Source organism: Cololabis saira, chromosome 10 (assembly GCF_033807715.1).
Source record: "Cololabis saira isolate AMF1-May2022 chromosome 10, fColSai1.1, whole genome shotgun sequence".
Classification (NCBI taxonomy): Eukaryota; Metazoa; Chordata; class Actinopteri; order Beloniformes; family Belonidae; genus Cololabis; species Cololabis saira.
This window is the reverse complement of record NC_084596.1, coordinates 20,799,622-20,943,126: the sequence shown is the minus strand read 5'-3', so window position 1 is coordinate 20,943,126 and position 143,505 is coordinate 20,799,622. Positions and strand designations below refer to the sequence as shown.

At 40.5% G+C, this 143,505-nt stretch overlaps 8 protein-coding genes and 2 non-coding genes across 11 annotated transcripts in view; 4 read left to right on the top strand and 6 right to left on the bottom strand.

Annotated features, from left to right (window-relative positions):
- olfml2bb (olfactomedin-like 2Bb) overlaps positions 1 to 13,832 on the bottom strand; it is a 16,579-nt gene extending 2,747 nt beyond the window's left edge. The window contains exons 1-8 of the mRNA XM_061731984.1: positions 13,464 to 13,832; positions 12,132 to 12,404; positions 11,876 to 11,983; positions 9,296 to 9,451; positions 8,958 to 9,156; positions 8,354 to 8,830; positions 5,834 to 6,010; positions 5,080 to 5,276 (exon numbers count right to left, since the gene is read on the bottom strand). Of these exons, the coding sequence (XP_061587968.1) occupies positions 5,080 to 5,276; positions 5,834 to 6,010; positions 8,354 to 8,830; positions 8,958 to 9,156; positions 9,296 to 9,451; positions 11,876 to 11,983; positions 12,132 to 12,404; positions 13,464 to 13,700 (1,824 nt within the window). The 5' untranslated portion in view covers positions 13,701 to 13,832. The remainder of the gene's footprint in view (positions 1 to 5,079; positions 5,277 to 5,833; positions 6,011 to 8,353; positions 8,831 to 8,957; positions 9,157 to 9,295; positions 9,452 to 11,875; positions 11,984 to 12,131; positions 12,405 to 13,463) is intronic.
- A 3,273-nt stretch (positions 13,833 to 17,105) lies between these two features.
- Positions 17,106 to 31,899, top strand: LOC133452577 (protein Niban 1-like). Of its 2 annotated transcripts, none has more exons than XM_061731982.1 (14): positions 17,106 to 17,277; positions 20,209 to 20,339; positions 20,437 to 20,574; positions 20,658 to 20,775; positions 22,597 to 22,758; positions 26,176 to 26,291; positions 26,391 to 26,495; positions 27,802 to 27,964; positions 28,077 to 28,258; positions 28,397 to 28,543; positions 29,434 to 29,544; positions 29,934 to 30,041; positions 30,118 to 30,229; positions 30,355 to 31,899. In XM_061731982.1, the coding sequence occupies exons 1-14, from the start codon at positions 17,223 to 17,225 to the stop codon at positions 31,653 to 31,655; spliced, it is 2,949 nt and encodes a 982-aa protein (XP_061587966.1). In that variant the 5' UTR covers positions 17,106 to 17,222; the 3' UTR covers positions 31,656 to 31,899. The 2 variants fall into 2 exon arrangements, with proteins under 2 accessions (XP_061587966.1, XP_061587965.1); XM_061731981.1 differs by having other exon boundaries at positions 28,077 to 28,261.
- Positions 31,900 to 32,122: 223 nt separating this feature from the next.
- On the bottom strand, positions 32,123 to 52,034 carry LOC133452578 (kinesin-associated protein 3-like). The gene is made up of 20 exons (XM_061731983.1): positions 51,902 to 52,034; positions 50,334 to 50,465; positions 42,708 to 42,865; positions 42,478 to 42,536; positions 42,087 to 42,228; positions 40,375 to 40,474; positions 40,169 to 40,293; positions 39,959 to 40,057; positions 38,838 to 39,016; positions 38,158 to 38,320; positions 37,871 to 37,971; positions 36,954 to 37,062; positions 36,733 to 36,845; positions 36,458 to 36,623; positions 35,264 to 35,389; positions 35,057 to 35,155; positions 34,247 to 34,332; positions 33,973 to 34,129; positions 33,703 to 33,787; positions 32,123 to 33,465 (listed from the first exon to the last, which is right to left on the bottom strand). Exons 1-20 carry the CDS (start codon positions 51,928 to 51,930, stop codon positions 33,369 to 33,371), a joined length of 2,325 nt encoding a protein of 774 aa, XP_061587967.1. The 5' UTR covers positions 51,931 to 52,034; the 3' UTR covers positions 32,123 to 33,368.
- A 2,487-nt stretch (positions 52,035 to 54,521) lies between these two features.
- pdca (phosducin a) lies at positions 54,522 to 58,904 on the bottom strand. Its single transcript, XM_061731067.1, has 6 exons — positions 58,749 to 58,904; positions 57,339 to 57,399; positions 56,630 to 56,766; positions 56,308 to 56,527; positions 56,069 to 56,181; positions 54,522 to 55,045 (listed from the first exon to the last, which is right to left on the bottom strand). Exons 2-6 carry the CDS (start codon positions 57,385 to 57,387, stop codon positions 54,863 to 54,865), a joined length of 702 nt encoding a protein of 233 aa, XP_061587051.1. The 5' UTR covers positions 57,388 to 57,399; positions 58,749 to 58,904; the 3' UTR covers positions 54,522 to 54,862.
- A 1,911-nt stretch (positions 58,905 to 60,815) lies between these two features.
- Positions 60,816 to 60,889, top strand: trnan-guu (transfer RNA asparagine (anticodon GUU)). The gene has a single exon. It is a non-coding gene; the product is annotated as a tRNA-Asn (tRNA).
- A 13,163-nt stretch (positions 60,890 to 74,052) lies between these two features.
- On the top strand, positions 74,053 to 74,124 carry trnam-cau (transfer RNA methionine (anticodon CAU)). Its single transcript has one exon. It is a non-coding gene; the product is annotated as a tRNA-Met (tRNA).
- A 1,862-nt stretch (positions 74,125 to 75,986) lies between these two features.
- LOC133451909 (ceramide synthase 2-like) lies at positions 75,987 to 86,634 on the bottom strand. Its single transcript, XM_061731066.1, has 11 exons — positions 86,486 to 86,634; positions 85,694 to 85,864; positions 84,729 to 84,846; positions 82,809 to 82,927; positions 82,594 to 82,651; positions 82,433 to 82,483; positions 81,585 to 81,677; positions 81,250 to 81,378; positions 79,451 to 79,560; positions 79,184 to 79,337; positions 75,987 to 77,761 (listed from the first exon to the last, which is right to left on the bottom strand). Exons 2-11 carry the CDS (start codon positions 85,858 to 85,860, stop codon positions 77,546 to 77,548), a joined length of 1,215 nt encoding a protein of 404 aa, XP_061587050.1. The 5' UTR covers positions 85,861 to 85,864; positions 86,486 to 86,634; the 3' UTR covers positions 75,987 to 77,545.
- Positions 86,635 to 98,765: 12,131 nt separating this feature from the next.
- Positions 98,766 to 110,080, bottom strand: LOC133452576 (mitochondrial import inner membrane translocase subunit TIM44-like). The gene is made up of 13 exons (XM_061731980.1): positions 110,036 to 110,080; positions 107,779 to 107,883; positions 107,522 to 107,686; positions 107,341 to 107,421; positions 106,825 to 106,974; positions 106,463 to 106,593; positions 106,225 to 106,310; positions 105,897 to 105,989; positions 105,509 to 105,633; positions 104,965 to 105,015; positions 102,489 to 102,578; positions 101,485 to 101,595; positions 98,766 to 101,203 (listed from the first exon to the last, which is right to left on the bottom strand). The coding sequence occupies exons 1-13, from the start codon at positions 110,063 to 110,065 to the stop codon at positions 101,084 to 101,086; spliced, it is 1,338 nt and encodes a 445-aa protein (XP_061587964.1). The 5' UTR covers positions 110,066 to 110,080; the 3' UTR covers positions 98,766 to 101,083.
- An 8,129-nt stretch (positions 110,081 to 118,209) lies between these two features.
- On the top strand, positions 118,210 to 133,811 carry LOC133452575 (ras-related protein Rab-11B-like). The gene is made up of 5 exons (XM_061731979.1): positions 118,210 to 118,438; positions 122,573 to 122,768; positions 124,940 to 125,133; positions 131,067 to 131,147; positions 133,081 to 133,811. The coding sequence occupies exons 1-5, from the start codon at positions 118,399 to 118,401 to the stop codon at positions 133,224 to 133,226; spliced, it is 657 nt and encodes a 218-aa protein (XP_061587963.1). The 5' UTR covers positions 118,210 to 118,398; the 3' UTR covers positions 133,227 to 133,811.
- A 2,399-nt stretch (positions 133,812 to 136,210) lies between these two features.
- Positions 136,211 to 141,936, bottom strand: LOC133452574 (E3 ubiquitin-protein ligase MARCHF2-like). The gene is made up of 5 exons (XM_061731977.1): positions 141,695 to 141,936; positions 139,174 to 139,459; positions 138,864 to 139,059; positions 138,253 to 138,462; positions 136,211 to 137,558 (listed from the first exon to the last, which is right to left on the bottom strand). The coding sequence occupies exons 2-5, from the start codon at positions 139,356 to 139,358 to the stop codon at positions 137,403 to 137,405; spliced, it is 747 nt and encodes a 248-aa protein (XP_061587961.1). The 5' UTR covers positions 139,359 to 139,459; positions 141,695 to 141,936; the 3' UTR covers positions 136,211 to 137,402.
- Positions 141,937 to 143,505: the final 1,569 nt, after the last annotated feature.

Genomic DNA, 143,505 nt, shown 5'->3' with positions numbered 1-143,505 from the left:
GCACAGAGAACACCCCAGATAATTATATGCATGCTTTATGGTTCTGTACACCGGTACAGAGGTTCTGGAAGGAGATTTGTGAGGATTTATCCACATGGATCAACCACAGAATCCCAGTATGCCCCACGGTATGTATATTAGGTCACCTGGGAGACACTCAAATAGATCCTAATTGGACACACCGGGTTCTCACTGCCTTATGTATCGCAAAGAAAACCATTTTAGTAAATTGGAAACAAAAATCCAGTTTATGTATCAACCATTTTAGGAATCTTTTATCAGATCATATTAGTAGTGAGATAATGTCTGCCTCCACTGAACAACATTCGGCTGAATTGCACTCTCTGTGGTCCCCGTTTATTGGCTTCGTTACCTAGTGGGGGCGGGGGGGTGGTGATCTCGTAGCCCTTGGGGTTGGGGGTCGGCTTGGGGGGTCTGGGGCGCGGGCCTCTGGTGGCCCCTGGGGGGCGTTGGGGGGGGCCGCGGGGCCCTGTCCCTAGCCGGTGGGGGCCTTGGGGGCCTGTGGGGGGGGTTGCCTCATGGCGGTGGGGGGGGGGTGGCTGGGGAGGGCTCGGGCGGGGGGCTGTGGCTGGGGCGTCTCCGGGCCTCCCGGGGGGGGCGGGGCCGTGGACGTGGGGGTCCCACCCGGAGGGCCCGGCCCTGCCTGGGTGGGGGGTGGCTGTCTGCGCTGGGGGGGCATTGCTGCCTTGGTCCTCCGTCGCTGGGCGGGGGCCAAGTGCCCCTGCGGATGTGGGGACTCCGGGACCCTTGGGGTGTCCGCCGGGGTGGCCTCGGGGGGGGGGTGGGGCCGGGTCCGGGGAGCGGGCTTCCCCTGACCGGGGGGTGCACGGGCGGGCGCGACGGCGGGGTGGCACCATTCCCAGGTATCTATGTCTTATGTTGTCAGTATGAATGGGAGGATGTTGGACCGTTTCCTCCTCCGTCTGGGGGCTCCGGCGGCGCCGGGGGCGCCCTTGGAGGTACGGTGGGGCCCTTGCCCGGCTCGGGGGGCCGGCCCCCGTCTACTGGACGGCCGGTGGGGGGACGCGGGTGTCTTATCAGGGCCGGCTTTGCTGGTCCTGCTTCCTGGCTTCGGCCTCCGCTCCCCCTCTTGCCCCCCCTACACGATTCATACGCACATAGGCGAAAGGCGGGGGGTCCGGGTCGTGGGGGGCACTGTCCCGCGGGGCCTGGCACTCCCCGCCTCACGGTTTTAACAGCAAAATAGACACTGCACATTCAACACTTAATAAATACATTTGACAAGGACACGTAGTTCGGGAGGGGGGGGGGTCTGTGTCAATCGATACTTGGCCCTCCCTCCTCCCTGTTTTTATGGCATTAATCACATGCACTCAACACAAGGGGCGGGAGGGGGTCCCACATCACCCGCGTTCCCTCACCGGCCTGGGCCTGGGACGGGTGGGTCGGGTTACCCGGGCCTGGCGGGGCCCGCCGTGCAGCCTGGGGTGCCTTCTGGCGGTGCTGGATCCCCCCGGGGAGGGGGAAACGGTGCGTGATTGTATGTCTGTGTCGGTGAGAATGCGGTATGGATGGGTCCTGCCATGGAGGATTTGAGCCTCCATTGGCAGGACATCAAAAACTTAATAATTTATCAATATTATATTATACAAAGATGGTTATTATTATTAGTATTATTATTAGTATTATTATTAGTATTATTATTATTATTATGTATAGTCCTCCGCCGCCGGGTGGGGGGGGGGGGCCTCGCAGGCGGTGGGTTGCCTCCCTCCTACTTCTCCCCTCTGTGGGGTTGCCGGTGGCCTGGGTTCCGGGCTCTTCCTTGTCGGCCTCTGGTCTCGCGGGTGGCGGGGTTGCTCCCCCCCCTCCCCCACTATAGATACACTTCAGGTGGAGCTTTGTTTGGTTTATTACACACACACACACACACACACACACACACACACACACACACACACACACACACACACACACACACACACATATAGTAATTTAGTCACACGCATACACACACACACACACACACACACACACACACACACACACACACATGCATGATCATATACATACACACACACACACATAGACATACACACTGGCTTGTTCACCTGCATGCTGGCTCTCTAGTTTTTGGGTTTAGGTAGCGGTAGCGATAGCTTAGCTCAGACTGCGATCAGATCTCAAGATTTAGGTCGATTGCTGTTCGTGTTTTGGATGACTCCGTGCCGGTTTCGTGCTTTGTTTGTGGTTTTTTTGTTGCAGATTTCCAGTGCTTGACGTGTGTCTCCGTGTGTTCCTGCTTCCTGGATTGGCAGTGGATGTCGTCACCACCCCCCCCCACCCCCTCCCCCCCCCCAAAAAAAAAAAAAAAAAAAAAAAAAAAAAAAAAAAAAAAACACTGGGTTTGTATGTGTATATTTATGTATGTGTACGCATATGTGTGCGTATATATATGTATATATTACATATAGTAATAATGCACATATATACACTTTTGGTTTCTACCGTCATGGTATCAATCAATAATATGTGTGCAGACAAGGTAAAAAAAAAAAAAAAAAAAAAAAAAATGGTTGCACAAGTTTTATTAAAGGCCACTTTTTCTTTAGTTCTTCGCCTTATATCTTGCCACCTTCTTTTAACCTCATCTGCCGTTCTTTTTGTCTTTCCAACTGCACTTATTCTATCGCAGATTTTCTCCCATGCTGTAGTTCTTGAATGTGTTTATTTGCCTCTTCCACTAATATCTCTAACTCCAACTCGTCAAATTTCATTTTGCGCTTGCAACTATCCTGCTTTCCATCCAGACTCTCCATGGCGCAAACCGTAAGACACGCAACACCTTATTTAAATACTGCGGTATGCACCTGTTATCAATTGCGCAAGCATTCTTAGTTGATCACCCGCAAAACAACAGCACGTGCAAACTTTTTCAGTGCACACGCAATTTAGTACTCTTTATTTAGGATCTTAGTAAATCAGGCCCTTGGAGCTTTAATTAATGCCAAGTTATCCCAATACAATATTACATTGATTAATTGGAGCATTATTCAATGTTTGCCAAAAAAACTAAATCTGCCGTGGTACATTTCAAATTCAGTTTGATTCTGGAGCTAGTGATTGATATGAGACAATATTTCCATTCATATCAGATTGTAGTAGATAAATAAAATCACCGTAGCGAACAAGAAGGGGTTTAGAGCAAATCTTTGATACAGACCCACCTCCATGCTGAACTCTGTCCACCTACAGCACACCTCACCACTGTCCTGCAGCTTCCATGCATGTCCTGGGCCACTAACATACTTCTCTGTTACTCTCCTGCCATATGCTTTCTCAAATTCTACGAAGGCACAGTGCTCTGACCTTCTCTGTACTATCCATCAACATCCTCAAAGCAAATATTACATCTGTAGTACTCTGTAGTGCCGTTCACAAATGTTCACTTCTGCTCTGAGTCTAGCTTCCATTTTATGGCTCATTTGTTCCTCTGTGGCTGCCACAACTCTGCACGTCTCCCTGGTTCTTAAAAATCAGCACCGCGACACTTCTCCATTCCTCAGACATCCTCTTACTCTGAGATCTTGTTGAATATCCAAGTGAAGGATTTGACCGCCATCCCTCCCAGACACTTCTGTTTCTCCTCAGGTCATCAGGGCCAACTGTCTTTCCAGCTTGACTCATCTTTGCTACCACAGAGGTTTCTTTTTAGCAGTGATCATATTCACCTTGGTGGGAGTAATGGTATCAATAATACTAATAATTTTACCAGTACATTCATCCATAAGCGCATTAACAGAAGGAGGAGGAGTGATGAAGGAGTAGATCTGAATAAACATGTCACAAGTATTTTAATCCGTGTACCGTTTCTTGATGATCTTTCTCTGGATGCTTCTGCTGACATTAATAAAACATCAGAGTGGTGAGGCAGAGGAACATCTGTCACCATAACCTTACAGATGTTCAAACCTTTGGACATTATTAAGTCAAAACAATGTCCTTTGTTGAGGGTTTTTTCCACCTCGCGTGTCCTGAGGGTTTGTCAACATGGATGTTAAAATCCCCAACAACAATTACACAATCCAGTCATCTGGAAGCACTTCCTGACCACCCAGAGCCTCCCAACTCCTCTCTGGGAAAAACCACACACAATACTCTCCCTTTTTCAGCTTCCAGCACTTTATCATCTGCTACTTTATCACTACTTTGCAGTCACTGATCTCCTTCAGGTTATGTTGTTTACACAAGATATGGGCCACCTGGGTTCTCCATTCTTAAGTCAACTTCCATTCCTGCCTCTTCTGGAAGAAAGTATTCACACAACCATTTCCATCCTTTTTGCAAAGTCTACCACCATCCTGCCCTTCTGCGTTCCTATCCTGGATACCAAACCTGTCCAACATGGCCATCAAAGTCTGCACCAATCATCAGTCTTTCATCTCAGGGGTATACGTCATCTATCTCACTCCACAATTTCTCTCTCTTCTAACTCACACCCCCCCTGTGGAGTAAAGCCAGTAACAACATAAAACACAACACCTTCAGTTAATAGTTTGAGTCTCATCTTTCTTTTTGGCATTCTTTTCACCTCCACAACATTCCTAACAAGCTCCTTCTTCAATATAACTCCAGAATATCCACCTCCCCCCTCTAACTCATATCAACCGACTCTAGCTTTTCCTGTCATAGTCCCAACATTCGGGTCCCTACTCTCAGCTCAAATTCCTTCCCTCTTTTCCCTCTGCCTATGGACATGGACATGCCCGACAACGATAAGCTAAACCCACTGGGCAGTACACGGTTGCCACCAAACAACAAGCACACACAGTTTATAGCTATAGGTGAACATGTTGGAACATTTACTTCCTACAGCACAGTCAAACTGGTTTTCAGGGGCTAGTGGAAAGAAAAACTAGACCTAAAGGAGAGTGAATTTATCACTTACATGCATCAGGTGAACTAAAACTCAGGAAGTAATGCTTAATAACATTATATGTGTGGTGATTGTGCAAATGGGCAGATGTTTTTCAACACGCACGTCGCACACAATCAACATAAAGGGTAATAGGTTACGGTTTTTAACAATAGACTTACTTCACTCTGTGTCCTGTGAACCTGCTCCTCCAGTATAGCATCATGTAACGTGGTCCAGGCAGACACGTATCTGTGTCTCAGGTCGTATTTGATGATATCTCTGCTGAACGCACGGTTGTAGTAGAAAGCTCCGTTGAACACCACATGGCCTGTTCCAGTGTAACTGTAGGGCAGCTTGTATGTATTACTCGCCTGACCTAAGCAGTGAAAACACACAGAAAACACACTTAATGATACATTTAATGATAAACATTTTTTACAACAAAATATACACTTGAGTATATTGTCATTTCAAAATTTTAAAAGGCTTTCTCCTGGTAATACTCAAACCTCTCAGGTCCCGTCAAACACAGCTTTACTGTGGTGTCTACACTGACACAGAGATGACACTACGATCATTATCAACAGACCATAATAATATAAGCAAAGAAGCCAGATGATTTCAGTCCTGCCACACAAATATCTAGGTGTTTAAAAAGTGCCGGTCATTGCCAACAGCCTCAGAGATACCTGAAACAAATAAAAAAGCTTGCAAAATATTGATGAATAAGTACAATAAAGATTAAGAAATACAAGAAACTGATTAAAAATACAGTTATCAGCTTTCTAGGCAGATTTTTCTCATAACACTCAAAAAAGCCTTAGAAAGCCATTTCTTTCATTTGCCAACTGTGAAAGACAACTCAGATTACACACAGCTAGATGGTTCCCCCTTGCTGGAGGCAGTGTTTCATTTTTATTCTCTTCTACCTACCTGATTTGAAAGTCTCCATGTCTCGGAACTCCAGCAGACTGTTTCCATAGTGACCATTAGTGAGGTAGATGACGTTGCCATGGCCACGAGCATCTTTCATCCAGGTTCCTTCATTTAGGCCGTAAGTGTTCTGCTGGATTGGTTCAGAGATACTAGCTACTGTGTCTTTACACATTCCTGTAAGAAAACACAACAGGTGACACTGAATCCAGACCTGCAACATGTGGATTCATGACCAGTATTTACAATATATGACCTAATAGGCTGAAACTTTACAGCCAGGGCTGCTTAGAGGTAGAGTAATTGATGCCTGGAAAACATGCAAGGACAAGGCGAATTTATAGTATACACCCAAAATGCTAAGCTTTGGTCTTCCAACCTCGATCAAAAACCATAACCGGCGACCTTGAGTGCCATGAAAGGCGCCTAACAAATGAAATGTATTATTATTAATATTATTATTATTATTATTATAACTCCATAACATGCACTAAGCAGTTAACTATCATTGGCTACAAATCTGATATAATCTAGCCTTTTTTGGTGTACAATTTAGCGTAACTGCAAGCTAAAGGTGAACAGTGTTCTTCATCTGAGTAATAAGACATCAAAGCACCTGTACCACATATAATATGATAATAGAGTAAAAGGGCCATTATCTGTCTAACAGAAACATGGCCAACCATGGCCAGGCAGATTAGTATGTTCTGTTTCATTAAGTGCTGCCATCTGTGGCATGACCTTAAAAAGGCGGTTCATGCTCGAAAACCCTTCAATGTGGCTGAATGACAACAATTACTGTTTTTATATATTGTTCTGCTTTGTTTAAATTTTAAATTGTGTTTTATTTTCTACTATGTGATGTTTTAATGCCTCTGTAAAGCACTTTGAATCACTTTCTTGTTGAATTATTGTAATGTACAAATAAACTTGCCTTGCCTAGAGGCCGCTCACACAAAGGACTATTACAATAAAAATAATGATGTGAACGTTGAAAGACAATTTTTTTGTCATGAAAACCCACACTGCACCCTCCAGCTTCATTCAGCCTCCAAAAAGGTCAGTTTGATCATGGCAACTTTGCACCAAGAAAACAAAATAGGAAACCAGAGGTGGAGATGTTTGCGACATTCAACATGACAAATGAGGAGAAAGTAGAATCTACCACTCTGTTATTGCAGATGTCTTCCAGTCGCTTTTGAGGTTAATTCTATGCATTTAGGAGTCAATATCAGTTGATAATATCCTGGTAGCTGTTGGAGGATATCAGTAAACAACAAGCAAATTGGTGCTTTGGCGGTAAACTTATATTTCTAGTTATTTTTACACTTCTTGGTGGTTCCTCCTCAGCTTACTGGGAACTTCTCACTTTATTTATAGCCACTTCCTCCTATTCAGGGTCACATGGGTCTGTTGTTGCCTATTTCAGCTGTCTTTGGGTGAAACGCAGCGGTACACCCCAGACCCCGCTGTGGAGGAGCAATGGCTTTAGTCCCAGAATCGTAGCTTTTCATGCACATTTTGAGACTGTCTGTGGAAGCCAGAGTACACAAAAACAAAAAAAAACAAGCCCAGGAAGAACATGCTAACTCCACACAGAAAGACCATGATTTAACCCTCTAGGTGTGAGGGAACAGTGCTAATCATCAACCTAACAAGTAGGAATGGGCGATATTTTACCGTTCACGATATACCGTCAAAAAAATTCCCCACGGTAAGAATTTGTCATCTCGCGATAAAAACGATAAATTCCCGTTGATGACGTTTTTGTGTAACAAACATGGCGGAAGGCGGATGTGAGAGCGAGGAGCTCATTAAACGAGGCTCCAGCTCCGTTATCTGGAACTGGTTTGGATTTAAAAAGAGTGACGAGGAGCAAACATCATCTATTATATGCAGAATTTGCAGAAACAGAAGGAAATGGTTGTTACATTTTGATATAACGTTTGACTATTAGGAAAAAAAATTGCAATAGTATCTAATTTGTGGCATGTTCCAACCACAGGTTAATTTGCACAGTTTATTTATATTAGAAGAGGTCATCACTGATTGGATTTTATTTTCAGTGAACTTTTATTTATTTGTCCTGTTTCTTTATTTATCAAGTTATATTTTTTCTACTTTGTGATTTTATAAGCTAAGAAAACTTGTTTTGGGGGCTCCAAAGACTGAATGTGGTGATAGATTTATAGTTAAAAAGGTGGAGTTGAATTGGTATTTTTTTTTAAATCGTAATTTTTATCTTTATTGGGATAAATGGCAGAAATTATCGTGATACATTTTTTAGTCCATACCGCCCATCCCTACTAACAAGATGCAGGGGAGCGTCCCGTAAGGACAAGTTCTCCACTTCTGTTGTCTGAGCAATAATAAAAGCAGGTTTTTATCTCTGCTCAGTTCTTCTGCATCCAACGCATTGATAGCAACAATCTGTCATTCACTGAATATATCTCACAGAGCTTGATGGTTGTCATAGTCATAACATAATCAACCATCAGTGCCTCTTCAGTGTAACCCTACCAGGCTTTTTGGTGGTCTTCGGTTGGTCAGCAGGACTCTCCGTCCAGCTGAGTCGACTTCTGGGTTTTGACTGGGGCAGTGCGGTTGGGGATTCATCAGCCGCTGCACTGACGTTGGTATTTGAAGGTGAGGTCATATGCAGGGTGACAGGCATGGTGGGCTGGACGGTTCCGGTAGATGTAGTTGGTTGGGATGTTGATGTTTCTTTCAGAGTAGTCAGGGTGAACTCATCAGCTGGTTTGACGGTAGGAGGAGGTTTCCTGGTAGGAGGAGGTTTCCCGGTGGTTGTGGTGATTTGCGTGCTGGCTGTAGAGGAAGCTGTTGGTTGATGGTCAGGTGAAGAATGGCTTGAAGTCTTGGAGGGACTCGTGTGGTGTTCTGTTGGAGCAGGGGCTGTGTTCTTGAGGAGGAACGTCCTGGTGAGTGGCTCCTTGTCAGATATCTGTGAGTCTGCTGAGGCATTCGTGGTTAAGGTGACTATAAGATGAGAAAAATAAGAGAAAAGAAGGGACAGTCACCAATAAAAAAAATGTTTTCACCTCAGTATTTTTGCTATAAAATATGTTACTAAATGCCTTTCAAGCACTTAAACCATTAAACTCACTATTCTTTCCTCGCCCTTTCTTATGCTCTTTGTTCTCCTTGTAGCTTTCTTCCTCTGCTTTGTAGAAGGTTACGCCCTTGACGACCACACTGTTCTTGTCTCTGGCTGGTTTGTGAGTTTCTGTCTCGTTCCTCGCCGGCTGCTGTTGCTCCAGACCATCTTGCTGTTGGTTTTTCTTAACTTGACCGTCATTATTCTTCTGCAACAGAGGAGTTGGGCGTGTTCATAAATATGGACTTTCAGCTGTCAAAACAGTTTCATAGAAGACAGGGAAACAATATTGCAGCATACATATTATTTTCTGGTCTATAAGACATGGATTTTCATAAACTTAGTACCTGCTTTTGGGCGTAGGCCAGTGCTCCACTTTTCAGTCCTGCATCCACTATTTTCTTTTTCTTCAACTGAGCCTTTTTGTCTTTTTCCTTTTCTTTAGCTTTTTCCTTAACACGTTCTTTCTCTCTCATTCTTTCGGTAAGATTTTCAGTGAAAATCTGCAGATAACAAAAAAGGTGAACTTTAACCGTTGAAGCAGAAACAAGGCTCTCAGTCATATTTTTAGAAAATCATCTAAAAAAAACGATAGCAATGACAGCTGAATTTAAAAGTTGAACAGTCCCAGGGAAAGAGTGACTGAAAATCACATGGAAGAAAATATAGCACTAAAAGGTGAACTGTAAGAACGCGAGTCAGTGCTTGAGCTTACAAGACTGAGATACATGTACACATTACATATTGAGACATGACTGTGGTTTTCTCACGCACGTCTCTCGTGTGGATCTGCAAAGAAACTTCCTCACTTCCTTTGTTGAATGTTTGAAGATGCTGATGTCAAACTGTAAAGAACCATTCATATCTTGAAAGAGGTGAGGATCCAGAAGAGTTTAATCCAACACTTAAGCGCTGTTGTCTTTTGAAGACACATTTTATTCCTATTTTCATTTGGGCCTAAATCTGTTTGATTATAACCTGACAAACATCAAGGAAGACAGCAATTTATAATGAATGTCAAAACCACCTGAATTAACTGTTTGGCTGTGTGTTTCATGTAAATAATCATCTTTTTAAAAGTGGATTCATTTATCTGTGCATTTTCACTTGATTTTTATTTTTTTTAGTTTAGAGTTTTAAATTTTCATGAAATCAAAGTCAAGTTCATGTGATCCTAATGAAATAATGTGTCCCCATGTTGTTGCTTACTGAGCTAAATTTTAACAGGAGTTGTTATAGTTTATTGTTCTAGGTGTGAATTCCCTTAAATGTGTTAATACTTGAATCCACCAATTCTAAATAGTTAGTGGATAAAAGTTTGATCATGATCAGAAATTTGTGCTGTATACTCCAAACACAATCCCTCATTTATCATCTTGTTTACAATGATCGTAGTAGTCGGTTACAAATATGAATCATAAAAAACAAAACATGCATCACTGCGTTTCTTGGCACGAGCAGAAAACATGGACTTGTTTGTATTTCTATAAAGCCATCACAAGCATGATTCAGTGGCAGCTGGCCTAGCACATGGCATCAACTGGGAGCTTGTCTTATACTCTTAACCAAAATGTAGTTAGAAGACCAGATATAGATGCGGCCACTGAAAGCAATGCTTTTTCCGAGAAAAGACCAGCCAATTTCCAACCAATTTTCAGCCACTTTCCAACCAGGAAGACGTTGTTATTGTGTTGAATCTGGCACAGAATCAGTTTGAAGGTGAACATCTCATGCATGAAACAGCCGGCCATTAAAGTGTTTTTTTTAACAGTTAAGATTGCATGTATGTCTAAACAAAACCATGGCAGATGCACAGAGGTTTTTTTTTAGCAATGCATTTAGCCAACAATAACTTACTGCTATAGTTTTACTGGCGACAGGCTAACTCACCCTTTCAGAATAAGTCCCAAAACATCCAACATTAAAGTTTCCTTGCAACCACCACAGACAACCCTCCTGGCTGAAAATGAACTAAATACTGTGTGAGAAAGTGAACATCTCCACTTATCCCCCTCATGAACTTAGGATGTATGTGTTATGCAATACAAGACACTGTTTTGGGGTTTGATTCGGTCTTAAAGTGTGTCAATTTGAGTGTGGTACCCACTGCTTTTCATTTTCCATCCTTTATTTTGGCATATATCCATAAACCGGTTTATTTGTTCATTTAGTTACCTTGACGCTTCCTCTGTTTGTCTCTTTGCCACGTCCTATTGTGGACCCGCACTCAGGAGTGAGACGGGGTGTTTATATCAACCCTGCAAGGGGAAGTGGCCAAGGCGTGCAATGTAATAGATGTACTGTAATAGGGGAATTTAGGTAATTAATTCATATTCATTTATTATCGTTTTGCACACTGGATTATTTTGGTTTGTGTTATTTAGCTTTGGGCGTGTTATAGTAAAGTGTATTAGTTGGTCTTATTGTGTTTATGGGATCATGTTTGTGTGTTTGTTTGTTGGTACCGAGCATCCCTCTGTGGATGGTAGCTGCCCAATTAAAGTTATTTGGGTGGGTCCATGAAAGAGGGCTGTGAGCTGCTCACGGGGGGTGGTGCAAGGAGAAAGGGTCGCCTTGCCTCCTTTAAAATCATTTGTTGAAAACTGGAAAAAAATAAAGAACCAACTCCATCCTCTGAGCTGAAAATGGCATCTCCTGTATTTTAGTTTCCTCCTAAAACTCCAAGTCCTCATTGGGCTGATCGTGTGGTAACTCACATACCGCCATTAAGACTTTATTGTTCTCACGCTGGTAATTTATAATCACAAGTACCTGCTTCTATGTGATTAAAGCTGTGGTTTTTCAGCCAAAAGAACTATAAAAATGCCAGTCTCCTCCCAGTCTATTTCATTGTTACTCATCAAGACCAGGAGTTACATTTCTTTGTATTTTTGAGGAAAGGCAATGTATAGTTTGAGTGAGGTCACCTTCTCCATGTTGTCCACCCGTGTCAGCAGTCTGGTGGTGACAGATTGAAGCTTTAACAAATCCATCCCATACAGAGAGCCCTCCAACAAGTCCATGATCGTTGCCAGCTAGACAAACAAAACACAGGGACATAAAAGGTCAGACACAAAAAAAACATTCATTATGGGGGGAAAACAATTTCACACTTACAATTACTTCAAGGAATGATTTGGTCACAGTTGCCAAGAGAAAAGCACAGTATGTGCGTGTTTCTACCTTAATGTCGTCTTTGGTTGCATCCTGCAGCTTTTTAAACCTGTATTCTCCCTCGCAGGGGTTGACAGCTGAAGAAGGAGCCATGCAGACGCACTTCTTACAGTCGGTTCCCTTGGTGATTGTCTCCACGGTGTAAAAGGCCTGGGACGGGGTTTCCGGGTCAACGTCAAGGATGCGGCTGCATTCAGAGCGCTTGACTGGTCGAACGACACAACGACACACACAGTCTGACCCTGACGACACCGTTTTCACTTTGTCGTAATCACCCAGCAGCTGAAAGACAAGGACCCAGGATTCTTCTTTGTAAAATGTCAAGCTGCTCTCATCAAGAAGGAACTAGAGTACAACAATCTCTAATTTGAATTTCATTTGATATTTCATGATAGTCTAAGTCTCCACTTTAAAATACAAAAAGATCAAAGTCATAAAAAAAGAGAGGGTTGCAGCTTGTGTGATGATGTGCAGCTGCAGCAGTGGTGAGCTGTCTGGAAGAAGATGGCTACAAACTATTGAAAATGGGCTCCTTTTGGTTTGGAGCACTTACAGTTTGGAGGATATTACATAACCAGCCGCCAGAGGGATGCAAACTGTTGCCATAGTGTGGGAGTACCCACACACAAACACACAGCTCTGAGTCTGATGTTTCCATCATTCAGGCTCCACTGACAATCTGGAGGTTTGGATTGTGTTTAAAGGAAAAATCAAGTATTGACCTGCTCTGCAAGTACTGTGAATGCACCAATCCCTAAATCCTATATTTCATGGGAAATGATGCATTTAAGGTTTACAGTTAAAAAGGGAGACAACTTTTCTGGTGATCTGTATTCTCATGTGGTTTTGGTTTAATGATGTAGTAGAGGGAAAGTTTTGCAAGCTGAGACGCTATTTGTTACAGACATGAGCCTGAATGAGATCTCTTGGGGGAAAGACAAATTAAACACTGCATTAGGAGCATTTTTTAATACCGTAATTTGCGGATTAGGCGCACTGCATTATAAAGCGCACTGCAGATTTTTGAGAAAGAATTAAAGATTTTAAAAGTGGAAAATATGCTATTATTTAAAACCTCCACTCACTATTGAGATAATCAGCTTTTTTCCCCCTCTCATTTTAAAACAGGATCACATTCCTCCTAATGCACAAGTTTAAGAGAACAAAAAAACACACCTTCTAACATTTTAGGGTCACTAGACAGATGATTGAATAATTTAACCTAAATAATATGCAAAACCTTCCATGCAACTGTCACTTGCTTTTGAAACAGTCAACATATTGAACTACTACACCTTTGCTGAGGTTTGGCATGCAGGTAAATAAACCGTGGCGACTCACCTGGCTGATGATATTCTCCTGGTTGTCGTCCTCGTCCTCCAGCGGGTCCGCGGCTGCAGCCTCGCCTCCCCGCGGGCTGTCCTGCCCCGCGGCCGCAGGAGGAGCTGTCCTGCCGGGGCCGACGGGCTCCGGCCCCGCCGAGGGACCCGGGCTGCTGCCGGCGGCCACAGCGTCAGGGGCAGCCCGGGCATCGGTGCTGCACACCGCGCAGCAGAGCAGCAGCAGCGGCCAGCGCATCTCTATCAGCTGAGGTTGAACTGAACAATATCAGTAAACTGAAGAGAGGCGGGACTGAATGAACAGAAACTCAGGTATCAGTCCAGTTTTATCCTGAGAGTAAAGTCTTAGGACATAGACATCTAGACAGCTGACTTAAATATACCTAACTGGACTGATAGAGAGGTAGAGGGAGAGTGAGAGAGAGAGAGAGACATTTGAGATACAAGATTGCTGGGGAGTTTCCGACCAATCCCAACAGCGGTGTCATTACTGAGTAATAAACCGAGGTCCTGATTGGTCAACAGTGTTTTTTGGTCAGTTTTAAAACTACGGGGGCTACTTCACTTTAAAAAACCTCACAGTCTCTGCTGTTCCGGATTAATGTATAAAACTTTCCTTCATGGAAAACCGGCCCAGCTGTGGTTTTCAGTGATATATATTTTCTTTTTCAGGGAAAACGTAGGTATTTGCTTTCTAGGTCAAAAGGTTCACGTGCATAAGATGAAAAGAGCTAATAAACCCAACATAACACTGTTTCGGAGCAATTTTAAACTGTATGATTGTTAAACTTAAAAAGCTGTAAAAAGTATCTTCAAATACTCCTGACATGAACTTTTATAGCGGCTTCAGGCCACACCACATGTAACCGGGGCAGCAGCAGGGGATCAATCCTGCCCACACAACCTTTAGGGTGAAACAGGGCTGGGGGTCAGTCTGCCATCCAACTGCTTTTAGGGCAATCCGCTCGACTATATCGTAAAATAATTGATTGATTTAAAAAAGTTTTTGATGACTGGTTCGCTCCATTCCACCTCATCTACAGAGTTATGTTTCATGATGGCTGTACAACCATCAGTCTTTTACTGCATGCATTCTGCACATTCACTGGTTCTGTTAACGAGATTCATAAAATGTGGTCATAGCATCAAGTCACTGAAATGCAAATGCTAATACAGCAACTGCAGTAAATGTTTAATTTCATAGTAATTGAAGCAAAATGTGTTACAATGCAGTTATGAAACAGTTGTATAAGTTCACATTGACTATTTACCTGAACAATTATGACATATTTGATTATATATTTGAGAATATTATAGGTATTTAAGTAATAACGGGTCATTATATCCTCTGCTTTTGTACCCCTCCCATTCACAACCATTTCTACTGGTACAGAAAAACCAAAGCCAGTCACAAACGGGGTGGGGGCAGCTTTTATTGGATGACTCATAGTTCAAGAGCCACAGTTCAGAATAGCCGGCGACACAAGTCTTTTGTTGATAAAAGTCTCATCGCAGCTCCCCCTACATCACAAGCTTTATTCCTCTGATTCATTATTTACTTATCCAATGTTTCTTTAGTGTTCATCAGTGCCGTTTCCTGGAAATAAAAGTCAAATTCAGAAAAACAACAATAACTGTTTGTATCAGTGAGGTAAATAATTAGACTGGCTGTCGCGGCTACTTTCATGCAACTCCTGCCACAACTTCTAATTAACTGAATTGATCAACGATGTTAAAAATCAACACAGAGAAGCACTGATTTGAAGGTAAAGTCCCTGTCAGCACTAATATTGTGTGTCCCACGGGTCCTCTGAACAGTATAACAAAATCATTTTTACTGAAATAACTCATTTCAAAATAATACCAGCGATATGTTTTTAAAATATTTTGAGGAAATATTGAAATTAAATGAAACAAAAAAAGACCTGTAATTTTGCATATCAGTGAGCTGAGTTTATTTATTTCATTTGTTGTTTAACTTTACATTTATTTATTGTTTCAGAAAAAAATTTGTAAAGACGAAACATTTATTTTTATATCTTTTGAGAAAATAAAAGGGAGGAGGGCATTCTTCTTCAGATTCATTTCAGCAAACTGTTACATCATGTTATCCTTTTGTCCAAGATGCTGTTTCATGGTGTGCTGAGCGCATTCATCCTCCTTTTTATAGTAGGAAGTAGATGGTCTCCATGGCCCCCAGTTGGGCGCAGCCTTCATCCTGCTCCAGCTCCCTCTTCTCCTCTTCTTCTTGCTCGAAGCCTTGCCATTTGGGCACATATTTTAAGAAAACTAAAGGTTGGGAGTTTTGATCTTTATATCAGCTTTCATACCTGCCTCAGAAAGGAAAGCCTGGTTTTGTGTGGAGCAGATGATCTTGTACTCCACTTCAAAGTGCTGAGATGCAAAATCCTTTTGAAGGTTTGCAGTTTGAAGCTAATATGATTGTTGTGCTGTTAATTGTACTAACAGATTGTTGCAGTCAGGGCTGGGTTGGCCTGGATGGGTCAGAGAAAGAAGCTGAGCTGTGCAGCCCCGAAGGCTGCTACCTGGACTCATGGATGACCTCTAGTTGCTTGCTGTCTGGCTACGGCCTCCAGGTTGGCCTGCACCCTTTTAGCAGTAACTTTGCCCTGAGCCCTGCTGGGGCCCAGCTCTGAGGAACCAAGGCTGTGGTCAGTCAGATAGGGAAGGATCTGCTCGTTGAGGGTCCTGATGGGGATCATTTTTAAGTTTTGATTTAGTTTAAAGGGGACCTATTATGGCATCTAACACCTATTTTAAACAGGCCTTGAATGTCTTAAAAACAAGCTTTTGATTGTATTTGCTAAATAAATTAGAAATTCAGCCTCTGAGCCATGTCTGCAGCTTCCCAGTGTCTAACCTCATTATCTATGTGGGATTCTGAGTGGTGGGGAGGCTATGATAATGAGGCACTGTGCTGATTGGCTGCCTGAATGACACGATACACCACTACGAAAAAATGGCGGAAGCTCCGGTCGGCAGAGTTAGTTGTGGGCCAACCGATGCAAATTTCATTTTCGTTACGTAACGACGGGAGCAGAATCTGAACGGCTCGTAGATCCACATCACACTGGATGGCTCATCCGGGCAGCTGTACAGACACTGCAGAATTTGGTTGCTTTCCTCCTTCTCTGAGTTGGCAGGCTGAGGGGAGACCACTTTATATATGTTAAAGCAAGAGAAAACGTGTTTTTCATAATAGGTCCCCTTTAAGTAAGCATATCAGCCACATCAACATGTCTGACGCGCATAGAGAAATATATATGATGAATAAACTTCAAAGCAAATTTAAAACTCACACTTACAAGCAATTCCTGGTATTTTTGTCTCTCTTTATAAATCTGTGCTAATATTTTGGATGCCTTTCTGTAGATGCTACATGCAGATGCAAGGGGTGAAAAACAAGAGAAAAATTAATGTTTTTTTACTCAACTTTTCCAAAAACAGTAAGGAAATGAGTATTTACAGACTAAAATGCTGTTTCAGCACAGTGTTTACCAGTAGATGGCTCTACAAGGAGGCTGTGACAGTCAGCTGGAGTTGGACCGCTGTGACACATTTTGCCTCCCGTTGTAATAGTCCCGCCCAACTCACCCCACACTGAGTCACCCAGCACGGAGGAAATGAGCTGAGCAAAAGCCTCATGACAGATCAGAGCAGATCATTCAGCTGACAGGCTCCTGTGAATCCTGCATGCACACATTCAATTAAATCAGCTATTAAGAGAAAAGGAAACAATATGGGAGCATCCTCCTCTGGATTGTTGGATGAGGCCAAAGTCAACCACATCAAAGGTAACTGAGAAATCACTCTTTTCTTTCGAGTAGTTGTTGAAGACACGTGTGACTTATATCTGTGTCTGAGTTTTCCAGGAGAATATCAAAAGGGATGGACGAGATATGTCAAGTCGTCGTCAAAAGTAAAAGTTGTGCTTGAATGTAGGCGTGAGTGACAGAGGCAGCTTTAGTTATTACAAACCAAAAGAGGTGCACATGTAGTTGGAACTTTTGTAGTATGATTAAAGATAAAGGCTGTTCATTTTTCCAACCTGGTATTAAATCTTCTTTGACAGCCTCTCTTCATGCAGCATCCTCCTGTTAGATCACTCACTGGGTCTTGGACTGGGAATTTCTGTCAGCTCCTAAAAGTTGACACCTGCAGTCAAGATTATACACATCTGCAACCCCTCATCCATAGTAATCGGTGCACACTGCTGTTATATGAACGAGTCTTCACAAGTTACACAGAGGGACAAGAAAATCCAGCTGAGAAAAGAGATTATTTAACATAAATCTGAAAACATTTACTGTGTCTCTTCTTCATCTTTTTATTATTATTTAATGTATAGATGTCAGTAAAGACCGGAAATGCCGGAATGTGTGAGAAAGTACCGGACATTAGAAAATGAACAGAGGACATTACTCACATTCCTAACCAGACCACCAGGATGGCTTTATGTGACAGGGGGAAAAAAAGAGCGAGAGACAGAATCTTGATGATAATTTTAACTTCAAAAGAATAAAAAATGTCAAAGCCGAGCCAACTAACGTGAATGTTAGCTCTTTCATTTGTCCATGTGTGCATTCTTATACCCGTTATCAGCGCAGTCACATCCTGTCACTAATCTTCCCAGCCAGCTAGAATGTAATTACAGCTATTTCCAACTATTATATTATTATGGGTTGTCTGATCTTTGTCTGTCAATCTGTGTGTGTGTGTCAGTGTGTAAGAAGAAACTGACCCAAAGAATGTGTGACTGTCCCCGCGCTCTGTAAACAAATGATAAACAATAGATTACTACAGATCCACGTTCAAACACACTGAGATACTCCGGAGTAGAGGTCAAGTACTCAGAGCCCCATCCAGCGGGGAACGCAGCTTTAGAGGAAGAAGCCAGTTGTTTGAAGGTTAAATGGCACCAGAGATTTGGTGACTGCAGACTAGTGACAAGATGACATCTGAAGAAGAAGAAGAAGTCCCGCTTCTTCTGAAGAACTACAAGCCTCATTGCACGATAACTAAAACACATTTCTTTTTATCAGAGTATAAACTAATGTAAACACTGTTTACATGTTCTACTATTAGTTTCAACCTTAAATGGAAGTAAAAAACTATTTCCACCAAATGTGGAAGACCAAAGCTAATCCCATTGCACTATATTTGCCAATAAAACCTAAAAAGATGTACGTTTAAAGCTGCGTTAATTGACTTTGATGTATTTGATGCTGTAAAACAAGTTGACAGAGCTGACACATTAAAATGGTATAAACTTGTAACATGAGCATCTCTTTAAAGTCAGGTATGAGATATTTCACCTGATGCGTTTAGGCACAATTAATAATCCAATATGATTCAGTCTTTATCAACTCGTACACTTCCTTGTTTCTCTGCTGGTCACCAGTTTGTCCCGTGCTGTTCTTCTCAGAACATTGTGAACACAGCATTTTTATCTTCTCGCTGAAAATAAGAAAAATGTTCAGATAAGAGTAGAGAGAAGTTCATCGCTGGATGTCTGATCTGAGTTGATTCAATGACATACTGTAGCAAAAGTTGACTTGACAAGAGAGGAAAAGTGCTTGGTTGTCTTGTTTATTTAATTTCTAGAATAAACATACAGGTTTAACAGAGAGACAGACAACCAATCAAATCTACATGTAAAACCAGTTAATAATTACCACTTAACCTTTTATACTGTGTCCTTAAACCCCGATATATCCCATTCATTTTTTATTTTTTTTACAAAATTAAATAAATATATATAAAAAAATAGGTAAATTAAAAAAAATAAAACATAAAAAATAAAAAATAATGGCAGCAACAACAATATCAAACTATATATGTATCCATACATACATACAAACATATAAGGCACAAGTTTGAAAATAAAAATACTCATTGGTCCCCTTTGGAAAAATTCTCCAGTTTTGAAAATAATGGAAACCAAAATTCTTGAAAGATATGACCACGGCTGTATTTTTTCAAAGTTAATTTTTCCAACGGTAAAAAAACTGAAATTTGATCCAAAAAAAACTTGAAAGTTGGAGGGGAATCATCTTTCCAAAGTAAAAGTATGCATTTGTTAGCGAAGTATGTGATCATAATTAATATCCTGCTTTTTTCCGGTCTAACTGAAGATCCAGTGTATCATTTAATAAATACAAATTGGAGCTTAACTCAAAATTCTTTTCTAAAACTGATTGTGTGAAGGTATGAATTGATTTCCAGAAACTTATTAAAAGATCACATTCCCAAAACGTGCACAAATGGATGTCTGATCTGAGTTGATTCAATGACATACTGTAGCAAAAGTTGATTTGACAAGAGAGGAAAAGTGCTTGGTTGTCTTGTTTATTTAATTTCTAGATAAACATATGTTTACATGATTTACACTCTGGAAGCGTCCCACAGGTTACAGGTTTAACAGAGAGACAGACAACCAATCAAATCTACATGTAAAACCAGTTAATAATTACCACTTAACCTTTTATACTGTGTCCTTAAACCCTGATATATCCCATTCAGACAAAAGGAAAACGTGCAACTGCAGTCAGGTTCTGGTCCACGTGTAGGTTCAAACACATAACAGACTAAAGTGTTGTGCTAATCACTACATCACCTATTGGGAAATGGATCTTCTTATGTTCCCATGTGTATACAATGATACAAAAAAAACATTTTTTTTTTTGTGAAGAAAACATTTTGTCTTAATGTTCTTGTGCCCTCAGGTCTTGTTGATGGAGCATTTCAAAGCTTCAGTGGGTTTTACCGTCAGCAGTATTCTGTGGCGTACCTGGGACACCTGCACCAGGAGCTGGAGCCTAAGAAGGAGGGGCGGAGCCTGTTGCTCACACAAAGGGTAGGAGATCAGTCTGTCAATAGACCCCATTATAAAGTATGTAAAGTCAGAGTATGTAATCCACGCGTTTGACCCCATGTGATGTGTGTTTGTGCAGCCCCAGTATGCTCCAGAGGAGGTGCTATACCAAGGGGGTGTTAAGTTTTCCTGCTGGGATGAGCATGGAAAGAAATGTAGAGAAAGATACGCCGTCCTGAGAAGAGACTATAAAATGGAAATACATGACAGCATGGAGGTAACACTCAGAACTACAATACACACAATTCATAACGTTTTCACAGTAAAGGATTTCTGTACTGTTGTTGGGAACTGTTGCAGACTCTAAAACGTGGATGTGCAGCTAAAGTGGTCCTCCAGCCCGCTGGGGGCATCGTGTTCACAACAGAAGACGAGTCTCGAGCTCAACTGGAGAAATCCTGCGCTGGGATACTGAACGGTATCTAACATCTCGGTCATGGACCAACTTCACCGAAACAAACATTTACCTTTTGTTTTTGAATAACATAGACTTATTTCTAACAATAAACCAAATGTTTTTATTTCTAAAGCATATTTAAAAAGATCTCAGTTGGCCAAAGTGCTGTACAGGCTAAAGCAAATTAAAAACCTCCAAACCAACAATAAAATCAGTAAATATATCTCTATTAAATCAAAACAATGGCATACGAACAGAGCAAATTACAGTCTCTACTGAATTTAAATTAAAATCTCACTTTAGTCCCATAAAGAGACCTCATTATGGGACTGACCTGTTGCTTATTGACATTGAAAAGATGAGGACATCAATCTGTCCGTCATTATTTTGTTTCTTTTTTAAAGTGGAGGTTGTGCCAGAGTGGAGGTCTCACTAAAGCAAATGCAATCCTCCTCCGTACAGTAACAACGTGTAAAAATTAAAGCAGCCCCGCTCAAAAGCAAACTGAAATTAACACTTATTTCACTTTAAATGAGATCATAATGTCCAAAACTGACATCATTCTGAGTAAAAAAAGAGAGAAAAGAAAGATGGAAAGAAAAAAATCATGTATATAAACATAGTTAAAACGTCACCTCAGAGGTATATTAATTTACATTTAAGCTCTTTCCACAGAAACTGAACTCATTTTAAAGAAAACACCTCAGACTGTGACTAAACCTCCACTGCTGGTTCAGTTTTCACTCCTCGTTCCACTTCATAAACTGAACAAAGTGAGCAGGAAAGATGTGCTCTTTACTGTCTATTTGAAAACATAAGACACCGCTGTAGAGGTTTCCTGTCTCGAAGTGCCATCTGTTGACCCTTGTTCTACTATAGACAAGTTTAGTATCTACTATTGACAAAAGAAAGTATTTCATTTCATTTCATTTTTATTTATTCCGATCATGGAAATATGCAAAGAAAAGAAACAAGCAAGTAAAATGACAACACAATCAAAAGCATATTCCAGAACCAGAAAGGAGCAGGAAGAAGAACATTTTATTATACCTGTCCCTCCCTCAAAACAAAATTGAACAATAATAACAGATGGTCTGCCCAATTACTTAGTTAATATCACAAGAAAAGAAAAACAAGAAAATAAATTGTCTGTCTCCATACGCTTATATTATATATTTAGACTATTTTATTTTTTATTTTTTGATTGTTCACTTTCCACATCATTTCTGCAGCGTCTTGGGTTCGTTCTTCTTGATATTTCTGTTGCTTGGGATTGCTACATCTATCACTTCTGCTTTGTCGATAACCACAGTGTCCTCTTGGTTAGCCATCACTAGTGTATCGGTCTGGATCGGGACGCCTCACAAGATCTTTGATCTTTTATTCTCCACCAGTCTGGTTGGAGCGTCGTACGTGCTGCTGTTATGTGCAGGACTGCATCAGCAGCATCAGCAGCATCAGCAGCATCACTGCTTACCTGCTGTGGTAGACCCTGGCCTCTATCAAGGGCCACGTTCTTGTGCTGCTGTGATTAATGCATGAATTATTGATACCTTCCTCCATCCACTTCATGTAGAGTCTAACATTCAAAAAAAGTCTAAAAAGACATAATAATTTCAGTATGTGTTGCATACCTAATGAATGTTCAGTGAAGACACACACTGACATCCACACACTGGCGCTGCATAACCAGACACAGTAAAATATACAATACAGATTCCATGTTTCCACTTTTCTGTAATTGATGGTCTCTGGATATTTAAGTAATTACCCAAAAATATCAAAGGAAGAAAGCAGTCACTCTCATGTGTAATATTGTTATCCGTGTCTGGGTGTGTCCAGGAGTGAAGGAGGATTCTTCTTCAGCGGCGTTGCCTCCAGATGTGTTTGCTGTATATCTACACCTGCCTTACAGAGGGCCCACTTGCTTCCTGTTTCAACAAGAAAATGAGCGAGATCACTTCCTGTCTGCCCTCAAGACCTGCATTAGACATTGCAACCTTGGTAAAACACAAACACACATCTTCCCTCTTGTGCATGTTTTCTACTTTCTGCAGTGTATAAAAAAAGATGCAGAGCACCAAAACTGAAACAGAGTGGTTTCATAAAGCATGCGTGCTCTGAGTTTGGAGTATGCTTGTAGATGAAAATTAGGTTTTACTCTCATCAAATCTCACCCTTAAGCAGTAGTTCTCATTAATACATGAACCTGCTTTCTCTGCGCTAAAAATGTAATTTTGTTACTGAACTTAATCATCTAAAAATGAAAGCATGATATACAACATTATATGTTATGAGGTGTCTCCTGCTGAAGAATGCCTTCAAGGTAGACAAGTGAAAACACTTTACACAAGTATAAAATGTCAGATGGGGATGTGAAATATTCTTGGTACAGCAAAGCACTGTAGCCTTCAGTTTGTCATTGAGCCAGTTGCCGGGGTGACAGATAACAAATATTAATGCCTCTGACTTCCTGTGTGGTTAGCAGGATATAGACCAAAAACAAACCCACTCCACTTCACACTTTAATGTTGCAAAAACAAGGCATGACATACGTATCTGCACACAGAGCACTCCGTCTCATGTCATATCTTATTTAAATAACACCAAGACCTTATTTTATTTATTTATTTACATTTTTATCTGTATTTTATAAGCTGCTGAAACCCTCTGGTCTCTCTTCCTTCACCAGAAAGCAACCTATTTGTGTATTTGCAAGTGCTCAACGCTGCACGGCTTGATATTTTTGAATGTTATGCATCAATTGACGGACTAATATAAAATAGATTCTCATTATGAGAAACCTAAAAAAGTAGTTACTTCCCTCTGCTTCGTTTAGCGATCAATTTATAATTTTAAATTTGAAGCCTAAGTTTTAATCCAGTCCCAGTCGTTAAAAGACTCAAGAAAATGAAGGGAAGGGGAACTGCAGATTTAGCTCCAAATTTGAAGTCATTTTTCCACATCCTTTTCACCATAACTTTCTATGACTGAAACTATGATAAAGGTTGAGTTGAGAATGAGAAAAAAAAAATCTTGTCGACATCAGTTGTTTTTTGTACACAGTAATGTCACTATGCAGGGTAACTTCCTCCATGAAAGGACAGTGAGATCATTAGCTCTGGTTAACTACAACTATCACACTCATGCAGACATGTTTACAGATTCAGCGTAATCCGTTTCTTGTAATAAAGCTGCACCAAACTGTAAATGGTACTGAAAAAGTCTCTCTAGCCCCCCGCCGTATAGCTACACTATAAAACAAAGATACACTAAGCTGCATTACTCCACCTTGATCAAGTTTTGGCATTGAAACAAGTTAAAAGTAGAGATGTGGGCTAATTTAGTGATTTATGACTTGGGTTTTGCTGTATGATGTAACAGTGAGATGTGACCGAAGTGTCATAAGATAGTTTTACCATGAGATGTAGGCACCGTTATGAGGGATGTATGGGCCGAAAGACAGAAAAAGATAAAACACTGGGCCATGACATGGATATGTGACCACGTTTAGGTAGCCACAATCACCTTTAGTCAACGCCATTAGTCAAAGCCAAATGCTACCTAAAGAAAACTGTAGATACGGGCTAAGTTGGGACAAAACTGAATTTTCTATCTGGGACTCACATGTGAGATGACCAGTCCAGTTAGTGATCCAGTGTGGTCCAATCTTTACCAACAACTGTTGCAAGATAAAAGCTTCCCTGTTTCCCAGCTGGACACCAGTTTACTCTTTCGCTGTTACCAATTTCATTCCCTTTTTCTCTTCTTTTTTGCTGATAACAAGAAAAAGGCAAACCAAACACTATAATTTTACTGGTCATGAAATGAAGATAAATGATAATCTAGCTGAGGTAATCACTAAGAGGGGACAACTTTACAGAGATTTATATAGTGTTTGTTTTAAAAGCAATTGTTGGGATGGAATTTTTTAACCAACTGGGTTATTTCTGTAACTAGAATTTGTGTATTTGTACTTTGTAAGCTGGTGTTAGTTTCATGAGCATAGATAGAGAACCACAAACACACACACACACACACACACACACGTACACGCGCGCGCACACACACACACACACACACACACACACACACACACACACACACACACACACACACACACACACACACACACACGCGTGTGTAAAAAAACCACACTTGTGCCCAAACTTCCTTTGGGCTATGACATGTCACCGTGTGGTATAAAATGAATCAACTGTGAGCAATGTAACTTCTGCTACTTTTGAGCTTTCCACATTGATTTAGATTTTATAGCATTCAACCCCAGTCAGAGTAAACTAAAGTAATAATAGACAATAAAAATGACATGAAACTCTGAGAGGATTAGTAAATTTAGCTGGAACTGTAACTAACGTATTGAGTGTTCACCAGTGATCACTTCACATAATCACAACATCATTTCTACCAAGGAACTGCAACTGAAGTTGAGAATTAAAAAAAGAAAAGTTTGCAGATTAACTTCCTCAAAAGACGGACAGTGAGATCATGGAGAACTATTTGCGGTCCATGACCACACTTCTGTAAAGTAATGAGGAGCTGTGGGTGCATCTCTGATCTTGGCACTCTAGGTTCAGATCTACACGATCAGTTCTGTGCATTTATATTTAAACAGACCTAGACTATTGTTTATATTCTCATACAGCATTTCTGATACTTTCCCCTCTTTGACTTAATCAGGTAAAAAGGCTAAACATTTTTTTAATATAGTATTTTCTTTCTTTTCTTGGATTGTAATTTGTTGTAGACAAAAAGCACGATTGTACCTTATTGTAGCTGTTTGATAGTTGCTGGTTTGTGCGTTCATGCCTACTGTAGGTCCTGTTGCAAACATTTATGTTCTCGTTTAAAACCTCTGCAGCACATCACCTCGGAAGCTGCTGGCCGATGACTTCAGCTGTACAAACGGGACAAATATTTCCTGGGCATTAGTGGGGGTTTCTGTTCCTCAAAGTTTTGCAATTTATCAAGAAAAGGGTACTGAAATGCATTATGAGGAACAACTTCACAAAGGACAAAATAATAAGATCCAGTGAAGAAAAAAAAACGAAAGCTAAGATGTGGAAAGAAAATTGGAACGTGAAACAAAAGCTTAATAGCCAGTTTCTGAAATATGGAAAGATGATAAAATGATAATGATGAGGAAAATGATGGGACAGGCTCCAGCAGACGCCCTTTATTTATTTATTCTTGATTTATCTATTTTTTTGTCCCTAGACGCCCTTTATAAGTGGGTATAGATACTGGGTGGATGGGTACAGAGGATGGATGATTTGATAGTAGTTAATGTTCAGGAAGTAACACAACTTTGAACTGACTGTCGTGTTTTTGATATACTATGTATGTGTATGAGACAATATACAGCCTTTGTATAACTTGTGACCAAGTCCATGCTTTCCACAGACCCCTGGCATGCCTCATCGTATGAGAACCAGGCGTTTGCCCGAGGCCTCGGCCTCTACCGGCAGAACAGAGGATGCTATGAATCCTGGGAGAAACTGCTGGGCACTGAGGAACAAGTGAGAAACTCACATTCATGCTTCAGGTTTTACTCCATCTGTGCATTGCATTCTCAGCCGTGGGCATCACAAGCAGTGTGTGTTCCTGTGGGTGTACAGGTGTTGGCCTCCCAGGTGATGGAGGAAGCGTTGCCATGGTTACAGAGTCAGCTTCAGGCCAAGGTGAAAGGCAAGAAAACTGAGAGGTTACGACAGTGGCTGGCTGTAAGTTGAACTAACGCAAGTCTGCTGTACGTTTGTGTTGAGTAACTTCTGAAGGAAGTATACTTTAAAGGAAATCTTCATGTAGTTTGAAATTAAACTGAATGTTTTTGGATTACAATGTTTTGTTGCTGGTTGCCCTGTAAAGAGAGTTCCTGTCCAGCAGGGGCGTCAAAGGCCCTGTTGTACAGCAACTGCAAAACTTCTTTACTGTATCGGCTGCTTTTTTATTGGAAGGAAGGAAATTCAAAGATAGAAGGGAAGTGGAAACATTAAACATCTCCTTTATCTCCATTAAACAGGATGTTTAATGGAGATAAAGGCAGTTTAGTGGACTGAGGGCAAATTTGTCCATCAAGTGTCTGCCAGTCTGCTTTTAACTACTATTAGTAGTGAGAGTAGTGAGTGTATAGTCTATATATATATATATATATATATATATATATATATATACATATATATATATATATATATATATATATATATATATATATATATATATATATATATATATATAGATATATATATATCTTGACACAAATCTGCATTCACTAAACTACTCTCAACTAACTGGCGGGTGACACCTTCTGACCTTGGTGCTGGTGACTCCTTTAAAAAAATATTGTCATAGTTAAAAAGTCATTAACCCCTAAAGTCAGATGTTTGTGCAGCTGGGTTTCAGTTATCCAGGTTGACTGTCTACAGTATGAAAACTGCTTTTTACAAGCCAGTCGCTTAAGTTTTGGTTGCTTGATTCATCTCTTGTTTACAGTCTACAGATTAAATCTATAAAGTTCAGATAGCATCCGCCCCCTAATACAGGATGAGTTACCAACATTTGTAATCGCTTTGCAGGAAGGAAAAAATATCATTGGGGATAATTTCTGAACTATTTTTAGTATTTGTCAGTGCCATATATAATTCAATCAATCTTACAGGATATCAATCTGATCGTGATGACTAAATTATTATTTTGGTTGCGACTGTTTAAATAGCCTAATTTTCAACAAATTATAAAATATGAATTATGAAAGATTTTCAATAATTTTTTGAGGTGATTTAAGTGTTTCCTCTTTTTCAGTAGTTTATAAATGTATAAGGGAACTGTTGCACAAGCGGGATCTATTTTGAGAGCACGAAGCGTTGACTTCCCCCATGAATGTGTTTTTGATCCGGTATGATAACGCAGACTTATAATATCCTCCATAACCTTGAGTTTTTAGCTGTAATATACTGCAAGTTGTTTTTTCTATTATTATTAAGATTGTCATTCTTTTTTTTTAATATATTATGTTTCCTGTGTGTACAGACAGTGCAGGCAACCTACACGCTGGTGCTGGAACAACTGACCGCAGGTCTGGAGGCTCTAAAGATGGAGTGTCGTCAGACAGCGACCGCCAGTCAAGCACTTATCAGGTCCAACCTGGCCGAGATCATGTCCTCTCACAGCTTCCTGGAGCAGAAGGTTCAAGGTAGCGTAAGCTGAAACATCTGGGATTACACTCGAAAGCTGTAAGACACGAAGAACATTGTTTTAAGAAAAGAGAAAAAGCAGCTGATTTTGTGAACATGTGTGTGTTTCAGCGTACATATTGGAAGAAGCAGAGAAAGTTTGCAGTGAGTCTGCATCACCCTACATGGCCTCGATCCTGGAAGCGCTGACAGAGAACATCGGTGCAGGGTTTCTGAGCATGCAGCACACACTACACGCACAGATGGACGCTGCCTTTTCCCTCACAAACGGAGAAACCAATGAGATGAAGAAGGTGGTGTGTGTCTTCTGTATTCTGTATAAAAAAAACACTCATCAACCTGCTGATTCTTTAAAAAGGTTCTTGCTTAAGTTGTCCGGGGGGTTGTCCAGTTAACAGGGCTGGTTTTATCTGAGTGTGTGTGTTTTCCAGGTCTTGTCCAGTTTGTACTCTCTCCGTCTGGATCAGAGCTACGAGAAGGTGGACGGCCTGATAGAGAAGTTTGAAGACTTGAAACAGCGGTTTGGACTGACAAGCACTCAGAGACTGGTCCACTCTACACATCTGGAGATGGAGCAGGTATAATGGGAAACCCTCAGAACAGATGTGGTCTTTAAAGGGTCCAAACAGAAAATAAGAATGGTAGTAATAATAATAATAATTAAAGCTGCAAGCAGCGATGAACGGGCCCTCGCACCCTTGTGCACGTTCAGGCGTGCTGCAGTGGAAGTGCTTGTATGACTTGCATGTAGATTCTTCAGGCCTGGACATTTAGCGGATGACACCACCCACGACTCTCTACATCAAACCATTCAAAAGTTATGGCAGAAAATAGGGATTATCAAATATCGACTAATCAGAAGAAGGGGCGGGGCTAATTTGCACCAATTATGTTCAAGGACTCAAAACTGAGTCTGATGACACCACCCACGAGTCTTTATGTCAAACCATTCAAAAGTTATAGCAGAAAGTAGGAACTATCAAATATGGACCAATCAGATGAAGGGGGGGCGCACTTTTTGGCGTCTATCGTCGCCACGGTAACGCTTTTGACTGAAAAAAGTAATGCGCGTCGTCGCAGGATCGAGACGCACATTTTGATGTATATCACACCTGGGTGAACGTTATGGTTCGGGCGAAGAAGCGGTCGAAGAAATGGCATAAATTGCGCCAAAATTACAGAATTAATTCAAAATGGCCGACTTCCTGTTCGGTTTCGGCCATGGCGCCATGAGACTTTTCGTTAAGTTGCGCCATGATACAGGTTTGTACCGATTTTCGTGCATGTACGTCAAACCGTATTGTGGGGCTTGAGGCATGAAGTTTTCTAGGGGGCGCTGTTGAGCCATTAGGCCACACCCATTAATGCAAAACATTAAATATCAAATTTTTCGCCAGGCCTGGCTTGCATGCAAAATTTGGTGACTTTTGGGGCACGTTTGTGTGTTTGGTTTGTGTGTGTTTTGCAGCTCCTGGACAGGGCCGTCTACACTTTGGAGAAGTTTTTGCAGTCATCAACAAGACTGCAACCCTCTCAGGTTCCTGTCAAGATGGAGAGAGCTAAAGAAAGAGTACTCAAGGTAGAGAAGGTTTATCATACACCAATTTGCTGACTTCATGACTAACCGAAACAGACTTTAATTTACAAATTTACAACGAAAGCAATACAAGTCTGAGCACACATTACTTATCAGCACAGAGCCATATGATTACATCCTCATGTTTAAGAGATATTTTCAAGCCTAATTTAGTAGCAAAACAAGGTTTGGTGCTTAACATCATAATCAGATGAGTCCCACTGGTTGCTTTCTGAACAACTAGTGTGAAACCAGTAAAAAACCTCATCCAGTATCTGCACCAGCTATCACAGGGTGGAGCATGGCATCCATCCTAAGACCATAAAATGTTCAAAACAATGATGACATCAGAAATGATCATGTTAAAAGCAGATGTGTGTGTGTTTGAGCAGCAGCTGGACTACGACAGCAGAGTGGTCCAGAGGAGGCTCTACCAGGAGGCTCTGCTGGAGATCTCTCTGCCTTCTCTCGTTCGGAGGCTGGACAGCAAGTGGAAAACTGTAGGTCAGATTTACTGCTGCAGTCTGCTTCATGTTGTGACTCGCACTTCACAAACCACCTGTCGTCTCCCTGCAGGGGCTACAACAGTTTGAGCAGTACATCTTCTCTGACTACAGCGCTTTCATTCTGGTTCAAAATGTCTTCGATGACATTCTGAGAAGTCTCCTCAGGAGAGAAATAGAGACAGGTAAAGCACACAGTTTGTGTTGGTATCTTTCCTTAAACAGTATGTTGTACATTTCTAACTCACCTTGAAAGACAAAAGGTAAAATATTACATCTGATATTGACCTCTTTTATACTTTTGGTCCAGTGGTCCAGGATGCTGTCAGCAGGAAGAGCAACCATCTCCTGCTGGACACTTCAGATCTGGCCATCAGTCAGTACAGTCTGCTGGGACAGACGCCTCCTTGCTCGGCACCAGACAGCCCGGCAAATCGTACTCGACTTTCCTCTTCAGCTCCTAAAGGCGATCGAGAAACTGCTCCTGCAGTAGAAGATAATCAGACAGCTGATGTTTTTCCTCAGAATGATGCAGAACTCAAGGATGACACCAAGTCAGACTCCAGTGCCGGTCAGCCGTCTGGCCAGAGCACAACTCCAGTGATCGTTGTCACACAACAGCAAGATGATTGTGGAAGTAATGAGGCTCAACATCTCAAGGAAACCAGTGAAGAAGCCAAGATCAACAGTGATGCAACATCAGCAGAAACCGACTCAGGTGCAGCTGAATCTTCCATCTCTGATGTTTCCGTTACACACGATGCACCTGACCCTCAGGCTGACCAGGGATCCACCAACTCAGACTATTTTGACCCATCTGCTTTAGACTTCTCTCAGTCGTCAGATGCTCAAAGTGAATACTCTCAAAGTGAATCCTCTCAAAGTGATCTTTCTACAACTCCTGAAACAAATCCCTCTGCTCCTGAGCCCTCGACCTTTGATCAAATGCCAGAGGAGGCCTCCTCCATGCAGCCTTCTTCACCACCACACTCACCTGGGGCAGATGAAAGTGCAATGAAAATCAGTCTCGGGTCACTGAGTGAAGCGGTTACTCCGTCCTCCATGGATCCCGAGAAGCAGAAGTCGGGCCGGCAGATCACTGACAGAGCTGTCTACTTGACGGGACGGATCAAGGACAACTGGGAAGTGGAGAGGATGGAGGGGAAGGTAAATGAAGCAGTAGAGAAAGAGGAAAAGGAGACAACAATGGAGGGTCAGAAGGAAGAGAGAGAAGAACAAGTGGAGGGTGAGGACCAAACAGGAGACAAGCCGATCAATGAAGGATGCACAGCCTCTGCATCACCAGCAGAGCACACCGTAGTCACAAGCACAGAGCAGACCGGCAGTGAAGGAAGGATGGATGAGAAAGGGGATGAACTCAACTCCGAAGCACCAAAAGACAACGAGGGACAAGCAGCAGAGGAAGGGAGTTGTGCAGAAGAAGAAAACAGGGAGAAGGAGGTTCCTCCAAGTCTTCAGGAAGAGAACTCACAACCGGACGGTCCTGCCGAGCTACTGGGGAGTGTGGCGACCATCAGAGAGCTTGTGACCGAGATCACTGAAGTGGAGACAGTATTGACCTCCTGCCCCACCAGCAGCAGCTCACCCTGACACAGCTATCGCCACGGCAACTGTGGACCCTGACCTCACCAGCCAAATCTACATCAGTCCTTTATTTTATTGTTTTATATGGTACAAAGAAAAGACAAAATGAAATAAGGGCTGAATTCTGAAAATAAGTTGATATATTTTTTCATTTTATTAACATTTTCTAAAAGTCAGATCTCTTTTTTTATAACTTGTATAATTTACATATGCAAATTTTTTAACACTGGAAAATGTTTAATGCTCAAATAACTGATAATAAACATATTTTCTTCTAAATGTGGCTTCATTTTATTATTATTTTTTAAATGTTTAGGCCAACATGAGTCAACAGAACCAGCTTAGGACCATCCTGATGCATCATCTCTTCATGGTGGTAAACCTGTAAAAGGAGGAAAGACCTAAGCAACTGCTGCTGATGTCTCTCCTTCTTGGCATTGTGTTAGCACACACTTGAATTCGGCAGACCAGCAATGTTGGATTTTTCTTTTATTTAAGAATCTGAAGATGAATGACAGTAAGAACGGCGGCAAGCGCCTCCGGTGCACAACTTACTTCTATTTACAGTGTCTTCTTAAGAAACAATGAAAGCAGCAACAATAACAATTTAAAAAAAACTACAACACAGTAGTATACATAGATTGACATTCACTTATCATACAAACTTAATCATGCATTGAATTCAAACAATATGTGCAAAATATTACCAGACTACCAACGTTTTGCATCCGGACCCCGTGGGGAAAGGTGCAGCCTTGTTAATGGAACAATATCTTGGTCCTAAAACAGGTTGGTGGAGTTGTTACAACAGCTGATGGTGTCTGCAAGAAACAGTTTAATGACTGCATGATCCTTTGCTGTGGTCGCTGCGTTACTGTCGCTGAATGAGAAAGAAGCATGATCAGGGATGTGCAGGCAGATCAGTGTAGTGGCCACAGATGTCCCGCCTCCTCTACAGGCAGAAGGACTACATTCGCTTTTATTTACACTTTATACAGCGTTCCAACTTATTGGGAATTGAGTGGTTATTTTTTATTTTTCTTACTGAGCAAACATAATACTTATGTGGGTACTGTAACGTAAACAATCGGACATTTAGTTAAAAAAAAGAAAGGAAGTAAAGCCTGCAATGGTCTCTGAAATAACATAAAACTGACAAAAGTAATAATAAATATTAATTTACTGAACACTGAATACGGAAAATTAGACATTGCTTTTGAATTGTGCTCCAACAGAATCATAAAAACAAAAAAAAAACTTTTATTTTTAATGGAAGAGTGTCAACATATTTGTGCACATCTGTTTATTGAGCACTGACTGGTCACGGCTATGTCCTGGTGCAACATCACTTTCTACACCGCTGTTACTCTGGGAGGGTTGAAGGTATAGTTTTGTGCTACCTTTAACATGTACGAATGAAAAAAACTGTGAAAACAAAGGAAGACATGAGTATGATGGATGGTAAGGTAGCAGTGGTCTTGTTGGGACTACAAAAAAAAATTAAAAAAAATCAGTCTTTCCACATCAAATCTAAGCGAAAAATGCAGAATGTGTCAAGAAGATTTGAGGGTTTTTTCCTGCACGACCACTGTCTAAGTAACCACAGCAAAAATCTGTTATGGCAATAAGTTCAGGGAACTGAGAAAAAAAATGTATCATGCAGGAATTTAGGAAGATAGCGTCTGCTGCTGAAAGCAGATCAGACGTTTGTCTCCAAGTTTACTGATAGAAAGGTTGCTCATCAGGTCTAAAGCCGTAGGCAGTCGCTGGTCGTCCCGGTGATGAAGAGGTCTGGTCGAAGACATCATTCATATCTCTGATGCAGAAAGCCAGACAAAAATGACAGAACGTGTTAGTTTTGCCACATGGGAAAAAATACTGGGAAATACTTGGCCTACTCAGAGGGGTAAGAATAATTCAAAAGACTGAAACTAACCAATAAATAATGAACCAAAGTTAATGCCTGACGAAACTGACAGAATTGATTTGTGATGGTTGATGTTGGAAAAATGAATAAGTTATGCGGGTTTGTTTCTGAAGCGTGTAAACTCACCCGGTAAGGTGGAAGTCTCCATTCTGAGGCTGCAGCTGAGAGAAGAAGTCTGGACTGACAGAGCCATCTGCTGGAGTAATCCCATCTACGGACGCATTGATGTGAGAAAATAAACTGTGAAAGGAGCTTGACTGATTCAGAGGAAATAATAAAAACACGCTGGTTGTGCTTGTCCTCAATTTTCAAATGAAATATGCCTACTACAAGATAGAAAAATTATGTATTCATAATTTAAAATTTTAATATATTCACCACGTTACGCTACGTTACCTGCGCTGTAGAACAGATCGGTCCTGTCATTGTCGTTGTCATAAAGATACGGTTCGGGATCATCAGCTTGGCGACTCTCAACCATCTCCAACCATTGATTGTTGTGGAAACGGAATTTCTCAGACTGAATTTTCCTCCCCCACTCCTCATCGTACTCCTGGAAATGAAGAAGAGAAAAAAAAAAAAGGAATTTGGGGAATTAAAGAAGAAACATTTCTGTTGTGGTATTTTAGCTTTTTGAAGATTCAACCTCTTATGTATGCAGGTTACTTACAGCGATAATGTCAAGAGTGTTGTCACACACTTTACTGATCTCGGTGTTCTTGTCGTGCATCAGATCTATCAAGTAAGCTGGAGCCTCTGCGTGGACGGTTAAGGAAAGACTACCGTCGGTTGCTATGTTTGTTGAAATACACGTTTAAATAGGTTTACGTTTAGAAAATGAACTAAAACTATGCACTACTGTAACCAAATTCAAAAAGAAGTTCAAAAATAAAACATTAAATAAATATAAAACATTGATATGATAATATTATAAAAAATACCATGATAGTAGCAAATTGAAGCAAGTGTTTGCATGACCGCTCTCCGCGGCCGTTTAGCCGAGGAGTTGGTGAAGCAGCACCACATCATAGCAGGTGCCCTGTAAGCCGCTTGGTATGTTAAAAAAAAAAATTTTTTACACACCCTACTCTTAACCTCTGCTTTCCGCGCTGTACAGTCTCTTGCCAAGAACCACTTAATTTATCACTCCTTGCAATTTATAGTATGTTTTTTGTTTTGTTTTCATCTTTGTTTTTTTGTCTTTGCTTCTTGTCTAGATACCTCTGTTACTTGTCCAATATATCCATTCTTTTTCAATGTTTGAACCCAAATTATTAGTTTTGTTTTGTATAAACCCTCCTGAGTCGAGGTTCATAAAAGGGTAGGCATAGTAAGCCTTGGCTTCAGCCTATACCTTTTCGGTGCCATTTAATATATTGGACCTTTTTTATGTTGTATTATGTTGTATCCAAACGGACCGAAATAAAAAAACTCCTAATCAAATGAGTCGGGGTCAGCGAGATAACTCTGGGAAGGATACGAGTGTCTTTGATGATGACGTCTCGAGTAGCTTGGTGAAACACCATCTGATAGAAGACGTAGACAATCTGGCACACAAACTCATCGTCCTCCTGCCGGGCTACATGGGAAAAAAAACAAACCCACACACAACAGTAGATGTTGTAATTCAAAGGGAAACTCTCAGAGGATATATATGGAATGACAACATAGAGGACCGGTGTGTTACCGTTCAACAGCTCGATCAGGGCTGGGATGATGCCAGACTTAGCCAACATGGCAGCACAGGCGTCATCCATGGAAACGGTTCCCATCAGTATGACGACCTCCAGGATGAGGTCGTCCTCCGCTGAGCCTGAAATACACGCAGAACACTGACGTCATGAAACCGGCAGTGGACAACCAGTCCCGGATACATTCAATGATTTATTTATTTCCTTAGGGGTGTGACAGTGTTACGCCTTTAAACCATAAATAAAAGTTATTGCCTAGACAAATCAAAATGCTTTTTTTTTTTATTGTTGACCTTTTTGTTGATGTTTTATGTTGTTTTTGTTTGTGTAATATAGTAATTTTATGTAACGTATCTCACATTAGTGCCTCCATTTTCAGGGGCTCAAGGAATTTGGATAAAGTGACATAAATGTAAACACAAACATAATTTTCAATATTTTGATGAGAATCATTTGCAGTTAATTACTGACTGGAGTCTGGAGCCCATGAAGATCGTAAAGAGCCCTTCCACACCTTCACTGCAGCCTCCTTCAGCTGTTGCTTGTTTGTGGAATCCAGCGTTGTTCATTTCCTACTCCTAACCTCTTTTTCCATCAGTCTGATTCAATTTCATTTCTCTTATTTGCCCAGAAGGTGTAGTATTTGTAGATTTAAACAAAGATACACCTACTGTCTCCTGAGTATTTGTGACTTCTGATGTTGTTGCTTCAATCAATTGTCCAAATACTTTTTAGCTTCTTTTAAATGGCTGTAATTCCTAAACTGTAAATGCTGTATTAATGTAAAACCTCCTAAATTAACCCTAAAATGCTGTATGGGTCATATTTTGTTAGCATCATTTCTCAGACTTTGCACCAACCCGTAATAAAGAAAGAAAAGATTAAAATAAACAAATAAAGGAAAAATAAATGAAATACCTAAGGTAGTAAAATGATACAAAAAATACTATTGACAAATTGTTAAAACACAAAATTGGGTTTTTTTTTTATATGCATTAAAAATCACTTAAAAAAACAAAACAAAAAAGACTTTCTGTGGATCCTTTCGTATGACAGGCTTTAAAGGGCTAGTTTAAATTGTAGACTTTTAGTTTTAACTTTAATATAACCCCCTGAATCAAAGATGAGCTGGCTCAGATCCCCTTTCCTCCTCCTCCCCTCTTAAGGCAGCTCCTCTGACCAGTCCGTACCTGGTTTGAGTCTGTCTTTGAGGTAGGGAACCAGATTATACTCCTTCAGCACCAGCTCCCAGTCCAGGTCAGGGATGGTGAGGTTGGCGAGCGTACCCAAACACTCCAGAACCCATTCCTCCTTCTCGTCAGTATTGATTTCTGCTGCCAGATCACCCACATAGTCCTGATTAATACAGGAGGGGAGAAGATGCATCAAAAAACAACAAAAATGACTGTCAAAAACAGAATAATCACATTCACTGTAAGTTAAAACCCTAGTTTTGATAACTCACAATGAACAGCGGTTTGGTTGGTCCATCATGCTGTGAAATGTTTCTGATCATCTTCATGAGGAGACAGTCTCTGGTCTTCAAAGCTCTCTTCATGAGCATCTTCAGTCCATTTCCTACAAAGGATCAATAAAAGTGAAATAGTGTCAAGTTCAAACAGGTACAAACAGCTCAGACAAGAGTGTTCCTGCTTTGCTTTAATAGTTAGTGAAAAATTGAAACACCTTCACACATGAGCTTCGCGTTCCTCTTGTTTGCAGCCAGATTGATGCAGATGGAGATGATCTCAGCTTCCATGTCCTCCTCACTGTTCTTATAAATCATCTGCATCAACTGCATTCAAACGTAGAAACAGTTTCAGTGTCAATTCAATCAATCAATCAATCAATTCATATTTATTTCGAGCAATGAACATAACATAAATGACCTGCGTGCAACATAAAATTAAACAAATACCTTTTATCAGGTTTATCAGGTGTAGGTTCAAAATACAAATTAATTCGTCAACACTCGAAAGGGAGTGGGAAGAAGAAAACGTATTTAATCCCACCCCTGTTTCTCATTAACAACTTGACAGATTTTTTTTTTAAGGCTTCCTCCTGTCTCAACATTTGAACCAAAAAAAATGAAAAAAAAGACCTATATGAAATTATAAACGAAATGCAGATGCATTTCATGGCCACAATGCGTGCAAATCCAGGAACAATGTATATAGTAATATTTATAGTTAACCGTTAACTTATATTTATAATAAACCGTTAACATATATTTATAATAAATACCAGCAATGGTAAGAGTAATGTGTAGTGTGAGAGTAGTAAGAGTAGTGTGATTGAACAGATCATGTCATCTGGTGCAAAAATATAAATGTTTTTTTTTTTTTTTTAAATGTGGGAGTCCACACACACACAAAAAAAGCTTTTATTCTGAAATCTGAATTAGTTGGATTTCATGTGACAAATTTAAACCTCCTTAACCTGCTGAAACCTGAAAAAATGTAAATAGACAAATAATAGTTTTTTACAAAAATGTAAAGAATTTACTTTACATGTGGTCAGCTATAGTTCTTAGTAATCAGCAGGTCAGACGTTTAGGAAGAAAAGAAAAATCAATAAACGGGATGAGCCAAGACTTAACGTACCTGAGGAATGCAGTCCGTGTAGACAAACATGCCCCTGAAGTGGTCGTCCATGCTGATGTGGTACAGGATGCGAATGGCCGATAGACGGTTCCTCTCGTCACCTGCACGGCAGCAGACACACAAACACAAAGATGTTCACAGACATTCACTGGTCACAGGAGTTTAGCAACACGAATCAACACTGAGAGTACTGTTCTGGATAAACTGAAACAGTCATTCATTTTGTCTGCCGTTCTGCTAATGGGGTGTCATGTGCTGCACGCTGCCGTGTTAGGAGGCATCGTTACCCAACAAAGTCGTCAGTTTCGGTAGCAGACCAACTTCCACCATCTTGGCCCTGAGTCCCGAGTCGAAGGAGAGGTTGAGCAGCAGGCGCAGAGTCATGTTTAATAAATCTTCGTGTTCGCAGGGAACGAGACGCGCCAACCGCTCCACCGTATCCAGTTCAGTCTGCAGGGCAGATACACGAGTATATCTGAGTAACATAACTCAAGCTCAGATGAGTTTGGATGAACTCAGGACAATTATTGAGAAGGAGGAAATAAAAAAAGAGACATTAAGGATTTCAATGAACACGATGCTTTTACAAATGTACAAACTACACAAATGAACACTTGTTTACTGTGATGTCATCTTACAATTAGCAAAGTTCAATTGGAGAGGACATAAGCAGATTAAAGGTCAGGTCGATTAAAATCAAATGTTTTAGTTTAATTCCATGACATTGAGATGTCATGGATGTCACAGAGATATGAGACATCATCATTAGGATTTCACTAACTAAAACCAGAACTGGTCCAGACTTTTTGACACGCTCCCCTCACACTCTGCTACTGTACATGTTGCTAAGTCCCTTTACTCAAATAAGCTGTAATCGCCAATTTAGACGTCTTGACTTTGAGCAGTTGATTAATTTCCAAATTAGTTTGCCATTTGTTTAATTCATCGTCTCCGTTTCTCCACTCACCATGTCATTTTTATTCTCCAGGAAGATTGACAGTTTTTTGAGGAACGTCACCACCAGAACAAGCAGCTCCTCGTCGTCTCGTTCAAGAACTTTCACCAGTAAACCAACGATATTTTTATTCCTCATCTTCAGCTCGGTCCTCGTGTCCTCAGCAAGATTCAGCAACAGGTAGAGAGACACTGCCAGCAGGAACAGAAGTAAAGGAGACATATCCCACGCCGCACGTTAAAACCTTCTTTGTTTTCCCCCACCATTAAATCTAATACACAAAATAATGATAAAGGGGTGAAATATCTCAGAAGTAGGTGAGGATGTAGGTTTAGTCAGGAACAATCGTTCCACCCCGTTGTATCCAATCTATATCCAAACTATTCCACTTACTATCAATTCATCATCATCTATCTTTCACCCTTCTTCAGCAGGTTGTGTGTTTCCTGCGTACAACATGGTTCATATATAGAAATATTTTTGAGAATAACCTACATCATCTCATTTCATTTCTAAATCTAGTAGTCCGGCTACAAACCTACAGATGACCAGAACCAGAGTTTGCTGGGACATTAACTACTTTTTTACCATTTAGAAGATAAAACAGTAGACAAGTTGGACCTGCCAGAGCAACAGAAGAGACACAAAAAAGCTTTTCTCTTTATGTCACCATGCGTCCTTGAACCAGCATCCACCACATCCCAACATCCCAAAGCATGATTTCGCTAAACCAATCAAATTCCAGCATGCCTTAAGTGGTCATTTTGAAGATTTGTTGGCAAATACAGGAAACACACACCTTTTTCTCACAGATAATGTAAACATATTTGCTCAAATGTTGGTGGAGAAAATTCAACCCAACTAAATTAATGGTAACCAGCCAGCATGTCCATGTGGGACCCATCTGGATTAAGATAGAGGGGGCTTGAAATGGGCAAATGATACGGGACACCAACGGATTCAGTGCTATGGGTCCCAAACACGAAGCCTGTGTGGCCCAAATATTTTGGGAGCACGAGGGACACGTGCACGTTAAATGGATATCTTGAAGGCCAGATATAAATCTGGCTAAACCAACACTAATCCAGCACCAGTGGAAGAAGTAAAGAAAAGGTAAATACCAGGTTGCATACCTCTGAGCAGCTGCTCCTGTTTAGTCAGCAGGTCTTGGTATTTCCTCAAAGCTTTGTCCTGACCTCTTCTTAGGGAGCCATTCTCTGGTGCCGACTCACGTACACACAAAAGAGTGTTGAGGAAAATGTTTTGCTTCAGTCAGATAAGCAAAGGATATTAAAAGGAAAACAAATGAAATGTGACAACTGAACAACAGCAGCAAAGGATATTAGCCTTAGTTTTCTTGCGTAGCTCCTCACACCACACGTCATGCTTCTTCAGCTCATGTTCCACGACATTCATGCACAGGGCTCCTACTTTATAATGGCGAACCACGGCGTGAAACTGAGAGAAACTGGCAGAAGAGATGAAGCAAAGCCATTAGACATCCAAAAGAAAATGGATGCAACTGTCTGTGCATGTGTTGGTGAGTTACCTGGAGAAGCAGAAGAAGATGTAAATGATGATGGTGGCTAGCTCAACACTCTGCTTCCAGTCTTCTCTCAGTACTCTGGCGAGAGCCCCGAGAGCTGCTTCTAAACACGAAAAGACAGTTTTCATGTTACATGATGTGCAGCAGTATAAATGCAGAAGGTTGAAAATGGAATTTCATAAAAATTGCGGCACCAAGCCGATGTCAAAATCCTGAGGTATGACTTTCTAGGCGCTTTTCAGAAACCCAGAACGTGACCCCTGAACAATTATTACATAAACCATGGCAGGTAAAAAGTCCCCTAGTGGGAGAAAACCCTTAAGCCAAACAGTGGCAGGTTTCTTCACTCATGAGCAGGACCTGGCTCATAAGGGCAGACCCTCCTGCCAAAACCCAGCCGGGTAGAGCAGGAAAAGGGAGACCAGAAAGAGAGGATGAAGAACAGAGAGAAGAGAGGCCCAGATATATTCTCAAAGGTACAAAAGACCAGATATATTAGAATTAATTATCCGTTAGTATAATGTACATAGAAGTCTTAGTTCTCCTGCTGACACGTGGTTAGTTGATGGACAACAGAGACGAGTAAACAGGTGTAGACAGCAGAGACTGAGCTGCTCAGAGGGCGGATGTAGGTCAGGATGTTGGCAGATCCAACAGAGGCATCTATACAGACAGATGGAGGGAGAGAGCAGGAATGGTGGTGGCAAGTGCAGAAAGGCAATGACAACTGCTGTGAAGGTTAAAAAATTTAGATAAAAAGAAGGAGAAAGACAAATAATTCAAAGAGAGAACTTTACTAAATCAGATTTACATTCATGACATGTGGTCAATGTGAATGTTTTGTTATCTGCAGGAGCTGCAGCTGTTCTTGAAATACTACATATTCACAGTTTGCTTGCCAACGTCCAACTGAGTGATCAAGCCGTATTAATAAAGGCTCTCGGATTTGCAATCATATGTTTTGGACCTGAGTTTAATTTCAGAGTGGAGGTTCTGAGTTAGAATTGTAACTTGACAAAGCCTGAAATGAGTTTCCCATAAGCTTTTTCTTTCTTTCTTTTTCAGGACGTATTTAATAACCTCAATGAATGATATTTGTGTTGCATGGATCATCAACATATGCAATTACCAAAAAAAGGTAATACTTAAAAAAAAGAAAAATCTGGGGATTTGCCAAACAAAAAATTATTTGCAGCTTCATTCTAACCAGCGCAGCCAGTTTATCAATACTACAACACGTCAGTTACAGGCATCTGTAAAAATGTGCATTATAAGATTAATTGTCTGATTAAATAAAATCTCTTTCATTTTCATGAAGAGGAAAAAACAGAGGGACAAAACCTGCTCTTGACCAGGTTACGTTCATAGAATAAGTTACTATGGTAACAGACAGTTTCTTAAACAGGCTTGGGTTAACCTTCTTTGTCGAGGTCAAGAGTTTGCACGAAAGTCACTTTCTCAAACAGGCCCCAAGACTTTCAGACAATAAAGAGTTGTATCTGTGACCAGCTCACAAACGCAGTCAGAGAAACGTCAGCTGTCAGGGAATATGTGGTCAAATTCCCGGATATGTTAAGAGAAAGGTCTTTATCTTAGTATTATATTTTTCTGGGAGACAAACATATGCATCTCTAAGAGTTTTGACCCCCAGATGATTTAAAAATGTGTTTTATTTTTGTTGACATTCTGCATCAGCAGGTAGGATGAAACCGTACCGTTGTGCAGGAGTTCCTCCAGGTTATCAGGGTTGCGGGAAAGTTGCAGAATGAGAGCAGCACCTCGGATCTTCTCTGGGATGCCTTCATACAGCAGCTCAACATACTCGTCCACTTTGGTTATCTTAGCTTCCTCATTTAACTAAATAAACAAAGAAATACACAAACTGTTACTGAAAAATACAGGAGGTGGACTGGATGTTTTTCATGGATTTCAAGTCATGGATTAGTTAAAGGGAATATTTGAACTGGATTATAGCAGCGATACATTTGATCATGTGCTGCTGGGCTTCTGAAGATCATGACACATTTCCATTTGGAACATTGTTGAAGGATGAAACAGAAACGTTGAATTTAGTCTGGGATCTGACTAAAGGTAGAAAGTTATTACCTCCATCCCTTCAAATGGGGTCAGGTCTTTCACTGCTGTTCTTTTCTCTTTCTTTTCCGCTGGTGAAAAAAAACAAATACAAAAAAATATATACATTTTTTCATCCTGAACATGAAACTACACTTTGTTCCGTGGAGATTTTGTTCCATAAAGTCACATTTTGGTGTACTGATAGGTACAAAAAGACGTCATCTCCACAGAAATGAGAAAAGAGTTTAGATTTGTCTCACCTTTGCCCTCCACGGGAGATGATTCCCTGTTCTGCAGATAGTAGAGGAGCTGTTCCACCTGGGGCAAACGGGAAGCTGGGATGAGTTTACACTCTTCCAACACTTTCTTTGCCAAAGCTGCCACATCTGTAGCTGGAGAGAGGCTTTTCACTCGGATACTGAAGAGGGAAAAGAAAGAACGGTGAGAGGTGTCAGATACATGAGACACACTGTTTCAGCTTTAACACAAAAAACAACAGATCTACAGGCTGCAGTACCCAGTTGTTGTTTGTGGCTGATGCACTAGTTTGTGGCTAAACTAGTGCATCATGATGAAATAAAACAATTAAATTGGAATGACACCATTAGTAATATGTCCTGTGAGGAAGCTTGTACTGATTTTATGTCAACTGTTAAAGATATTCTTCTGAAATACACAAAAATCAGGGGCAAAAAAACTAATACAAAACGAAATCTACCCTGGTTTAATAGTAATCTCTGGGAGTTAATGAAAAAAAGAGATGCTTCACTCAAAAAGTTCTTGAAATCAAAACTGAGTACTGATCACCTGATTTTTAAAGGTCTCAGAAATAAAGTCACACAACAACTTAGAAAGGCTCGAGCAAATTTTTTCCTTGATATTATTAGTGATGCAAAAGGAAACTGTAAGAAATTATGGAAGAGTATAGACAAGTTACTTGGAAAGGAAAAATCTACTAATAGAAGTTTTAAGCTTAAGATAAATGGTTGTATCCAGAATGATGACCATGTTGTTGGTAAATGTTTTAATGATTATTTTATAAATTCAGTACAAGAACTGAGTGGGACCTTTCCAAAAGTCCAACTCCCACAGTCCTTGGTCTGTGATGACTTGGCCTTCAAGCTATCTCCTATTGATGTGGCGAAGGTTGAAAAAATTATCTCAACCCTGGCAAATAGTAAAGCCAAAGATATACATGGTCTTGATACAGTATTTTTAAAACAACATAAGGCCATTATGCCACCTTTAGTTATGATTATTAATAAATCTATTGATGAGAGCATTTTTCCTAGTGTGCTTAAACCTGCCATAGTTACCCCTGTGCACAAATCTGGTGATACACAGGTGGTCAGTAATTACCGACCTATCAGCATACTCTCAGCCATCTCAAAGGTCATTGAAAAGGTCGTAGCAGAGCAACTAGCTGCACATCTGGATTCTAGGTCCTTTTTACATCCAATGCAGTTTGGTTTCAGAAAGAAACATTCTACTGAATCTGCTTGCTGCTACTTCCTTGAGGAAATTAAAATCAGCCTAGATCAGGGAGGAGTGGTGGGAGCAGTCTTCCTTGATCTACGCAAGGCCTTTGATACAGTAAATCACGATGTGCTGTTACATAAATTAAAAAATTATGAATTGTCTATCAATGTACATAACTGGGTGAAATCTTACCTAAGTGGTCGACACCAGTGTGTACGAGTGAATGGTATACTATCTCCATTTCTAGCATCCACACTGGGAGTCCCACAAGGGTCAATTTTAGGGCCGCTGCTGTTTTGTTTATACATTAATGACTTGCCTTCTGTCTGTCAGGATGTTAACACTATAATGTATGCCGATGATACTGTATTGTATACTCATGGGAAAAATGTAACAGAGGTGGCTGTGAAATTAACAAAGGCAATGAACAAGGTTAGTGATTGGTTATACAACTCATGCCTCACGTTAAATGTGGAAAAAACTGTGACCATGTTCTTTACAAATAGGCGTAAACTTAAAAGTTACCCTGATATTGTAGTAAATGGGCAAAAAATAAAACACGTAGAACAATTTAAATACCTGGGGGTAATGTTGGATTCAACACTTAGGGCCAAATCCACAAAAGGATTGCGCGGCTTTTGCGGCCGCTAAACCGGTGCAAATGAGACAAAAAGAGAGCGTCTAATTCACAAAGCACCCGCAAAGGGCGAATTGCTCCACAAACTGCGCTGCCAAGCAAATAGTGGCAGTCTGCGCCGGTGCCATTTGCATGCATGCAAATGAGGTAATATTCATAAATTCGGCTCAAAATTGCCCCCTTTCTATGCAAATAAGCCTCATTGCAAAAAACGCCTAATTCAGAAAGGCCAGCGCTATTTACCACACGCAAAAATAGTGGAGCAAATACCGTCTTTCAAGCGTGTATTAACTGCGCGCAAAATCACTCTTCACTCCCCCTGCAGCTCTTTTTCTCTCTCTCTTCAATGTGATTCAAGCCTGTGTGATACTGAATGATATTAAGGGTGAAATCTACATTCAGACATGACTGTAGACAATCAGATCAAGTGGGGTTGTGGACTTATCGGATTTAAAAATAAAAATAACAGGACGGAGTTCAGGATTCATCCATACATAATTGGGGCTGCTTTATTACAAACAATTCCACCGTATTTAAACATATAAATCTAGAATGTGTGTGTTTAACAGCTGACCTGTAGGTGTGTGTAGCAAAACACAGAACATGAATTACCGTCAGATCCTGATCTGGGACCTCATCTATAAAGCTTGCTTGCGCACAAAAGGGGCCTGAAAGATGCGGCGACGCGCACTGTACGGTGCGCGTTGCTCTGCGTCGATTTAACGCGGAACCATAAATCAGCCTTGAACAGCACTGAGGGAGGAGGGAGGAGGGGGAGCGGGGCTCTTCGCACGTAAATCCACAAAGATCAGATTGCGCCCGCAAATAGTGCTGTGAATTGCGCTGCATTTGCGCCCGCAATTTGCCCCGCTTTAAGGTCCTATTCACAAAAGATTTTGCTCTAATGATATACCGGCGCAAACACGCCCATAAATCTCTGCACCTGAGTGCAATTTGCCCTTTTCTGAGTAGGTGAGCGGAGCTGTTTCCAGTGTTCTCCGTAATTCAGCACACAGATTGGTCCCTAATGAAAACTTCAGAGAGCACAACAGCCTCAACTTTCACGTATTTGTACTTCTCTAGTATTTCGCATGTAGCTGGATAGATAGATAGAACTTTATTCATCCCCAAAGGGAAATTCAATCGTCCAGCAGCTCATCAAAACATAAACATAAAAATCAACCACACTTCCATTCAGACAATAAAAGCACATTCATAATATTAAAATAAACATATAAGGTTTAAAAAAAAGAGTGCACTGGCCACCATCGTGTGGTAGAACATAGCCATCATCTCCACACACACATAAAGACCTCAGTTGTATGACATAAGCTAATGAAATATCAAATGTTAAGAGGCTGTGCGCATTTACGCACAAGGCACAGCACCAGTAACTTCATTAACACCGGATCGGGATCAGATCAGGATCTAATGGTAATTCATGTTCTTTTTGTTTTGCTACACACACCTACAGGTCAGCTGTTAAACACACACATTCTAGATTTATATGTTTATACGGTGGAATTGTTTGTAATAAAGCAGCCCCTTATGTATGGATGAATCCTGAACTCCGTCCTGTTACTTTTATTTTTAAATCCGATAAGTCCACAACCCCACTTGATCTGACTGTCTACAGTCATGTCTGAATGTAGATTTCACCCTTAATATCATTCAGTATCACACAGGCTTGAATGACATTGGAGAGAGAGAGAGAAACAGAGACAGACGGGGAGTGAGGAGTTTGCGCGCAGTTAATACACGCTTCTGAAACACGGTATTTGCTCCACTATTTTTGCGTGTGGCAAATAGCTCTGGCCTTTCTGAATTAGGCGCTTTTTGCAATGAGGCTTATTTGCATAGAAAGGGGGCGATTTTGCGCCGAATGTATGAATATTACCTAATTTGCATGCATGCAAATGGCACCGGCGCAGACTGCCACTATTTGCTTGGCAGCGCAGTTTGTGGAGCAATTCGCCCTTTGCGGGTGCTTTAATTAGACGCTCTCTTTTTGTCTCATTTGCACTGGTTTAGCGGCCGCAAAAGCCGCGCAATCCTTTTGTCAGGATTTATCACATATCACAATATATATCAGACTTATAATAAAAATAGCGCTGATCGTGTCCCTCTGTGTTTGAAGCGTCAGTCAGGACTCTGCTGCTGCTGCTGCACCTGCGGTGACACGCCGGGAACCTCCTCCACTGCTTTAGGACAGAACAAATGAGGGGCTTCATAGAGCGTTTAGGGGCTCCACGGAGCCCCTCATTTCTTCCCTAAAGGGACACAGATTTTTTTATATATATAATGAGTTTTACGCGCGCGTGAAACCTTTACGTGCGGGTGTAAGCTTAAATTATGGTTCCGCGTCACCAACGCAGAGCCTACGGCGTAGGGTACACGGCGACGCGCACCTACGCCGTAGGTTCTGCGTTGGTGACGCAGAACCATAAACCCGCCCTGAGCAGCTCTGAGGGGAGACGGGAGAGAAGGAGGGGGAGCGGGGGGTGAAGCGGGTCTGCCGGGCCCTTCTCACAGGGTGTGATTTGCAGTTAATGGCTGATCCTACCGTTAGTTTTTAAACTGTAAAAAGTGGGGGGGACAAAAACATGATTTTGAAAAGACGGGGGGACATGCCCCCCCCCTGTTGCGCCGGGGCACTCACGGCGTTCCGCGCAGCAACGGCGTTCTGCTACTCACTCGCTTTATTTTATATTATTTATTTTTCTACTTTTACTGTGACCACCAAATAATGTCGTTTTCCTGTCCTCCACCTCATCCACAACATCTCGATCTCAGATCTCAGTGAAATTCAGTGGCACTGTGGCTCGACTTTATTTTTTATTTCTGCAGTTTTCATTATGGACCAATCTGTGTGCTGAAATATGAAGAACACTGGAAACAGCTCCGCTCACTCAGACAAGTGCAAATTGCACTCAGCCGCAAAACTTTATGGGCGTGTTTGCTCCGGTATATCATTAGAGCAAAGTCTTTTGTGAATAGGACCTTAAAGCAGGGCAAATTGCGGGCGCTAAAGCAGCGCAATTCACAGCGCTATTTGCGGGCGCAATCTGTTCTTTGTGGATTTACCCCTTAGTTTTAAAGGGCATGTCAAAAAGCTGAGTAACACGTTGAAATATAATTTAGCTAATTTCAGATACATAAGAAATTCTCTCACCCTTAAGGCATCAAGTACATATTTAAATGCAATGATTAAGCCCCATTTTTTGTACTGTGTTACATCCTGGTCTCAGGCATGTAAAACAGTTACAAAACCACTAAAGTTATTGTACAAAAGTAGTCTTAAGATCCATGCCAAAAAACCACGACACTACCATCATTGCCATGTACTTGCCAAATATGAAATTTTGAGCTTTGAAAACTTGATTATACACTCAAATATTTGTCTACTTCACAAAATTATTCATAATGCTTATGCCCCCCCTCTGAAAAAGTTTGTGACACTCTGCTCTGAAAACGCAGTACGTCTAACTAGATCTGTTACGAGGGGTGAGTGTAGTATTCCTCAACGTAGAACTCAGTTTGGCAGCTCTTCTTTTTCCTGTGTGGCCATGGGTCAGTGGAATGTCCTTCCCACAGAACTTATTCTATGTACAAATCCTCACACATTCTCATGCTTGTCAAAGCGCTGGTTATTAAGTAAGCAAGTTTGCACACATTGTTGAGTATTATGTGAGTGTGTGTATGCGTCTGGTTATGAGTGTGGTTGAGGATGAGGATGATTGTTATCTTTGTATTGTATGTGTATGTGTTTGAATGTGTGATGAGAGTGAGAGAGAGTGTATGTGCTGTTGGTCTCTATTGTGCACTTTATGATCTGGCGCTCTTGTTTCCGTGCTTTTATTTATTAGTGCATTCTGTCAAATTTTTAAATATTATGGTTATTATGTCTTATTTAAATTAATCTTAATATTGTATCTGCTTAGCACTTTACCTGCCCAGGGACTACAGGCGGAAATTAGCAATTTTTGCTATAACCTGGCTCAGAGCATCTCTTCTTGTTTTACAAGATTAATGTTTTTTTTGTGCATTGTCCCTGTTTTAAATAAATAAATTCAATCAATCAATCAATCAGTATTCGCAATTCGCATCGCAATTATTTTCATCTTCGCTACAAAGAAGAAGCTTGATTTCTCTGAATTTACTTTGATTTAGTGATGCACCGAAATGAAAATTTGTGGCCGAAACCGAAAATAATAATAAACACTTGGCTGAATACCGAATAATACCGAACAATGGTTCTTTGCAGTTTTTCATTTATTTTGCCAATTTTTTCACCATTGCATAAATCAAATAAATGTGCAGTGAAATACTCGCCAGTCACAATTTGTCTTACTGTACTTATTGTATTTTTTCTCATAATCCTTTTTCATTTTCTCCCGTTCAAATCCAGTTAATCGGGTAGCGATGGGGCTGATCTCCTATAATAATTGTACAAATCTGGGTTATTTTCTTGGAGGATCTCATCATATCAGACAGTGAGGGATCATCACCGCATCGGTAGTACTGGCCCTTTTCTCTGCTGTGCGTCCCGCGACCGTCTCCATCACAAAGCGGCTTTCCCAAATCCAACTCAGCCTGGATCATTTCTTGTGTCCTCTGCTTTTTCCCACATCCAAGTAATGATCTGACATGCTGACATGTTTGCTGCATTTAACACCGATCGCCCCTCACTCCAGCTGTTCGCTGTTTGATTGCGCCATCACACGCAGTTATTAATTGTTCGTTTTTTCCCCACTTATTCCCTCCAACACCGAAAGTGTTTTTTTGCTATTTTCGGCCGAACAATTTCGGTTACCGAACATTCAGTGCATCACTACTTTGATTACTAAGTGACAGATCCAACGGGTGCAGAAGAAACTGCTTCTGGACACCACTGAGTAAACATACAGGCAATTAGAAAAATGAAGCATGTGACATAAGCACAGCCAGACTGGTATAAACCAAAGACATCCTAAATGACACGCAGCAAAGTACAAGTGCTGGTAAAAGACTTTAATTGCTATTGTAGAACAAACTTGTTGATCTAAGCTGCGACCATTGTGGTTCTCTTGAGTAGTGGCTCTCAGATGCTCCTTCCTGAGATCAGATTCAGATTCAAATTCAGACGACTTTAACGGTTAATCCCTTTGGGAGGTTCCCTTGGGGAAATTGACATCTCCATCTCACACACACAGCACTGTCATTTAAAAATCAAACACCCCAAAAGCCAAAAACCCATATAAAGATAAAGAGATAAAAAATAACAAATAAAGATAAAAATAGAAATAAAAGGTAAAAACAAAAATAAAAAGTGCAGTGCCATAAAAAGAATTATATGGATAGAAAAGGGTTGTGTAATACTGCACAAAGTTATTGCACTGTCCTGGTTATTGCACAGTTATTGTACACTGACTGACAAAGTCCCTCTATTCTTCAGTTCTTCTTGGCCCTCCCCCCCCCCAGTGAGGAGTTGAACAGTTTGATGGCACGAGGGACCAAGGAGTTCCTCAGTCTGTTGGTCCTGCACTTGGGGAGGAGCAGCAATGGGTTCTTGAGGTTTCTACTGGTCATCGGTGACCTGCCCACTCACATGTGACTGAGTAAATGGGTGGGCTGGCCCAGCTAGTGCATCAGTAGTTCTTATCATTTTAACATGTGACTGAAATGTCCCTCCAGTTTACACGGATACAGCTGTCAGTGGTTGTTTTAGGTCCCAGTCTGACTCCAACTCCACCTGACAAAGTTATGTGGGGAAAATTGGGAGTGCACTCACAGTTTTTGTCCTTCTTTACATTCGGCCACAATAGACAGCAGATCCTCTCCCTGGACGAAGGCCTCCACCTCGTAGTGGACCACCAGGGCCTTCTCTGTGGGGTGGACGTCCAGGCTGCCCACCGTCACCTTGCTGGGGACGACAATGATGATGATGATGATGATGATGATGATGATGATGATGATCACACAATAGTCAGACTTTTAATGTTCACATTACTCTAAAACCTATGTGATTTCATTTTACCTCCAAAATGTTATTTCAACAATAAAATGGGATGAGTTTAATTATTTATTTTTATATTTATTTATTTTTAACATTAACAGTTTTGTGTATCAGTTTTTGGAATCAAACTGTGGAATGATTTGAATTTGGAGTTAAAAGAATGTACAAACATAAAACAATTTAAAAATTAATATAAAGACATAGTTTATTTGAGGTACAAAAATAAAGACTGTGTTTAAAGATCACCAGCTGTGTGTGTTTTGCTATTTAGTCATTCTGTCTTTGTATGTTTGTATAGATATACGTATTATATTTATATCAGTTATATTTATATCACATAGTATATTTATATCATAGTTATATTATATTTATGATAGAGTTTACATTTGGTATTAAACAGGTTATTTTGTAAAAATGATATTTATTTATTTATACAAATTAGTGTATAGTATAAAACGTAAATACAGGCATATAATTTATGTTTAGTTGTGTAAAGGGAGTGGGATTAAATAGGTTTATACTTCCTCCCACTCCTTTTCGAACATGTAACTGAAATATGTTTTTTGATGTGTTTTTTTTTTCTTTATGTGGCGGAATGCCCACCTGTATTTGTTTCTCTTATCTTTTTTTCTTGTTTTTTTTATATATACATATATATACAAATATATATTATATATACAAATAAATAAAAACGAACGAACGAACGAACAGTTCGTTATAATACTATAATAATAATATAATTGAAAATAATTTAATTTTCCTGAATGTAATGTGAGTTACAGGAAGACACGCCCAGGCAACAATGGCTACACCGACTAGCTGCCAAACATCTCCATACAGACACAGCTGAATCATAAAATAGACGGTTAAAGACATGATTTCAATAATTTGGTAAAATAAAATGTGAATAAAACTCTTAAATCCCAAATCCACCCTGGTCCCACCCTGTAGCTAGCTGCATTAGCAGCAACCAGCCTTCATTCATGAGGATAAAAGCTCAGATCTGAGTAGAAACCAGTCATTTAAATGTCACTGTGTTGGGTAGAAGAGTGAGACATTAGACATTAGACTTTAGTTTATTTAATAGTGTAGATATAAAGCTGGGAAATGAAAAAACTGTGCGGATGTTGCGATGGCTAGCGGTGTGAAGAGACACTAAAGCATCTTTTATAAAGGGACTTAAACAACAGAAATGTGTGTGACAGGCTGATTACACGGAAGCCGAATGAATGAGAGGGGCGAGGTGTGTTATAATAATATAATAGACATTATATTTCCTAAATAACGTTTCCAATCCCTCAGAAATGTGAATAAATGTAATAACACCAGCTCAGCTGTCTCACCGTTTGAGGTACCGCGTGTTGTCCTGCATCCTCTTCAAATGATGATTAAATATGTGAATATCTCGGTGTCATCAGATGAAGCAGAAACACGTCGGTAGTTACAGATCTGTGTTGATGCTGAGCTGCAAAGAGCTGCCGTAAAGTGCGCTTCCGGGAAGGCTTTTCAAAATAAAATACCCGTAATTATTTTGTTATAAAGATGATACAAAAATACACATAAGGTTTAAAGTTTAAGTTATGATTGTGTATAAGTCGACTGCAAATTTCTGAAACCGCAGGATTATGTTCCTGTTTCAATGTTTTCCATAGATCAGTTCAACAGACAAGTGTTGAACATATTTGCAAAGACATGTCAAGTGCCTAAAATTCAGAGGTGTCTTCAGTATTCACATTCATTACTCAGGTAGAAGTATAGATACTACAGTTTAAAAATACTCAAGTTTTTTACTCAAGTAAAAGTATAAAAGTACTGGTTTCAAAACTACTTAAAGTATAAAAGTAAAAGTAATGAAGGGGGAAAAAAGCAATTTAGGACAAAAGCCATTGAAAATGAATGCATCATAGTGTAATGCAAATATATTAAAGAACCATATATGTGTACTATTGAGCATTAACATGTGTTTCAGAGAGCAGGAGATATGATGACTAGTTGCCTATAAGTATTGTAATGGTGCAAAAAGTCAAACTTCAGAGGCATGTTATAATTTATCCTAACCTTTATTGGAATGTACATCCAAGTTTAGTTGCAGGAATCTGAGGGAACGGATGTAAGAACAAAACTGGACAAGAACATCTGAAACAACCACAACCAAATTCACTCTATCCGGATGGAGCAATTTAACTGGATAGTTTTTTTTTAAAGGCCGAAATGAAATAGAGTAACGAGGCTGTTTTTAAAATGTAAGGAGTAAAAAGTACAGATAATTGCGTGAAAATGTAAGGAGTAAAAGTAAAAAGTCGTCTGAAAAATAATTACTCCAGTGAAATATAGATAACCAAAATTTCTACTTAAGTAAGGTAACGGAGTATTTGTACTTTGTTACTTGACACCTCTGGAGAAATTACACTTACCCGATAAAGTAAAATTTATAAAAGCGTGCCGACAATGGTATCTCATCTATTAATCAGTTTTCTCTTCTTTCTTTATGTTGGTAAAGTTCCTACTTAACAGCATTAACTCAAATATGGATCCACTCCTGCAGCTATGCTGTACCATGTGTAGCACTTCACACCAGACCTTTATGTCTGCAAAAATACTACATTTTTATGCTATCAACAGTCTTCTACTGTACATGTTCATAAACCAAACATTTCTTTATTTTAATGTAAGCGTCAGAACATATGTATATATATATACATATATATATACATATATATAATATATTGGGTATGAATCCTGCATTTTAAATTTATAATTTTGTACATTTAAATACATTAACCATTCTAGTCCAAGACTCCTCAGATGATGGCAGAGGTTGTCAGGTTTTTCTTTATTGTTTTTTTTGTCATTGTTTTTCTACTAATATTCCCAAGCAATGTCACAGGCATACTCGAGTTAAAATGTTCACAGCAGGTCTAAACTAAACTAAAACGACAAGAATCAGTGCAGTTTAAAGTAAAAACAGAATATGTCCTTTTAGCAAATTGCAGTCAGTGTTAGCATTGGGGCCAATAGACCTATTTAAAAGAAAGATACATTTACATTTTAAACCTCTAACAAGACTCAGAAATATAACTCCCCTAAAGAGATAGTGTGGATAGGGACACTACAGACTAGCTGAGGTGACTTTAACATTGTATGTGTGCAAAAGATTTATGTAAAGAACTATTTTTAGGGCATCCCTATCCGGTTGCCCTTTTGTTGACTGCTAATGTTGGAAACTACTGTCAATAGATACAAATGGAAGAGAGGTTCTGGCCTCTTCTGTAGAACTAGATTAATATATATAAACAGTACATTGCTGACAAAATATCCAGTCATTAGAAACAGAGCTTATGCATTCTCCTTGCTCCTCTCCATGCTGTTATACATTTTGAATCTGAACTTTGTTGGAATGATCTGAAAAAACTGAGCTGCATTGAATTGGAATATAATTTCACTGAGTTGGATTATAAGTAATTGGACTATATTGAACGTGTTTACCTTTTTTGGGAAGTGCCTTAAAATAACTTTTGTTGAAGGTATGAGCTACACTAATAAAATGAATAAAAGTGAATTTAATAAATAGAAACCTTAGATTTGCACTGTAATAACATGTGCAATTTGACACACACACACACACACACACACACACACACACACACACACACACACACACACACACACACACACACACACACACACACACACACACACACACACACACACACACACACACACACACACACACACACACACTAATCCTAATACAAGTCCTAATACAAAGGGACCCAGGGGAGCACCGGGAAACACCCATGTAAGCTTTGTTGTTGAAGAAATTAGAACCTCATAGTAAGGTTGGTTAAGCAAATCTGCAAATGTTCAACATGTATTCTGTGGTGTTGAAGTAAACTCATCTAAAAATGATTCATAGTACAGTAATCCATACATTGTGAAAAAGACATAATAAAGACAAAGAACACTTTGGTAAACACATTTTATTCAACAGCTTTTACATGAATACCAAGCAGTATTTCAGCACAGATTCCCTCACATCCCATGCTCTACACCTAAATGCTTCTATATATAAATATACTTGACATACAGCATGCAGTGCTGGATGTTGACTAAGCAGTGTTTTGTGCATATCTTTTCTTTATTTTTGTGTCGTGACTGAAACATCTTTTGCCACCTTCTTTTCTCATCTACTCTTCTTTTCCTTTTACTGTTATATTCGTCCTATTTTTCTTCCTACCTTATTCTTATCCACTCCCTTCCTAGGTATGGCCTCATTTTCCTCCCTTCTCTTTCCTTTTTTCCTTTTACTCCACTGCCTCATCTTCTTCATCACCGCATGCAGCAAACTCTTTCTCAGGCAAAAGGCCATATTCATTGAGAAACCCTTCAACATCTGTCGCAAAGAACTCCTCACTAAAACGTTTGGTGATGGCCAGGAAGTTACCCAGTAATTCACCGGCTTTGTACACCAGCAGGGCAGGAAGAACCTGGAGACACAGTAAACACAATCAGAGGGAATTTGTCAGTCGTCACTGAAACAGAACATTCAACTGTGACAATAACAGTGTTGTCTATGCAGTATCATGCATCAATGACAGCTGTCTTCTTGTAGCACCTAATTAGCTGATGAATAAGTCTTTGAAGTTGTATATTCATGCTTTTACTGTGCTTGGCATGATATTCACTATTCATATATATATGAGGGGGGAAAAAGCAAAACGTTTTGTATTATTTCAAGAGATACATGCAATATGTATAACCTTACTTAGGAGTGATAAACACATAATGTTTTATTCAATCTTGACAAACGTGTAGCACCTGAGCTCTTCCGTCACAAAACCATGATGTTGTAAAACATGCAGAATATGTTTTGATAATGACTTGCAAAGAAGAAGCAAAGGGCTTTCCTGAACAATAAGTGCAATCGGGTGACAGATAAATGCTGAAAAACCTGTGCATACCAGCAGTTTCTTTAATACTGCAGACTATACTACTGGTATGCAGGGATTTTCATCAAAATATGGTTAGCAGTACTCAGTATGCAAATAATTTTAAAGTCTTCAGTATGAGAAAAAATACTGCTTTGCAGAATGTATATATAATGCAATATACAACTGCTACAGATGAGGGTCACAGGGGTCACAGTTTTTGGATTTTGGATTTTGTCAATTCATAATCACAAGTTATTAATCCGTACGGGAATGGGGTATACCGTATTGTAGTTTCTTATGATTTGTTAGTTTTTTAAATGTCACAGTTGTGTCTTCTGGGTGTTGAAAGGGCAAACACACTCTTTGCAGACCAAGTTTTGATTTGTTGCATAAATAGTTCTGGCCACGGTCCAGTTTCAACAATGAATTATCCTCTCATAACCTCACAGTTCCTCATAGGAGTGAATGTACTGAAAGTGTTACTCTCACTATAAAAAGTTCTCTGGTAATAACATCTTAACACAGATTAGTGTAGGAACTGATTATTTTGATTGTTATTTTTTTTCCCAGAGTACTAACCTCAGAGGAGAAGCGCTCAGCAGCCCCTGTTGCCACGGCATCAATGCGACAAAATTTAACGCTGGGGTATTCTGACGCCAGACACTCCAGACACGAGTTCATCTCCTCACAGCCTGAACGGAGGAATGGGAATGATTAATATTTTTCAAGTATATGTTCTACCATGTTATTAATGAGTGGATCTGTCCCCTAACTAGGAGCTATTGGCTAAATACATTTCCATTAAAGAAAAACTGAACCTTTGACACCATGTTGGTAGACGTGAACCACCACCAGGGTCAACCGATGCTCCTGTTCTATCACTTCCAGGAAGGCTTCTCCACTCTCAAGCTCGTGGACACATTCAAACTTGGGACCAAAGCTCAGGCGCTCATGCATATCCTGCATGCACTGCTTTCGGTAGCGTTTCAGACACTGCTCGTCCTCGTCTTGGATAAGTTCATACTCCTGAACGCTCATCTGGATGTGAAGAAATATATATTGCTGATTAGAATTTTATCATATGCATTGATTTATGTGTGATTGTGTGGTTCCTGCGTGCGTATGTGTCTTTTCATCCACCTTTCTGTTGAGTCTCTCTTTGTCATCCTCTCGAGGAGTGGACATTTGTCTGAGCAGCTCTCGCTTGTTTTGAGGGGCACTTTGATCCACACTGTCCAACTTAAACCTTCGCCAGTCATTAATTACACCTTTTGGACCTGGAGATACACAAATAAATATACATATCCAAAACCATGGCTCACACAGATGTACAGTTATTAAAAATCTATTGAAATTTAAAAATATCTGTTATTGTGTGTTTAATCAATGTCAGAGTTGTGAGGTGTAAAACGTATTTGATATAACATGTAACTGATCCAATTTAAGTTTACTAGAAAGAACAGCCCTGTTGAATAGCCATATATATGCTATACTGCTGTTTTTCCGTTTTTATTTTAAGTACATTTATACTGATTTATGTCTTGTTTTGACAGTCTTTTGTTTTTAATTACAAACTTGTCTTAAATCAGTTTGTAATGCGAGCTACAAAACTTAAACAGATACAGAGTGGGAATGTAATTGATCAAGCTCATATGATAATGATATTTTAGTACCCTATCAAAATCCACAAGGTTGGTCTTAAATGAATATTGTACTGATGATGTGTGGCTTTGTATTAAGTGTAAAAAGAACTTTCTCACTACTTAAGTGCAGCTACCACACAACGTTAAGTCGTGTGAATGGCGCTCTGATCTGAGTTTATTCCTATCCTCAGCAGAAGTCCTCTGACCTGTTTGGATGGCAGGCAGCTCATCTTCTTCCAGGGCAGCAGCAGACATCCTACTGGGAGCCTGAAATACACAAAACTAGTTCATTTTTCTTAAAAGAAAGAGTGAGTCTTCTATTGATGAAATTGTGTTTAAGATAATGTTCTGAATTTTATTATATATTCATTTATTATTATTTATACTTATTGCTTTGATTTTGGTTTTATCCATTACACATGGAAAAGCCAAGATTGGTAACATTTCTGATGAGCCATCATAGGTTTCCAGTTTCCACTGCATCACACCGAAACAATATACTCATAGACCCTGTTGTCACAAACACTTATTGCTAACCAGGCTGAAGTTTACTTATCAGATTATGCTGAGATTACCAGGAGTTTGGCATGTGCACTGTCCTAGGATTTATATACGTGCGTGTATGCAATATCACATCATTTCCAAGATAAGCATGCTGTGTTCTCCGAATCACACAATTGTGTTCTCCTGTTTAGACTTTGAAATGATACAATTTTGCTGACAGAAAGAAAGGGAGAGAATGCTAGTGTTTATTTTAGTCCCCCTTAAATTTCAGTATAATCAAAAATTCAACAGATTATATAGTCACTGAATGCATCTTTATATCAAGTCGTCATGTTTAAACTCTTCTTACACTACATCTCTCTGTTGGGACAATACAGACTATACAGACTATACAATACAGACTCTTGGGAAAGTAATCAAAAGGAAGTAGGGATGCAGATAAATTATGTTTCGAGAGAAATAAGTGAAAAGTAAAATTGTTAAAGTTATATCCAAAGTGAGCGATGGTGCTCTTAGTATCAAAGAAGCCACTCTTGAAGGAAACCATTTCACAAGAGAAGGTCACCGAAAGCTGCTGATGCAGCCATAATGACCACACTATCCTAATCGAAGCTACGTCAGTCATAAAACTTGCAAAGCCCATTAACCTCAGGCAGCTTATTCCTCCAAGTTATATCAGAAATACAGTTTTTTGCATGATTTGTTTAAAGAAATTGCAGCTCAGCATGTGACCTTCCAGCCTCATTCACAATTCTACTCACTTCAATAATATAACAGTGAAAAGTCTATTTTAGGTATTAATGGACTAGATTTAATCAATTATACTGTAAGAACATGTAAATAGATTCAAGCAAATAAATAATTATGTGCTGCTAAGTGAATCAATGTATATTTCTGTGCAATAAAAATCTAATATGCTGAAAAAATATAACTGAACAAATATGAAAGGGAATCATATTCTTGGGATTGAAAATGTTTTCTTCATCTGACAGTGACTGAACCTGTTGGTCTGACCCAAAAAGAGACAGAGAGAGAGAGGGAGAGACAGAGTGAGAGGGAGAAAAGTTGATCAAATGTTGTGCATGCATCTAAAAGTACCGGGTGGTTCTTACCTTTAGTTCTTGGTAAAGAAGTAGAGTCAGTCAGATTTTAGACTGGTCAGTTTGTTAATGCTAAGTTGATATTTTCAGGCTTTGTCTTCTGTATTTATTCGTCTTCTGTCAGTCCAGACTTTAACAGATTAATTAACGGACCGAAGAGTGTGCAGCTAAATTATAGGCAAAGGGTGGGGAGAGAGAGATGAGGTATTAAGCTTTATCTTCACTGTCATCTATATTATCCCCGTCTCTGTAGTAGGATGTTGTTTAATATGATTAAGTGTAATGCAGGCTCTGTGATGTGGGTTGATGAAAGCACGTTGACACATGAAAGGACACAAATTGTATTTCATTATTCCTTATTTGGCTTATTTGATTAACATTTTGAGATTTTACGTTTAATTTCTTCAGTCACCTTTTTTCAAATATTCACTCATACTAAATATAATTGAGCAGGTTCTGGACCACTGAGTACATGATGGTGTAAGGTTAAGAAGTGAAGTTAATGTATATCCTGTACTGGAGTTGAGGGGGGATGAGGGGGGATGGCATCCCCCCTGAAATAAAAACGGTCAAAATCATCCCCCCTGTAAAACTGCCCTCTTTCCATCCCTTATGTCATTTCATCAATGAATGTGGTTTTACTGCTATTTCAACATTTAGAGTCATCACCAGAAAAATAACACCAGAAAAATAACTTACCGGTATTTGACAATTTTCACCTGTTTCAAGTAAATTTTCACTTGAAATAAGTAGGAAAATCTGCCAGTGGGACAAGATTTATCTTCTTATTACAAGCAAAAAAATCTTGTTCCACTGGCAGATTTTTCTACTTATTTCAAGTGAAAATCTACTTGAAACAGGTGAAAATTGTTGTTTTTTTCAGTGATGAGTCTTGTTTTAAGTGAGATTTTTTTTACTAAAATGAAACATTTTAACTAGAAATAAACACATATTCTTGTTAAGATTTTGAGTTTTTGCAGTGATCCATTTCACTTATCCTGTGAAGGACAGAGGCATATTGATAAGTTCAGAAAACTGTTTTTTATTGTTGTGTTTTGATGTATTTGATGTAAGCCCAGTGGATATTTAAAGCTTACAGAAGGCTGCATTTAACTGCTGCTATGTCATTCCTGCAGTATTTCTGCAGCTGTTTTGGTCACTGCTATTATTTGTAATATATTATATTATTTGTAATCAGCACATATTATCTGTCCTCATATGATAATCCCCCTGCTTTTTTTTTTATAACTCGAGTACTGTGTATATCTGACAGCTGTAAGGCTCAGATGTTGATATCATTTATATTTAAGTTAAAACTGCATTTACAATATTATGTTATGTTATAATTTACATCAGTTAACTATTTACATATTTATATGTTTAAATATTTGCAAGTGCATCTATCGACAGTCAAGATAGTCTGTTGAACCTGCCTTCTTGATTCCCTCAAATTTACCTTAATTTAACTGCTAGCTTCTAATTGGTTAGTTCAGTCACGTGATGAGTGCGAACCAGGAAGTAAACAATGTCATGAACGTTATATAATACATCCATGGTCATGAAGTGTGGAATCGAGTAAAGTTCTGCTTGAGAAAGTTATCCGTCTCCCTCCTGCTGATTATTCTGTTAAAGAGTGGTCCAACCACCACACATCCAACCCTCACGTTACAATGCTCTGCAACTGAAGGTGGTTGCAGTGAAGATCTGGAGAAATATCTCTGTGATGCCCAAAGTCCTTTCAGCCAGAGTACTGTCCAAATAAGCCCTGTTAGGTTCCTGTGTGGCGACTTTAACCTGAACTCCCGCTGGTGGAAACGCACCTACTAAAACCTCTGTAAATGTAAATGAGTGGATAAATCCATCAGCATAATTTGTAGCAGATAACCAGATAAATCACGTGCCCGAATCGGAGTCTCTATTTTCATTTTAGCAACAAAAGATTGTATCACGAAAAGAAGATGATCACAAATATCATATTTATTTTTCATATTATATGAAAAATGAAGCAGCCTATATACACTAGGAACTATGGACTGGTTGTGTATAAGAGAAATCCCATGTGTGCTTATGTCAGTTCTTGTCTCTGTGGCGCAATCGGTTAGCGCGTTCGGCTGTTAACCGAAAGGTTGGTGGTTCGAGCCCACCCAGGGACGAGCAGTTTTTCTTTTCCTTCTCCCTCCCCCTCTTTTTTGCGAATCATTTGCGTCCGGTCCGGCGTTGATTGGCTCTGTCCATTCGAGTGAAGTGGCGCGACATTGGCTAAACCGTGAATTGTACATGAAGTGGAATATTATGGTATTAAATTTGATTCTGCTGTTATCAGAGGTTCAAGTCAAAGAGTTATAAAGGAGTGGAGGGCAAGACTTTAGGGCACTTGCCAGCAATGGGGTTTGGCCGATGATCTGTAAATTTCTGATGACTACCTGGATCAGGATCGTCTGTCCAAACTCCAATTTCATCATCCAATCATGGCATTCACTGCTCCAATGTCAGATTGGACGTAGGCCAATCATGGCATTCACTGTCCAATGTCAGATTGGACGTAGGCCAATCACAGCGCTTCTTTCCAATCACGCCGAGAAGGGAAGAAAGCTGGAAGCTGGGGGCGCCATTGCCAATAACGCATTTACGGTGTCAGTAGCGCAAGACAATTTATCAAAGTAAGTAACCATTAAATATTGTTATTTTCTTCTTAAATAGTCATATTTTTTCCATCCGTCACACAAAGTAATTTTATCATTTTGTGGTCGAGTGTCACATTACGTTATATCAAGTTACGTTTATACATTATAGCAATCGCTAGCAATTGCTAACGCTACTACATGTAATACCTATAATATTACTCTGAGTGGAAACGTACAAGTATTCACAGTAATTCATGCAAGTAGTTATAGAAACATCGTATAAGTTAGCTAACATTTTAGTTCGCTTAACGTTACTACCCGTATAAGACGTCTGACCAGCGGTGAGTAAGTACCCAACCTTAATCATAGCGCCACTGTAATTTAACGTTACATATTATGATTGCTATTGATAACGGTAGCGTTATGTTTATGTGCTGCAGTGTCACAGTGTATTGTTCAATGCGTGTTCACATTCAGTGTTTACTTGTTGAGCTATTGTGAGTTTGCTTACAGTACCTACCGTTTTACTGTAAATTACTAGTTACTAGTAACTAGTTATCTAGCTACTTAGCTAATGACATTAATTTACATTAAGTACCAAGGACTAGTGGAAGTTATTAGCCCACCTAGGGTTGCCACCTTTCAGAAATAGAAATAAGGGACGCCCTGATTTCAGCAGCGCAGGAGCCAAAAAAAAAGCCCCTAAACTTCTAAACTGAATAAAAATGTGTTTATTTTATATGAAAAAACAAAATGCTTTGATTTAAAGTTTAAAGTGCTTTAATAGCATTGAACTTGCATGACTGTAGAGACAGCCAACCATACTAGCAACTGAAATAGCCTCCTATGCTACGTATGTCCACATCAGCCCAGATGTATAATATAGACTGCAGGTGAAGAATATGGTGTAAAAAAGTTAATTTATTTCAATAATTCAACTAGAATATGGTGTAAAAGTTAATTTATTTCAATAATTCAACTAGAATATGGTGTAAAGGTTAATTTATATCAATAATTCAACTAGAATATGGTGTAAAAGGTTAATTTATTTCAATAATTCAACCAGAATATGGTGTAAAAGTAAATTTATTTCAATAATTCAACTAGAATATGGTGTAAAATTTACATATTTCAATAATTCAACTAGAATTTGGTGTAAAGGTTAATTTATTTCAGTAATTCAACTAGAATATGGTGTAAAAGTTAATTTATTTCAATAATTCAACTAGAATATGGTGTAAAGGTTAATTTATTTCAATAATTCAACTAGAATATGGTGTAAAAGTTCATTTATTTCAATAATTCAACTAGAATATGGTGTAAAGGTTAATTTATTTCAATAATTCAACTAGAATATGGTGTAAAAGTTAATTTATTTCAATAATTCAACTAGAATATGGTGTAAAAGTTAATGAAAATACGGTACAAATCCCGTATTAGTTCAATACGGGACGCAACATTTTTTTCTCAAATAAAGGACAATTCCGTATTTTACGGGACGGGTGGCAACCCTAAGCCCACCTGAAGCCCAGGTAAGAATGACAGCTGTCAGTGGTTGTAGATATATCCATGTCATTACTGTATCACTGTAAACATAAGATAAGATAACCTTTATTGTCAAAAATAGAAAGAAAAAGAGTGATTGAGTTATAAATAAAAATAAAAACTATAACGTTATACACTATATACACCTTTCACTTATATAGATATGACCATGATTGGATAATTGCACACATAACAGGATTGCACAGTATAAATATGAATAATGTGTATGCATGTATAAATGTATAAATAACGGATAACATGTTATCAGTGTAGTTTGCTTAACTAACAGTATTAATGTACTCACAAGTATGCACTTGTTCAGCACACCATGTTTATGCTGCGATACATAATTGTAACTGTTGTTATTGTTATTATTTCCATGTAATCTTTAGATGAGCACTTATCCAAAGAGTCATAAGGCCATGGGAGACGGAGAGTGGATGGCGAGGCTGAGGGCATTTGCCAGCTCTGGGGTTTGGCCTTCTGGAGGAGGCAATAGACCAGCACCAAGGCAGCGGAAGTGGCATGACCTCTATCAGAAGGTAAAGTATAGCAAAATATGCACCTATGACTCATTACTATGCAGGTCACTTGATGATATACTGCCGATAATATCGATCAGACGCTGAACTGTACACTGAGTGACACACTCTAAATAACAATTCTTATTGTTTCAGATTGAGAAATGCCCCATGCAGGCCCGTGGACAGACCAACCTCTTTGGAGGGTCCATGGTCTGTAATTGTGGATTCCACGCAGTTAAGGTGATCTATTTAAAAATTACATTTTTATTGTTAATCTTGCATCGCATTTCTGTTACAATGCTGTTATGCTGTTTCTGTTACATCACATGTCGTAATGCTGTTGTTTTAGCAGCCTGCCACTCGTCTGTGGCCTCAGACTCGGCCCCTGGTGCGACTGCTGCAGCCCCGCGGTCTTTCCTGCTGCCCCCTCCGAGTTTGTCAATGGTGAATATTTTCTTAGTAATTAATGTTTTGTATGAATCATTATATGTGTTGCATCATAAAGTTAACTCTGTTTCTCCTTTCAGTTCACTAAATCACACTTTGGTGGGTCACTGTCTGCCTCACTGAAGCCCAATTTAGTGGCTAGGAGGACCCCCAGCCCTTCTCCTCCTCCGTCCTCTGAGTTTATGAGTTTATTTTATTTATAATAGGGACAATACATATTAATGAACATATACATGTAAATATGCAAGATTATAGCCAACGGCTAATTTTCATCTTTAGTCCCTTAGGCAGGTTAATGTCAACAACATAAAATAATAAAATCAATAAAACAACAGTAACGACAAGTAGAACAGTTAGCTTCCATGGCCAGTAGGCAGGAGGAGCAATTACAAGTGAGAAAGCGTGTCCTTAAAAACACAATAGGACAGAAAAGGAAAAGAAAAGCAACAACAATGAAAAGTATACATGTTTTAGGCACGGTTGTGGCAGCAGTGTTGTTCTTCCAATAGCCAAGCTTTAAGATGTTTGGTAAAAGAGGACAGATTCGGGAGTTCACGTATTGTGTTTGGTATTGAATTCCAGGTGTGGGAAGCACGAACAGAAAAAGTGGCTTGGCTAAAGGCACTCTTTCTAAAAGGAACTACACAGTCACCTCTAGAACCAGCTCTTGTTGATCTGTTTGAATTTTTTTTCACAAAATCTTGTAATGGAGGAGGTGCTTTGCCATGGAGGATTTTGTAAATCAGGATAGCGTCGGTGTGTTCAACAGTGTTGTCCCAGCTTAAGCGCTCATGTTTTTGTAATATCTGACAGTGATGGTACGTTTTTGGTTTTTTATCCAATACTTTCAGAGCTTGTTTATAAACTGTTTCAATCGGCTTTAGTCTCGTCTTACAGGCCGATGCCCAACTTGTTACGCAATAGGACATGTGTGACATGATCATAGTATCAAAATACAATTTTGCTGACTCAAGAGTTAGATTGTTTCTAATAAACCTAAAGTTGGACAAGTTAAACTTAATTCTATTCACAGTGTTTTTTATCTGTCGTTTAAAGAGAAGTTGTGAGTCAAGAGTGATTCCCAAGTATTTAAACTCTTGTACCACCTCAATTGTTTTGCCTTGCACGGAAACGTTGGTATCGCTGTCAGTATTTGCTCTTTTTGAGAAGTACATACACACAGTCTTGGATGTGTTCAAGTATAGTTGAGATTTCTCAAGCCAGTTATACACATTTGTCATAGCATTTGTCAGTTCTTGCGCAGCGTGTTTTTTATCCTTTGCATGGACATACAGAACAGTATCATCGGCATACATTTGGCAGGTGACATTCGAAGGACAACAACTTGGCAGATCATTTATAAACAAACTGAAAAGCAGTGGACCTAGCACTGACCCCTGCGGTACCCCAAGATTGTTGTTACGTAATGTTGACTTCATGTTCTGTATCCTAACACACTGTGATCTTGCAGATATGTATGATTCAATCCAATTCAGAGTACTTTGGGAGAAGTTAAAGCTAGACAGTTTGGTCAACAGTATCTGATGGTTAATGGTGTCAAATGCTTTTCTAAGATCGATGAAAACAGCACCAATGACACCGCCTCCATCAAGCTTTGATTTCATATTTTCCAGAAAGAAGCAAACCGCCGTCTCAGTAGAATGATGTTTTCTAAAGCCAAATTGCATCCTGTTCAAGGTATATGGACTGTTGTTAAGATGATCTTCAATTTGCTCTGCTACTATTTTTTCCATGACTTTGGAGACTGCTGGAAGTATGCTTATCGGTCTGTAGTTGCTGGGTATTGCAGGATTACCTGACTTAAAGACTGGTGTAATGACAGAGCACTTCCAGGGTTCAGGGAAGGAACTTTCGTTTATGGATTTATTTAAAATAGTAGTTAAGGGTGCTATGAAAGATTCTTTGTGATATTTTAGAAATGTTACATCCATACAAAATGCATCTTTGGCTTTAGAGCTTTTGAGGCCACACACAGCTTTATCAACTTGTGACTGCGACACTACGCACAAATTAAGAAAGGGGTTGTCGGCATTCAGTGGCATTGGTGGGTGGTATTCCATCTGGGGAAAGTTGCTTTGAGTCAGTTCTTTAACTGAGTCTATAAAATAATCGTTCAACATTGTTGCAATGTCCCTTGGATCATGGATGACTTTCTCTTCTAGCTGTAGCTCCCTAATTTCTCTGTGCACTGTACTATTTCCCGTCAATTTTTTAATATTTGTCCAGATCTCTTTAGCATTTCCTCTTGCAGTACTGATTATATTAATAAAAAAATTTTCTTTTGCAAATCGAATTTCCTTTACGACTTTATTTCTAAGAGAAGTAAATGTCTGTCTATCATTCACCCTTTTCGTTTTAAGTGATATTTTGAGAGCATGATCTCGTTTTTTCAGTAATGTCCATATGGTTTCATTCAACCACGGGAGGTGATTCTTTTTTGATGGTTTTGCTTTAATTTTTCTAGTAAATTCAGACACTGTGTCTTGGATAACAGTCATGAATACGTTACAGTTGTCACTAACATGATTATGGGTGAGATAATTATCCCAGTTGATATTGTTTAGCGCCTCTGTCAAGTTTGGAATCTCCCTCCTTGGTACTCTCATCTGCTCTGATGTTGTTTTCTTAGTACAAGAAAATCTATTTTTAGATAGCTTTCTTGAGAACAGAATGAGGTTATGGTCTGACAGACCTGTGATCATATTGAACGTCTTTTGAATTCTCTCACACTTGTTGGAAAAGACAAGATCTATGCATGTTTCCGAGGAAGTAGTTAGTCTGGTGGGGCCTTTGATTAATTGAGTAAAATTAAGATTAGTTAATAGTGATTTTAACTGTCTCCGATTTGATTTGTCGAGCCAGTTAATATTTAAATCTCCAAGCAAGATTACTTCATTTTTCGTGTCACATTCCTTAAGTACAGCCTGAAGCTCTGCATAGAAAGCATTAGAAGCTGATGGAGGTCTATACATCCCAATCAGCGTTATCGACATTTGTGGAGAGAGAGCTATTTTAAGACCGATACATTCAAGGTTATGTACACAGACCCATTCTATTTGTTTGCACTTAAAGTGTTCCCTTACATAAAATATTACACCTCCACCCCGATTTCCCACCCGGTCTTTCCTAAAGATATTGTAGCCTGGTACATGTAGTCCAGCCATCGGTGAATTTATATTTAGCCAGGTCTCAGACAAACATAAAAAGTCCAGGTTCGAGTTACTTAATAGATGATGAACTTGGTCACACTTGGGCAAAATACTTCTAATATTTAAATGTCCACCAAGTAGACCTCTTGGCTTATATTGTGGGTCCCAGATTACCTTGGCTTGGTTAAGGGTGCTGTGTAGATTTGCAGATCGTTGTTTTTTGAACACAGGGTTTCTGGGGCATAACCCACTCCTGGACTCACCTATCGCTGCACTGCTGAGGGAGCCTGAATGAGCTGCTGGCAGTGGTGGAGGTCCCGCTGGCATCGATGTCAAGCCAGCCAGTGGTGGTGGAGGCCCAGGCAGCAGAGGTGGAGGCCCAGGCAGCAGAGGTGGAGGCCCAGGCAGCAGAGGTGGAGGCCCAGCTAGCTGAGGTGGAGGCCCAGCCAGTGGTGGTGGAGGCCCAGGCAGTGGTGGTGGAGGCCCAGGCAGTGGTGGTGGAGGCCCAGGCAGCGGTGGTGGAGGCCCAGGCAGCGGTGGTGGAGGCCCAGGCAGCGGTGGTGGAGGCCCAGGCAGCGGTGGTGGAGGCCCAGGCAGCAGAGGTGGAGGCCCAGGCAGCAGAGGTGGAGGTCCAGCTAGCTGAGGTGGAGGCCCAGCTAGCCGAGGTGGGGTCCCAGCTAGCCAAGGTGGAGGCCCAGCTAGCCGAGGTGGAGGCCCAGGCAGCCGAGGTGGAGGTCCAGCTAGCTGAGGTGGAGGCCCAGGCAGCAGAGGTGGAGGCCCAGCTAGCCGAGGTGGAGGCCCAGCTAGCCAAGGTGGAGGCCCAGGCAGCAGAGGTGGAGGTCCAGCTAGCTGAGGTGGAGGCCCAGCTAGCCGAGGTGGAGGTCCAGCCAGTGGTGGTCGAGGCCCAGGCAGCAGAGTTGGAGGCCCAGGCAGCAGAGGTGGAGGTCCAGCTAGCTGGTATGGTGAAAGCCCAGCTGGTGAAGACCCGGGTGGCTGTGGTGGGGACCTGGCCTGGTGTGGTAGAAGCCCAGCTAGCTGTGGTGGAAGCCCAGCTGGTGGTGGTGGTGGTAGCCCAGTTAGCAGTGGGCTACCCCAGGGTCCTCTGTGAGGACCCTGAGCCCTGCTCCTCCTCTGTGAGGACCCCGAGCCCTGCTCCTCCTCCATCCTCTGTGAGGACCCTGAGCCCTGCTCCTCCTCTGTGAGGACCCCGAGCCCTGCTCCTCCTCCATCCTCTGTGAGGACCCCGAGCCCTGCTCCTCCTCCATCCTCTGTGAGGACCCTGAGCCCTGCTCCTCCTCCATCCTCTGTGAGGACCCCGAGCCCTGCTCCTCCTCCATCCTCTGTGAGGACCCCGAGCCGTGCTCCTCCTCCATCCTCTGTGAGGACCCCGAGCCCTGCTCCTCCTCCATCCTCTGTGAGGACCCTGAGCCCTGCTCCTCCTCCATCCTCTGTGAGGACCCCGAGCCCTGCTCCTCCTCCATCCTCTGTGAGGACCCCGAGCCGTGCTCCTCCTCCATCCTCTGTGAGGACCCCGAGCCGTGCTCCTCCTCCATCCTCTGTGAGGACCCCGAGCCCTGCTCCTCCTCCATCCTCTGTGAGGACCCCGAGCCCTGCTCCTCCTCCATCCTCTGTGAGGACCCCGAGCCCTGCTGTAAACACCAGCCTGGCAGTAGCCTCTGTGAGTACAGCGTCTATTCATTGGTCTGGCTCTGTTGTAAGTCATCTTTAGTGTAGCCTTTATTTATGCAATCAAAAATAATTCTTATTTGTTGTTGTTTTCCAAATAGGATGAGTCTGGAGGAGTTCAGCCAGCCACTGCTGCGGCTGCAGCTTCATGCTGGTTGCCGTTTGATATGAGCAAGACCATCCCTGTGCAGGACCAGAGGTGGATTTCCAACACCCTCTTTAACTCCGGCAAACTGCGCACAGAATTGAAGCTGTGGTACGAGCCCCCGGTCCCAGCCCTCATTTACCACCAGACACCGACACCCGACCGTTTCTTCACCCATCGGCTGATGGTGTGGATGCCCTACCGCCTGTGGAAGGTGAGGGTGTCCTGCCCAGCTTGTGGGAAGCAGCTGACGGGCGGTGGTGTCCACAAGAGGGCTCGGAAGGTCCTGGACATCGACAGGTACTACCTGATGGTGACGGAGGCGCTCAGGTGCTCTGTGTGTTCCCTGAACTATCTGTCGACCAGTCAGACTGTCCGGGACCAGCTGGATCTGCCGCACCAGAAGATGTTCCGGCTGATCCTGACCCGCAAGTGGGTAAAGCAGTTTTGAAAAGATGGTGATTGTGAAGACTTAAACCACTGAAATTACCCTCCAATGAACATGTAACTAATCACTGCAACGATGAAACTATTTTAATTTTAAGTTTTAAAAAACATCAGCTATGATGTACATGCACTCTATGATATTATCACATCTGTCTTATTGTGGCCACCGCCTGGTCACAGGCCTGTACAACAACAACACAACCACTTTGTAAACTGTTTAAATGAGCTCTTAAAGCACTGGACAAAACACCGAACTCATACCACTATTGCAATATCATCGAAAAATACAGCTTATTGAGCTCTGACAATGTTTTGTTTATGACCACTGTTTGTTTATTTTATAAGACACTGCATGGTTTAGCTCCCCCACCCCTTAAACAATTTATTCTAACAGCTCATGGTGAAATAATAATAATAGATACACTGTCCCTGTTTTAAATAAACCAATAAATGAAATGAAATGTGCATTTCAGGTATGCTTGTGACATCCGTGTCATTCGGCTGCTTCGGGACCGGACTCTCGGCAACAGTCCAGCACGACTGGCAAAGCAGCTCAGGGAGAACCACGGGGAGGAATGGCTGACCCGGTTGGCACACTATCTCGGGGAGTGTGCTGACTTTGTGGATCGACCCAGCCTCTTCCCAGTGGTTTGCCAGGAGCCCCCGGAACCCATTGATGTCCCCACCAGTCGCTGGCTGCTGTCCGTGTACGGGAGGGACATCCTTTCTCGCTTTGACCATATTAAGGCCAGCATCACCTCCACATTTGGTTCCATCTTAAAGATGGACTCAACCAAAAAGGTAATAAATAATCTGACTGTGTAATAGATTTCCATGTACGTAATATATACTACACATTAACGTTGTTGTCAGTGATAACATTACATATGCAGTTATTATAAATGTGTACTGTGTAATAAATCTACATACACTTACTGTTATAGATAATGCGTAATCTTAAACATCACTGTTGTCAAATTCCAGATCACAAAGAAGCTGGCTGGCCACGGCAGGGGGACAGCTCTCTGGGTGACCTCCATCGGCAATGAGGTCGGCCAGATCCTGACCAGTGTCCTGTCGGTGCAGGAGGGGCCGGGACTGGACACGATGGCGTCTGGTGTGATGGAGCGGTACCGCCAGGCAGCTGTTCCACCCCCAGTGCTGCTGTACGTGGACTGTGGCTGCTGTGTGAATGAGGGAGCGAGCAAGCTGCAGACCAGGTTTGCAGAGTGGCCAGACCTCCACTGATCGTCTGGTGGACACAAAAATCAGCAAGAAGGAGCTGAGCCAGTACTGCCGCAGGAGGACACGCGGCGAGGAGGCCACCATCAGCCTCATCGAGCGGCTGCCGCAGGAAATGGGGGGGGCAAACGGGAGAGACCTCATGGGGGTGCCACTGTTGGACCAGGTGCGTATGGAGCACATCTGGCGTGTGCAGGAACGTCACGCCAGGTGCATCCAGGACGTGCCAGGTGTGCAGCTGTACACAAAGACAGGCACCACCACCACCAAGGGGGGCGTTGTCCTGACCAGGTACCGCTGTGCCAGAGGGTCCACATCCCTCGAGTCGTTCCACTGCCACCTGAACAGGTTCATTCCAGGTCGGTGTCTCTCTTATGTATAATATTTCAAATAATTTGTATGCTTTTTTATTAAAGCATCTTTTCATTGGCAATAATATTTTGTTATTTTCCCAGGAACCAGTGCAAACGCACTGAATTTCCAGCTGTACCTCTTGGAAGGCCTGAACAGGTGGAACCAGGATCGGGGGACTGCAGCGGTGACCAGCAAGCCGTCATCTCTCCTCACCTACTCTGGGGATATGGCCAGCTGTGTCAACACCAACAGCCTGAAGGTGTTTGGCCGAGCATTTGTGCCAACCTTCAGGCCACCTGCCAAATACACTGGTATGTCTAATTGGTATCTGTCTACATAATACTTTTGGTTTGTGTGTTTTCAGTGTTCTAACTTAAGTCTCAACGAGGCTTTATTTGAATCATTCCCATTGCCAAAGCAAACCATACACTCATAAGATGATACAGATCAACTCTGATACTAATATTAAACGGTATCTATATAGAATGCTTTGAATACAACTAATAACGTGTGTGTGCGTGTGCCTGCGTGTGTCTGTCTATCTGTTCTTTTTCATAGGAGAGCTGCTTGGTGTTGACTACCTGCTGAGTCAGACTGGACAGCCCCTGAAGGTGATCCCCCCTGGTGGAGCTGAGGAACCAGCCCTCTCTGGCCCTAACTAACCAGCAGGTCAGGAACATTTATTGTCTTGCTACTTTCCCTCTGTGCCCTGTCATACATGTTCACACTTGCACATGTTTTTGTCTTTTACTGTGCTGTTGTCTTCTCTCTCTGTTTAGGTGAGCAACATTGTTGCTCTGTGGCAGAACCTGCTGGACTATGACAAGCAGAGGGTGGTGTTTGCTGCCAGACACCAGAGCAGGCTGGACACGGGGAGGTTCAGGTCTCAGAAGAAGAGACAGGAGTTCACTCCAGGGGTGGAGAGTGTGAAGAGGCACGCACTCACCACCACTGCCCCGCTTGCCCAGTGGCCAGATTGCTGCCGCCTGATTGAGACCATCTTTGTCAGGCTCTGTGCCATCCACCGCAGTCCCAAGAAAAGGGGGACTGGCACAGTGTCCAGATGGGATCTCATCCTTGAGGACTACAAGAAAATCAGGCGGCGCATTCTGGTCAATGGGACAGTTATGCAGCAGACCACCCTGCAGCTGGTGGACGTGAGCCACACCACCCTGGTGCAGTGGCACAACAGGACGGTGAAGAGGCAGGACAACGCAATTGTGATGCAGGGGCTGAACTTGCCCAGCCGCTTGTCTGTGGCAGCTGACCCTCTCCCCCCTGCTAATGTGCGCCCCCTGTCTGCACCCCTCCAGCCAGGCCCAGCTCACCAGTACCACCTGCCCAGCAGCACCGTGGGCCAGGCGAAGCTGAAGAGGAGGGTATCGCCCACAGTTGCAACACCGGCGGCTGTGAGGCCGCGTCCACAGCGGCAGCTTTTCCCTGCTCCACCCTCGGGCCCTCAGCTGGTGATGCTGGCTCCAGTGACCTCACAGGTGCCTGTCCCGGTCGCTACTCCACAGGCCCTACTTGTCAGCTTCTCCTCTAACCCTCCTGCTCCTGCTCCTGCTCCAGTCCGCCGAAAACTGACCCGCAAAGTACTGCACAACACTTGCAAGAAATGCGGGCAGTTCAGGACAGCGGAGACTGGACACAGCCAGTACAAGGGCATTGTATACTGCCCCTCTGTAGAGGCTGTTCCCAAGGAGCAGTGGTTGGAGGACATAAAAAAAAAAAAATGATTGTTTACCCCCCTCCCAGAGGCATGAACACTGGACACTTTTATTTCTGTATATAGTTCTGTATATGTTTTCTGATGAAGGTTATAATGTTCAATACAATTACAATTTTAATATCAATACTGCCTCAGTTCATGTTCATTTTTATGGTTAGTTTTTAATTAATTACACACAGCAAGGAGCAAACCATGGTGAGCTTCAATGCAAGTCCATCACTATTAAAACACATTGTACAAGTGTTCTCCAGTACATTATGCTTTATTCAACAAACATTTTGGGCTTGCCTTTGTCAGGTTTGGTTCTGAGGCTGCTTCTGGTTTCCTTATATACAGTCCATTAATCAGTCATAAGTAGGATGTATGCAAAATAACATCATCATCCTTTATTATCATCATTACTTTGAAAGGAAAAGGATGATGATAATGTTATTTGGTATATTTGGTATCTACCAGTGACAGCTTCCAGTCACATGACTGATCACTGGACTGTGTATAAGGAAACCTGAAACAGCCTCAGACACCACCCTGATTAAACCAAGACAGCAGAAAATAAACACATTTATTCTATATTATATAGAATATTTAATCACTGAACTTGGAGGTATAAAGAATCTACGTATGGATAGTCTAAGTATATAATCTAAACTAGGGACGTTTTTAATACTAATAGACTAATAAAAAACTAACAATAATAATATACTAATATAGATTTTTTTTTAAATATTAATAACAATGTATTAACAGTTAATTGCATTGCAAGAGTCTTATATCTATATTATATAAAATATTTAATCTCTGAACTTGGAAGGTATAAAGAATCTACGTATGGATAGTCTAAGTATATAATCTAAACTAGGGAAGTTTTTTTTAATGCTAATAGACTAATAAAAAAACTAACAATATTAATATACTAATATTATTTTTTTTTAAATATTAATAATAATAATGTATTAACAGTTAATTGCATTGCAAGAGTCTTATACGTCATTATCTTGAATAAATTCAAGTTTACACAGTCAACACAAACACTTTTATTCTGCATATTAGGCTATAAACTTCAATCCTGCCAGAGTCAGGATTCGAACCGGCGCTTTTGTGGACGTGTCTTCCTCCTCCGCAACGCACAAAAAATAACTTTTCTTTTCTTTAACAAAAATACTACGGTATATAATGACTTTCAAAAGAATGGGTGCTACAGAATTGTGCTTTCTTCTCTTTTTCTCATTTTTTCTCTTTTTCTTCTCCCCCCTTCTTCCCCCTTCTTTTCCTTTCTTCCCCCCCATGGTAGACTATGATCTTCCACGGGCGCAATATGATTGGACTCGCTACTGGGAGCATATTGGTCTGTTGTCATGTCAGTTGTTAAAAACCAGACACGGTGCTTATCTGCCCCGTACAGCAGAGTGGCGCAGCGGAAGCGTGCTGGGCCCATAACCCAGAGGTCGATGGATCGAAACCATCCTCTGCTAGTGTTTTTATTATTTTATTTTTCTAACATTCATTTCAGTATATTTCATTCAACTATTCATGTTTGGGCGCCCTGGGTTGCATTATAAACTATAAAATAAGAAAGAATAACAATGGTGAACCCTCCTAGTGGCTGGTCGACGAGCTGCAATTTTACTACTTGGCTGCAACGTTGTAAGAAAAAATGGGGGCACTTAAGTTCATTTAAACAGTATATAAAAAAGGACAAATTTGCAAAAATTGAATTAGGGCAGCATGGTGGCTTGGTGGTTAGCATTGTTGCCTTACATCTAGAAGGTTTTTCATCAACAATAAATCCCATGTCCTCCACACAAGAGAGGAGAGAAACCGGCAGGCCTGTTACCAGCACTCAGTTCAAAAGCCTGCATCTCTTATCATTTGTTAATTTATAGTCTAATGATTTTACATTTTGACGTGTAGCACAAAGAACACTTGTTTCATTCTGCCATGTGCCACCAGATGGCATTGTGATATTCAAGACATGATTTCAGTCTGTGACTGGGATCAATTACCCAACGTTGAGTCTTGCTGTTTGTCCTAAACTATTACCGGTAATTTAAGAAAAAAAACTTGTGAATATAAAGCACAAGTTTTCTTAAGTTGTAAATTTACAATTTTAGTTCAGTTATTCTTAATTGCACGGTGCAAAGACAATGTTAATGGAATTGGTGCCATTTGCACCAATTCCATTAAAGAGCATATTGCAGGTTGGAGACCCCTGTGAATCAATGTGTAGGAAAATAATGTAGGAACTGAATTTTCATTGAAATACGCATAAATATATACTACAGTGACCTCTGGAGTTGTTTTTGTGAGAGTATTTTACTTCTGCATCTAAAAAAGTTGAACCGGAAGTGACGTTGCATTGGGGAGCGCAGTGAATTCAACAATAGGAAAAATAATGGATCTTAATGTTAGTTGTGACACTGAAGAGGTTGTGAATGTGTATTCACACCAATATGACAGGCCACAGCCTTATAATTACGAAACCCGTTAGGCCCCCCACGTTATTTTGATTGACAGCTGAAACTCCCTTTTTAAAAGGCTGATTTATGGGTCCGCGTTACACCAACGCAGACCCTACGGCGTAGGTTACGCGGCGACGCACAGAACGCTGCGTGCGCCGCGTACCCTACACCGTAGGCTACGCCGTCGATTTTACGCGGAACCATAAATCCGCCTTTATTCACTGCAGCACTCCTGCTCCGTGCTCCTGAAATGAAACTCCGAAAATAACTCCTTAAAAACGGGTGAGTACTTGTAATCTGTCTACGTTTGTACTTTCTAAACAGAAAACAGGCTTATATCTTCTCTTTTTTCTGATTAAGACCCCGTCCACACGTAGCCGGGTATTTTTAAAACCGAATATTTCCCCGTATTTCCCCCCGTTCGTTTATCCACATTACATCGTTGTTAAAAAAAAAAAAAACCTTCCACACATAAACGAAGATCTGCGTTTTCGACCACCTTCATAAGCATTCCAAACCTGTAGATCATCTGGTCTTCCGGCCTCCGGGCCGCCTCCTGCCGCGTTATCGACGCAGCCCAGCTGCAGCCCTGCTGCGCATCGCCGCGTACCCTACGGCGTAGGCTCCGCGTCGGTGTAACGGTGTCAAGAGCAGAGACCATTTATTTAATAAATAGCTTGGAGGACAGATGGTGGATCAAATGTAGTTCTGGGTCGCACGTTAGATGTCAGACTCAGAGCAGATTTGTTGTTGTTTTGGAGCATAATGTGACGTTGGAAAACGCAGAACTGCTCTCTATCTCTGTCTACACGCATATTTTCAAAAATCTTCACTTTGCCCGGAGTCTTTTTTAAACATTCGTTTATTTGCATTTTCATGTGGATGACAGGTCCAAACGTAGGAAAATATCTTCGGTTTAGCAGATACCCGGCTACGTGTGTACGGGTCTGGGCAGTCAGATGGGGCAGCTGTGGAGACGTCTCCCTGGTGCTGCGTCATATGACGCGGTGTTCGAAAAAAAAAGCGTTTGTAGAGCTTGGCTAAAATCAGCCACTTTTTCCTCTGAATAAGTGCCCTTATGTCTTGTAAAACATATTAAATCCTACATTAACTTCTCACATAGTCATTTTCACATAAGGTCAGGTATAATTTTTGAAAAAATTCTAACCTGCAATATGCTCTTTAACATCGTGTTTGCTTTAAAGCAGCACAACGTAACTTTCAGCTTTTGTTGAGTTTGGCGGCTCCTTTGGACAAAAGCGGTAGTGCTTTACCAGTAGTGTGGAAGGGTTCCTACCATGCTCCTCCAAGTTATATAGTGCCAGTGAAGGCGATACATATCCAAAGTGTTTCAAGTGTATTTGGTCCCAAAAGGACAAAGCTCCATCAAACTAATTTAAGATATTTTACTGATTGTGTTTATTTGAAATAAAAAAAATACATAATTATTAGCTCTCTAATGATTTACAATCAGTTGTGAAGCTTTTGTGACTTACAACAGTCAACAATCTCTTATAGTAGTTCCTAGATGAGGATAATAACTCATTCCTCCAAGGCAAATTGTGCCATCCCATCCAAACTACATGTTTCCCAATAGATCTGGAATTTGGGCTGTGCCTTTCCAGGACATGGACTCTGGTGTCCTTCAACAAGTTTTGGACGAATTTAAATGTATATTTTGGGTCACTGTGTTGACCTTAACTGCAATTGCACCAATCACCACAACAAATTCCTTGTGTGTGTTAAACTACTTGGCAATAAACTTCTTTCTGATTCTGATTCTGAAGCTATAGCAACATCAATTTCTTTGTTATTCCTCAAAATATGAACATAACCACTTTTAACACTTTCCAATGCACCCCAGAAGGGGTTTCTGTGCCTGAAGCAGTAAAAGAGCCCCACAGTAAAATGCTTCCACCATTACATCTCACTGTAAGAACTGGGTTTTTTCTTCCTTGCCAAACAAATCAGCATCCATATTTTTTGTCATCCAACCGCAGGGCCGATCTTCACAGGCAAACTTCAGTCTGGATTTGATGTGCTGCTCTGTGATTACATTGAAGAGCCTTCTGCACAACAGTCTTCCATGAAACATAGTGCAAAATGTCCACATCAACATTAACTTTGTCTTTGCAGACATCTGGAGTTTCTTCTGGACGAGTTTCTCTCAATCAAGTGTTGAAGTGACACCAGCGAGAAAAATCCAGTGTTAAACGATATATCAATGTTATATCTGTGGATACATTCTGAAAATTGATTATTTAATTAAAAGTGAAACAGAGAGGAATAGCCATAGTAAACCCCAAATCAATCACACCTACCTGGAACTCCTAAATATATAAATATAACAATAGAGATTTAAGGTTAAAACAAACTACAATATGTATAAAATTCTGAAGAAGCAAAACATGAACGTAACATTACAAAGCAGTCTTTACTGAGCTTTGCGCTCTCTGTTCCCTACGGAGGATCTGTGTTGGGTCAGGTTATTAAGGACACAGCTGTTGGTCAGCACCGACAGTTTACAGTTCAGAGTTTCTTTACTTTTTTCCCAATAACGATCTTCTTCTTGATCAGTATGCTCTTCTTTTTTATCATCTTCTTCCTCTTCCAGTAGGCTTTCTTCGTCACTGCGTTCATCCTTTTCTAGCTGCAGGCAAAAGCAGATAAATGAAAAAACTAAGTATGAAATGTCACCTTCAGCTTCAGTAGTGGACAAGAGATCAACATGTAAAGCAAACAAACATCCAGACATCCAGACATGCAGGTGCGCACTTCTCCCCATTTGGTAACACAACTCCTCACTGCTTTGGATTTCACTTCATGTCATCAAGGAGGAACTCAGAATAGAGTCAGTCCTCCTTCACCTTGAAAGGAGCCAGTTTAGTTAGTTTGGGCCTCTGGTTAGGATGGCTCCTGGTTGTCTCTCTAGAGAAACTCAGCTTGAATATTTTGGTCTTCACTCTAAAGTGAAGCAAAGTTTGTTCCAAAGCCGAAACTGAGCATCATTCGAAGAACACCATACCAACAGTGAAGCATGGTGGAGGTAGCATTATGCTTTGGGATTGCTTCTCTCCTGCTGGGGCAGGGGCACTGGTCCTTAGGTAATTTAATACACTTGCTTATATTGGTTTTATGTTTTGTGTTGGTTTTATGTGCCATTTTATGTAGTATTTTATTAACTATTTTTACGCGTTGGTTTTAACTATCCATTTTATGTAGGCTATTGTTTTAGGACTTTCATGTAAAGCACTTTGGGTAACTTTTGGCTATTATAAACTTGTCAATTGATGGGATAGATAGGAAAATGAACAGGTTCAAATGCAAAGTTATTTTGGCACAAAGACTTCTGTTCTTCAAAAACATGGAAGGGAAGAGGAATAGCACATTCCAATACAACAATGACCCAAAACAAACATTCAAATCAGTGAAGACATGGCTTTGGATAAGGAAAATCAAAGTATCAACATGCCCCAGTCAGAGCCCAGATCTCAAGCTCATTGAAATCCTGTGGAATGACCTAAAGAACCATACAGAGGAGATCCACTCGCAATTTGAAGGAACTTGATCTTTGGTAAGAAGGTTGGGATACAATTCCAAGATGCGTGAAGTAAAAAGAAACTTTTTCTCAAATTCTCTTTACTATGTAAATATACTTTATTATTTTATTTATTTATCTAAATTGTAAATATGACAAACTCACTGCTGTGCCACATTGCCATTGCACCGAAATGTCAATTCCGATGAAAATCCCAAATTCTAAGTCTAAGTCTGATGTTGTACTAAAGGCAGAAGGTGCTTTTTCCAAGTAGCAGTCGGAAGGAGGGTTCACATTTTTGCAATTAAGCTGTGGAAGGTTTTTTCCTTTAACCTTTTTCTCTGGATTTATGTTTGCTGCATTAAATATGGTATTTATATCCTTTAGGAGTTGTTTGAAATAAAGCATTCAGTCATTCCTATATTTTAGAAACCAGTTACTTCATGAGAGTGTGCAGACTATTTATATCCACTGTAAATGCAAGGATTTACTACAAATAACATGATCACTTTTAGTTTCACTGCCGGCTCTCACCTTGCCTTTCAAAAACTTATACACCATACGTAAGATTAAGCCCGCCCAGAAGACGTGAAGAACTTGCAGCACCATCAGCAGGACGTTAAAAAAGTAGTAGCCCGGAAATGGCTCAAAGATCTCCATGGACAGCAGCAGAGTCGCTCGAATGATTCTGCGATTAATCAAACAGGTGAAGGCAAGTTTGCAATGTTAGACATGCAAGTCACCAGCGGTGCAATATTACATCAGTAGAAGAGAAGAAAAAGGAAAGTGAAAGTTTCTTACTTGCAGGGGAAAATCACCAGTCGAGTTACAAAGAAGACCACGGAAAACAAAATAAAGAGCGCGTCACATGTCTTCCTCCAGCCAGTGCCGTAGTTGAACATCTTGGCTGACTGCGGAATTAAAAATGATGAACACAATTCAAATCATGCTGATATTTTAGCTCCTCATGAAGCACACTCGTCATGACTTCAGTGGAAGCCCCTGAAAAAGAAAAACTGCTTTTAACAATGTACAGCTGGATGTTCACTGTTCTTTTTTATTTTTTATTTAACCTTTATTCAACCAGGTAGTAGCCCATTGAGATCAAGGATCTCTTTCACAAGGGTGACCTGGCCAAGATAGCAGCAGTGCACGTCAAAACAAATAAAATCACAAGGTTAAAAGACAGAATACAAAACAATAACAGAGGAACAAAGTAGCAATAAAATGATAAAACCACGTCTTATAAAGTGCAGATGCATAGGAGGTCCCAGCCAGTTAACAGTAGGTAATCACATCAATCATATAAAGTGCAGATGTTGAGGAAGACATAACTACCATCAGGTACAGAGACACTGTCCAATGCTTTCTCGCTCTAGGTCCTTCAAGATCGAACCAAAGTCATTGAAGGATATCAGGTCCGTCAGTTTAAAGTCTTTCTGAAAGCTGTTCCAAGTAAAGAGGCCAGCGAATTTAAAAGCTCTTCTTCCCAGCTCATTGCGAACACGCGGAACAATAAAGTGCAAAGCATCATGTGAGCGCAGGCCATAATGGCTTTGGCTTCTATGGAGATACAGTATGTACATAGGTAAGCAGGGACCAATCCGAGAAGGGTTTTATAAATAATGCGCAACCAATGCATACGCCTGCGTACATATAAAGATGGCCAAGCGGATTTGGCATACAAGGTACAGTGGTGGGTAAGATGTTTACAGCCAGTGACAAATGTCAAGGCACAATGATACACAGTGTCAAGTGACCGCAGGGACTGGGCAGATGCATTCATATAGGCTACAATACATCACCATAATCCAGCAGAGGCAAGAATGTTGATGTTACCAGATACTTCCTAGCACTAAGGGAGAAGCAGGCTTTGTTTCGAAAGAAGAATCCTAACTTCACCCTGAGCTTGGAGACCAGATTTGCAATGTGGGATTTGAAGGATAATTGGCGATCGAGAAGAAAGCCCAAGTACTTATAACTTGACACTGATTCAATTTCTTTTCCTTGAAAAGTTAATATGTTAGGAAGATTTGGTGGCAGCTCGCTTGCATTCGAGAACAGCATGAATTTGGTTTTGTCAGAGTTTAAAACCAATTTTAGTTCTTAGTTCTGTATGTTGGCATGGTATCAGCATCCTTTGTATATATTTACAGTTTGTACTTTCATATGTTTAACTGTGTGTTTCTTTTTATGATTTGTATATGACAGTGCTATGTGTGTGAGAAGGAGGTGTCAATTTCCCAGAGGGAACCTCCAAAAGGGATTAATAAAGTCATCTGAATCTGAACCTGATCTCAGGAAGGAGCGTCTAAGAGCCACTACTCAAAAGAACCACGATGGTTGCAGCTTAGATCAACAAGTTTGTTCTACGATAGCAATTAAAGTCTTTTACCAGCACTTGTACTTCGCTGCATGTCCTTTAGGATGTCTTTGGTTTATACCAGTCTGGCTGTGCTTATGTCACATGCTTCATTTTTTTTTTTTTTTAAATCATCCTAAAATGCAGGTTGAACTTCTCTTGTTCTGTTAGGCCAGTGCAGTGGTTAAAAAAGGTCAAAATGGAGGGAAAGATCTATAGACCTCTGTCATGTAGTTACCTCCAGCAGAATGTCGGAGGAGTCATGAAGCAGCATGACCAAGGTGCCGATGCGAATGTAGTTAGAACAATAGGAGAAACTGAGCAGGAAGATGGTAGCCAAATGATGAATCACTTGTTCCTTAAAATCCTGGAAAAGAAAACATGTATATTATATCTATCTGGACGGAAATGTCACAATGATTTGGTATTTAAGGGAGTCGCGAACATCCCTGACTTACATATCTTATTAAAGCAGAAGTGGGGTCATGAATTACGAACAGACCTAAGAAAGAGAGTCTTTCTCTAAAAGGCAAGTGCCACATTAATCACATGAAGGAATGAGGACGTACTCACCTTTCTTCTGATATCCACAGAGATCCGGAGGAGCAGAGAGCCATAAAACCCCAACTCCAGCATGTAGTACCAGAAGTGAGCTCTCTCCATGGGCTGACGGGGACATCGGTGACAAAAGTGAATTTAAAACACCTAACATTTAGCACAAAATTGGTAACCACATCAGCTAACAGAACAACAGCTGGAAAAATGTAAAGATGTTTAAAATATAGAGGAGGGGAGAGTATTTGGGCCACTGAAGGAAAAAGAATACAATTCTGAGAAAAATGTGAGAATTCTGACTTTTATTCTCAAAATTGTATTTTTCTTTTTTTCAGTGGCCCTAATATTCCTCCGTAGAGGAGAGTCTGTTGCTGTTGTCCGTTGTTTAGTTAAGATTGATGATTTAATTTGTGCGTTTTTTTTAACCAAAGAATGGAAGAAAATGCCATCTCAAATCTTGTAAAGCTTGATAAAACAGGGAATTAAGTAACTTTGGTCCTTATTCTAGCAGGTACACACAACAACACACAACACATTACAGTCATCCAAAAAGCAGAAGCAGGACGCAAAAAGCTAGATACGCAGCTGGATTCAGTAATTTGTAAGACATCGTTTCCATCATTGGTCCCATATTGTAGTAGAGGAACTGTCATTCACTCTTCTTCACAATGCTGATTAAGTTCATTGAAGCTTATTTACATTAGGGGAAGAACTACTTAGCTCAACTATGACAACACTTTCCAAAAAATGGAATGCCTTTAACTGTAGGTCATTAAAAATAATATTTTTAAGATGTAACTTTCATTTAAAAGACTGATTTGAATATCTGAGCTGAAGTGAGACGGTGTTGTGGATAATGTTCTCACCTGAAATGGATACTGCCTCCAACATTCCCTGTGGTCCCAGAACCATGGTCTCTGTCAAGATGGATTGAAAATTAAACCTGGACAGGGCAAAAATGTAAAAACAACTACAGTAGCATTCATTTTTGCATTAAAAGTTTTATTAGTGTAAGTCACAGACTCACATCGATTAAGCAGGTCAATCCGGCTACGAAAGCTGCAAAGTAGAAAAAGAACCTCCATCTGCAAAATAACACCTGCGGTCAGAAATTTGGACCAAATAAAAAGACATTTTAAGAGGTATATGTTTTTGTTTACGTTCTTAAGATGTTTCTTGTGCTGTTTGGGGATCTTCAGAGGGACAGAAAAAAAGAACGCTTAAGGGAAGGAAAGCACTTACGCAGCTTCACCAAACTTCTTGGTTTGACAGGGCCTGTCTTGGTTCCTGCGGAGTCGGAACCACGTTTCAATCTGTCTCTGGGTTTTTCCACACAGTGTCATTAAACTGACAATTTCACTCTGAAACAACAGCATAGAAGACAAACAGATGTGAGGAATCAGGGGTGGAGAGCTGATATTGGAGGATTGTTAGCTTTATGGAAAACAGAAGGAAATAACGTTAATGACAAACAAGATGAGTGCTGCTCTGTCAGCCCGATACCTCAATGATTTAACGCTCCTTAACAAAACATAAACAGAAAATGTCAAATCAAAGATGAACATCTTTCAATGAGTTCACATTCATCCATGCCTGTGCCTTTTCAGTCACTATTTTTCGATAATGTTTGTGTTTAATGTTTGTAGTGTGATGTGACTGAATAAAGCTTGAGAAAGAAAACGCTTTAGTTCATCACACAATCAAGGGACACAGACACAATGGCCAGCTAGCGCACTATAGGGGCGACTATATAAGCAGATGTAGACGGCACACTGAGGTGGTCGGGGCGGGTGGTCAGCATGCAGCTCCTGAAGCTCTGGCCTGCAAACAAAAATGTATTTCTGATTTTGCCACTAAAACGACATCTGAAACGAGATATTCTGCTCCAAAAATCCACCCACAGTTCCGCAGCTCCAAGTGACATAAGGCAGGTGTGTCACAGTTGGTTTCCTGGGCCTGTTTGTCGCATCCAGTTGTGTCATGGCCCCACTCAGTACAAAGAAAAAAGTGTTCCAAAAGTTCCAAAACCACTCTACAGAAAACCTATGGGTGACATCACAGTTCGTCTGTCCAGTTGTAATTACAGTCTATGGTTAGGATGGGTGAAAGGTACCTGGTTCAAATTTCAACATGGGGTTTCAGTGTTTGCTTGCTCTTCCTGCGCTTGAATGGATTTTCTTTGTTTACACAAACATGCATGCTCAACTATGGAAAAAAATCACAATCAGACTTTAGTCAACACTGAAATTGCGGCTATTTAAAACAATTATCCACTTAACTTTGAAAAATATTGCATCCATAGAACATAAAAATGTTGAAATTTCCACAATAAACTTAAATTGTGTCTCTCAATAAAATGTTTGACTAAATTATTCAGGTCACCGGAACAAATACTGGTAGAGCTACTAAAATAATCTCTTCAATGTTTTTGACCAGAAATACCAATTTTATATTAATAGGAAAGAAATAGGAGTGAGAATCCACTCATCTATGGTAAAGTGGAGACTAAGCTTGAAGCGTGGATCATACAACGCTATAAAGAATATGCAGCAAATGAATGTATTGTTTTCTTTTTGTTTTCTTTCTTTTTGTAATAATTTGGAGCCAAGATTAGCAATATGATTAATAATTTTTGATCAATTGCTCAGCCCTACTGTGTGTTAGTTGACTAGTGTGGTAATTTAGTAGACCTAAACTACAATTAAATAACAATTCAGTACATTTATATCAGTGTATGTGTTACATTTTGTTTTACAAAATCAAACCTGATGTGTTCAGTGTCTTCCTCATAAAAATTGTATTGATCAGTTTTAGGTATCAGTCGATGTACTGTCTATTAAAAATGATAATTGTATTGTACTGCATATACTTTGAATACAATTAGTGGAAGCCTTTAGATTAATTTAAATTAGCTCTTCAAATGAAATCTAAAACATAGTTTCACTATATAAGTCTTTTTTTTACTATTAAAAGTTTGGTTTGGTTTAGTAAAAATGTTAAAATGGCTTCATTACTGATAATATTCTGAATAGTGATCTCACATATCAGGGGCAGCATCGAGTGATACGGCTGCCAGATCATTCACTTTCTTTAACTGATTAAAAACACCCTTCAGGGTAAACGTGTGTGTTTACACTCATGCAGCAGCTCATTCAGACTCACCTGTGTCGGCTGTCTGCTCCTCTGGGTGTAAAACGACTCCAGCTGTAGGGAGGGGGCCGCGGTCAACTGCAATCTATTCTTTACCCCGAGACATCTGCCCATGGGCGGGGCCAAAAACCTGGGGATGAAGGGAAGAAAAGCCAGTTTAGACAAATCCTGCGTGAGAGTCAGGAGATCCCATCTGCTGCTGTTGTTTTGGCTGCAGCGACTGTAAACAGCAGTCCAGGTGACAGAGCCGTTTGAATTTGCATACGAATGCTTTGTTTTGTGTTGCTCACAAATCATACAGGTAGAAACATCTTTCTATTTAGATCATGCCATTTTGGAGTTACACAGCAAATGTATTGACCAAAACAAAATATCTTAGTATAACAATTGAATGATTTTTTTTTTGGTTTTGTTCTGTTTAGTGAGCTGTTAGATGCTTTTTTCCCTCCCTGTGAGTGTTACAACAGCAACACACGGGGGACGCTAGAGAGTGTGAGTGTTTGTGAAGCTTGTTATGCACATGACAAAGCTGTGAGCACGGCTCATTCAACTCTTTAAACTAGTGTATAAATGTGGCGCTGCGTCAGTGAGGGGCTGTGTGAGTGATTTAGAAAGTACGTTTCAAAGTGCAAATAATCTTTCCTTATGTCTGCCTTTCACACTCTAGTCTCTTATGACAACGACACCTGCTCTGCTCTCTCCCTGCAGAGCTGCTCATATTCCCCACAAAAGGATTCAGGAGGAAGTGCTGCGTGGCATTGCTGCTGCATACACCGTGCAACCCTGTTTTTGGTTATAATGGGAATAAAAGCAATCAAATGTTAAGGGGAAGTTGTGTGTACTTCAGCTTAGCTTGGATTAAGTGTATAATTGTTAAAGCTCCACGTGTCATTGTAAGGCATTATGGCCTGTTTAAGTGTAAGCCTTGTAAAACCCACTGTCCCGTACTTCTGCAGAACCAACGGGATGTGCCGTACCTCTCAAACATGCAGCGCAGCATGACGAAGCCCAGAGCCAGGGGGAGAGCTGTGAGAAGGTCCTGCGGCCATGGCCGGGAAGAGTCTGCCAGCTGCTCCATATCTGCCCAGCTGACGCCGGGAGGAAGCCAGTAGTCCTCCCTCCAAAAGTCTGGGAGCAGGTCCATGTCTCTGAGGATGGACAAGATTTCTGAGCAGCATCACAAGCAAACAGGATTCACACAATGTGGGGATGTGATGGCACTTGGGGTTGTTTTGGCCTTCGGCAGGAGGGTCCCCCCTTATGATCCAGGTCCTGCTCAAGGTTTCTTCCCTCCTAAAGAGGAGTTTTCCTTTGCCACTGTTTGGTTTAAGGTTTTCTCTCACTAGGGGAGTTTCTACCTGCCATTGTTTATGTAATAATTGCTCGGGGTCATGTTCTGGGTTTCTAGAAAGCGCCTAGAGACAACTATTGTTGTATTAGACGCTATATAAATAAAATTGAATTGAATTGAATTGAATTTTGGTGAAGGGTCTCAGACGAAGACTAAAACGTTTAATCAACAAATTAAATACCCTTTGATGTACAATGTAACTAATGGACTCAATTAGTTACATATATATATATATATATATATATATATATATATATATATATATATATATATATATATATATATATATATATATATATATATATATATATATATATATATATATGTCACAGCCACTTCTAAACAAAGTAAAGCGCAGTTACCGGAGTTCAGTGTTGACAAAATTACTTATAGAAACGGCCTTAAAGCAGAAAAATACCTGTCAATTTGGAAAGTGGAAAGTTTGAGATGATAATCCAGGTCATAAATCAGCTGAAGCACACAAATCCACTTGAAAAGTGATGTATTCTCATCGTGGTTTTTGTGAGTTTTTTGTCGAGTCGCTGGAGATGCGTCTCTCAAGTCCCGACGAGCCGCGTCAACAGAGACGGCTCGATATGAAGTCCGCGGTGCGCCTTCAAAATAAAACAGCTCACGTTGCTTTCGGTGACAAAATGTAAGCATTATAGCAAATACTAAAGTTTTTTACTGAATTTTGTTTCCATTTTTATTGAGCCAAAGTTCAATTACATTTTCTAAGTTGAACTTGTGTGTAACATTTATTGTGAAAGCTTCCGGCATGCGCCTCTACGGATGTTCTTAAACTTGAAATAATACGGGAGACCTTGTTCGTGTTCATAACCCTTTAAATCTAGTATCACAACTCGTCAAAGAGCCCCAGAAGACTGTAAAAATATTATTGGTTAAAAAAAAATACATGTAACGAAATTAGTGGACAAAAAAAAAAAAAAAAAAAACTTTATTACAGAATAACCATACCAGCCATGGCTTCAAAGTCTCCCAGCTTTACCCTCAATAAAAATATGCCACTGAGGCATCTGCGTTGTTCTGGCAGGAACTGTAAGGCCACAGACACCTTGACACCCACAAATTAACTCCCTCATCCTCCTCACCGTTCAGCTTTGCCAGTGACATTGACTTCACTTATCCTGTGGCTAATCATTGAAGATATCAAAGAATGTTTTCCAAAAACTTGGACCATATCTACAATTATCCATGGCCCACATTTGGCTTTGACAACACACTGACTCAAGGGGAGTGTGGCTGAATTTGACCACATATCCCTGACCTGGCCCTCACATCACGTTTTCTCCTGCATTTCTCCTTCTCCTAAAGATGAGTTTTTCCTTGCAGATGATTGGCTTAAGGTTTTTCTCCTATTAGGGGAGTTTTTACCTGCCATTGTTTATGTTTATGTAATACTTGCTCGGGGGTCATGTTCTGGGTCTCTGGAAAGACCCTAGCGACAATTTGTATTGTTATAGACGCTATATAAATAAAACCTAATTGATTTGTATCCTAATCCAAAACTAATTTTTGAAATTTGGGCCACATCTATCTTTTATTGCGGTACATATGCCAAAATCCAAGTTTTGCTGAGTTCGCATCCTTTGGGGAATTTCTGGCCCACAGCGCTTACAAAAGTAGCCGGGATTAAGCCCAAATGTGTGCGCTATCTGGGATGACTTTAACACTGTTACACAAATGAAACGATCTCTTGTGTGTTGGCATATCAGTTTGGGGGGTAACTTTATTATGTCTCAAGATAAAGTGCCTTATTCAGTCATGTATATAAAGAAAATCACTTAAAAGGTCTTGTTGTCACTGGGAAAATTGTAACGCAAGAGAGTGTTTTGAGACAAACAATTATAATTTGCATATGTCCGGGCGTGGGCTGTGCTTTACCTGTATACCTGCATGTGGGGTCGCATTAGTCAAGATACGCACTGAGTGAGACACACAGACAGCTCATTGCTGAGAGATCAGATGTCAAATGTATGAAAATAAGTTATTCAGCTGAGCCCTTAACTGATCTAACTTTTTTTTTTTTTTTTTCCTGTTAACCACCCTTATTTGCATGTGTGTGCATGTGGACTTTGTGTGGATGCACCATGTGAGAGGCTGAGGGGGACTCAATGCCTTTTATGCTTTGTCAGGGAAGTAAATTGTCAGAGCCCAGTGAAGCAAAATATGCCTTATGAAATGCCAAACTAATGAGGTGAGGGTGCTACGCAGTGCTTCCAAAAATCTGACAAACTGTAGAGAGCTGTTGTAGTCCAGTTAACAAAGCCTGACTGCACTCTTTGTGACACTGAAAGATGATTAACAAACACATGATTAAGGTTCCTTTTCCCTGTACAGCCATGTACGTATCAGGAATATTGTCATTACACCACATGCAGCTCAGACAGATTGTAATTTTGTTATACACGTATTATATAATACAGGTATAATGTCATCTTGTTAACAAGAGCAGTGGAACTGATGAAACCGTTGTATAGTTAAGAGCTCATGTCAGCGCTCTGACATCCACTAAAGGTAACGTTTAACTCAATATCCCAATCTTATGATGGGAGATGAAACCCCAGGTGTTCATTCAGAGCTCACTTAAATTCATCATTTAGGCAAATGAACATCTGGTCACATGTTTTTTCTATTTTCAATGTTTTATTTTGGCATAAAGAGTTGGACCAGCTCCCAGACTATACTGCCTCACACAGACTCATAACAAGAGTCTAGAGAACTCTGTAAAACTTGTAAAACAGTAGAAGTGCTCTTAGATGAGTTAGATGCTCATAGCAGCAGATGGCGTCAGCTTTTATCCAGCTGAAAGGACTGGTTTGATCTCTCCTCACTGATCTCACAATGTCTCAGCCACTAGTAGTGAAGATCCCAAGGACATCTGACATTAAACCCATGCCAAATCAATCAGCTATGGTGACACCTAAAAAGAGGAAAAGCCCAAAGTTGCAAATATGAGTTAAAACATCAAATGTTAAGGTTTCTTACTAATCATGCATTCTTTTTTCAATTCAAATTTTCTTCATATTGAGTTTTAACAAGTGCATGATTTGTTGTTCTTACATAAACCTGTCTTCATAGTTTTCACAGTGAGGAAGGATTATAAACTCAGATTGTAGTTCTCAACGGTTCCAGCAGAGATCCCTGCAAACTTGATGGGTAAGAGTGAGGAAATCGAAGAGAAGCTTTTCTGAAATCTAACAGGGATAAAATAGCTGAAAGCAGGACATCTGGTGGAGAGCTCAGATGAAAATGCAGTAATGCAAATGGCCTCTAAAGCTGCTGTTTATGTCAAAATCATGTCATCAAAATCAAAACTAGAGTGCATGGAGCTGTGGGTGGGCTTGTGCAGCTAACCCTCATTAGTTAACAAGCTGTGTCCCTTCACTGATGTTTATGCTTTAATTCCTTTTTATTGTAGTACACTAACTTTATTTTAGGGGACTACTTTTTCTTGAATGTTTTTGTGTCAGTAGGAGGCCTGGGATGTGTTTGTGTACTGCGTTGTAGTAGAAGTGTTCTGCAGGTCTGTAAAGGAAGTAAACTTTCTAAAAGCTGGGCAAATTTACTTTTATGCCAATAAAAACATAACCAAGAGATTTCTATTAAAAAATAATTGCAATAATATAAAAAAAAAAATGATAAGAGTTAATATAAAGTTGCACCACAAACATCAAAGATCAGGTATTTTATACTCCTTTAGTCATTATTTCTAAGAAAAAAAGAAGACATTTTTAAAACATCATTACTAAACTGTTATTATATATATCATATTTTAAAGGGTTTTACAGTGTAATAATGGGAGAAACAATGCTACAAACAAACAAACAAAAAACAGGAGACAACAAGAGCAGAAACATTGTTAGTATGAAACAGATACCAGATTTACTCATATTCCCGCAGGCACTGCTAAACAGATTTGGCTGATGCACTGGATGGAGTTTGAAGGCAAACCGGATTAGTGGAAGGGTACTGGTGCATTTCATAATCATAACTTAATGTTGCTGGTTATCAGTCAGCGATGTGACCCTGCACACCAAGCCGCATAAGCCACTTAAAGGGACAGCGACATGAAAAAGCTGTTACACAGTATAAGTTGAAAAAAAGTTCAGTTTCAGGACAATGTACATTTAAAAAGACAAGTGCAAATAACAGCGAATGCTTTATTTTAGGAGCCAAATCAAGAGCGTTTGGTTAATTTGAAATCATTTTACCTGAGAGTCATCTAAGAGGTAGCACTTGTCACTCAACAGACTGCATAATTTACATTGAAAATACAAGTTCACTGTATCAGATTTATAATATATTTCATAAAATCAGACAAACTATGACATCATTAAGCTGCACTTAAAAAAACAACTGAAATCCAGAACAATTATATTTTTACTTTTGAGCACCAAAACACCATCTGAAGTGTAAACTCATGTTAAATGCAACAGAAAGCATTACTTGCTTTGTTTCTAATGCGTTCCATGTCTTTAAACTCATTTTTATTTTCATCTATTCAATCAGGTCATCTCTTGGAGCGGCTCTCCGCTATTCATATTAAAAAGACTCTCACTACAAACTGTTTGATGCAAGCAAAAGTGGGTGCAAATCTTCCAATGTTTCTACTTTATCTCCATATTAACTTATTGTTCAATCTGTTATATTATCATATATTTAAGACAATTGACAGGTTGCTGTCCCACCAAGCAGTCAAAAATCATCCTCTAGCATTGCAGAATTTTTAATTTTCATTCGAAACTTAAAATATCACAAACCCCACCGGTCAAATGTCTTTTTTTCCCACATCTACTTTTTCTTCAGTTACCGACCTATCACTGGTTTACACAATTGCATAATCAAATTGTCCTTTGTCCAGTCCGTCTTTGTGGTCTGTCCATGACGATGATGGCATGCTGCTGTAAGGATCTAGCAAAATTCGGACACAGCGTACTACAAGAAAGAGCAGAAGCAGCAGAAGGAGGCCCACGAAACACAGAGCTGTTGCTTGTTCAGGGTGTCCTACTGAGGGCTGCAGCAGCGTCTGGCCCCGGGGGAATCCAGGGGGAGCAGGAGAGGAGAAGTCATAGTCCACAACCCAGTAGGTCGTGTAACTCATCTTGTTCGGGGGGGGAATGTCTTTAGTGTGGAACTTTTGTTGAGCAGTCAGAAGTTGTGAGGAGTGATACAGCCCTGCCTGGTCATCTTCTTGAGGGATTGTGACTTCTGAGATCCCAAACTGATATCTTGTAGCTGACTGCGCTCAAAGGTAGTGTTTCCCACAAAGCATAGGGTAAGCTGGAATCACAAAGCACAAATCAGCGGTGCTAATTAATAAGCCCTCTGGTAGAGCAACAAGCCAAGACATGTTAAGAGAGGTTTAATTAGATCTAGCAGGTTGGTGTGTGCATAGGCCGCTGTATATCTCCCACACATAAACAAAATAACAATACAAACTTCTCTGTTTATTAAGTGTCATTGAGCAGAAGCCTTTATTGTAATTACAAAGTGAAGCATAAATCTCAGTTTAGTGGCTGAGGCTATTCCACAGATAAATCACAGGACTTGTAGAAAGTAAAGGATTTATTGTTCTGCTTAAGAAGCCATTTGAAAGCTTCAGTTGAGCAACACTGCCTTGTTGATTCCTTAGATGGTTCTATTTGTATATTTTCATCATTATTAGTCACAAGGAAATATGTTAATTTGAGCAATCACTCCTCAAAAAAAGAAAGGGAAAAAAATAGGCAAAATGAAAATAAAAACAAAAATAAAAAGAAACCTTTTTATCAGAAGATAAGAAGACAAGACGAGACAAAGATAAGAAAAAACCTGAATGCGTTTCTAGCATGCAGAGATGTGAATGGGGGAAAGTCTTATTGATTTGTTTTGTTCAGGGCTGTAGAGGGGTCCTGGATTATTTCAAGGCTCATAGACTTGTATTCTTTGTACATGTGAGGGATTTCAGGGATTTCACAATTCCAAGAAGAGCTCCTGTCAGCACACGTTAAGAGATAACACTTAAAAAGAATTCAAAATCCCTCTGGAGACTAGGCATAAAACACATCATATCTCCTGAAAGGTACAGTATATGACAAATAAATCAGACTGTAATGAGGTAGGAGAGAAATATTGAGATAGCACTTGGAAACCCTTGTTGTGACCTCTTTAATGGGGTGGATATTGTTTTCCCGTGGTAGTTGGTCTCTTTAGTGAGCATATTTTAATTCCAGGAGGCTTTATCTCCCTCCCACTCTGCCAATCCTCGCTAAGACCTGTTTGCTCTCTGGATGATGGGAGTAAAGGGCCAGGTGAAGCTTTAATATGTAGGGGAATAGAGGGCATAATGAAATCAAGTAACTGCCTCAGGCTCAATTATCAAAGCTTATGGTTGCAAGCCTGGACTCTCCAGATATCACCAAGCTAAATGAACAAGATGGCTCTACAGAGAACATGACAACACAACCCATAAAACAAGGCTGATAATCATAGTTGAAAACTATATGAATGCCTGTCTAACAGATTTTTCATGAAAAAAATTGCACAACCATGCTTTTCATTTGTGAGTTTGATTCATTTTTGTCAACCGCTTTGTATCAGAAATTATATCAACTTCTAAGTTACAGTAGGAAGTGCAACAAAGCTATTGAGAGGTTTGTTGTGATTTTTAAACAGTGACCAGGGAACCTTAAAGTATGTTTATAGGTAACTCATAAGAGCGTTGCAGTTTACCTGGATCAAACATCAAAACCACAGAGACCAGCTGGGATTGACCTATGTGACAACTGACAAGCAGCTGCAAAAGACCTTAATCAAAGAGCAACATCAGGTCACTGAAGAAGTTACTTTGACTCCCTACAACCACAGTGGCACCAAAATATTCCATTCACACAAAATAGAACAATAAAACCTTTTTAAACATTTTTTTTAATTCCCCTGTGGGTAATAGTAAAGTCGCTTTCAATTTAATTGAATCGAAATGAAACAGGGAGAAGAGTAATCACATTACTTTCTCCCCATTTTTAAAGAAAGAGGTTAAGGAAAGTACAAGTGAACCAAACCAGTAAACCATGTCACAGCACACATGATGACATATGGTGTTCCTTATTACTGTAATAGCTCTCATTTGGTTAGTTTAGTTTCGATTATTTTCGGTCATGACACAAAAAAAAACAAAGAATAAAAATGACAACAAGAAAACGAATACACTGTTCAAAGAAAACATTACAAAAAAGTTTCCAATATACAAATAAACAAATAACATCTAGACTGAAAAAGGGGTAGGCTGAAGCAAAGCTTATTATTTGCCTACCCTCAGAAAGATTAATTAAATTAATGAAATAAAAGTAAGAAGTAAGAGAAAGACTGCCAGTAAAACAAATTGCCTCCATGGGGATAACAAAAATTCCTCAGATTTTTAAAATAAAGGTGCAGTCTACATGTTACCTTCATCCTTAAAAAAATCAAAGCAAATCACCAATTAAATATACCCAAATCAACATAGCAAGCATCACCACTCATTAATTTAATATAAGGAAATCAACCTTCTTTTCAATGTTTTTTTAAATAAGGTTCTACATTATTTCAAATCCCTATCTAATTTATTCCATACATCCACCGCTGCCACTGTAGCATCTCAGTTTGGTGTTGGTTCTGATTGTTGATTTCCTGTATATGCTCTCCCCTCTGAGGTTGTAATGGCTTTGTCTTAAATTGAACATATTTTGAATACAGTCTGGCAGCATGTTATTGTTGATTTTTTGAAATGTTGTTATTTGGTTGATCATAAGAAGACAGCTTTGATGAAGTCAAGGTCTAACCGATTAACCTCTCTAAGGTTAATTATACATTTTGAAGTGCCGCAAATGCGCTTAAAAGTTAAATTTTCATTACTTTCTAACCACTCTAAAATGACAGGTAGTCAACCTTGCGTAAACTGTAACTTTAAGAAATAAATAAATTAGAAATTTAGAATTAAATGTATTCAATAAAATATTGACAGTGGATTTAACAATCTTATTTTATCAAGATTAGGTCCCATAACAGAGAATTAAAGATGCAAATAATCACAGCAAAAGTAAAATCCGGCATCAGTATTACTATGAAGATGTGATCTCCATGAAATAATATGTTTACAGGGTTATTAAATGATTGCCTGTGTTCAGCATTACTTCAAATAAAAGCATGAACAGCTCCAATGTTAGAGCAACAACTCCCAAACAAACACACGTGCCTCTACAAGAGTTAGTTCGGCATGACATCCATATACAGCAGATTTCTGTAAAAGTTAATGTGCAATAAACACAAAATGTGTTCAAAGTCAAACCTGACAGCGATCAGATTGGATCAGAACTCACTTCAGGACTGATGTGGGTTCAGCACCGCGGACAGCTCCGGCCAGCTCCGCGCACTGAAGCCTCGGGTCTCCGCTTCCTCCAGCAGCTCTTTCACTGGGAGTTCAAGTTTCCACACTTACCCAGACCCGCCCCCGAACCTCCTTCTGGACCCAGCCAGCCCTTCCCAGCAGTTAATATAATACGTCCATGTTCCCAGCATCCCTGAGAGTCATTAACGGGAGACTCCTGCAGGGGCCAGTGGCTCCGGGGCTCTGCTCAACATGCTGCACTCATACAAATATTGTGCTTGATCTACTTAAAAAAATTAAGGCAACTTTTTGCATTAAATTATTATCTAGATCAAGAAAGACTAATCTTTGTATAAACTACTTAATTTTTTGTACGTAAATAATACATTTTGCAAGTACAGTCAACTTAATTGTGTTAAGTTTACTTTATTTATCAAAATTAAGCTAACTTTATTTACCAAAATTAATTTGACTTTACTTGCAAAAGAAATTTTGTACATACTAAAAATTAAGTACTTTATACAAAGACTAGTCCTTCGTGATCTACATAAAAATCTCATGCGAAAAAGTTGCCTTAATTTTTTTAAAGTAGATCAAGCAAGATATTTTTTTACTGTGGTGTTCTACTTAAACAAATAAAAGCATGTTTCATCTAAACGTTGGTCAATCTGCCCAATATATTAAAATTGTTCTTTTGATTTTATTGTACCTTGCTGTCCTTGTGCTTTTTGTTTGTTTTTGTTTCTTGTGTGAATCTGTTATCTTCACCATTGTTGCTGTAATTATTTCCTAATTTTATAGTTTTGTCACCTTGCCTTGATTTAAAAGTTTAAAAAAAAGTGTGCTGTTGGAGGCAGACAACCATCTCACTTCCGCGTCGACGCTCATGTGGAAGTTTGGTTGCAGTTCCTCGACTGACCGGCAGGGGCTGCAAAAGCGAGTCAATACTGACTAATGGATGAAGCAGTCAGTCATTCAGTGCGTCCGAAATGCCATACTAAACAGTATATACTCAAAAAGTATACTTAAGTTCGGCACACTTTTGAGTAAATATCAGTAGTATGCATTAATTCGGACGTACTACTCAGAGTAGTCCTGCCGTTGGGAGGGGGAGTTGTTACCATGGTAACAACTCCTGTCACAGCAGCAGTAGCAGCACCGCTCCGCTCTTTCCCCTTTATCCTGGCCTAAACAAGATGACATTATATAATATTAATATATACCAATATTATAATATTAATATTATATAATAATATTTTTATACGTAATACTTATGACATATACGTATCTGCGCAGCACTTAGCAACCAAACACCGCTGCATTGCATTGTGGGAAGTTTCTGCTTAGCTAGTGTCCATCAATCCATACTAATACATTTCTCAGGAATGAGTATGGATAGCGAGCGCATACTATTGTGTACGTACTAATGTTTCGGACGTGCTAAAAATTTTCACATACTGTTTTTGCTACTCATTAGGGTGGAAGGATGGAATTTCGGACGCAGCCATTGATTTCTGAAGACCGGTTTTGAAGCCCGTTTTCCTTCGTATGAGTGCATCGTTTTTGCTCAACTATCCGACTGGAACATGTCAAGAGTTAGCTTTGCTCCCAGCTCCTTCAGCCGATCCCTGCCGTACACCGCCAGATGTTTCCAGCGAGCTGGAGGCAGAACGAACCGACATTTTCCAACTGTATATATGAGCAGATTTCACTAGTTTGTGTAAGAGCGTTTCAGTAGTATCTGTGAGCACATTTCAGTTGTATATGTGAGTGGATACATTTCCAGTTGTATGTATGAGAGCATTTCACCTGTGTGTATGAGAGATTTCACAAGTGAGTGTCCGAGGTTTTCAGTATAGTGTGTAAAGAGTTGGATTTCATATTTGTTTATGAACGCTAATTCAGAATTATGTCCCTCACGGCACCTCATAAACCACTACCCATGTTACCCATTGGTTTCTGAAGAGCAATTACCTGTGAACCTGACGAAAACACACCCACTGTGACTGTATGTAAATCAAGGTTAGCTGTGTCTACCAGCGAATCCAGACATTCCTGCCACTACAGCTGCAGCTACCGTTGGACATTTGCAGCAGAAAATGTCATATGTTGATTCGATGGCAAAATCCAAAATTACTGCTGATGCTGTGTTAGTACAAGCTACTGACGGCTTTGGTAAGTTTGGTAGCATGACAGTTATGCATAGGAGTGTAATAATCGCTAGCCATTGGCTGAGCTGATTGTCAATCATTCATATTAGACATAAATCAGAATGAAATTGGTGAATAGGCATTGACAGAGCAGTCAGAGCTCCCTCTGAGTGAAAAACTGGGGTACACTCTGGAGAAGGTTGCCCAAAGACTGCGGTTTATTTGACTTACTTTGTAAATGCTCAAAAGCAAGGCTAAAATCATAGATCTGCATACACTGGCTCCAATACTGTGTTAACCTGTAGAGTAAGCAATTTATTGGAGAATTAATAGATTTGTATATGACACAATTTTTTATCTAACTATGTCAAACTGCATTACAGGTTTTGCTGAGTTGCCAGATATTATATGATGAGGATGGACAACATAACAAGCAGCATCACCTGACTGCACCTGTGGCTTTGCTCCAGATACTCACTGTGAGATGTAATTAAATGACACAATTAAAACTCTACAAACACTGGAACAGACTGCAGTTCTGTACACTTCCACATCTCCCCTGCCTGAGGCTGCATGGGTTCTCCCTGTAGGTTTAATTAAAAGTGAGAGTATTGCAACATTGGCCCGAGGTTCATAATCTTGTCTCACCGAGCCGTCCTCCTGTGGGCCGCCCACTGCGGTCATAATTGATAAGAGTCTCCAACCTACATATTTATGAAATTCAATGCTTCCACTGCCATCTTTATTGTTATGTGAGCTACGTCTGCTGTAGTTCAGGGAGGAGGCAGCTACGGGATACTTATGACCTATGATAATAGGTCACAAATAGATGTGGGTTGCTGGCACGAGTTTCTTAAACATATTGCAAGAAACTCACAACAGTTGAGAGATTCTTCATCTATACCTAAGAGTTACTGGTCAGCAGTACTCGAGTTGTAAAAACAAAATCAGGGGGGATGGTGGATTTTATCATATGGGGACAGATAATTTGTGCTGATAACAAATAATATAATAAATTACAAATAATAGCACTGACCAAAACACCTGCAGAAATACTGCAGGAATGACATAGCAGCAGTTAAATGCAGCCTTCTGTAAGCTTTAAATATCCACTGGGCTTACATCTAATACATCAAAACACAGGATAAGTAAAATGGATCACTGCAAAAACTCAAAATCTTAACAGAAATATTTGTCTTGTTTCTAGTTAAAATGTCTCATTTTAGTAAAAAAATCTCATTACACTTAAAACAAGACTCATCACTGGAAAAAACAACAATTTTCACCTGTTTCAAGTAGATTTTCACTTGAAATAAGTAGAAAAATCTGCCAGTGGAACAAGATCTTTTTGCTTGGAATAAGAAGATAAATCCCACTGACAGATTTTCCTACTTATTTCAAGTGAAAATTGACTTGAAGCAGGTGAAAATTGTCGAATAAGTTATTTTTCTGGTGATGACTCTGAATGTTGAAATAGCAGTAAAACCACATTCATTGATGAAATGACATAAGGGATGGAAAGGGGGGATGGCAGTTTTACAGGGGGGATGATTTTGACCGTTTTTATTTCAGGGGGGATGCCATCCCCCCTCATCTCGAGTACTGCTGGTCAGGAACTATTGTGTGTAGTTAATCGTGATAGGTCTAATTTTGGACAGAATTTTCTGGGTGGTTGCATAAGTGAATATCAGTCAGGAAACCAGATTACTTGGGGAAGATTTGAGTTAAGTGATGGTGACAACTGTTGCCTCTCTCTGTATGAAGTCTGCATGTTCTGACCGTGTTTCCCTCCAGGTATTCTTCACTTTCCTGTGTACAAAAACAGGCCAGTTAAGCTGACTTGTGACTTCTGGAGTGTGGGCCTGTGATGCTCTGGCAGTTTGCTCAGGGTGTACCTCCCTTTGGTCCAGTGAGCTGGGATAAGCTTCGGCAGATACCCGTGACCCTGCTCTTAGTACTCCATGACGTTGCCATTAACTATATAGAAATAAATATTTGACCAAGGTTTTGTTTGTTAGGAGATGCATCATATTTCGGCAGAAGGGAAAAGACTAGTGTGTGTGGCAGTTGTAATTTAGATCCTAATACAACCATATGTGTTGAGTTATCAGCCTGTGTCAATAGCCATGTGCATACTGTATATCAAATCATTTAACTTTATAAATAAGACAAAAGACAAACACAGTTTTCAGAGTTTAATCTCAGCTTGTGAGCACAGATGTGATGTATTCAGAGCTGCGGACTCTAATCATAGAACCGTCCTTATTTCATTGACATATTAATGAAATGAGCATCCAACTCATGAATTGCTTGAATTTTTCTTATCAAAATAACCGATGAAGATGGAACATAGACAAAAATTAATCATTGAATATTTCTGGCCCCTGGAAGCCGTAATGATTACAGCTGTGGAAGTGTTACGCAGAACAAACATGATCTGTTGACGCGTACACATAGTGGGAGGGAAGAACAACAAAAAAACAAAAAAACTTCTGGTTATTGGAACAAACAAAAATATAAAATGCTTTCTTTGATATTCTTGGACTCTGAATATGGCAGTTTAGATGACAGATAAATAATTTAACATACAGTTTGTCCTGCGGGCAGAAAGTATAACACCATTGAATCTTATTTGTATAAATTTGCTTCAATAAAAAAAAAAAAAGTCATCCAAAATACACTAAAAACTGAGTGCAGATTAGGTGGTGTGACAAACCTTTTCACACAGGACAAATGTCAATAATAATCCTGGCCAGCAGTAACTATTCACTCCATGAAAATTCACTCATGAAATGACATTCACAGCCAACTCCACTAGTTCAGAACGTACCAATCTAATCACAGCGAGGCGGGGACACGCTTTATGCAATTGCTCATACCAATAAAAACCAGTTTAAAACAGCCAAGATGGCTGCAGAATGGATAATAACATCCTGGAAGAACATGTTCTTCCTGAACAAAAATCAACAACAGTCATTCAGTCTGGTTATAGCTCTGCCATTGTCACAGTGTTTGCTTTTCAGATGGGTTGTATGCATATACACCGACATCAATCCAGAGGAACCAGACTCATTATCAGTAATGTGGAGGAAAAGAAGCAGAATGGCTGCACCATAAACACACAATAACTTATAAAAGAGAACTATGCTCAATATCTGCATGTTATGAGCTGATATTAACATTCAGACACAAACATGATTCAGAATGGAGGTAAAATGAAGTGCAGCTTGAGGAAGCACCATTACAAAGAAGCAGACACAGTAAATCATCACCTTGAGAGTAAAAGTAATGTTACATTAGACTCGCAGAGGAGAGGTTACAGGACAGAATTTGGAAGCACAGATCTCTAAATTTTATATTTTATACTTTGTCATATTGTTTTGCATTTTTTAAGCTTCTTATAAGGTTTTGGCTTGAAGAGAAATAAGTAATGTCTACATTCAAGTCTTGAAAGCCTTGATGGATGACTTCACCTTCTCTCATTTCTGCCTTTTACGGTGATGGGAAGGGTGGTTTTTAATAAATAGGTATTTAAGTCTAAAATGAATCATTTTTTAGGCCCAGTTTGACCAGCTATTATCAATATTACTGCTGTTGTCATACTCTACCAAGATGGTTGCAGCTCGTTCAACAGTCAGCTGCATGTGGGACGAACCGTGCCGGGTTGCTGGGTCAACAGTCTCAAACAGAAAATAAATATATTTCATACAGTATTTCTGTCAAAGCAGCTAATTATAGCTTTTTTTAGATGCATAAACAGGGCAATTACGAGTTACTTTCTAAGCGTTCCCAAACTACAATCACCCATCTTGAAAGTAAGCTGAAGGCATATAGAGCAGAGACGAATGAAGGACGGAAGCTGCTGATTGCACTTTTCTTCCTGTGAAAACATGGTGCTGATGCAGGAATGTAGGTTACATTTTCATTTTCTGCTCCATTACTAAACCAAGATTGTGATGAGTATTGGGTTCTGATTCAAACGACCCTCAAAAGTGCCAGCAGACATAACATTGCGTCCACTGTTTTCCAGCCACTTGTCACCAGATCTTTTTGAATCTTTCCACTCGGACAGTTTCGATGGACTGACTGCTGAATGACTCAATGGAGGCTCCAGGTAGCTTTTTAAATAAATAAGTGCTATGTTCACATGCCGGTCGATCCAAACGCCGAGCTGACCAGTATGAGAAACAACACTTTATGACTGGCTGTAGATTTCAGTGAATATGCCAAGCGGTAGCTCTCCATGAGGTATGTGTATATATGTATACGTATATACATGTGCCAGAGTGGTCGAGTTCATATTTCTGCACAAAAATCCTCTGGGTATCGATGGGAATGTGTGCAGACAGTCACAAAGGAGCAGGGCTTTACTCTGCCCTCTTGTTTTAATGTACAGCAGACAGAATGAGCAGGTATTCCAGATACGCGGCCGCATCTTCAGGCCTTCCTCTCAGATTGTGTCCCGGATGAACCTGCATGCTTCATCCTCCCCCTCCTCCTAAAGGACCTGCTCAGTGCTGGAAGCGGAGATGTCCAGGAGCCTCCAGGCTGACTTTGGGTTCAGCTCCTCCTGGTCACGGCACAAGGCCCAGACATACATCATCCTCATCACCTTCTCCTATTGAGGGAGGAAACCATCAGCAAGTCAGTTCCACATACACAGTATAAAGGGCATTTTTCTAGACTCAAGTTTAACAATCACTTACGAAAAGATGAACAAACACAAGTCATGCTATCCAAACTGTCACCAAATAAAATGTGTGTATTTTTGAGACTTAAAAATTAAATGTAAATCCAATGTGTGTAACGGATGGAAATCGGATGTGATTAGAGCCATTTGGGTTGTTTACGTGCGTCTGATTGGAAATGTAAGATTCAATAACTTAGCGGTTGACTGACCGGATCTCCCTCCACGATATCCCCTTTGGGGCCGCGGATCACCATGATGACCTGAGCCTGGAAGGTGATTATCAGCACTGGGCCCTGGTCCATCATCTTACCCATCGCAAGCTAAACCACAGGGAAATACATTGACATTTAAAAAAAAAAAAAAGAGCGAGAGAGAGAAGTACACAATTTCTTGTTATTACATCTACTCGGATTTCTAAATCTCATTCTGTGTAAATACTTATTGTATCATTATCATTGTGACATTATCCCAAGTTTAAAAGCCTATGGGACAGGTAGGAGTTATTTTTTTTAAGATATGAAAGTCCAAACAATCTCAAGACTACTTTTGACTCTGGCTTTGGAGACGATATACTGTAAAGCCATTTCCACCTTGTCAGCTTCCTTTGCTTCTAACACATTTTCTGACACATGGTTAAAAAAGGAAAAGAGAATAAAATCTTGATTGTCATTAGAGGGAGTAGAAGAGAATAAATTACACTTTTTTTAAAGAGAAAAAATAAGTGAGGATAAGAGATGTATACAAGACAAACAAAAGAACCGTATCTGTAAATGTAACTTTGGAAATACAAGACTGTCTCAGAAAATTTGAATATTGTGATAAAGTTCTTTATTTTCTGTAATGCAATTAAAAGAAACAAAAATGTCATACATTCTGGATTCGTTACAAATCAACTGAAATGTTGCAAGCCTTTTATCATTTTAATATTGCTGATTATGGCTTACAGTTTAAGATTCTCAGAATATTCAAATTTTTTGAGATAGGATATTTGAGTTTTCTTAAGCTGTAAGCCATGATCAGCAATATTAAAATAATAAAAGGCTTGCAATATTTCAGTTGATTTGTAATGAATCCAGAATGTATGACATGTTTGCATTACAGAAAATAAAGGACTTTATTAAAGGACTAATTTTCTAAGACAGTCCTGTACACAAGACGGGACAGAGTAAAGTTAGGTGTCCTGACACCTAACTGTTTACGAGAAAGAACTTACATCGATGTTATCAATGTCAAGGACTTTAGACTGGAAAAGAAGCCCCAAAGACTTGGCCTGCTGGATGGGATGAGCCAGCTGACTGAACGTCTGAGAACAAGCACAAGAAAACAGATCCAGCATGAAGCATCATCAGTATCACTACTCTGAAGACATTCAACAGCCCTGGACCAGGGGGGATTATGACCATCTAAAAAAACTTAGAAATAAATAATGCTTGTGTTATAACATATACTTTGATATTTGTCTAGTTGATTGCAGATAGTAGGAACCAAAAAGATATTTATCATTTTGTCTCAATTCTAAAATCATTAATTAATATACAGCCATTCCTGGATTTCGTGTTTGCAACATGTTCAGAAAAAAAAAGTTGAGAAGGGACAACTCCAGGTTTATAATAAAATATTAAAAATAATAATAATTATATTATTACAAACAGCAAAAAATAGGTGATTGTAAAAAATATTTGGTACAAAAAGCAGCATCTATAAAAGGTTGAGTGACCCCTACTTGCATGAGGGGGAAAAAAAAAACAACAACACTGAAATGTTTGAAAATAATCTTATTAAAAAAGATTTAAAGGGGTTTGAAAATTTCTCCTGCTATAGTGTGTATATCATTAAACAATTTAAGGAATCTGGGGGAATCTCAGGACAGGAGAGAGAGCCTAAACTGACATTTGATCTCTGATCCCCCTGACAGCCCTGCAGTAACTGTACAAACACGTGGGCAGCTGATTACTTTACAATATACACATGTAGCTACAAATCCCATTTTAAACTTGCTGTGCAAAAACAAGTTTTTTTGTTGACCTTGTCTGTGATGGTACAGGGTTATATCAATAATATCTCGCCAGGAGACTATAATCTAATTCAAACATTGATTAAATGCATAGATCAAATTAAAGGGTAGATGTGCCAGAATTCTTTTTCAGTTAAATGAATACAAACCAGAAATAATAGTGTTTGGATCCAAGAAAGAAAGATTAAATGTCAACACTCAGCTTCGAGCAGTGAAGCTATAGTGAACCAATAGCCAAGCCAGATATCTGGGAGTGGTTCTGGATTTGGACCTGAATTTTAACAGCCACATTAGGGCAGTAGTGAAGTCAGCCTGTTATCACCTGAAGAACATATTGAGGGTTAAAGGACCGATGTCTCAGCAGGACTTAGAAAAACTTTCCAGCTTTCATCTTCAGTAGACTGGACTACTGTAACGCTGTTCTCACGGGTCTCCCTAGAACATCCATCAAACAGCTGCAGTTAGTTACGAGTCCTCACTAAGACCAGGAGAGTGCACCATGTAACTCCAGTTCTTAGATCTTTACACTGGCTTCCTGTCTGTCGGAGGGTAGATTTTAAAATCCTGCTGTTTGTCAATAAATCTCTGAAGGGTCTCGGGCCAAAATACATCTCTGATCTACTGGTCCATTATAATGAAAACCCTCAGGTCGTCAGGGCCACTCCTACTTTCTATACCCAGGGTTAAAACCACAGTAAGACAGCATTCAGCTTTTATGCTCCTCACCTGTGGAACAAACTCCCAGAATGCATCAGGGCTCAACTTCTTTAAGTCAAGGATGAAAACCTTTTTATTTACTGCTGCGGTTCAGTAATCCACCATAATGCCCTGCAATTTTTATTTCTTGAAGGTCATCTGTTTTATTCTTTTTAACTTGTCTTTCATTTCTGCTTCTAAACTCTTTTTAGTATTTTTTTAATGTTTTATGTAAAGAACTGAATTGTCTTGTACATGAAATGTGCCATACAAATAAACTTGCCTTGATAAAGGTTATTTACACTTCTGTAACGCCAGCATCAACTCACAAAGGTAAACCAATTACACGAGGGCTGCCATGGAGCAACATCCACATCTTTTTTAACAAGACAAAAATCACATTCTGCACATGTGACAGACACGGTCGAGGACGGTGAAGGTGCTGGTACTGGAGCGACCTTCCTGCAGTCCTGACGTGTGCTTTATAAAGAAAATGAGGAGAATTTTGAAAAGAAAAATGCAACAATTACAATCTCAAATTATTCCACACCTTAAGACATGTTTGATGACTAGAAAAAAAAATGTAAACTGAAATACTTTATTACTTCTTATTCCTATTGAGAGGATGTCTGAAGTGCGGTGAGCAGAAATACTGCAAAGTAATAACTTTATAATCACAACTTGTTTCTGGAATGTCTTGCAGACCTCCAAATGAAAAAATAAATAATCATTGATAAATAACCCTTAGTTTAAGAGTAAAAAACAAATAAATCTTTGATTTATATTATCTGCCCTGTAATAAAAAGTATTGTTAAGGGTAAAAATTCCTTTTTTTGGTGATAAAGTTTCAATTGTTATGATTCAGGGCTGCAAATGACAGCAGATTATCATATCAATTCTTCATTGGTGATTTAATTAAGTATACATTTAAAATAAATTAAATAAACAGCACATGTTGAGGTGATGATGTGTAACTTACAGCTTCATAGCACCAGTCTTTTAATATGTCCAGCTCTCCACGTATCATAGCCTGCAGGGAGGAAAAGTGAAACCAGACACTTTACAACTGAACAAATCTTCATTACTAAAGCTACTTTCTGAAGTCAAACAGAGTCAATGGCAATCTAAATGTAAATAGTCTACCATAAAATATAATGGTATTTTCCTGTAAACGGAATTACTACATATGTTTATATAACATTTTGTGCACTTATTTGTCTGCAGGCTATTTCTGAAGTTGAACTCAAACTATAGCCATCTAATTATTGGTTTTGGTGATTTAAACGGGAACAAAGGCCCAACACGCTATTCCGCGTTCTTCCAGACATTAGTCATTTTAATGAGGAGATGAACTGCAGAGTTTGCAGTCATTTGACACAAGAAACAATGGATTTACTGAATCTTGTCTGAGGTTGGGCTTAAAATTTTTTTTTAAAACATGCCATTTGAAGCAAAACCCTCATCTGAGAGTCTCCTCTGTAAAATGTCCCTATTTATGAGAAAAGAGTGAAAGCAAAACATACCTCCAGTATGTTTGGGATGATGTCCTTCTCACACTGTTTGAGGAAAGAGTCTTTGTCAAAGTTGGGGTCTGCTTTCACAATCTCTGTTAGCACTTCTGACATTTCTGTTTTAGAGAAAAAGCCACCTGGAAACACAGCAAAAAAAAACCATGAGGCGCAAAGTAAAAAACAAAAAAACAAATAGACACCACTTGATGCTAGAAATGTGACATGGCACATCTTAATATCAACAGTTACAGAGAACAAAAAATGAGCTCAACATCGAGTATACAGTCAACTGCTAACCCCTTTGTTACTGACAAACAAATTTACCCAGCTGATGAATGACATGAGTGACCTGGCAGTTGAGAGTAACCTTTCAATAATACTGAATACAACAGAGAATTACCAAGGAAGTCAGTGACTCTGTCAGTCACAGCTCTGGATGCTCTGATGAGGGTATTGTCACTTTCATCATATTTCATCTTCATCTCAAAGAATCCTGAAAATAAAAACAGAAAACTCAGGTGAAGATTAATTGATTAAAAGAAAAAAAAAATGAGTCAATAGATAATGATATACAAAGCAAGAAGCTATGCAGCAAACATGTGATTAACCGTCTCCATAATCACCTAGTGCCTGCACTGTTTAGGTACTTTGTGCATTTCACTATAAACAAGCAGTCTGCTGCCGCCTGCTGTCTGGAAACGAAATTAAACATTCATATATTAACTTACTGTTAAAAACGGCATTATTGTCCTTGAAGTCCTTCCACTGTTGGTACCATTTTGAATCCTTATGAAGAACAACCCCCATAGCTTCCCTATATCACAAAAAAGCAAGAAAAATCAAGTAATCAGGAGGTAACCAAATAGCTGCAGAGTTGTGGGTAAAGGACCGGTGACGTACATATACGATTGTTACAGAACCCGAAGTTATGAGTCAATAAACAATTAAGTCCAAACAGTTACTCACTCATTTGCCTCAAACACTGTGGTGCTGTCAGCTCCTTTAGACGAGAAATCGCTCCTCATCCTCAGCTGAGCAGGAGCCCTGTAAGGACCAGCATCACCAACGTCGATCTCTTTCTTCATCGACTCCACACCCTGCAAAAAGTTTAGAAGTTCTAGCAGGTGTTGACTGTGGTTGAGGGTTGACACAAGTCAGCTATATTCGGCATTACTGGTAAGAAAAAAAAATCAAATCAGAGGCTCAGAGGCCCAGATAACTCGTGAAGTAAATGTGAACGGATTAGGGATTATGAGGATTATGAACCAAATGCTCCTGCAGAGATGCTGTAATAATGAGGATGAAACCACCACACTTTTCTGTCTGACCTGTGAGATAGCCTTAAACGCGCTGGTCCTGCCCAGTTTTTCTCCACCTTTGGACACAGATTCAGCTGAGTGCATGGCCGCCTTGGCTGCCTCTCCCATTCCTTCCTTGATCTTCTTTCCAATGTCTGTGCGGGTCACCTCCTCAAGACCCTTCCGGATAAAATCAACACAAACCAGTAAGCTTTGAAGTGCATGACTGATTAGACACCGACTAAACTTCTTTACATTTAAAGCTTTTTTATTTTTTTCACCTCACTGCAGTGCAAGTTACTTGAGGGAAACTTAAAGCAAGACTGAGCATCAGATTCCACAACATTTCTAAGTAATATCAACATCTGACTAATCAAAATATAAAAAGTCAACATTTCAAGTGGATCAAAACATTTAATGAAAGTTGTCCCAAGAATTGACATCGTTAAAAAAAATTCTGGGAAAGTGTAAGTGTGTTTTTGATCCACTTCAAATGTTGACTACTGTAGTTTCTTTGATAAGTATCTATGATTTCTTACGCCATACCTCTTTGACAGTGTCTGATAGAGAGCCAAAAGTCTTCTTAAACACCTCAGATGTCTTCGCAGTTTCAGCTTCAATAGATTTCTACCAAAAGAAGAAAACAACATCAAACATTCAAATCCCTGTTCAGGATGCTAAATTACCAATTACACTTGAATTTGGACATTTCCCAAAGCACCCTTACATATTTCTTGCGGGCCTGCTGAAGAGCATCAGACTCATCAAGCCTCTTGGCCTCTTCTCTGAACTTCTTGATGTTTTCCTTCATCTCCTGATTCTTACTGAACTCTTGACGGAGGTTATCAACAAACTCTCCGAAGAAACCTTTACGACCTGAGGAACATCGGATCTAAAAGCACAAACAAAGACTGTTGAGCGTTTTCCAGTGATGTCATCAGACAGCGACTCATTCAAAGGTAATCTGGATATGTGGGCTTATACCTGCATCGCTGCAGCTGGGCTCCAGCGTGATCCGTGCAGGTTTCCTCTCCAGGCCGCGGAGACCAGAGACCGGGAATACAGCGACAAAGCATTTCTGCCAACCAGCTGCAGCAGAAAAAACTGTGTAAATTCACAATTTCATCACAGTTTATAGTTCATTAAAGGGAAAAACAAAAATTAAATGTGTCAATGTGTCAGCTCTCTTTGGTTTAAATTTGAAAGTCTGTTCCTGGGAACCCAGATAGTGATTGTATGATGGTGGTGCAGGACATTACTGTCAACAAAACAAATATGATGTAAATCATCTGTGATGCCTAAAGCCTATTGAGATTGCATACAAACAGTCTTTGAAAATTCTAGATAAAAAGTCCAACACGTACCACCATTGTGCAATCTTGAAAAAATATGAACTTTTGAGCTGGGACAATATAATCAAATACTCAGATTGCATCCTTGTATATAAAATCCTCCATGGTCTAGCTCCACCTCCATTAAATATATTTATAAAGAAAAACATGAGCAGGTTAACCAGAGCAGGATCTAGAGCAGGGGCGTCAATTGGGTATGGCAAGGTATGGCAGCCGCCACACCTTGGCTTCAAGGGAAAATGTTTGTTTTCTAAATACATTTATGGAATTACTCTGTCTATTTGTATTGATTATTCTATTATTTAATACATATAAAATAAATACAAATGCAAATCAGAACAACATGATCGATTTCACAAGTTATTACACTGCAAAAACTCAAAATCTTGACAAGAATATTTGTCTTATTTCTAGTTAAAATGTCTAATTTTTAGTCAAAAAAATCTCATTACATTTAAGACAAGACTCAAAAACTCAAAAACAACAGTTTTCACCCATTTCAAGAAGATTTTCACTTAAAATAAGTAGAACATTTTTTTTGCTTGTAATGAGAAGATAAATCTTGTCCCACTGGTAGATTTTTCTACTTATTTCAATTGAAAATTTACTTGAAACAGGTGAAAATGGTCAAATAAGTTATTTTTCTGGCGATGACTCTTGTTTTAAGTGTAATGAGACTAAAAATGAGACATTTTAACTAGAAATAAGACAAATATTCCTGGTAAGATTTTGAGTTTTTGCAGTGTGAGCGAGACTGCATTTGAAAAAGTTCCAATTTTCTTGACCACACAGAAAAGCTACATAGCAGACTTCTGTGATGAGTATTTGCTGGACGTGTTGATTGATACTCTAGTTAAGTTCTGTGACTCGTAACCTTGCCATACCTTAGCTTCCACTGAATTGACGCCACTGATCTAGAGGTGACTGTATTGTCCCATTCAGAAAAAGTGCTTTTGGGCAGTCAGCGTTTTCATACCGAGCATCTCATACATGGAACACAAAGTACCAAATGTCATACGAGACACACCCACCCTCACCTCCTTCATTAAACCCTTAAGAACAAGCTTCTAGAGAATCAAGTCTGCACTCATATTACATCTTAGTGTATTTTATTGTATGTTTGATCTTATATCTTAGTGTATTTTATTGTGTTTTCTTCTATTGTGTATTTTACTGCTGTGTGTCATAATGCCTTGGACTGTATGTAATGTATGTGTGTCTGGAACTTTCTTTTACATCAACCTGCCCCAGGGACTAAAGATGCAAATTAGCCACTGGCTATAATCTAGCATATTTACATGAAAATGTTATTAATATGTACTGTTCCTGGTTCTTTTCCTTTAAAAAATAAAATACAAATACAAATGTCTAAGACTATTTTTAAAAAAAAATCCCTATCTGCATGCATCTTTTCCCTCAAAGCATATATGATGATAACCATCCCCACACAGAGAAACTGAATCATAATCTTACAGGGATGAGACCTAACTTGCCACGTATGTAACTCAAGTAATTGAGTCTTAAATAAAACGTATTTATGTGCAAGTGTTGCACCCGTGCATGTAAACACTGACACCATAGTTTTACACATTTTTTTCACTGCAGCAAACACAGTGCGTTATAGCCATGCTCTTAATTCATTAGACTTCCAATTGGCTCACTTTTAAATGAGCTTTAACCAGCTTGACACCATAAAAACCTTGGCGGTGGTCGGATGCGACGAGGCCTTTTTAAAGGGTCGTGTTCCACAACAAGACCCAGAAAAACTGCGTTCACACAACTGGACTCAACAACACTTAATCAGCAGCTGTGGACGTCTGATGCCTTAATGAAATAATGCGCGTCAATCGCGACAGCGGTCCCGCAGGACGTGGACTGCGTGGTCTCACCTCGGAGCACCGATACATGGAGGCCGCCATCTTGATCTGGAGCAGCGGGGAGAGCCGCGACCACGTGCGTCTCCGACACGGCCGGTGACGTAGGAGTCTGTCCGACCAATAGGCGCCCTGACACGGTAGGGGGCGGGGCCAGATGTCAGCTCGCTCTTAAAGGGACAGTTCACCTCAAGAAACCAAATATATAAGGGCGTTTTGCTTTCATAACTGCTGTATATAACATCAACATTCACAAACAGTTATAAGCAGTACTGGAGTTGAGGGGGATGAGGGGGGATGGCATCCCCCCTGAAATAAAAACATTCAAAATCATCCCCTCTGTAAAACTGCCATCCCCCCCTTTCCATCCCTTATGTCATTTCATCAATGAATGTGGTTCTACTGCTATTTCAACATTTAGAGTCATCACCAGAAAAATAACACCAGAAAAATAACTTATTTGACAATTTTCACCTGTTTCAAGTAAATTTTAACTTGAAATAAGCAGGAAAATCTGCCAGTGGGACAAGATTTATCTTCTTATTACAAGCAAAAAAATCTTGTTCCACTGGCAGATTTTTTTTACTTATTTTATTTATTTATTTTATTTTATTTATTGGTTTATTTGACAGGGACAATGCACATCAATAAAAACATTTTACATTTTAAGTGAAAATCTACTTGAAACAGGTGAAAATTGTTGTTTTTTCCAGTGATGAGTCTTGTTTTAAGTGTAATGAGATTTTTTTTACTAAAATAAGACATTTTAACTAGAAATAAGACAAATATTCTTGTTAAGATTTTGAGTTGTTGCAGTGATCCATTTTACTTATCCTGTGAAGGACAGAGTCATATTGATAAGTTCAGAAAACCGTTTTTTAATTGTTGTGTTTTGATGTATTTGATGTAAGCCCAGTGGATATTTAAAGCTTACAGAAGGCTGCATTTAACTGCTGCTATGTCATTCCTGCAGTATTTCTGCAGGTGTTTTGGTCACTGCTATTATTTGTAATATATTATATTATTTGTAATCAGCACAAATTATCTGCCCCCATATGATAAAATCCACCATCCCCCCTGATTTTTTTTTACAACTCGAGTACTGGTTATAAGTAATAAAATAATCTGCCATGAGCAGGCACTTTTATAAGCATATCTGTTTTATGATTTTGATGTTGTATTGATATGGGTATTTTAGTTAGTCATTTTTTTCTATTTTTTTGAAATTCTAAAATAATAAAAAAGGAAATATCCTGACATAATAATAATCATCATGATAACAACAATAATAAAACTGTTGTTTTATAGACCTACTTGAGCTTCCCCATTTCATGCAAACAAGTTCTGGTATTGTGCCTTTTCCTCATTTGAATGCATATATTCAAATGAGGGCTGACTGAGCTGACTGAGATGAGGGTGGACTCGCACCTGGTGAGATGGATCACTGACTATCTCCCAGAGAGACCACAGTAAGTCAGATTGAATGACTGCACATCTGACACCGTGATCAGCAGCACCGGAGCAGCACAAGGGACTGTGTTCTCCCCCGTCTTGTTCACTCTGTTCACCTTTGTCTTCCAGTATAACTCCGAGCTCTGCCACATTTAGAAATACTCTGACAACACTGGGATAGTTGGTTGTGTCAGGGATGGACTGGAGGAGGAGTACAGGAGCCCAATTGAGGACTTTGTGACGGGGTACAGTCCTAACCATCTGCAGTTAAACACTTCCAAGACCAAAGAGATGGTGGTGCACTTCCCAAGGAACAAGCCACATGATCTACACCCTGTTTCCAACAGGGGGGTTGACATGGAGGTGCTCAGTTGGATGACAAGCTGGACTGGTCACCAAACATGGACCCTACCTGCAGAAAGGGACAGAGCCGTCAGTACTTCCTGAGAAGGCTGGGGTCCTTTAACATCTGCAAAAGCTATTGCAGTTGTTTTACCAGTCTGTGGTGGCCAGTGTCCTCTTCTACACTGTGGTGTGCTGGGGAGGAAGCTGCAAGAAGAGGGCTGGACAGTGGTGAGGAGGGCTGGACAGAGTGGTGAGGAGGGCCGGTGGGTGGGCTGGACTCACTGGTGATGGTGGAAAATAGGATGACTCTGGACAAAATACTCTCCATCATGGACACAGCACCTCACCAGGCAATGGGGCGTGTTCAATGGCAGACTACCGTCACAATCGTGCTCCCCGGACAGCCTCAAGAAGTCTTTTGTCCCCCTGGCCATACGGCTGTGAAACATCTCACTGTCACGGCAGGGGAAAAGCACGCAGTGACCCCTGGACTCATCTTTCGCTTTTCTTTGTTCTCACTTCTCATCTGCACTGCTGTTTTTCTGTCCTCAGAGTCAGCCCTTAGTTACAGAATAGACTTTATTGTCATTATACTCAGGTTACAACGAGATTGGTTAGGATGTTCCCACCAGAGTGTGAAGGAAGCAATCAAAATAAGAGGAATAAATAAGTATAAAAAGCACAGTATAAAAACATAAAAGCAATAAAAACAATGAATGGATAAAGTGCACCAAACTGTGACCCATACATCCCTCCCACATCATTCAGAAAATACACCTGTTCTGTTATGTTATGTATTGTTCTGTTATGTTATGTATTGTTCTGTTATGCTATGTTATGTTATGTTATGTATTGTTATGTTATTTTATGTTATGTTATGTTATGTTATGTTATGTTATGTTATGTATTGTTATGTTATGTTATGTTATGTTATGTTATGTTATGTTGTGTTATGTTATGTTATGTAGTAATTGGACACTTTTATCAGACAATCACCTTATTTTTGCACCTTATTTTATTTTACTTTTGCAACTATTATTTTTGTATTATGTACAAATGTATATATGAATATATATTGTGATGATGAGCTAATACTGGGGAATATGTATATGTTGTTTGTGATTGTTCTTTTGCAAATACTGTTTACCAATCACTTTTGTGGTAATCGTCTGAAATAAATAAATTCATTCATTCACCTTAAATGTTTGCAACTAATTTCATATGTGACTGGTACTGGATGCCTTGAATATCTATCTATCTATCTATCTATCTATCTATCTATCTATCTATCTATCTATCTATCTATCTATCTATCTATCTATCTATCTATCTATCTATCTATCTATCTATCTATCTATCTATCTATCTATCTATCTATCTATCTATCTATCTATCTATCTATCTATCTATCTATCTATCGAACAAATGTATTTTCAGACTTTAAGGTTGAATATGTCGAATATTTATTAAAAATGTATTTCTAAAAAAATAATACATCCACGGTGCGTTTTGAGGTGTACAGAATGAAAGTATTGCTACTCCATACATTTTTATACATTTTTTTAGCCTGAATTACAGTTTTTCTCAGTCCCTTTGGTGCTATTCTCAGATCACTCTTAACATTTGCACAACACTTAGTGCATTTCTCAGAACAATTATCACAAACTGCAAAACCTAGTGGATGACCTGCAAAAGCGCGTCACTTGCTCAAAATGGATTGTCTATCCCTCAAAAGCAAGTACTCATGTCAATGAAACTGTCAGTGTCGTCAAAATGAGAAGTCCTGTCACCATCGTTTATGAGCATGATAGTCAAATGGCTTTGTCATGTTTTCATTAGGACACTATATTCTCTAAGAGTTTTCTAATGTAAAAAAAAAGGTCAGGACTTGGTGACACTACCTGAAAATGCTCAAGGCAGAACTATACACTACTTGTACAGCCATTTGAAAACTACAGTAAAGTTACACATTGCTGTAGTTAGGGGAGTAACTGAGTACAAGACACTGAATATGTATGTTTCACATTTTTACTGTATGCTCTTTGCAATTCTACAGCATTGTGCAAAAGAAAAATACACTACAGTCACTAATTTACTGTAGAACAAACATAAGAAACACCTTTTTGGTAAAGCTGTGCACAAATGTGAACAATACACTATAGCAGTACATATTCTAACTGAACATAGGTACAGTAAATCATTCTGGCACATCCAGACGTTCCTGTCTGTCTGGCCACATATTTTCATCTACATCACAACGGATATCATCCCTTGCAATGCAACGAGGAAAGTATCTTCTGGAGTGGCAAATCCACCCTCTGCATGAATCTGCTGTGATGTCGTCACATGCTGCATCCATGGCTGCTAGCAGGGCCATTTGTGTATGTGGACGCCGGTCATAAACCTTCCACCTCCAAGCAGAAAAAAACTCCTCAATCGGATTAAGGAATGGGGAGTAGGGAGGGAGATACTCGACCAGCATCCTGTCATCATGTGCAGCAAACCACTGCCTGACCAGAGGTGAAAGGTGAAAACGGACATTATCCCATACAACGACATAATTGCTCTGTTGGCCTCCACCCCTCTCATTCTCGGGGATTATATCCCTGTAAAGAGAGTCTAAAAAAGTGAGCAGGTGTTGTGTATTACAGTTTTTCTCAATCACTTTGGTACATTTTTCCAATCATTCTTGCAATTTGCAGAAGATCAAGTGCATTTCTCAAAACAGTTTGAACAAATAGCAAAACACTGTGGATCACCTGCAAAAGCCAGTCTCTTGCTCAAAATCCTTAGTCCATCCCTCAAAAGCAAGTTTTTGTGTCAATATACTTGTCAGTGCCATCAGAATGTTTAATCATTGTGTCATTGTGTACAGATAAGACAGTCAAATTCATTAGTCATGTTGGCAATTGAAGGCACTTTGAAGGGACATGTTGATGTAAAATGTGGTTTAGGTGTGATGACAAGTGTTGTACATTTGACCTCATATAATGTATACGTGTAAGATTGATTGGAAAAGACAAGATTCACATTTACAGAATGACTTCTTCATTGGCAAACATTGACATTGCAGTCCGTAAAGAAAAAAAAAAGACAGCACTGCACATAACAAAGGTGAAATACAATACGTAAGTGTAAACATAGGTCAAAAATATAAACATAGGTCAATGGCATTGTATAGAGCATCAGTGGAATAGGCTACTGTAATTTTGTATGGGGCATTACTGTATTGACATGTAAATACAGTAAACTCCATGTAATTCAGCACATACTGTTAGATTACACACCTGTTCTCTCTGCGGAAAGTTTGAATAATTGAGGACACAGTTGTTCTGCCAACATTTGGCTGCACCCTTCTCCCCGCTTCAGCCATAGTCAGCCCATGATTCAAAACATGGTCTACAAGTGTTGCTCTGATTTCATCAGGAACACGCATGTGTCCGCCTCTTCTGCCTCTTCCTCTTCCTACTCCTCCACCACGCAGCCTCACCCCTCTTCCTCTCCTTCTTCTTGGCTGTTGTCCTTCCATTGTCAGACATTGTAACTTTCTATTGTGCTCTGGTTACCTATATACTCCCCAGTAGATTGTTCATGAGATGCTCCCTTGAGCTCATTCAGAAAACTGTCGATCATTGGTTGATCAACTCTTTTCATTAGAGAAAGTCTAGATTCACCTGGGAGGAATTGACCAATTTAGATCATATTTACAGACAAATGTCTTATGGAAATGTATATATGCTTGACATGTTATGATGGCTTGGTAAATCATTTTGCATGTGAAGACTTATATGATGAACTATAGCCTAAATGTTTTGGGGAAAGAGACTATTTGATAGATTCCTATAACAAAGCATTTTGATTAGCATGACAAAAGCAATTGATAATGTACGAAAAAACTGAGAATTGTACATAATCATTTGCATGGATGGACAAAAGCATTTGCAATTTGTTCAATGCAATGAGAAACTGCCTTTTTCATCTGCACAAATGGCATGATGATGTGAAAACTGAACAAGAACTTTTGAGAATTTCAATTCTGATGTGAGAAATGTACCAAACCAATTGAGAAAAACTGTATATGGACCAATGCGTGGGATATGGGTGAGGACTCCATTCTCCGAGATGGCTGCACACATTGTGATATTTCCTCCGCGTTGGCCTGGGATGTCAGTGGTTGCAACTAAATGCTTCACACACCTCCTCATGAGTGAAAACTGAAGTTCACCTGAGAGCAATTGTTCAATTTAGAGAGATTTCCAGGAAAATATGATAAAGAAAGGTATTACAGTAAATTAGCTTGACACAATTTGATAACTTGTTCAACAATTTTGTATGTAATGACTAAAGCAATGAAATGAGGACTATTAGTTTTTTAGGAAATGACTATTCAGCGTCCATAAGTATAGTTCATTTTGACTGACATGACATAAACAAATGATAATGTTGTAAAACAGCAGAGAATTGTATGAGAGCAACTGATACATGTCCAAAAGCATTTGCAATTTGTTCAGAGGAAGGAGAAACTGCTACTATGATGTGGACAAAGGACTACATGTTGTGGAGGTTGAACTAATAGTTATGAGAACTTTCATTCTGATCTGAGAATAGCACCAAAGCGACTGAGAAAAACTGTAATATTTTAAAAAATTTTGAATTTGAGATGAGTAGACACTACATGCCCAAAACCCTTAAAATTATGATTTACGAATATAACAGTTAAGTAAGCAGTGACACACACTGTTGGCTGTTTAGGACAAATAAACAAGAAAGGTAAGCACAATAAATGATTCCCTGTGCAGTATTTTTTGGCGAGCTTTTACCAATTCATGGCATGGTATGAGTTGCATATTGGCAAAAAATTTAAAATTAAAATCACGTTGGTGTCCCCCCCAATCCTGACATCGGATCTGCACCCCTGATTTAACCACCTTATTAGTTTATGTTATAATGTAGGCAGTACTCGAGTTGTAAAAATAAAATCAGGGGGGATGGTGGATTTTATCATGTGGGTACAGATAATTTGTGCTGATTACAAATGATATAATATATTACAAATAATAGCAGTGACCAAAACACCTGCAGAAATACTGCAGGAATGAGATAGCAGCAGTTAAATGCAGCCTTCTGTAAGCTTTAAATATCCACTGGGCTTACATCAAATATATCAAGACACAACAATAAAAAACAGTTTTCTGAACTTATCAATATGACTCTGTCCTTCACAGGATAAGTGAAATGGATCACTGCAAAAACTCAAAATCTTAACAAGAATATCAGTCTTATTTCTAGTTAAAATGTCTCATTTTAGTAAAAAAAATCTAACTACACTTAAAACAAGACTCATCACTGGAAAAAACTATTTTCACCTGTTTCAAGTAGATTTTCACTTAAAATAAGTAGAAAAATCTGCCAGTGGAACAAGATTTTATTGCTTGTAATGAGAAGATAAATCTTGTCCCACTGGCAGATTTTCCTACTTATTTCACGTGAAAATTTACTTGAAACAGGTGGAAATTGTCAAAGAAGTTATTTTTCTGGTGGTGGGAAAAGATGCATGCAGATAGGGATTTTTTTTTTAAAAGAGTCTTTGTATTTGTATTTTATTTTCAAAGGAAAAGAACCAGGGACAGTACATATTAATAACATTTTCATGTAAATATGCTAGATTATAGCCAGTGGCTAATTTGCATCTTTAGTCCCTGGGGCAGATGATGTAAAAGAAGGTTCCAGACACACATACATTACATACAGTCCAAGAAATGATGACACACAGCAGTAAAATACACAATTCAGATTCAGATTCAGAAAACTTTATTAATCCCCGAGGGGCAATTGCAGGACAACTGAGCAGCAAGACGTTGAAAATCTCAAATAGAACAAGAATGAAGTAGAATAAAAATGAACAGGGCATGTCTCCTTATGTACAAAAAAATATATATATTATGCAAATGTCAGAAAAAATATACAAATGTCAGAAAAATCTACAAATCTACAAGATTTTATTGCTTGTAATGAGAAGATAAATCTTGTCCCACTGGGAGATTTTCCTACTTATTTCAAGTGAAAATTTACCTGAAACAGGTGAAAATTGTCAAATAAGTTATTTTTCTGGTGATGACTCTAAATGTTGAAATAGCAGTAAAAACCACATTCATTGATGAAATGACATAAGGGATGGAAAGGGGGGATGGCAGTTTTACAGGGGGGATGATTTTGACCGTTTTTATTTCAGGGGGGATGCCATCCCCCCTCATCTCCAGTACTGAATGTAGGTGTAAGCAGCTGTTGGGGCCCCCACCTCCCACCTCCCACCTCCCTCCGTCGGCATGTGTGGGGACGGGCGCCCCCGTGAGGCAGGCATGTGCGCTGCAGGCCCCGGTCCCCTCCCTCTGCAGAGTTCGGAGCTCTCTCTCCCTTTCTGCGTCCAGCTCGCCTTGACAGCCAACACTGGCGCAGAGTCTGGGCTCAGACCTTCACCAGATCTATTTGTATATATTTTTTGGGGCATATAGCGATAATCCACACCCATACTTTCCTCTCATCCTCTTCCGGAGACAAGCGTTGGAGCGGCCTCGTCTAGAATGGGGAACCGAGACGACGAATACGATTTCTTGTTCAAAGGTAAAAAAAAAAAAAAAGAAAAAAAAATAATAAAGAAAACGGAAAGAAAGATGCCTGCATTCCCCCTTTACACAGGTTCACGCTGACAAAGGGAGGCTTTAAAAAATACCAGCCAGCCTCCTGATGTGTCTGTCGCTGCGCAGCTTTGCGCTTTTTCAAATGAAACTGGCTTTTATTTGAGAGATGATAATCGGCTGGTGTCATTACTACACAATGCTGTACCAACGCCTGCAGCTATGCTTATAGGTAAAGCAATGCATCAAACCAATCAGGGCTCAACCTTTTTTTTTTTTTAAATATGAAACTTTAATAAACTTATTGAGAGGATTGATAGTAGTAGTGATCCGTTTCTCTGTTTATTGAGCAATACTTGCTGTTTCCCCTTCATTGACTTTATGAGGGCTGATGCCGCGTTCCATTTGTCCTCGGAAGTGGGGATTTCCCAGTTCCCAGTCGGAATTTTCAACTGGAATGCCCCTCGAAGTGGGATTTCCCACTGGGAAAGTGGGAGAGTCTTCACCACCCCCGAGTTCACATTCCAAGATGGCTGCCCCGATTGTAAACAGTAGAAGAGAGCTCTGTAAAAATTCGTAGCACTTCATTCTAGTTTTGCTCACACTAAATCAGTCGTATACAAGTATTGTTCGGCATATATATGCTGCTATAGTGTAATTTACATTTTTCATGTGGTATATTCGAACTACAAACTTGTTTACCTACTTTGTAACTGGAACGCTGATAACTCGGCTGTGACGTCATTCCCAGTTCCGAGTTCCGACTTCCGAGGTAAATGGAACGCAGCATGATTAAGGGCCTATTAGCCTCTACCTGTGTGCGATGATCAATAATACCATTCATTCCTGGCATTCATTGAGGATGTCTCTCTCAGGGACAGTGCAGGGGGTCATAACTTCACCTATTTTGGGTGTTTTTCTGACCATGGCCAGGCCTGGAGGCGGTACCAGACCCGGTTCCATGTTCGGGTCCAGAATGCCTCCTTTGATTGACCTATCAGCTCCGGTGGCACATTAACATCCCGGGCCTGTAGAAGCAAGCATAAAAAAAAGGCCATTTAGATGTAACAAAGTATCCTCTGTGGGATGAATGGGGCATCTGCCGGAGGCGAGGGATCTCTCCCTCTCCCTCTCTCTGCGCTTCTCCTCCCGAGGAAAGCCTGGTTTATGGTTCGGCGTTAAACCGACGCAGAGCCTACCCCAGTGGCATCAATTCAGTGGAAGCTAAGGTATGGCAAGGTTACGAGCAGAGGTGGGTAGAGTAGCCAAAAATTGTACTCAAGTAAAAGTACTGTTACTTCAGATTAATATGACTCAAGTAGAAGTAAAAAGTAGTCATCCAAATAATTACTTGAGTAAAAGTAAAAAAGTACTTGGTGAAAAAACTACTCAAGTACTGATTTATTTTTTTAACACTACCATTCAAACAGACAAAAGTACAAAATAATCATCTTCAGGCAAATTAAATCAATAAAATAAATTAATATTAATAAAAAATAAAAACTAGCTTAAATTAAAATAAGCTTAAAATAAACGTAAAAGTACGTAAATAAATAATAAAATAAATTAAATAACAGAATAAAAAAATAAATTAAGCACAAGTAGCACAAAATTTCAAGCCTTTGTACTTTTCTTTTTTAACCAGGCAGAACTAGAACAAGCCCATGAACTCATAGAAACTGTGTGTGTTTGAGACTGTGTAAATGTGACAAAACATGCAAAAACAAACATTTTCCCCAAAGAATCACCCAGTGATGTCATGAGATTGACGCGTACGCGGATAAAAGGGATAAAAGAAAAGTAACAGCTCAACGTAGCCTAATGTAGCGGAGTAAGAGTAACAGTTTCTTCTTCACAAATCTACTCAAGTAAAAGTAAAAAGTATAGTGATTCAAAACTACTCCTAAAAGTACAACATTTCCCAAAACTTACTCAAGTTGTAACGGAGTAAATGTAACTCGTTACTACCCACCTCTGGTTACGAGTCACAGAACTTAACTAGAGTATCAATCAACACGTCCAGCAAATACTCATCACAGAGTCTATGTAGCTTATCTGTGTGGTCAAGAAAATTGGAACTTTTTCAAATGCAGTCTCGCTCACTGCAAAAACTCAAAATCTTACCAGGAATATTTGTCTTATTTCTAGTTAAAATGTCTCATTTTTAGTCAAAAAATCTCATTACACTTAAAACAAAAGTCATTACCAGAAAAATAACTTGTTATTTGACCATTTTCACCTGTTTCAAGTAAATTTTCACTTGAAATAAGTAGAAAAATCTGCCAGTGGAACAAGATTTATCTTGTCATTACAAGCAAAACAATCTTGTTCCACTGGCAGATTTTTCTACTTTTTTTAAGTGAAAATCTACTTGAAATAGGTGAAAATGGTTGTTTTTGAGTCTTGTCTTAAATGTAATGAGATTTTTTTTAAAAGAGACTAAAAATTTGACATTTTAACTAGAAATAAGACAAATATTCTTGTTAAGATTTTGAATTTTTGCAGTGTATAATAACTAGTGAAATCGATCGTGTTGTTCTTATTTGCATTTGTAGTTATTCCATAAATGTATTTAAAAAAACAAACATTTACATTTAACCCTTGAAGCAAAGGTGTGGCGGCTGCCATACCTTGCCATACCCAATTGACGCCCCTGAGCCTACCCGACCGTCCGACCGAAGCAGGAAGGGCAAGGCGGCCTGAAACTGTCGATTCAGGTTTTGATGGAGCGTGTTATCAGCTTCCTGCAGCCCGCAGGAGCCCACGGGGCTCACAGGGAGGACAAAGTTCGGCCCCGCTTCCTCCTGCTGGACCAGGGTCGACCAGGATAAAAACCAGGATAAAAGGAAACAGCAGCACTTTCCCCCGCTGACTCGTTTCCTGCAGCTTACAACAATGCGTGAACAACAGGGGCCTTTAATGATCAATTAATGATCCCCACTGAATCCATAGGAAGTTACCGACTCTCCACGGTGACTGTAGTTCACTTTGCAGCTGTTCTGGTGCAGTTACTTGTATACTTTGTCACAGTCCCCCACTTTTAAGTTTTTCCACGGTCCTATATTGGCCTGTGTATATCATGTCGTGAATAAATCATAGCAGGGGCGAAAATCCCGTTTCATAGTTGGGGGGGACAATAAACAGTAAAATTTTAGAGAATAAATCCAGGGGGGGACAAGGAATAAAAGTTTTAGCCTTCCTTTAATACAGCATTTTGACATTTTCAACTCTATCTCGCAAACAGGCAGACGACCTTTCTAGAGTAATACAAAACAATGGTATTAGGTGGAAGGTGGCAATAATACAGCACATCTGACATAATACACTGCAAAAACCCAAAATCTTAACAAGAATATTTGTCTTATTTCTAGTTAAAATGTCTCATTTTTAGTTAAAAAAAAATCTCATTACACTTAAAACAAGACTCATCACTGGAAAAAAACAACAATTTTCACTTGTTTCAAGTAGATTTTCACTTAAAATAAGTAGAAAAATCTGCCAGTGGAACAAGATTGTTTTGCTTATAAGATAAATCTTGTTCCACTGGCAGATTTTTCTAATTATTTCAAGTGAAAATTTACTTGAAACAGGTGAAAATTGTCAAATAACAAGTTATTTTTCTGGTGATGACTCTTGTTTTAAGTGTACCGGTAATGAGATTTCACTGTTTATTATTATTTTCGATTTCGGTTTCGGCCACAAATTTTCATTTTGGTGCATCACTACTAAATACTACTGTATTGTTCCAAAATTATTAATTCTGTCTCAAATTATTCTAGGGGGGGACAGCTTTACTAATCGGGGGGACTTGTCCCCCCTGTCCCCCCCTGGATTTTCGCCCCTGAATCATAGCTTATAAATTAAATTAATATCAGAATAAACCTTTGAGGCTGGAAAGTTTGCAGGAAACAAGCAATAGGTCCTTGTGTTCACCGTTGCCACCAAAGTAGAAAGTTTACACTTTTAAACATTAACACTGTATTATAAAAACACCTAAAGTCACTATTATGTCAGCTTATGTTGAGAGGCATATTGATGTAATTAATTGATCATTTTATTTCCTCTCCTATCATACAACATAGAGACACTGCCTCATCTGCTCCCATTTTTCTCTCCACAGTTGTGTTAATTGGAGACTCAGGCGTTGGGAAGAGCAACCTTCTCTCTCGATTTACACGTAACGAGTTCAACCTCGAGAGCAAAAGCACCATTGGGGTGGAGTTCGCCACGCGCAGCATTCAGGTGGATGGCAAGACGATAAAGGCTCAGATCTGGGATACAGCTGGACAGGAGCGCTACAGAGCCATCACCTCAGCGTGAGTCTGTGTCTGCAATGTGCAGATGAATCTGTTCACCCTGAAAAGGACTTCACTTAAATCAGAGACAAACTGTTAAAGAGGGATGTGACACTTTGGCTCAGTTTGAACCTTTACATCTTTTTGAGCAAGAAATTATGCATTTATGACACTTAAGCTCATAAATAAACATATATTTGATAGATATCAAATTTAAATTGTATGTATGCATGCTGATTTATACATCTCCAATTCCAAAAAAACGCTGGGATGCTGGGTAAAATGTAAATAAAAACAGAATGCAGTGATCTGTAAATCTTATATACCCACACTTTACTCCCAATGGAACATCAACAACATATCAGATGTTGAAAGTTAGACATTTTGCTTTTTAATGGAAAATATTAACTTGTTTTGATGGCAGCAACACATCTCAAAAAATTGAGAATAGGGGCAACAAAGGCTGAAAGAGTAAGTGGCAGAAATCAAAAACAACTGTAGGAGCACTTGACAACTAATTAGGTTGATTGGCAACAAGGCAGAACATGACTGGGTATAAAAGGAACATTTCAAATCACGACAGCCACTCAGATGTAAAGACTGGCAGAGCTTCACCAATCTTTGACAAACTGACACTGTCATAAAAGACTGTGGAACAATCTCAGAAAAATCTTCCTCAACATTAAATTACAAAGACTTTAAAGATCTCATCATCATCTACAGTGTATAATATCATCCAAATATCCAGGGGGGATTTCTGTGTGCAGGGGACAGGGCTGAAGGTCAAAAGTGGAAGCTTGTGATCTTTACTACTACTACTACTGTCATTTAGCAGACGCTTTTATCCAGATCGACATCTGAGAGAACACAAGCAACAAATCTTTGGTCTTTGATCTTTGGTCCGTCAGATAGCACGGCAATAAAAACGATTGTCTTGTCTGGGCTCAGGAACACGTTAGAGATCACTCTCTGTCTACACAGTTTACTGATAATGAAATGCAGTTTATCTCTGTAAACTGTGTCTAAACTGTCATGCAAAGAAGAAGCCACATGTGAACACAATCCAGAAAAACTGCAGTCTTCTCTGAGCCAAAGCTCATTTAAAAAGGTCTGAGCCAAAATGGAAAACTATTTGGCAGTCAGATGAATCAAAGCATGAATGCCGTGTCCCCCAGACTACAGAGGAGAGGGACCATCCAGAAAGGAAGAGCACTTAGTTCAAAATCCTGCATCTTTGATGATATGGGGCTGCATTAGTGCCTGCGGCGTGGGCAGCTTCCACATCTGGATAAGCACCATCAACGCTGAAAAGTACATCAAAGTTTTAGAGCAACATATACTTCCATCCAGACAATGTGTCTTTCAGGGAAAATCTTGCATATTTCAGCAAGAAAAAGCTAAACCCCACACAGCATCCATCACAACAGCATAGCTTCACAGAAGAACAGTCCAGGTGCTGAGCTGGTCTGCCTAAAGGCCAGATCTCTGAGCAACAGAAAACATGTAGAGCATCATGAAACAACAACTCTGACAACAAAGGCCCAACAGGAATCCTGCATCAGTTAAGAATGGGACAAAAACCACTAAAACTCCAAACTGGTCTCTCCACTTCCCAGATGTTTACAGACAGTTGTTGAAACACAATAAATTAAACTTCATCCTGTTCCAACTTTTTTGAGATGTGTTGCTCCCATCAAATTGAAAATGAGCTAATATTTTCCATTAAATGGCAAAATGTCTCATTTTAAACATTTTATATGTTGTTTACCTTCTTTTTGGAATAAAATGTGGGTTTAAGAGATGACTGCATTCTGTTTTTAATTAAAATTTTACAATATTTTGTCCATGTTGCATTGTGTTTTATGAAATGTTTACCGTCTTTTTTAGCTTCTGTCATCATTGTTATACGATCAAAAGATCCAGAACTGTGGTCTTTACTGTTTGTTTCTTGGTTGCTGGATCCAGACTGTGTGAAGAAAACATCAGGAAAAAACATTAACCACAGCTCTTGACTCACCATTCGACATCACACCTTACACGGTTAATACAACAGCCTCAACTCAAACCCAGCCTCTCTCGCTGCACTAAATGGACCCTGTGCAGAAAGTACAGAGTACACCCACTTTAAAGTAAACACCTCCGTTTAACTGGTGTAGTGAAACGTCCCCCGTCTGTCTGTGGTGGTGTTACAGGTACTACAGAGGAGCAGTGGGCGCTCTCTTAGTGTATGACATAGCCAAACACCTGACCTACGAGAATGTGGAGCGCTGGCTGAAGGAGCTGAGGGATCATGCCGACAACAACATTGTCATTATGCTAGTTGGCAACAAAAGTGACCTGCGCCACCTCAGGGCTGTGCCCACCGATGAGGCCCGGGCCTTTGCCGGTACTGCAACCACACACACGCACACACACACGTTTCAGTTGTTGAGTCATTAAGTGGTTTGCATCTCATTAATTTCTAGACTGTTTCGCACAGACATTCCTCTGTGAGTAGTTCTGTTTCATTCCTTCCAGACTGCCAGTGGCAGTAAACAGAGTGGATATGTCTCCTCGCGCTCCGCGCAGGTCGAGATTTAATAACAACAGTGTCACGTGAGTGACGTGTAGGCTACCTGTGCGTCTATAAATACCGCCCGGTAGACTACATCCGGCCTCTTGAATCTTCTCGCTGTTAACCTGACGTACATCGCTGGTTAATTGCTCCGTAGATCCGTGTTTCGGATCTATATTTTCTGCAGGTTCGGGGAGGTAAGCTCAACTCTGGTTGGTGGTGTTTGACAGCCTGCCTGTGACTCTTGGTCGGAGCGCACGTTGTGCCCTCTAAGGCTGTGGCTGTCAAGCCATCTTACCTCTCCCTTTTTTCCATCTGGATCGAGCGCCCGTGTGTCGGGCTGGCTCGCTCCCCAGCCACACAAACGGTCTTGAATTGTTTGTTGTTGGGCTGATTCCTCCACATGCTAGATGTCCCAGCCGCGTTCAGTGGTCCGCCCACTGCTCTCGTCTGTTGGTTCCTAGCCTGGCTTGGTATTATTTGGTAAGTATTTTTTTACTTAAGCTTTAAAAAAAAAAAAAAAAAAATATATATATATATATAAATTTAAAAAAAATATATATATTAAAAAAAAAAAAAAAAAAAAGCTAGTCCAGAGGTTCCGGACGCGTTCTGTGGCGGCCACAGTTCTCGCCTGGATTGCCTGGCTCCACACTGAAGTGTTTGGATTAAAAACAGTGGTGTGAGGAGTCTGTTAGATGTTCTGATCGAGTCTCAGTTCTCGCCCAGATTTCCTAACTTGACCATTTTATTTTTTGGAGGAAGCGATGATGGCTTGTACATCGTGTGGCACTCTACTGTTGGTAGAGGATGGCCATGAATTGTGCCCCCAGTGTCTGGGGGTGGGGCACCTGAGGGAGGCCCTGTCAGACCCCTGCATCAACTGCAGCATTTTGCCGCTCTCGGTGAGAGAGGAACGGCTGCGTCAGGTGGAAGGCCTCCTCTTTAGGAGCGACCTCCCACCCTCTGGGCCCGCTCATGTCAGTGCAGGTTCCCGCAAAAAGCACCGGGACAAGCGCAGAGCGGGGCCCCATGACGAGCGCAGTGGCCCTACGCAGAAGAAGGCGAAGGATGCTCCCTCACGCAGTGAGATGGAGGATTTACGGGCTGAACTGGAGCAGCTTAAGGCCTTAGTGAGGGAGCGGGCTCTGCCCTCCCCACCTCTGGCGGTCCCCTGGGAGTCAGATTGTGGAGACGATGCTATGTCTACCAGGGCTTCGAACTCCATGTTTCAAGGCCGTGACAGTGTGTTTAGCTCTGGCGAGTATCCCTCCCCTGAGCTGCCGTGTCTGGTGGTTGACCCAGCTAGCATACAGGCAGAGGCTGGCTCGGAGACATCCCTCAGGAGCTCTGGGAGCACTGAGCTGGGAGAGGGCCCCTGCCCTTTGCAGGCAACACTACGTGCGGCCCTGGCTAAGGTCGGGCTGGATGATGCGCCCGCTGCCCAACCGGCGAGCAACCCATTCTTTCGCCGGACTCCTGTAGCCCCGCCCTTTGATGTCCCGCCCTCGCCTGCTTTTTTGCAGGAGCTGCGGCGCTGCTGGGCAGATCCAAAGGCGTTTGCCTACCATGGCAAGGATGCGAGGACTTTGGCCTCCATGCGCCAGGCGGAGCAACATGGCCTGGTTCACATGCCTCCCGTGGACCCGTGTATCGCCTCACTGGTCCTTTCACCAGATGAGGCGCTCAAAGATAAGGCCCGCTGTCCTAGGCCTCAGTGCCGGGTAACGGATAGCCTTCTCTCGACGGCTTATGATGCAGCAGGCCGCATGGCTCGCATTGGAAACTCCCTCTCCGTGCTCCTCCTCGCCCAGTCCCAGATGTTGCAGTCGGAGCATGAGGGCGGGGAGTTGGGTGACACTAACGACGCTGCGCTCCAAGCCTTCGGGCTGATGACCAGAGAGCTTGGCCGCCTGATGTCCACCCTGGTGGTGACGCGGCGTCAGGTGTGGCTGGCGCAGGCACCCATGTCTGATGATTGCAGGCAGACGCTACGGAAGCTTCCGGTAGTGCCGGGCCAGTTGTTTGGGCCAGAGGCAGAACAGGCGTTGGAGCGCAGGAAGCAGTCGGGTCAGGCATCAGAGGCCTGGGGTCGTCGGGGTGCGAGCATGGGACCCCCAGCTCAGCACTCCAGGAGACGGGGCGCACAAGACCTGCGCCGCTCACATCCCCCGAGCCCCCCTCCGCAGCCCTGGCAGCACAGCCGGGTTGCTGGGGGTGGTGGGCGTCAGCCCAGGGGCGCACACCCTCCACCTCGCCGGTCTCAGCGGGTGCAGGGGCAACACCAGCGTCCCCCCAAACCCCCAAATAATCCTCGAGGCACTCTATGAGGGCCTCGGGCCGGCGGTGGGCAGGTTTTCACATCAGCACCTGGCCTATTGGGCAGCCCATTCTCCAGATGTATGGGTTTTGAGAACACTGTCCCAGGGCTACAGGTTGCAGTTCCGCCGCCGGCCCCCACCACCCTCCGGGGTCAGGGAAACCTCGGTCAGAGACCGCGGGAAGGCCCTGTGTTTGTCACAGGAGATAGCCAAACTCTTGGACAAAAAGGCCATCACAAGAGTTCACCCACATACACAGAGCAGTGGGTTTTACTCAACATACTTCCTCATTCCGAAGAAAGACACTTCTCTTCGGCCTGTGCTGGACCTTCGGGGTCTGAACCAGTACCTGAAGGTCCTCCCATTTCGGATGCTGCGTACACGCGACGTCCTTCAATCTGTCACTCCAGGGGAGTGGTTCACCTCCATAGACCTCAAGGACGCCTACTTTCACGTCCCAATACACCCAGACCACAGACGGTTTCTCAGTTTTGCCTTTCAAGGCCACGCCTACCAATTCACCGTCCTGCCTTTCGGCCTGTCCCTGGCTCCTCGCATCTTCACCAGATGCATGAGGGCGGCCTTGACATCGCTATGCCTGTCGGGAGTAAAGATTCTCCCATATCTGGACGACTGGCTTATATGCGCCCCCTCGCTCCAGGAGGCGGAGCTGATGACATCCAGGGTCCTCACACATATCGAGGCTCTGGGCATGTCGGTAAATTGGGAGAAGAGCTTGTTGCGTCCTACGCAGCAGACCACCTTCATCGGCCTGTCCCTCGATTCCGTGTCAATGCAGGCACGCCTTACTGCAGAGCGGGCACAGCGGATTCAGGACCTGCTACGGTCCTTCCGCCTCGGGATGAGGTTGCCCGTCCACGCATGGCTCCGACTGCTGGGGATGCTGTCGGCGGCCTCGGCTGTGACACCTCTGGGGCTGCTGCACCTGCGCCCCCTGCAGATGTGGTTCAACAGCCTCCAGATGGACCCTCGCCTTCACAGGTGGGTCAAGGTCAAGGTTACCCACCAGTGCCTTATTCATCTCCACCGGTGGCGGGACAGCACCTTTCTATTGCACGGTGTTCCTCTCGGCTCAGTCCCTTCGAGGCGAGAGGTGGTGACAACAGATGCCTCACCTCAGGGTTGGGGTGCGGTATGGCAGAAGAGGTCAGTCCAGGGGGTTTGGGGCCCTCTGTGGCGGGGACGGCACATCAATGTCCTAGAACTCCGGACTGTCTACTTGGCGCTGAGGCACTTCTTGCCCTTTCTCAGGGCCAAGCATGTCCTCGTCCGGACAGACAACACTTCGACAGTGTTTCATGTCAACCACCAGGGGGGAACCAGGTCGCTGGACTCCCTGAACGAGGCCCGGAGGTTGTGGATGTGGGCTCATCCTCAATTGGCCTCCTTGAGGGCAATGCACCTCCCTGGCAGAGCCAACGTGGTGGCGGATTCCCTCTCACGCCGGCAGCTGCCCCCGGGGGACTGGCGGTTGCACCCCCAGGTGGTGCGAATGATTTGGGATCGATACGGGGAAGCCCGTGTGGATCTGTTCGCCTCGGAGTGTACGACTCATTGTCCACTGTGGTTCTCCTTGGCAGAGACCAGTGCCCCGCTCGGGATGGACGCTCTCGCCAACACTTGGCCGAGAGGCCTCCTTTATGCGTTCCCTCCGATTCCCCTGGTGATGCCCACGCTTCACAGGGTGAGATTATCGGGTCACAGGGTCCTCCTGGTGGCGCCCAAGTGGCCCTCGAGGATTTGGTTCTCCACGCTCCTCAGCCTGTTGGACGGGGAGCCTTGGCAGCTCCCAGTACGGTCGGACCTCCTGTCCCAGCTGGGCGGGGAGGTATGGCATCCCTCTCCGAGCCTCCTTCAACTCTGGGCCTGGCCGTTGAGAGGGAAGGGTCATTCTTGACGCACCTTGAGCCCTCGGTATGTGAGACCTTGCAGAATGCTAGAGCTCCTTCCACAAGAAGGGTGTATTCGCATTGCTGGGCCGCTTTCTCCTCCTGGTGCAGGGACGGGGGTTTTGACCCGATCTCCTGTCCGTTACAAATTGTACTGCGGTACCTGCAGTATCTGTTTGAGGCGGGCCGGGCGGCCTCGACCTTGAAGGTGCACGTAGCGGCTATTTCTGTCCACCATGGCCACATCGATGGTAGACCAGTTGGTGCGCATTACTGGGTGGCACAGTTTCTGCGGGGTGCCAGGAGACTGCGCCCCCCCAGAGTGCAGCGTGCAGCAGCATGGGACCTGCCGCTGGTCCTGCAGGCCTTGGGCGAGGCACCCTTTGAGCCTATGGCAGGGGGGTCCTTGAGGACGACGTCATGGAAGACCGCCTTTCTGTTGGCTGTTACGTCTGCCAAGCGTGTGAGCGAGCTCCACGCCCTTTCAGTCAGTCCTACGTGCCTTCGGTGGAAGGCAGACAGCTCAGGAGTGACCCTGTGGCCAAATGTCGCTTTCCTGCCAAAGGTGTTACCCCCTGACCATGCCAATCAGGCCATAGAGTTGGCAGCATACCATCCTCCCCCGTTTGAGTCCCGGCTGGAGGAGCGGGCTAATTTGCTGTGCCCAGTCCGGGCGTTGCAGCTCTACCTTCAGGCAACACAGAGCTTTCGACGCTCTGAGCAGTTGTTTGTGTGCTACAGGGGGGCGCACAAGGGCCGTGCCCTGTCGAAGCAACGGCTCTCCCACTGGATTGTTGAAGCAATCAAACAGGCTTATGACGTGGCAGGTAGACCTGCCCCTTCAGGCGTTGTCTGTCATTCCACCAGGGGTGTGGCCACTTCCTGGGCGGCAATGAGAGGGGTACCGTTGTCTGAGATCTGTGCAGCGGCGTCCTGGACGGTGCCGTGCACCTTCTCCAGATTCTATCGCCTTAACGTGGCCTCTGGGTCCACGCTGGCTTCGGCCGTTCTGCCTTTGGCTTCTGCGGCTGACCACTAGGTGGGTGTTGTTCCTCGTGACAGTGCTGGTATGAGTCATCCACTCTGTTTACTGCCACTGGCAGTCTGGAAGGAATGAAACAGAACGTAAGTTACGGATGTAACTATGGTTCTGTGAATTCCTGGATGACTGCCAGTCACACCGGTCACTCCGAACTTCCTGCGAGAAGATTCTGGGAGGCCGGATGTAGTCTACCGGGCGGTATTTATAGACGCACAGGTAGCCTACACGTCACTCACGTGACACTGTTGTTATTAAATCTCGACCTGCGCGGAGCGCGAGGAGACATATCCACTCTGTTTACTGCCACTGGCAGTCATCCAGGAATTCACAGAACCATAGTTACATCCGTAACTTACGTTTTCATAGCAAGTAGACCTACAAGACGTGACGTGTTTCATACAGATCTTGATAGTAGGCCATCTTTGCACATGTGGGTTATTTCACTCTGTTAATGATAAATAGCTGTGTTTTTTTTTTTTTGTGAACCCACAGAGAAGAACAATCTGTCATTCATAGAAACCTCAGCCTTGGACTCCACAAACGTTGAAGAAGCCTTCAAGAATATCCTTACAGGTACACTTGCACACACCAGTAGAATAAAAACAAACAAACTCACCTACCAGTTCAGGGGTGTGTAATCTAACAAGTAGAAACACTGGGTTTTCTGCTCCAGAAAGAGGGTCAGTTGCCATGGACACTGATCTAACCTCATCAAACACAGTTTCTCTCAGATGCCTCCCCTCCGGTAGAGCATGTAGCTGTTGTGTCACATTTGGCTGCTCAATTATACAGTTCAGTATTTGAACAAGTTTTTATAATCCACCACAATGGGTTTGAAGTAGCAGCAAAAAAAATAAAATATATATATAACAATTATTATATTATATGATATAATATATGTGATATATATATATATTATGTATATATATTACAAATTGTAGTCATTTTAAGGGAAGTACCTCTGTTTTTAAGGCCCAACAGTTGATCTCAGTTCGGGTTGATATTTGTATTTTGAACAACCATTATGAAGTTCATTGGTGTCATTCAAGAACAATAAAACCAGAATAGACTTTGTAGGTTTAAAAAGCCTCCCATGTCTTGGAATCAGACTATTCAGAGGAATGGCAAAAGAAAGAGGAGAGAGAGGAATAAGACCATGTGTCAAACACGGTGAAGGCAGTGTTATGTTATGGGCATGTATGGCTGCCAGCGGAGCAGGCTCACTGGTGTTTATTGATGACGTGATTGCTGACAGAAGAAATCGGTTCTCAGGTGTATAGGATTACAAAACTGCAAAAGTGCTGATGGAGGATCCTCCACATACTGTTAAAGCAGTGCAAGACTTTTTGAAGGCAAAGAAATAAAGTATTCTTCTGCGGTCAAGTCATGCACCTGATCTTAAGCCAAATAGATCATGTTTATCAGTTACTGAAGACAAAAACAGAAGGCAGAAAGGTCCACAAACCAGCAGTAGCTGAAGGTGGCTGCAAGGAAAGGTCTGGAAAAGCATCTCCAGAGAAGAAAATCAGAATTTGGTAATGAGCTTCAGACCTCAGACAGTAACTGTACATTCAATTGAAGCTCAAATTCAAAAATACTTTATTAATTCCCAAAAAGAAATTAATTAGACAAATGATTTTCATCCAAGTATTAAACAAAAAGTTTATATTTACAAAAATGGTACTTTGTCCAATGCCTTTTTGAACCCGACAATGGAGATACTCTCTTAAAATAGCTCTTATTCCTTAAAGGTAAACCATATGTTTGAAGCCGCAAGTCTACATGTTGACCACATCTTGATTTTCTTTCTTCAAATTCATTGTGGTGGTGTATAAATCTAAATTATATTTTAAAACAACTTTGTCATCGACCAAATACATCTGGAACCGACCACACACTCGACATCAGAGCATCCGTCACAATATATATTTGAGGAAGTTTATAACTTTACAAATGTTGAAGTCACTCTTAGGCAATAGTGACTTCCTTTAACACGCCTGCTCTTCTTTACATATTGATCTGATTAGAGCTGAAACAGAAAGGAGTTTTGTACATTATTAGTTCATGTGTGTTTGATAACGCACATTCTTACATATAATTTGATCGGTCTGATCAAAGCTGAATGAAACGATCAAAAAAATTGAAAACAAATGTAATTTTTTTGACTTCCGTTGGCACGCGTTCACAGTTTTACATTTGCACTAAATTAAAAGGGAGTCAGTCCTATTAAGTTTCCTGTTGCCATGGCAAATGATTGCATCAGCTTATAATGGTTCTTGGCTCTTTCTCTGGACCCAACGAAGCCATTTTTTTATTTTCACAACTTCATCTTTAACTTTGTGTTTGTTGTTTCTTCTGACTGTGGTAGTTCTCTTCTGCAGCTAGATAGTTTCAGTTTCAATTGCCACACATGGTTGGAAAGACAATCCTGAGAAGTTTAAACAGGCTAAAGAACAGCAGTTTTGTGTCAACAGTGATGTTTTCTGATTCATCTTTTCAAAAACAGAAATATACCGCATCGTATCGCAGAAACAGATTGCTGAGCGGTGTGCCCACGATGAGTCCCCAGGAAACAACGTGGTGGACATCAGTGTTCCACCAACCACAGACGGCCAGAGGGGGAGCAAACTACAGTGCTGTCAGAACCTGTAACCCACGGCAACTGTCCCTTCTCACCGGGGTCAATTATTAATTGAAATCTGCAGTGTTGATATGCGTCCATCTTCCCCCGTTGCAGCGTTTTCTGAATCTGCACTCTTTAGATCAGTGGAGTCGGTTCCATTGTGCCGCCAACGATCAGCCCTAGAGAGAAGAGATTGATATCAAGTTGTAATCTGACCCGGGCACAGTCAGCTCCTTTCCGGTGCAAAAACAGGAGTGATGGTACAACGTAGCAGCTTCCACGGTTAGCTGAAGAGCCTTGCCTGACACTTCATGAGCCTCAACATGTCTTTGGTTGACGATGCTTGCCGCACGCTGGAGACCCAGCTTTTAGATCCTGCCTGTTTCACTCGTATCACCATTCCTGTTTTTGGGCTTACCCCCTCCTCCTCCTCCTCCTCCTCCTCCTCCTCCGCCTCGTCCTCCTCATTCAGTCATCATCTCAAAAGTGGTTGTGACGCTGCTGATGCTTTTTTCATTTTTGTGTATAATGCATATATTTTTTGTTTTAATTTTGATAGCTTGTCTGCTCACATACGTTATATTAATGCCATGAAATTAAATTTTACAATATTATTTGTTAGTGTGATTTTCTTTAACAGTATGCACAAAACGGTCCTTAGTTCCATGTTATAACTACACAAATCTATTACTCTCAGACTGTTGATGGATCAGACATAAGGACGAAGGATGGACAGCACTGTTGTTCCAGTGCAGTTATTCCCAAGAACAAAGGCCCTCCAAAGGGTTTCAAGATAATAAAATCAATAAAGGAGAAAATTATTTTGGTTGAAAAATTTTTATTACTTTTTTGGACATAGGGTGGAATTTGGGCTTTTTTCCTCAACCTTCTGGGTTTATACACATATAAGATTTTAAACTGATATATACGTACACATTTGTTAGTTATCACGCATTACTGAAAGAAAAACCCACAATGGTCAGTGAAATAACTGACAAAAGTAATTCACTGGATTTACTAAACAAATTCTAATGAAAAATCAGATGAGACATTACTTTTGAATTGTGGTTCAACAAAGGATGAAAGAAAAAACAGAAAAATGAAACTGACCTAGAGAGAAATTATGGAACTTTTACTTGTTGCACAACCTTTTGAGACAATTACTGCAATCAAGCTACATATTGTCACTGTCACTCAGTGAAAATCAACTGTCACTGAGACCCAGTGAGATGTACAGTATTCACCAGGAATGATCTCAAGCCATTGATATGAGAAATACATTGATCTTAATGTTTACATACATAAGGCAGTTTTAAAATTTTGATTTAAGGAAAGAAAAATATTTTGATGATGCTAAGTAAAAATTTCTGCTGTACAGATATGATTAATATTCACCCTAAATAAAATTTGAGTAAAAATTTTAAGAAATAGTTGAAAGCAAATGCCTTTAATGCCAAAAACCAAATTTCACTGAAGTTGTGACGTGTAAAACATAAATAAAAGCAGAATACAATTAGTTTCAAATTATTTTTAACTTATATTCAACCAAAATACACTACATGCCCAAGATATATAATATAATATACTCATTTTGAATTTGATGCTTGTAACATGTTCTGAGAAAAGCTGAGACTGGCCTGTTACATTACCTTCCCCTTTAAAAAAGTTCAATAAACATTTAGGCCCTGCAGACACTAATTGCTAAAACTTTGTTGGTGGAATTCTTTCCCATTTGTTCTTGATGTACGACTTCAGTTGCTCAACGGTCCAGGGTCTGCGTTTTAGTATATTGTGGTTCATAATGCGCCACACATTTTCAGTGGTTTCATAGGTCTGGACCGCAGGCAGGCCAGTCTCGTACCTGCAGTCTTTCCCGCCACGCTGTAATGACATCCAGGATGTAGCTTGGCCTAGCCTTGCTGAAATAAGGAGGGATTGTCTTTGAAAGAAGACACTGCTTGGATTGCAGCATCTGTCGCTCCAAAACCTGGCTGAACCCCTTCAACATTAATGGTGCCTTCACAGATGTGCACGTTAGCCATCCCACTGGCACCAACACTCCCAATACTGTCACAGACAGTGGCTATTGACCTTAACAATCCGGATAGTCCTTTTCCTCTTTAGCTGGGAGGACACATCATCCAGAAGTGTGGACTTGCCAGACCGCAGCACATTTGCCCATTTTACGTCAGTCCATTTCAGATGAGCTCGGGCCTAGAGCAGCCGAGCGATGTTTTTAGCTGTTGCTAATATATGGTTTTGATTCTGCATGACAGAGTTTAAACTTGCACCTGCAGATGTAGCGACAGACTGTGTTAACTGACAATGATGAGTCTTTGTGGTAAAATGCTTTACAGATGGGTGTAGATTTTAAATGCATGGGATCAAAGGTCACGGGCACTCAGTGTTGGTTGTTGGCGTAACCACCTGCTTATGTGCAGAAATGTATCCAGATTTTGGGGTATTTTTTTGATGATGAAATCTCTAAATTCAGTTTGGACAAACAAAAAAAAAAAAGGAAGACAAAGGTCCCAAAGCAGCAACTGAAGACGGCTGCAGTGAAGGTCTGACAAAGCATCTCCTGGGAGGAATTTGATGTTAATGACCTTCCACCTTCAGAACATTGTTGAATGTTATATACACATACTTTTATCTCAATTTGTCCAAATGCTTCTAAGCACCTGAAAACGGACGGCTGACTGTTTAAAATGGCTGTAATTCCTAGTAAATGGCATATTTTTGTGAAACCTTTTAAATAAAAGTCAAAATCGTTTTTATTTCTAATTTTTTGAGAGTTTATGACGACAAATCAAAAAAGTCTTTTGACACTTCCTAAATAATTCTGAACTCAACTGCGATAGCATTGTATTTAGTCAAACTAATGTATTACTCAATGTTTTCCCACTTCGTTTATAACTAGGTGTTCTGTAAAGTCTCAGGTTTCCATTCCCACACTGCCTTGCATGCATGCATGCATGTCAAACACATAAAAGCTGAAACTAAGCTCACAGAATCCAGGAGTCCCCCATGTTTTATTGCACAATAACCCAACTTTCCAGGAGATGAAGCAGGAAGACTACAACAACACAAAATACTTGGTTTAGCATACGTTGCATACATAAACTGACAGTTTGAAACACATTTTTCTTTCCCAAGAACCATACTCCTCTGATACATGTGGTTTTTGAACTGGTCAAAGTCTGTAATGTCATCTTTCTGAACACTGTTTCTCCTCCGTTTAAAACTGCACCTCTTCTGATGCAAGATCTGGCTTATGGTCACTGCTTGGACGATGAGTAAATGAATGGTGCATTCACAACTGGAACAGGGCCGACAACATAACAGTCATCATCCAATGAACATAAACAGGAAACACACACCCCCTCCCCACCTTCAATACTATTCTCTTATACAACACTGCACCGCAGTCTCACAGCTGGAGTTAGTGTTAATCCATATTTTACAATCATCACCAACACCCACCCCTGCCAACTGTGATTAATACATTTTTTCCTCAGCTGGTGCCTAAAAGGGAACATAATTTGATTTTTCCACTTGTCAGACAGCAACTTAAAAGCTTTACCTGGGGAATTAAAAGACTTCAATTTATAGACAAGGACACTGGTAGGAGTGACTGTTAAACAGAAAACAAACAAAAAACAAAGTCGGAATCACATCTACACCTTGTCAGTCATGTTTTCTAAATATCTATCCTTTGCAGGGTTATTGTTTTCCCATTGTTCAAAACCAGATAGTTACATTGTGAAGGGGTACAGGGGAATTACAGGTAGTGAATACGTTTCATTTTATACTGTAGTAGCATGCTGAATCAGTTATATCCTGCTACATTATCTTGTGTCTTAGTATTTTATAAGTTTGTGACACCGACATAAAAAGTCACTTGCGTTAGTCCATATCCATGTTTCCACTCGTGCACATGTCAGCCCTGGCTGTTTGGTAACCACTCAGTTTTCATCTATGATGACTCAGGAATGAGTTCTTCCCAAAACCACATTTGTGGTCAACCAGTAGTGTGGTAGATTTCATCAAGTGCTTCAATAAAGAAAAGATGAGGAGAAAACAACTCTTTCTCCTCAGAAATGGTCCATCTGAAGTGCAAAAGTTCATTATAATGATTAACTTTGCTTTTAGAGAGCGCTTGAGTGGGCTTTCTTTTAAATATCCCTTTTGCCACCGTTCTGCACTCATACGATGGTCTCGTCAGTCATTTTCTTGGTCGACTTGGTCGGCACTGAACGTTGGGTGGTGTGCGCCCCTTTCATGTCGGGCATGAGCAGGCGCACTTTCTGATTGGTCCTCCTCCACTCCGAGTACAACTGACAATGATACCGAAATGACACCTGAAATTTAATGAAATGAAAGTAGGGGGAGGGTGTGACAAGAAAAAAAAGGACAGATGTCATTAAAAGTGACACACATGATGCTTCAGAGCCAGCAGCACAGGAAAGATGGGCTGACTGAAGAGCAGAAACACTAATCTCTTAAAAGCTTGTATTTTTCATCATATTTGCCATCGAGAAAAGCTTTGTGTAGCTTAAAATAAATAAATAAATAAAGTTTTTGCTTACAAAATGTCCTTCTTTTTCAAAAGAACATCACCCAAATCAAGAAAAAAAAAAGTCCAGAATAAATCTGGCCTGGTTTTAATGTTTTCAGCTAACTATGCATGCCTGTGCAGACATGCAATTTCTAGCAAGCTTTCAAACACGTGACTGTTTTGTAAAAAAAGATGAACAAGAAACACACACACACAGGTCCTCCTTTCTTACATTTTAAAATATTTTTCAGAGTAAAAGCTAGAGGAATAAGTTAAAGAAAAAAGACTGAAAAGATATGTGGTTGCCTTTGTTTGTTATCTGCCCTAGATCCCAATTTTCACTACATCTAAAAGTCTCACTAAGATGTTACCTTCTTAGATCAAGGTTTAGACAAAAAAAATTAAATAAAATTTTAAAAAACAGGCAGAAAATGAATTCACTTGGTGTCAGTCACCCTGAGTTTCTGTCACTTAAGAGGTAATAATGGATTAGTTACCAGCGTCCAGAGGATGTAGATAGTAAAGAGGGCAATAGTGAGGGCAATGAGGCCAACAGCCTCAAGTCTGCTCTTGAGCTGCAGATGGTCCTGGGCTCCCCTCAGGCACAGCCACCCCGAGATGGCTGCCAGGGGTGTAATGAGAAGGAAACAAGCCATATCGCACAGCAAAGTGCGCTTCTCACTGCGAGGGCCGGGGTCCTTTAGCCACTGAGCAGCAAAAATGAGAAGATCATTGGTGTAAAATAAGCTGCAGTCAGGTTACTGATGTGATTTGGTTTACAATAAGAAAAAAAAAAAAAGAGTTGAAATCTGCAATATGAGGTGTAAACTATCTGCATGAGATAGTTAATGTTGCTACTGAGAGCCTGAAGAGAGAGAGAATTCTTCAATATCAGGTAATTATCTCATATAAAATGCTATTTTTTCTCAAAACACTCTCCATGGCTTTACAATCTCACTGACAACTTAAAACACTGGTACAATTGCATGGAAATTAATTATGTCCTTTACTTTTAACAAATGCATATTGTTTATTTCCATCTACAATACTTTTACACAAACTACATTAAACAAAAAGAAAAAACTGTCACTGCAGTGACATGTCTAACCTGTGTGAGTGGTTGTGGTCGTCGTTCAATAGTGAACTCTGTGTGACAAAGTTCACAGTAGCTGGTGTTGGAGGATGACAGCCACTTCTCCAAGCAGCTCTTGTGCACTTTTCCCAGCGTGCCAGTGCAGTCGCAGGGTGAGAGCAGAGTCTCCCCGCCGGCTCCCTCGTGACAAATCCGACACATTCCCACATCTCTGTGCAGCACAACAGGAGAGGGTTGAAAACTACAAGAAATAAACAAATCTGACATAATGACAGTCTTTTTTTCTTTTTAAATTGTGCTCCGTGTGAGTATTACAATGACATACCCCTGCAAGCTCACTGCTTTGACAACAGTGGAGAGTGGGCGGCCATCTTTGGCTGTAACCTTGGCAACATACTGAGCTTGTGCAGTGGAGTCAGACTCCTCTGAATCCTTGGAGTTATCAGATTCAGCGTTGCCAGAATAATCACAAAGAGAGCCAGGAAGCTGGCAGCACCCTGGCGAAGACATGGCTCATCTGATGTTGACAGTGATGACAAGGACGGCTGAGGGGGCTTCTGATCCCAGGTCAGGTGTAAACCTGTTCTCCCCTCTCCTCCTCACTCAAATACCTGATAGATCATGAACAGGAGATGGACAACACTTATGGGTCACTCTTCTGACTCATGTGTCAGTGATGCACCAAATAATAGATCAATGGGTTAACTGGTCCGCTGATTTGGTGCTTTAAGTAATTGGGAGCTGCTTAGTTATTTTGACAGCCTGAGTGTAGTTGATTGGAACAATGTCATTCATTTTAAGTCCACATTTCTTAAGTTGATTTTTTTTTCTTCTCCTGAGTGCACTACAAACATAGTTGAGAACATTTCTACTCAGGCAAAGGATGTAACGTAGGCATAAGAGTTAAACATTTATTACAGTTAGGCAGTTCTGTAACTCATTTGTTATTGTTATGGCATTTTGAAATTTATGAGATGACAAATTAATCCACTATGTAATATGGGCATTATACACTATATCAATGTCAAATATTTATTAACAGGTTATTAAAAGAAAAGAAAAAAAACTGTTGGTCGACCACCAGCTGGATCAAGAGAGGGTGACATATTTTAGCAGTAATTACCAGCTGATGATTTGAAGAAAAGTTCGGGAAAACACTGTTGCTAAAATGCACCAACCACAGCTCAGTCATGATCGGTCCTAGGTATATATTGTGATTATTGTGCAAATTGTATGTATATTATAAATTTAAGAGTAAATATATTCTAAATCACTGTAGGCTATGAGTGTATATATAGAAGTATGAGTATATTATAATGTATGAGTATATTATGATATGTAGTATATGTATACTACTATAAATAGAGGTATGGGTATATTATAAAGTCATTGCAAACTATTTTGCTCAAAAGTGGAACAGATCTGGTGATAGTAGCAAATATTGTTACTTAAGATGTGGATGGTTTTGGTTGGTTACTTAATCTTTTATTTTTGTTTCAATTTATTATTTCAGGAATTCTAGTGAATGTTTTTCACCGCGGTTGAATTGGTTTGATATTGGATATTGGATATTCGACATTCAAAGACATCCATTTAACTTGTGATACATACCACTGATTTTGGTCATATTGCTTGTGATGTGTTCATGGTCATCTAGACTATATATCACAAGAGAGTAATTATTATAAAATCATATTATGGGCTGATTTAATGAGATTTAATGAATTCAACACCCATAAAACTTGTGATACATAACACCAATTGTTTATTATGGGTGTTGAATTCATTAAACCACATTAATCAGCCCATAGTATGATTTTTTTTAATAATTACTGTCTTGTGATATATAGTCTGGATGACCATGAACACATCACAAGTGGTTTGAAAACAATTGGTGTTATGTATCACAAGTTTTATGGGTGTTGAATTCATTAAACCTCATTAAATCATCATTAAACCTGATTAAATCATCATTAAACCTGATTAAATCAGCCCATAATATGATTTTATAATAATTACTCTCTTGTGATATAAAGTCTAGATGACCATGAACACATCACAAGTGGTTTGACCAAAATCAGTGGTATGTATCACAAGTTAAATGGATGCCTTTGAATATCCAATATCCAATATCAAACCAATTCAACCGCGGTATGTTTTTCACCCTTTTTGAGTTGTATTACTGTAATCTTTGTATGTCTATGTGTGGACCCCAGGATGAATAGTCTTCCCATGGTGAAGACTAATGGGGATCCTTTTTAAATAAACAAATAAACAGCTTAAAAAGAAAGTAATGTAGCCGAGAATTAAACAGTTAAAATCCCCCCCAAACTGACAACCTTGAGCACTGCAGAAAACGGTCGGAAATTAAATATCATGACTGCTGATCCACATATGCCAAATACATCCTGCGGTGATACAAGTGGATGTTATAAGACAGGCGTATAATAAGGCATTTATACTGTGCTGGTTTAAAAAAAAATAAAAGAACCAAAATCCTGCAGCCGTCCTGCAGACCAGAGCACCGATAGGTATGTGTTGTTTTCCTGCAGCCCTGCTGCTGTCCAGGTGATCATGACAGCAGGATCCGTGCAGCCCTTACCTGTGCAGCTGCAGCAGCGACATCTAACCAGCAACACAGCTCGTATAATAATAGCAGTTAATCGTGAGAGCACATTACTACATGCAAACAAGATTACAGCTCCTGCAGCTTTAGCTCCTGCAGCTCCGCGGGCTGGATGTGCCGTCTACCTTCACCCCGTGCACCCTTAACTGGATCCCCGACAGCTACGACACTGACATGTCATGTCTAGCAGCGATTAGATTGAAGTGTAAGTTTTACTCACGCAGAGGCCTCAGCAGGGACGAGCTAAGAGAGCTAACCCCACAGTATGGCATTGACATCCACGCAAAAAACGCCAAAATAAAGGGGTGCATAAGACGGACGTGCGTTTTCCGTTGCTCCCATGGCTGGTAGTGTGTGTCTGTCGGCGTGTTAGGGTTGCGGGTGTGAGCAGAAAGGGCTTGTTTGGGGCAGGATCGCAGCGCAGCTAGCAGCGCTACCGAAGCCTCGCTCAGCTGTGCGCGGGTCACGTGACGCTGCTGCCTTCACGGACCCCCGTCATCCCGGGCATCACAGACACAGCGCCTCGGTTACTTTCTAAAAGATGGTTTTCTTTAATAGTAATGATGAGCTTATGGATGACAGTGACATCCGCCGTTAATACTGTACAATATATGTCAGACCAATACTTTGTTGAGGAAATGTTTTGTGTTTATTGTTTATTGTTTATGGAGATCCCCATTAGCTGCAGCAGAAACCGAAGCTATTCTTCCTGGGGTCTTAACAAAATAATGCAATACAAAAGAAAACAAATAGAGAAAAGAACTTAAAAAATAAAAAAATACAGAATAAGAGCAAGTAGAAAAAAAAAAAAGATATATATATATATATATATATATATATATATATATATATATATATATATATATATATATATATATATATATATATATATATATATATATATATACAAAATCAAGATATTTTAAAAATCAAGACAAGAACAGAAACCAAGTCAACTATATCATCCCCACATATACCTAATATACATGGGTGATACATTAGTACATTTAAAATACATTTTAACACCATGTTCTCTCTAACTTTTTAAGATATTACCTTGTCTCAACAATGAAATATTGCATACTAATGAGAATATTTGAATTGCAATGCATATTTTTTCAGAAAATACAAATTTAGACAATTAAACATTACCACAATGATTGAGGTAAAACCCAAGTTAACAAAAAAGTAAAATTTTCTGTCAAAAAGTGTATTGTGACGGTATTGACAATGTATTCCGGTAATGACAACATGTTTTGGTAATGACATAAAAATTAACACTGGTGTTTTTTTTGTTGTTTTTTTTGACAACAAAGATAAAGAAAATACTACTTTTTAAAAACAACACCTTTTGAACACTTAACCTTCCACTAAAATTAATCATTTGGTAAACTACAACAGCATTACTTATGTGATAATATCTTCTTCGGGCTGGCTGGTTCGATTCTGACATAAAAAAGGATCAAACAAGAGAATTGGCATGCTCAACTCAAATTTCCCATATGATGGGTGTCAATCCAAAAATGATAAAATAGAAAATAAAGTTTTCAGCACTCTCAAATAAGTGTGTAGCATTATAATTCATGCACAGCAACAGTGGCGTGACCCATATTAAAGGGACCTAATATGGCATTTAATGTCTTTTTTAAACGGGCCATGAATGTCTTAAAAACAAGCTTTTGATTGTTTTTGCTAAATAAATTAGAAATTCAGCCTCTGGGCCATGTCTTTATCTTCCCATTCTCTAACCTCATTATCTATGCAGGATTCTGAGTGGGCGGGGCTATGATAATGAGGCTCTGTGCTGATTGGCTGCCTGAATGACGCGATACACCGCTACGGAAAAATGGAGGAAGCTCCGGCCGGTGAAGTTAAGGCTGATTTATGGTTCCACGTTACACCAACGCAGAGCCTACGGCGTAAGGTACGCGGCGACGCGCACCGTAGGCTACGCCGTACCCTACGGCGTAGGCTCTGCGTCGATTTAACCATATTTAACCATAATTCAGGCTTTATGCGATGCGACAAAAT

Coding starts and splice junctions, on each gene's coding strand:
- pdca (XM_061731067.1), bottom strand. CDS start 57,387: ATGTCTGCTGCTGCCCTGGAAGAAGATGAGCTGCCTGCCATCCAAACA. Junction 56,182..56,307: donor CTACCAACATGGTGTCAAAG/GTTCAGTTTTTC, acceptor TCCTCCGTTCAG/GCTGTGAGGAGATGAACTCG. Junction 55,046..56,068: donor CTGAGCGCTTCTCCTCTGAG/GTTAGTACTCTG, acceptor CTGTGTCTCCAG/GTTCTTCCTGCCCTGCTGGT.
- LOC133452575 (XM_061731979.1), top strand. CDS start 118,399: ATGGGGAACCGAGACGACGAATACGATTTCTTGTTCAAAG. Junction 118,439..122,572: donor ATACGATTTCTTGTTCAAAG/GTAAAAAAAAAA, acceptor TTCTCTCCACAG/TTGTGTTAATTGGAGACTCA. Junction 125,134..131,066: donor TGAGGCCCGGGCCTTTGCCG/GTACTGCAACCA, acceptor GTGAACCCACAG/AGAAGAACAATCTGTCATTC.
- LOC133452577 (XM_061731981.1), top strand. CDS start 17,223: ATGGGAGCATCCTCCTCTGGATTGTTGGATGAGGCCAAAGTCAACCAC. Junction 20,575..20,657: donor AAATACATGACAGCATGGAG/GTAACACTCAGA, acceptor GAACTGTTGCAG/ACTCTAAAACGTGGATGTGC. Junction 27,965..28,076: donor CCTGGAGCAGAAGGTTCAAG/GTAGCGTAAGCT, acceptor TGTGTGTTTCAG/CGTACATATTGGAAGAAGCA.
- LOC133452574 (XM_061731977.1), bottom strand. CDS start 139,358: ATGTCTTCGCCAGGGTGCTGCCAGCTTCCTGGCTCTCTTTGTGATTAT. Junction 139,060..139,173: donor AAAGCAGTGAGCTTGCAGGG/GTATGTCATTGT, acceptor TGTGCTGCACAG/AGATGTGGGAATGTGTCGGA. Junction 137,559..138,252: donor TCTACATCCTCTGGACGCTG/GTAACTAATCCA, acceptor ATTAAATTTCAG/GTGTCATTTCGGTATCATTG.
- LOC133452578 (XM_061731983.1), bottom strand. CDS start 51,930: ATGCAGGACAACACGCGGTACCTCAAACG. Junction 42,866..50,333: donor TGTAAAGAAGGACAAAAACT/GTGAGTGCACTC, acceptor TTCCCTCTTCAG/TATCCGAGTGAAAAGCCTCT. Junction 39,017..39,958: donor ACAGGAGCAGCTGCTCAGAG/GTATGCAACCTG, acceptor TCCTGCTGGCAG/TGTCTCTCTACCTGTTGCTG.
- LOC133451909 (XM_061731066.1), bottom strand. CDS start 85,860: ATGGACCTGCTCCCAGACTTTTGGAGGGAGGACTACTGGCTTCCTCCC. Junction 79,561..81,249: donor CCTCCGACATTCTGCTGGAG/GTAACTACATGA, acceptor TTAATTCCGCAG/TCAGCCAAGATGTTCAACTA. Junction 79,338..79,450: donor CTGGTGATTTTCCCCTGCAA/GTAAGAAACTTT, acceptor GATTAATCGCAG/AATCATTCGAGCGACTCTGC.
- LOC133452576 (XM_061731980.1), bottom strand. CDS start 110,065: ATGGCGGCCTCCATGTATCGGTGCTCCGAG. Junction 107,422..107,521: donor AGCAGGCCCGCAAGAAATAT/GTAAGGGTGCTT, acceptor TTCTTTTGGTAG/AAATCTATTGAAGCTGAAAC. Junction 101,596..102,488: donor TTGACATTGATAACATCGAT/GTAAGTTCTTTC, acceptor CCTGTGGTTTAG/CTTGCGATGGGTAAGATGAT.